General features: G+C 44.6%; 4 protein-coding genes and 1 long non-coding RNA gene across 16 annotated transcripts in view; 4 read left to right on the plus strand and 1 right to left on the minus strand.

The window, feature by feature from the left end:
* Window positions 1–8,188: 8,188 nt before the first annotated feature.
* ank3b (ankyrin 3b) lies at window positions 8,189–93,768 on the plus strand. Of its 7 annotated transcripts, XM_077000597.1 has the most exons (51): window positions 8,189–8,458; window positions 35,759–35,860; window positions 36,882–36,980; window positions 38,990–39,088; window positions 40,278–40,376; window positions 41,200–41,385; window positions 42,212–42,235; window positions 43,602–43,700; window positions 44,926–45,024; window positions 45,753–45,851; window positions 46,135–46,332; window positions 47,025–47,123; window positions 47,443–47,541; window positions 48,169–48,267; window positions 48,777–48,974; window positions 51,118–51,216; window positions 52,269–52,367; window positions 54,026–54,223; window positions 55,976–56,074; window positions 57,294–57,392; window positions 57,540–57,638; window positions 59,299–59,394; window positions 59,945–60,017; window positions 60,191–60,250; window positions 63,299–63,422; window positions 66,373–66,384; window positions 67,693–67,738; window positions 68,362–68,406; window positions 69,108–69,214; window positions 69,615–69,647; window positions 71,416–71,640; window positions 73,699–73,853; window positions 74,110–74,321; window positions 74,590–74,797; window positions 74,876–74,972; window positions 75,147–75,375; window positions 75,577–75,702; window positions 76,129–76,251; window positions 76,682–76,708; window positions 77,330–77,411; window positions 78,499–84,429; window positions 86,406–86,480; window positions 86,873–87,004; window positions 87,448–87,591; window positions 89,137–89,806; window positions 89,944–90,154; window positions 90,410–90,496; window positions 91,169–91,252; window positions 91,388–91,556; window positions 92,003–92,087; window positions 92,426–93,768. In XM_077000597.1, coding segments are annotated over exons 1-51 (12,078 nt in total). In that variant the 5' UTR covers window positions 8,189–8,341; the 3' UTR covers window positions 92,427–93,768. The 7 variants fall into 7 exon arrangements, with proteins under 7 accessions (XP_076856712.1, XP_076856713.1, XP_076856714.1 ...); XM_077000598.1 differs by lacking the exons at window positions 66,373–66,384; window positions 91,388–91,556 and having other exon boundaries at window positions 67,633–67,738; XM_077000599.1 differs by lacking the exons at window positions 66,373–66,384; window positions 91,169–91,252; window positions 91,388–91,556 and having other exon boundaries at window positions 67,633–67,738.
* On the minus strand, window positions 93,062–97,921 carry LOC143510828 (uncharacterized). The gene is made up of 2 exons (XR_013130090.1): window positions 97,398–97,921; window positions 93,062–95,426 (listed from the first exon to the last, which is right to left on the minus strand). It is a non-coding gene; the product is annotated as an uncharacterized LOC143510828 (long non-coding RNA).
* Window positions 97,922–97,951: 30 nt separating this feature from the next.
* ccdc6b (coiled-coil domain containing 6b) lies at window positions 97,952–111,669 on the plus strand. Its single transcript, XM_077000609.1, has 9 exons — window positions 97,952–98,419; window positions 99,731–99,880; window positions 101,825–101,953; window positions 103,724–103,827; window positions 103,975–104,135; window positions 107,021–107,177; window positions 107,298–107,398; window positions 107,539–107,660; window positions 109,278–111,669. Exons 1-9 carry the CDS (start codon window positions 98,159–98,161, stop codon window positions 109,449–109,451), a joined length of 1,359 nt encoding a protein of 452 aa, XP_076856724.1. The 5' UTR covers window positions 97,952–98,158; the 3' UTR covers window positions 109,452–111,669.
* Window positions 111,670–113,443: 1,774 nt separating this feature from the next.
* slc16a9b (solute carrier family 16 member 9b) lies at window positions 113,444–118,805 on the plus strand. Of its 5 annotated transcripts, none has more exons than XM_077000607.1 (7): window positions 113,444–114,101; window positions 114,186–114,263; window positions 115,122–115,355; window positions 115,891–116,034; window positions 116,390–116,485; window positions 116,611–117,447; window positions 117,601–118,805. In XM_077000607.1, exons 3-7 carry the CDS (start codon window positions 115,151–115,153, stop codon window positions 117,774–117,776), a joined length of 1,458 nt encoding a protein of 485 aa, XP_076856722.1. In that variant the 5' UTR covers window positions 113,444–114,101; window positions 114,186–114,263; window positions 115,122–115,150; the 3' UTR covers window positions 117,777–118,805. The 5 variants fall into 5 exon arrangements, with proteins under 5 accessions (XP_076856722.1, XP_076856723.1, XP_076856720.1 ...); XM_077000608.1 differs by having other exon boundaries at window positions 113,444–114,084; XM_077000605.1 differs by having other exon boundaries at window positions 113,444–113,855; window positions 113,958–114,263.
* Window positions 118,806–140,856: 22,051 nt separating this feature from the next.
* Window positions 140,857–142,786, plus strand: part of fam13c (family with sequence similarity 13 member C) — a 13,024-nt gene continuing 11,094 nt past the window's right edge. For both annotated transcript variants that reach the window (XM_077000611.1, XM_077000612.1), the window contains exon 1: window positions 140,857–141,335. In XM_077000611.1, the coding sequence (XP_076856726.1) occupies window positions 141,167–141,335 (169 nt within the window). In that variant the 5' untranslated portion in view covers window positions 140,857–141,166. The remainder of the gene's footprint in view (window positions 141,336–142,786) is intronic.

The following is a 142,786-nucleotide window of genomic DNA, read 5'->3' on the forward strand; positions in this document are numbered from 1 at the left end:
CGGACATTTTTTAAGTCTCAAAAAGAGGACATGTCTGGGTAAAAGAGGACATGTCCGTGTAAAAGAGGACATGTCCGGGTAAAAGAGGACATGTCTGGTCACCCTAGGAAAACCATCATAGCTGCATAACAGAACACAGAGAGCATGCAAAGCTGTCATCAAAATGTAGGATAGTTCCTTCAAAGAATCTAATATTTATTAGTAATAAAAATAAACAGAGTAGGTGTGTCCAAACTTTTGACTGGTAGTGTGTGTATATATATAGAGAGAAATTCTTATTATTATTATTTCTTAATGATTACTTTTTTGTTTAACATTTTTATTTGAATACCCAAAAATAATCAAGACCTTGTAAGGAATGCCACCTGATCTTCCCTAACCAGCCTCACCTGCCCCTCATTACCACGCCCCCTTTTCAGTCACACTTATACACCTTCCCCAGCACGTCTCAGTCGCGAAGTATTGCCGACTCATGCCGCATACCAAGCCGTTCTATTACCTGTCTGCTTTCCTGTGTTCTGACCCTCGCTTACGTCCCCGACCTTGTCTCCTGCCTGATCCCTCAGTACCTCCTGACTTCTGCTCCCCCGGTATGACCCTGGACCGTCCTGACCACGCCAAGAACACGCTGTTACTTATCCTAGTACTCGTGATTCCCCTGCCTGTTTCTGTACCAGCTTCTCATTTCAATAAAAGCGGTGTTCTTCCGCATTTGGATCCCTCTCTGCCTGGTCAATTCGTAACAGAAATACTTCGCCTCAACATGGATCCAGCAGAAGCAACAATCGCGACTCTCACCGAAACGGTCCGCCAGCTCACGGATATCATACGGAGTCAAGGAATCAACATCGCTGCCCTCCAGGAAGCTGTCCGCCTGGTCACAACCTCTGCTTCTACCTCCGTGAGTGTTCCAGCGGCAGAACCTGAGCGCTACGATGGATCTCCTGATCGCTGTCGAAATTTCCTCATGCAATGTTCCATATACTTCACGCATCATCCAGCCCGGTTCCAGGCCGAGTTACAGAGAGTCCACTTTATCCTTTCGTTCCTCACGGGAGTAGCAGGTGCCTGGGGTACAGCGTTGTGGGAAAGCCAAGACCCTGCCCTCCAGTCGGAGAGTCAGTTCACCGCAGTACTCAGGGCTGTTTTCGATCATCCCGCAGACGGACGTGATGTGGGAGACCGGCTCTACGAGATTAAACAGGAACAACGTAGTGCTGCCGAGTATGCGAGAGAGTTTCGTACGCTGGCTGCAGGAAGCGGTTGGAGTGACTCGGCCTTGAAAACAGTGTTCCGCCGCGGTCTGCGAAATGACATTCAGGTTGAACTCGCTTGCCGAAGTGAAGCCCTCACCTTGTCTGAGTTCATTCAAGCGTCCATTAACGTTGACAAATTGTTATTGACCTACCGCTCCAGTAATACCGACGTCCCTGTCATTGCGTCCTGTGCGCCACCTTCCCATGTACGTGATCCGAGTCTTCAGACGACAGACGAGTTTGTACAGCTTGGCAGGTCCCCACTAACATGTCAGCCATTCCTGCCTATTAAAAGATACAGTCAAGTTAGCTTACCCGTACTAATATCTTGGGGCGGCATAGATACAAACCTGTCTGCTTTAGTGGATTCGGGAGCAGCAGGCGATTTCATAGATCAGGACCTCGCCAACCACTTACACCTCCCCACTGTACCTGTAGATCCTCCCTTAAGAATAAATTCTCTGAATGGGCAGCCTATAGGAGAGGGTGTGATTACACTCCGTACCTGCCCCGTGGAGCTACGTGTAGGTCTGTTCCACAGTGAAATGAGAGATTTCTTCCTCATATCCACGCCCCGAGACCCCATCATACTCGGGTTTCCATGGCTGTCCATGCACGACCCTGAAATCTCCTGGAAAAAACGAGAACTCGTACGGTGGAAGGACAGTTGTCTGAGCAAGTGCATTCACCTACCACTCCGGTCATCCTCGGTGGAAAGCCCAGACACACCTCTCTCTGACGTCATCCCCACTCAGTATCGTGCATTTGCGGACGTCTTCAACAAGGACAGTGCCTGTCGTCTGCCTCCTCATCGTCCCTGTGATTGCGCAATCGACCTCCTGCCTGGAGCCCCCTTACCTCGAAAAACGAAACCTTACCCTCTATCACGCCCTGAAGATCTGGCGATGGAGTCCTACGTCACCGAGGCTCTGCAGAAGGGGTTCATTCGACCATCCACCTCGCCGGTTGCTGCTGGTTTCTTCTTCGTAGAGAAAAAGGATGGGGGATTACGCCCTTGTATAGACTATCGTGCCCTAAATGCAGTCACATCGAAATATGCCTACCCTCTCCCCTTTATCACTGCTTCGCAAGAGCGCTTGATGGGAGCGCACATCTTCACCAAGCTAGATTTACGCAGCGCTTACAACTTGGTCCGTATTCGGGAGGGCGATGAGTGGAAAACTACCTTTGTTACCGCCAGAGGGCACTATGAGTACCTTGTCATGCCATATGGACTAACTAATAGCCCCGCCGTATTCCAAGCATTTATGGATGACATTTTCCGTGATCTGATAGATGATTTCGTATTCGTTTACATTGATGATATCCTGGTTTATTCCCCGTCCGTTTCAGAACACGTCAAACATGTCTCTGCTGTGTTACAGCGCCTTCGGGAGCATAGTCTTTATGTGAAGGCGGAAAAGTGTGAATTTCATCGCTCCTCGGTGACATTTCTGGGATGTACGCTGTCCCCTGGCCAGATCTCCATGGATACGCAGAAGGTGGAAGCAGTCACGAACTGGCCGACCCCTCGTTCCACAAAGGAGCTGCAGCGATTCCTGGGATTCGCCAACTTCTGTCGCCGTTTCATCCGAGGCTTCGGTGAGTTGGCTACCCCTCTCACTAATCTCCTAAAGGGAGGGAGGACTCGGAAATTCGCCTGGACCGCTGAAGAGGAACGAGCGTTCTCACTCCTTAAGAAAGCATTCACGTCGGCCCCCGTACTACACCTTCCTGACCCCCAACTCCAGTTCATCGTAGAGGTCGACGCTTCGGAGGTGGGAGTGGGCGCTGTTCTTTCTCAGAGGCAGGGAAACCCGCCGAAACTGTATCCCTGTGCCTACTTCTCCAAAAAACTGACAACCGCTGAAATGAACTATGACGTCGGAGATCGGGAACTCCTGGCCATCAAACTTGCGCTCGAGCAGTGGCGTCATTGGTTGGAGGGAGCGGAGCACCCATTCATTGTATATACCGATCACAAGAACCTCGAATACCTGAAGTCAGCCAGACGCCTGAACCCGCGACAAGCCAGATGGGCACTGTTTTTCTCCCGGTTTCGTTTCACTGTCTCTTACAGACCCGGGTCAAAGAACATCAAAGCCGATGCCCTATCACGGATCCACGAAAAGGACGAAGCAACCCACGAACCTGGACATATTCTGCCGGAGTCCTGCTTCCTCGCGGCTATCCGATGGGACGTACAAAAAGAATTGGACGAGGCTTTGCTCAACGATCCCAGTCCGGTAGAATGCCCGGAGGGGAAACAATACGTACCCGTATCCCTTCGGGGGCGTATCCTACAGCTTGCACACGACACAGCGGGTACAGGCCACCCCGGTATTACACGCACACGACATCTCGTTTCGCAACGTTACTGGTGGCCATCCTGGGAGGACGATATTCGTGATTATGTTCTAGCATGTTCCGTTTGTGCCCAGTCACGTACTCCCCGGACGCTACCAGCAGGAGAGCTCCTTCCCTTACCTGTTCCTCTTCGGCCATGGACGCACCTCGCGATCGACTTCGTCACGGATTTGCCCACATCTGGAGGGAATACTGTTGTTACAGTAATAGTGGATCGGTTCTCGAAAATGTGCCGTCTCATTCCTCGCCCCAAGCTACCCACTGCCATGGAGACAGCTCTTGACCTCTTCCAGTACGTATTCCGGATTTACGGCTTGCCCGAAGAAATCGTCTCCGATAGGGGGACGCAGTTTACATCTCGGGTTTGGAAACAATTCTGCAAACTTCTTGGTATTACTGTCAGCCTGACGTCAGGCTACCACCCCCAGTCTAACGGAGAGGTTGAGCGTTACAATCAGGAGTTAGGGAGGTTTCTCCGACAATATTGCGTTTCTCAGCACGACTGGCACAAATACCTCCCGTGGGCAGAGTATGCTCGGAATTCTATTGTACACACCGCTACCAAACTCACGCCCTTTCAATGTGTATATGGTTACCAACCTGCGTTTTTCCCGTGGGACAAAACACCAGCTGATGTCCCAGCCCTAGACGAGTGGTTTAAACACAGTGCCCGCACCTGGGAACTAGCACATGTACATTTGCGACGCGCTCTACATACACGCAGGCTCAACGCGAACCGTCGTCGTCTCCCAGCGTTGATTTACCACCCAGGACAAAGAGTATGGCTGTCGGCACAGAATCTCAACCTAAAGCAACGGAGCAAAAAACTTAGTCCACGATATATTGGTCCATTCAAAGTCCTCAGCAGAGTTAATGCAGTTACCTATAAACTCCTTTTACCATCACATTACCGTATTAACCCTGTCTTCCACGTCTCTCTCCTGAAGCCGGTTCACTACAGCCCGTTCACCGTACCCCCAGTGTCTGCTAAACCTCCTGACCCTCTGGAGATCGACGGTCGTCCGGCGTACATCGTCCGAGAGCTCTTGGAGTCCCGACGCCGGCGAGGTGGTCTCCAATATCTGGTGGATTGGGAAGGATATGGGCCCGAGGAACGGGCCTGGATTCCAGCGAGGGATGTTCTCTGCCCCACTATGATCGCTGATTTCCATGCAACGCACCCCAACTTTCCTGCCCCCCGGCGTCGCGGTCGCCCCCCGGCACGTCGTGGAGCGTCAGGTGCCGCTCCTTTGAGGGGGGGTACTGTAAGGAATGCCACCTGATCTTCCCTAACCAGCCTCACCTGCCCCTCATTACCACGCCCCCTTTTCAGTCACACTTATACACCTTCCCCAGCACGTCTCAGTCGCGAAGTATTGCCGACTCATGCCGCATACCAAGCCGTTCTATTACCTGTCTGCTTTCCTGTGTTCTGACCCTCGCTTACGTCCCCGACCTTGTCTCCTGCCTGATCCCTCAGTACCTCCTGACTTCTGCTCCCCCGGTATGACCCTGGACCGTCCTGACCACGCCAAGAACACGCTGTTACTTATCCTAGTACTCGTGATTCCCCTGCCTGTTTCTGTACCAGCTTCTCATTTCAATAAAAGCGGTGTTCTTCCGCATTTGGATCCCTCTCTGCCTGGTCAATTCGTAACAGACCTTTACTTTTAAATACTGAGGAGTTGAGGGTAAGGTGAAATTCTTGTGTTATTAAGCTAGAGTAATAAATACACAATATACAAGTGTATACGTCCAAGTGTATTGTGTCTGTGCATAAGACAACTGTCCCCTCAGCTGTACTGACTGTGTCTGCTCTGACACACCTCCTCCTCTTCTCGGAGTGGAGCTGAGCAGAGAGCAGGCCTGGTCCTGAAGATCTGGGTGCAGTAGAGGAGACCACGCTGTGGACCTCCTTGATGGTGCAGTGTCAAGGTGGATTTTGCTAGATTTTACAAAAAAAGGGACTGGATTTCAGTACTGGGGACATCAGTACTAGGGTTTTCAGCACTGGGGATCTCAGTCCTGTGTAAACATGCATATTTACATTTTTATATGCATCAGTTAACATAAAATATTTTATAGTCATTATATAGGCCATTTTTATAACACCTTTAAAAATCTTACCTTGCTCCATAATAGGTATTATATAGGGCTTTTTCTAATGGACAAAATAAAAGTGTTATGTGTTAATATGAGGTGGTGTCAGTACTGTATAGTACTAGTACTAGTATAGTACACTAGTGATGAGGAATGTCACATTTCTTCATCATGTCTAAAAGTCCTTAACAGTAAGAACTGAGGTCACACAGTCCGTCTAAACATGCACCATTGCGCTGAGGTATTTGTTGTAGTGTAAGACTAAAAGTGCTCCAGCCTCCACAGTAGAGTCCTGAAAGTACTGAAAGCTTTATGTGTGCTGTCTCTTCCTATTTCTTATTCTTTTGGCTTCATCGAGGGTTTATGCTGGACATCTTTTCTTTCTGTTCTGATTCAAAGGGCTTGCCAATGAGAATTTCTCTGTACAGCTTGTGAGGTCCTCATGTCATCCCTGCCTCTAACGTAATGTAATATACTCATGTCATGGTGCAGCTGGGCTAGAGGCTTGGGGGGGTTCATGACATCTCAGGACAGTCTTTGCATTCCAGGTTTCATTTCCACAACCTGAGTTGGGCTCGCGAGGTGGTTCGTGTCTTCTCTTTTAGCCGATGTGTTTACAGAACAGGTTCTCATGTGCTTTCTGTTTGCGGATTTTTTTTGTCAGGTCTTAAAGAGTTGAGGTGACTTTTGCCATGTGGTTTTAAACTTCATTTATCTGGAAACTGATTTTAATATTTGTTTTACTTTATAGAAGGCCAGTCCTTATGGAAGTGTAAGGTGAGGCCAGGTCTACTCTTCAAGTGTCTCTGGTTCAGAGAACTAGCTGAAGTCAGGCTATCTGATCCTGCCCTAGTGCTACATCACACCTGCTCACTGCTGTAATGCCCTTAAAGGACTACATTACCCATGGCACTTAACGAGCCTCAAAGTGACTGAAGCAAATGGGGACCAGTTAGTGGGAGCTCATTTCCATAATGGGATCTGGGCCTCCTCATTATTAGTTACTTTGGTGTATGTAGATGAAGACGCTTTAACAAAGACACGGTGTTGTCCGGCACTGTTATTTGCTTACCTTCACCTTTAACATAGAGCTGGCCTGCTCACTGGTCCTGCTCTGGGTAAATAAGCGGTTATAATGCTTTAGCATACCAGTTGCCTTTCTGCATACAGTAGATCATAATGATCTAAGGGGGTGTGGTTTATTTATTTGTTTGTTTACCTGATGTGTGCCCATTATTATTATCATCCCCTTTTTTGTGTGTTACCATATGAAATGCTGTGTGCAGAATGAGGTAGTGCGCAATTTGTTGCAACTGGGGAGAAAACCGACTGAGCACATCCATCTGTTCACGTCACCCCTACACAACGACTTACAGAACATGGCACTCACCTAACGAACTGAGGAAGAGCATCTAACACAGCAGGCGGCCCCGGGACCGAGGGAGAGGAGAGGATTGGCTCTTCGCCCTTTTGCTTTCGCCTCTTGTTTCACCCCGACAATGTGTTTATGGCTGGCGTAGCACGGTCTCCTTCCAAGCAGCCAATGGCAGCCAAGCCCCCTCCCCCTCTTTGGCCAATGAGAACAAGGAATGCGGTCCACTGGCTCGCCCCTCTATCGGCACATTAATATTCAGGGACTGCAGTTCTCCATCATGGGCTCAGGTGCGAACATGTGATGCTCAGCTTGTGTAATGCACACACACACTTTCACAGTGGCGGCTGCGTACGTGGGCTATAACGGACAGTGTGCTGTTGGGAGGCTGTGGAGCTCCTTCTACCTCTGTTTCCTCCCTCTACCAGTGAGGAACCTGAACAAAGCTTATGTCCACCTTCGTGTGTGTGACGGAGGCGGACACACACACACACACACACACACACACACACACACACACACACACACAAACATGCGCCAGTGCATCGTGATCGTTTTCCCATAAAGCAGATTGCTCTGTGCTACCAGGCTGTGAGGGCTCGCATTTATGACTCTGTTGCTTTATACCATCAGCCATTGTTCAGTCTGCATGCACGTGTGTGTGTGTGTGTTAATCTGCACAGGAGTCCACCCCCAACCCCCTCTCTCCACCCCATCTCCTCCCCATACTTAGGCACTTCCAGCTGGTGGTGGAGGATACAAGCGTTATACCGCCTCCCACTGTCCCAGCTGCCTCTCTCCCTCCCTCCCTCTCTCTCTCCCTCCCTTTCTCTCTCTCTCTCTCTCAGCTTCATTTCATCCTTCACTCTCCCTCTGTTGACCACCGTAGGGATGGGATCAGACAGGGCCAGCCGGAGCAGGTAACAACCTACCAAGAGAGGCACGGGGATTCTGTAAACAGCGCTCTCTTTTTCTCTCTCTCTCTCTCTCTCTCTCTCCTGTCACACGAACGCATCCTTCCACCCTCATCTCCCCAGCACGCTGCGGAGAAGTCACGCGCATTCATCCCAGTGCGCGCGTGTGTGTGCGTGTGTGAGAGAGACAGACAGAGAGGGAGACCTTCACCCCTCTGTCACGCTTGCCTCCAGAGGGATCTCCTCCGTTCCACGATTTTGCCGCTCCTTCGGTTTTCCGGGAGCCACCGCTGCCGCTGCACTTTTTAAAAGGATACCCTCCCTCCTGAACCATGGCACACGCCGCGTCCCAGCTGAAGAAGAAGGCAGACCAGGAGCTCACTGCCGCTGAGGACGAGAAAGAGAAGAAGAAGAAGGCAAGGAAGAGGCCACGGGAAGAGAAGAGAAAGGTAGCCATGTGTGGGTGGTTTTGGGGGGGGGGGGGTCATATTTCAGACACATTCCTTTGTGTTCGCCCTGGTCATCCTGGACTCCAGCTCACGTGCGGCAGCTGGGTCAAAGCTCCAGTCTGGGCAGATGCTCCCTTTTGTTTGGGCGCGATGGTCTGGTTCTGTAGAGGGATGAGAGCGGGGGAAGTGTCACCTGTTCTTCAGGCGGCCAGTGGCACTGCAGTGAGGGAGACTGCAGCCTCCTCAGGCAGGACACACTTATTTATAGGAGTAGCGTGTGTCTGAAGGAGCATGCCGACTGTATACAATACAGAGGCGCCTGTGTGCCAACATTTCTTCAGGGCTTTTGTGGAATCTTCTAGAATTTGGTTTATAAGGTATTGTTTTACCTAGCTCTGCCTGGCTGTGATAAAAAGAAGGACGTGATTGGTCTTTGCTTCCTGGTCACTGCTACTTTATTTCTGAGCAAAATGTCCTTCAGGGACATCGTGCATGAGGGTTAAAGCAGCTCTTTGTAGCTTTGATCACATTTATTCGTATTTGTTCATCTTCATTGCTAGTATTATTTTACCTGTAGTTCTACAGTGTGTGTGTGTTTGGGTGTGGGTATGCGCGGGTGTGTGTGTGTGTGTTTGGGTGTGGGTATGCGCGGGTGTGTGTGTCCACAGAGATAGAACCTCCATGTTGCTGCATGACTTGTGTAATCAGTCTGGGAGTCTTTGAATGTGCCGGCCTCGGGGGAGCTGGCCGGGCGTGCTCCCCGGGGCTTTCTGAAAGCCGCTCTTCCCCCTACACCCCCCCCCATCTGTCCTCCGCCACAACCCCTACCTGTCTGCTGATCTGCCTCACAGGACACAGTGTCCTCCCAAACCCCAACACCAGCAGCTGTCTGCTTGGGAATAATACAAGCGTTTGGTAATACATCACCCTCACCCTTCAGCTCCCAATGATCAGGACGTGTGTGTGTGTGTGTGTGTGTGTGTGTGTGTGTGTGTGTGTGTGTGTGTGTGTGTGTGTGTGTGTGTGTGTGTGTAAGAGAATGAGTGTATGTGTGTGTGTTCTTATGGGAATCCTTTTATTGATACCCTGGTGCGCTGGCATAAATGGAGGGAGATGTCTGTTGCTTTGGCTCTTTTGAGAGGCTCTGAGTTCCAGAGACTCGTTCTTCCTTCTGTGTGTTTTAGGAGGGTGTTGTTTAATCATGCACCTTCCCAGACCGAGAGTGTGTTTACTGCTATGCTGTGTTTACTGCTACGTTGTGTAGGGGTGACGTGCTCTGAGAAACCTCAGGGCCATCGGCGTATGCACGGTGTCTGCACGGTGTCTGCGCGGCATCTGCGTTGTGGCTGATGCAGTGTTTTGGGGTTGTACGCTGCATCCAGCAACAGTTAGCACGCTGGTCATGCAGGAACGTTGTTGCATTTCACCGTGTACCGTCACACTCCGTATATGGTTCAAATGACAATAAAATCCACTTGACGTGAATTATAGGCTAATCTAGAGCCTCCAACCAGCCAGGACCCCCATGGGCCCCGTGGGCAGTAGAATGGGGAGCACGGGCAGCTGTGGTGAAGCTCTGCTGAAGGGGGTCGTCTGATTTGTTGTTGCTGTTTTGAACTCATTTGGATGGGTATGATGTGGGCTCTGGTCTGGCCCACGTACAGAGCTCACGTTCTGTTCTTAACCACAGGGTACATAGGGGTGTTGTTACATAGGGGTGTGTGTGTATCCATGCACGTTGCATCAGGTTCCCGTGCACAGGTGCTAGGACACTAGCAGCTCAGTGGTCAAGGTCAAACATCTCAATCCATGAAAACAAGAGTAAAAACAAAACGCGACTCCCATCTTCCACAGTGCATGCCCTCACTGGGCCTGTAATACAATGCTGTGTTTTGGATTTGCCAAGTATAACCACGGCCAAGGAGAGCTAATGTCCTGGTTTCGATTGCTCTAATGTGTAGATCTTTGTAGATGATCTATAGGACTGATGGAAAACCCCTGTTAATTAGCTCGTCCGACAGACTGCCTACCATCATATAATCCATTCCATTTTATACAAAGATACTTGTAACATCTCAGTTTTGCTGTAATTATCTTACGGTCGTATTTTTAGGACTTTTAAGCCACGAGAATTTGATGATGCGTATCGACTGTTTATGACCAGAGTAGCACGGGGCATGAATGCACCTTGGCACAATTTCATGTTTGTAGTCCAGTCGCTGAACTGAAGCTCGATGTTTGTGGTTGACGAAGGTCAAAAGGTGCTGAGGAACGGCACTCGCTCGACCACAGCGACGCTAACGCCAGCCGCGGGAAGCGCTCGCCTCGCCTCGCCTGGACCCTGACAGCCTTCAGCGCGGATGCTGGCTCTGCACACACGTCATCCAGCCCGGCATCCACTTCTTGATGTCAAGGAGTGTGTGTGTGTGTGTGTGTGTCGTACACAAGGGGGAAGAAATCCATACTCCAGTCTGCTATTCTTGTCTCTTGGCAGCCCTGCGTTCTCTTTTTCTTGGCCAAATAATAAAAAAAAAACATCTCGAAGCTGTGTGCTGGAATATGTCTCTGTGTACTGAAATATGTCTCTGTGTGCTGGAATATGTCTCTGTGTGCATGTTAACATACGTTTGACTCCGGAGGCTTTCAGCTTTCCTTCAGTCGCGTTGTTACTGCTCCCTCATTTCATTAGCGGCGAAAGACGCCTTGTTTTCATCCATATACTTCGTCGAGGGCGCGAGAAACACAATCTTTAATCGGCTGTCCTTCACTGTAAACTCCATATTGAGCTGTACCATGATCATAAATCAAATGTTGCGTTTGTGTTACAGCTGACATTTTGATGTAGAGGTTTATTGCTCCAGCTCGTAGAAGTCTCCTGCTTTGAGATTTTGCCAGTGCTTTGACTGTGCGAGCATGTGCCGTTATTTAGTATGTAGTCCTGGCAAAATAAACATTCATTATCCTTCTAAAACATAAAAACACTCACAACTCGTACAGCGAAGTACATGTTAACCCTCTATGGCATGGTGTTGCCCTCAGGCAACAAACCACTATTTCTCCCCCCACACTGCCTCTTTAAATTTTTTTTGGTAAAACATCACATTTTAAATCAGCTGATAAGTCTGGCACCAATAAAAATTGGTCTGGGTGTGGGTGTGTCTTTCACCTGGGGGTGGAGCACTCCTTTTTTGGAGCATAGCATGCTTGGACACACTGCTAGCAAAAGGTAAGATCAATATCACTTTTTCACATGTTTAAATGTTTTAAATTTGTATTAAAAAATATCTGTGATGTGCAGGAATATGTGAAAAAGCATATTTGATTGAGTAAAGACACTTTTTCTCTTTATCTATATTCTAAAATTTAGGTTTTTCATTCGTTGCCTCAGGGCAACATTGCGCAGTTAGACCACTTTAGTTTGTACAATGACATGTTCATGGATGGAGATGTGCAGGGACTCACAGTTATTTATATAACATTGTTTTTGCTGTCCTATCAACCATTACTCACAGGAAAAGGATGCAAGAACATGTTATGGGTGTAAGGAACATGATCCATCAGTTAGGGTCAAACCTTAGGACAGTGAGGACAGTGAGATTGAGGACAGTGACGGGGAAAATTTGGATGATGATGGTCCAGTCATACTGAACATACTGTATGTAATGTGTGTGTGTGTGTGTATGAATGTGTGTGTGTGTGTGTGTGTGTGTGTGTGTGTGTGTGTGTGTGTGTGTGTGTGTGTGTGTGTGTGTGTGTGTGCGCGCATCAGCGGGCTATGACAGTTGTATATGACCTATTGTAATTTTATGCTTTATGGTTTCTTTTGAAAACAGATGAAAATGAAGATGATAATGATGTATCAGAGGAAGGTGTTTCAAACATACCTTGGTGGAGAACACACCACAGTCCCAACATCACTAATTTGCAGGCCAGCCTTCCAAAATCAGACAATATTGTGTCCCTATATCAACACTTCCAGATATTTTTTCTGAAGGCATTCTGGAAGTTATTATAGAGCAGTCAAATTTACAGGGGTTGGACAATGAAACTGAAACACCTGGTTTTAGACCACAATAATCTATTAGTATGGTGTAGGGCTTCCTTTTGCAGCCAATACAGCGCCAATTCATCTTAGGAATTACATATACACGTCCTGTACAGTGGTCAAAGGGACTTTAATCCATTCTTCTAGTGGCCAGGTAACTACATGATGCTGGTGGAGGAAAAGGTTTCCTGACTCTCCTCCAAAACACCCCAAAGTGGCTCAACAATATTTAGATTTGGTGACTGTGCAGGCCATGGGAGATGTTCAACTTCACTTTCATGTTCATCAAACCAATCTTTCACCAGTCTTGCTGTGTGTATTGGTGCATTGTCATCCTGATACATGGCACCGTCTTCAGGATACAATGTTTGAACCACTGGATGCCCATGCATTGCAATATTTTGAGCAAAACTGTGCTCTTACCCTGCTAATTGAACCTTCACTGCTCTTACTGGTGCAATGTGCAATTAATGAAGGTTGACCACCAGGCTGGTCCAATTTAGCCATAAAACCTTCCACACTAAAATGAAAGGTGTTTCAGTTGAATTGTCCAACCCCTGTATATGCCATTCAGTGTGATACCAACAAACCCTTAACCTCACTACTAAAGAACTGGAGTAGTTCTTGGGTACAGCAGTGCTTTGTGCTTTCCAAAAAAGGGAAACATTGATTCAATCTGTACCCCACAGGAACAAACATTCAGAAACACAAACACACATTGCAGCTAATTTCTAACCCACAGATTGATAAACCATTTGTGGAATTTGTGAAATAAAACTTCTAATGTGATTAATACTTCTTTGTACCTCATTACACTTATATGAAAATTACAGAAAACCTTGGCGTTTTAGTACCCTCATAGCGTCTTGTTGCCCTGAGGCAACAAACCAAAATCTGGGGGCAGGAGGGTGGGGGGGCAAATTTTATTATTTATATATTATAAGGGACCCCTAATCTAGCAAATACTAGAATGAAAAAATTTTTTCCTCCTAAAATAAAAATTCATGCCATAGAGGGTTAAGTAATAACATATATGTAAGTAGATTTTTATATTCATATTTAGTTGTGCTTTGTATAAAATACAGAACACAGAACCGAACAAGACGGGTTTAAGGAGAACTTAATAGTAATTGGTAAACAACTATGTGTGTGCAAACTATTCTACAAATCCTTATTCTAATAGCTGCCTGAAAACACTCAGTCAACTAATACATTGTTTTGTAAGTGTATGTAGCATCATACTGTCACATTTCAGTTTTTCTAACACTTCCAGCAGCTGAAGGGTACAGAGAGAGTTGATGGCCCTTATCTTTCATGTTTCCCACAGGACAGGAGTTAAACTAATTTCCTGGACAAGTCAGTTCTGTGCAGGTGTATGTCTATAGATCAGTGTGTAGACAGCAGTTTACTCGATTGCCCCTGTTAATTGTGAGAGAGAGGCAGAAGATGGGGTGAGTGGTAGGAAAACCCTGAGCCTTTAGCTTGAATACATTTTTGCTTAATTTGCATCTCCTGGCCTCTCCTCCCCTCTCTCACCTCTCCCCCATTCTCCTCCCCTCTCTCACCTCTCCCACTTCTCCTCCCCTCTCTCACCTCTCACCCTTTTCCTGCCCTCTCTCACCTCTCCCACTTCTCCTCCCCTCTCTCACCTCTCCCCCTTCTCCTCCCCTCTCTCACCTCTCCCACTTCTCCTCCCCTCTCTCACCTCTCCCACTTCTCCTCCCCTCTCTCACCTCTCCCACTTCTCCTCCCCTCTCTCACCTCTCCCCCTTCTCCTCCCCTCTCTCACCTCTCCCACTTCTCCTCCCCTCTCTCACCTCTCCCCCTTCTCCTCCCCTCTCTCACCTCTCACCCTTTTCCTCCCCTCTCTCACCTCTCCCACTTCTCCCCTCTCTCACCTCTCCCCCATTCTCCTCCCCTCTCTCACCTCTCCCCCATTCTCCTCCCCTCTCTCACCTCTCCCACTTCTCCTCCCCTCTCTCACCTCTCCCACTTCTCCTCCCCTCTCTCACCTCTCCCCCTTCTCCTTCCCTCTCTCACCTCTCCCCCTTCTCCTCCCCTCTCTCACCTCTCCCCCTTCTCCTCCCCTCTCTCACCTCTCCCCCATTCTCCTCCCCTCTCTCACCTCTCCCCCATTCTCCTTCCCTCTCTCACCTCTCCCCCTTCTCCTCCCCTCTCTCACCTCTCCCCCTTCTCCTCCCCTCTCTCACCTCTCCCCCATTCTCCTCCCCTCTCTCACCTCTCACCCTTTTCCTGCCCTCTCTCACCTCTCCCACTTCTCCTCCCCTCTCTCACCTCTCCCCCTTCTCCTCCCCTCTCTCACCTCTCCCACTTCTCCTCCCCTCTCTCACCTCTCCCACTTCTCCCCTCTCTCACCTCTCCCCCATTCTCCTCCCCTCTCTCACCTCTCCCCCATTCTCCTCCCCTCTCTCACCTCTCCCACTTCTCCTCCCCTCTCTCACCTCTCCCCCTTTTCCTCCCCTCTCACCTCTCCCCCTTTTCCTCCTCTCGCTCACCTCTCCCCCTTCTACTCCACCCTCTCTTCACTTCCTCCGTCACCCTTACTATGCATGTTTGGAGTGTAGCATTGTTCTCCTTTGCAGGACTGGTGAGTGTTGATGGGGGTGAGGAATCAAGGTCTGTGTACACACCCACCCACCAGCAACACCCCCAGTCCCTTGGGCATGCAAACCAGCCAGCAACATCAATCCTGTCACTTATCAAGAGCCGGCTTCATCTTTATGCTTTTCTCCCTGCCCTTCCCTCTTTCCCATTTTTACTCTCTCCCTCTCCCTCCGTTTGCCATTCTCCCTCCCTCCCTCTCCCTCTCTATCCCATTATACCTCCCTCTCTCCCTCTCCCCCCCCCCTCTCTCTCTATCCCATTCTCCTTCGTCCTCTCTATACCCATTATCCCCCCCTTTCCTGGCTGGGACCAGCCTGTCATCTTCATTTCTAAATGGACCCTGTTAATCTGATTCAAAGCAGCCTGCAATCTCTTTTATTCAGGTGTTGTTCAGAAGCTTTATGACTTCTCTATTACCCCAATGTTGTTGGGCTAATACAACTGAATGGACCGAACTTGCAATGGCTCTTCAGTACAGACGGCATGTTGGGCTTAGTCACTAACTGCATGCACTAATTGTTTGTTTGTATGTTTGTTTATTGGAGTCCGATGAGTAGTACGACGTAGGCTCAGCCGGCTCTTGGCATGGGAATTGTTTGAGTAGTCAATAACAAAATCAGGTCCGCAAGCATGGCCAGGCTACTCTGCTTTCCACGAAAGACAGCCAGGCAGCAGAGGTGAGTGGAGGGCAGACAGCAGCCGTCTGGGGTTCCTCCCTCACCCGGACTCACCTCCTTCCCTGCCCCCCATCAAACTGGTGTATTCCAATTGCCCTGGTAGTTCCCTCCACAGTGGATTACACAAACAATTCCACCATTTTAAGGGAGATCCCAAACCATAGGGAGTAAAAAGGCTCAATTTGAATGTTCAGTTATTGACTATTGTTCAGGGAGTAGTGAATAACATGAAAGTTTACCCATCAGTCATTGCGTGTGTTTTCAAGATTTTCTAGCGAGCAAAGCCTATTTGTAGCAAATAAACTGGAATATATCCCACTGTCAAACATAGGAACCATGTAACTGCCCACCCAACAAGAGAACCAAAAAAAGTTGACACTCACAATGTCTTTTGTTTGATGATGTTGAAAGGACACTACTTAGGGACCCTCTGGAGCGGAGTGCAGCTGCTATCTCAACCCATGTTCCTTCCTTCTCTGCCACTGCCATGTTGGATGAATCACAGTTCGCAAATGCTTTGCATGATGTGAGCTCACCATTCAGCATGAACATAAAACATCGAGATGAATGTGAAGTTGTCCTTGAGGACCACAACACTGTGCACAGTCTCTGCCCACAATTCCTGCCGCCCTCTATCGAACAGGGCACCATGTGTAGAGTTTGCAAGAATGAAGTGTATTTCCACCATTCCCCAGTGGATCGTACTGTTGACGTGTTTGATCAGCCTGACTTATTCGTGAGATGTTCTAGGGATCTGCTGCTGTTCTCGTTGGACATGCATCTTTGTGGTCTCGTCTCGTCCTTCTGCTAGCACAAGAGGAAACAAGGTTGGGTTCTCCACCCTACAGCACCACCCACTACCATTGCTAGTTTCTGCAGAGCATGGAATCTCCATAGGAGGACATTTTAGTCTACAGGATGCAGTGACGATCTGCCATTTAGCTGCTGAGACATAATGGTTCTTGTCATTGAGAGAAGCCACATGCACTGCAGAAAGAAAATGAGGATGGAGAGAGAGGGGGATGACTGCAGGACTGTGGATGGAGATGCTGTGTCCTATAGCTGTGTGTAGAAGATGACCGCCAGATTGTGTGTTCCTCAGCAGGGGTTACGGCAGGATCACCCCACCTCCTGCAGGCTATGCAGTGTGTAATTATAGGGTGCCGACTGAATCAAACAAAGGGTTGTCCGCACTTTTAAGCCCAATCAGATACATAGTGGTTAGGTCGGGGGCTTCCAGTTATGGTGCGGTGCTGAGCAGACGTGTCGAAATCCCTGTAAAAAGTTTTTAAAATTTGACAGCCAAAAAACATCAGTTAATCCATAGAGGCAGAGCTTTGTTTCGGTTTTTCTTTGCCTAAAAGCAAAGTGAAAGTCTAAATGGCATCAAAACCAGCAGAGCTCAAAAACCTGCAAAATGAGACTGCCATGTTGCACCAGACACAGCAAACTAACATTGATGCTAATGAAGAAGCAGCAGATGCTAGCATGGAATGTAGCCCAGACCAAATCCTGACTGTTAGCCAAGCAATGAAAGGAGATATTGTATCAGGAGTTGAGGGGCTACTAAACACAATAGAATGTATAAGGTGATCTGATAGCAGTTATGATGTGCATCACAGAAGCTGAAGACAGAATTAACACCAGTCAAGATGATACAATACTGCTATGAAAGTAATGTTTATGGTTAGTGTTTGAGTTGGATTGTTATGTGTTCATGTTTGGAGTAATGGACAACTGATGTATTTGCTGCAGAAAAACTTTGGAATCTACTGCTTGAGAGAGCACACACTATATTAAGGAAGTTGAACTGTGCTTAGTGGTATGACCCAGGATAGTGATAATGACATTTCTAAACTACCACCAGAGCATGAATCGGGTCATAATGGCTATGAAAAAAAAAAGAAAATGGAATGAAAAAAAACCTATACTTATCGATAACCAAAGAATCATGTTTTTCCCTGACATCACTGCTGAACTCAACAAGTGACAAAAAGTCTTTAACCAAAGGGAGAAATATCTGGTTGTCCTCTTTGGTTTTCATCTCCATTCCAGCTTTATGGGATTTTTCACCCACCGAACTCCTGGTAACCTAAAAAAACAACCTAACATATGATGATTTGCAGAAACTGTTGACTACAACCAGGAGGCTGTGAGTACATGAACATTAACTCAGTGGCCCTTTGAAGAGCACTTTGCTGATCCTACACTGGATGACACTACTACCTTTATGTTGAACTGTAGTATCTACTTTAGCTTTCTACACAAAACTAGATTTGATAAAGTCTCAGTTTAGTTTGGTTGTGACAGTGCTACTACTGAGTTCCCAGGGGCATTTGTTCTGGTTGTCAAGCATGCTGTTCCTCACCATGACAACATAATTGGGCTAGTTTTGGGGCTCCTTAGGATGTTTAGCCTACTGTGTGGCAGGCGGGTGTATATCAGTTGAAGTATTGTGCTCAGGTGGGTGTATTTCAGTTGGGGTTATGTTTATGGTGGTCCATTTGTTAGCTTCTGGTATCTGTAATTTTTTTAGGGGTCCAAGCACTACAGGTACTGGAACCCTATTGTAATTGTTCTGATTTTTAATAGTAGAATAGTAGAATTTCTGTGATTCATTCTGTGATGTAGTATAAACTTGTCAAGCTACAACAAGTAATGCGTAGGATACAGCAAATAAAAGCCAAAGACTTTATCTACATTTAACCTCTGAGGCTGTAGTTAAAATGAAGCGATCATCCGGCCAGCTGATTCTGGGGACATGCCCTTCATACCCAGATCTGTGGGTCTTTAGTATCACTGCAGGTTGATTTGGCATCTATTTTATTATTTGCTGAGAAACTCTGAGTAAGATTATATCTGGATATGTGTAAGGGACAAATAATGATGACCCACCTTTTCTGACATCTGTCAAGTTGTTCCCCTTGGTATGTTATTTTATTTAATTTTTTTGTATGAGAGAGCATGGAAACTGGTAAGTGGAAGTCAAACTCGCCATCAGTCAGATCCTTAAAAAAACCCTTTTCCTATAACAGTCTAGAATGTATTTGGAATTTGGCAGTGGTGCCTGCACTGTACAGAATATTAAAAAAATAATTACAAATAAACAGGACAAAATCAGAGTTGCAAAACATTTTCCTGTTATTCCAGTACTTACCAAACTATTTAGCTTCAGCAGATATAATTCTCACAATTACAAAGACCAGAACAGCTTCATTCTTCCTGAACTCTTTGCTCTGCTACCCAAGACTGCACCTCCAGGCAGCTTGGCTTAGAGGTCCAGAATTAATAGTTTAATTGAGCTTGAAAATTGAAACAAGTATAACTTACAGGCCCCTCCCCCTCTCTGCTCCAGCCCTGAGGACGCTGTTGTGCACATTATGAAATGTCAACAATGTTGGCCAACAGACAAGCAGAACTGAATCTTTTTGACATGAAACATCATCTACAGCAATATCTATTTGGTGCCAATTTATTTCAGTGATTAGATGGTTGATAACAGAAAGTGTAGCCTAATGAATAGTCCTAAGTAAGCAGCACATCACATAAAAGAACATTTAGCTGTGAGAGCACAGACACACGTAAATGTAACACCAAACCAAAACATCTGCCTGGACATTTAAAATGCTCAACAGTAGCCTTACCAACCAAAAGAAGCTAATCTTAGCCTGTGTTGTCAGTGGTAAAATAAAAAAAATGTGCTGCAGGATTTCAATTTTAGCTTTGTGGTTAATTTTTTGCATAAAAATCATGTAAGGAAAATATGTAGATAACTCTGCATCCGTCCAAGTTCCATATCTCTTCCCACTGTGAGAAGCTCTGATGTTGATCCTTGCTTTAGCTCAGGCTCTGACACTCCTCCTGCCTCTAAATGGTTGAATTGATTCTTGCAGTTGGCATTAGGAAGACGAGGCGGAGCCAGAAGAGCCAGATTTTTGCACAAATTACCTCATACTACTTTCAGGAGATAGTGAGAGTTTTACCAAATATGACTAAAAATATATTATGTTATATATGGGTTACCTGTGCTGCTTTAATAATGACCTTAATGTTTTGACTAGATTCGATGTTTACAGAGAAGATAAAGTCTTACCATGAGAAATCCTGCAGCCCTGACAATATCAATCAAAAAATCAATCAAAATGTATTTATATAACAACATTACTGTTGTGCTGGTCGACACAGCGAAGGTAGTAGCTAACTAAATTCTAGAAAGGTTTGGTGTGATTGTACGGGGTACATTTTTTAGATAGGTTGCTAAGCATTCTTACTCTAACTCGTGCTGAAATCTTAACTAACAGCATTATGTCTACACCCTTTAAAGCTGAATGGAGAAATAAGACAGGACAATCCTTTATCTCCCCAGCTAATAATGCTAGCCATGACAATCCATAAACACATCAACATAATAGTAATAGAAATAGAGATACACAACACCAGTAGCCCTGTATGTGAATGACAATATTCTGTTGTACTCTAGTTTCAAGCAAACCCTCCCTACCTTACTTGACCTGATAAGTGCTTTCAGGTGGCAAAATAAATAATAACAAATGTGTAGTATTGTTTATGACAGAGGCTCAACTCTCAGATTTTAATTCCATTTGTGGTTTAAAAACTAGGATTTACTTACCTGGGTGTTAGTCATCCCCTCTATTAGATTACCCCAGCTAACTACACCCCACTCACAGATGTGGTTTTGCAGCTTATAAATAGGTGGGCAAAATTACCCATATCCTTGTTTGTATCCAGAAAAAGACCTTTTTAGTTGTTACTCTCCCAATCAGTCACATTTTCCCTGTGATCCCTGTGATTCAACTTTCAACTTTTTCCTGGAACAACCATCTTCCATTAACCTTTCTTTGCTACATTTGTGAGAGGATAGGGGTGGTCTAAAAGTACTACATCTTATTTCTGGGCAGCTCAAAGAAAAGCAGGTTAAGGACCATTGCCAAGAATGGCTCATAATGGAACCCAGTCAATTTTAATCCCTATAAACTTGCATAGAAGGCAAGAAAAGCTAAATTAAATGGACAAAAAAATCCCTTCCTTGTAAACACAATAGAGGTTTGACAGAGTACTCTTCCATGTTTAGATGAGAGATAATGGTTGTCTCATTTCTTGCTGGGTTTTTTGTAATGATGACTTTCAGCCAGGCAGAGCAGACCCAGTCTTATAAATCTGGTCTACCCAATGTGTCTGGTCTTTATCATGGACATACACTTGTCATTTGTAGAAGCGTACCATATACAGAATTCTTACAAAGCAGTTCAGCACGAAGTTGTATTTTGTCCAGCATAATAGTTCAGAGCTTCTCTGTCTCTCTGCCCTAGATGACATCACTTTAAAATGTCTAAAAGCCAAAGGACATTTGTCTTGGCTATATGTTTATAAAGAACAAAACAATACCTTGTGGGCATGGAAAATAGATTTGTAAGAGAATGTAACGCAGGAGGAATTGCCAGAGGCTTGCTGCTGATTTAAAACCCAAACAATACACACACAACCCAAATAACTACAACACGAATGTCAGTACAAAAGACAGTCCATCACTCCACTAGGCTGCATCAGTTTAATCCTAATGCAGTAAATGTAATCACCAGAAGGGGTCTCTGTTTCATCATATGTGGGAGTGGCTAATCTGCTTTTGGGAAAATGTGCTGCATCTGATCAGTCTGATTACTAAATGATGTTTTCTGAAAATTTACCCAGGTGATGTACGGTTCATTCTCAGAATTCTCTGAAAGGTTTGTTTCACACACACACACACACACACACACACACACACACACACACACACACACACACACACACACACACACACACACACACAAACACACACACACACACACACACACACACACACACAAATCTTAAATTTTAGAAATTTTAGAATGCATATATATTTTTAAGTTTCCTGTAACATAATAACATAGAGAATGAGAGCAGGAATGATGAACTACGCTGCCTGGTCTTCCACCCCTCTCTCTCTCTCTCTCTCTCTTTCTCTCTCTCTCTCTCTCTCTCTCTCTCTCTCTCTCTCTCTCTCTCTCTCTCTCTCTCTCTGTGTGTGTGTGTGTGTGTTTGTGTGTGTGTGTGTGTGTTTATGGTATTGCTCTGTACCGACACTGATCACGTCATTGTCCATAGGATCTAAGGTAATCTAGAGATTCAGATCATAACTTTATATTTTAACAATAAAATAACATTTTGTAATATTTTATACCTTGTAAAAGGTTTGTTTAATATATTCATATTTATGAATGATGATGTTGATGTTTAAGCATTAGAGTAGTATACCTTGGTCATTTTTAGTCATTATGCCAATTTCCACCCACCAACTAACGTCTAGCTGCTGTTCAGAGCACCAGTTGCCTTCAGCAACAATCACAGATATATGGATGTCAAGGATTGGCTGGTGTTGCCGTGAATGAGTGCAGAATAATGAGTGCAGAATAATGCCATCTCTCCCATCCAGGAAGCAGCACTGGTTCTCATCCTGCCATGGATGTCTGTGGCACCCTCACTTGCACCAGCACACTACACATGTAAATGGTTTTCTGTTGTGCTACTCAAGCACACCCAGGCTGTTCTTTATGTCATGCGGTTTCCACACAGGCTCCGTGGTCTCCAAGCGGCAGGCAGGGGAGGCTAATGTTTGCTGCTTCATTTGAAATCCTACGCAGTGCACCTCTGATATTTGTTTACATAGTGCTGAGATTTTGCACATATCCAGTGTTGATCTGATTATGATGTACCGCAGCCCAACACAATGGGAGGTGATTTAGACACAGCATTAAATAAATGGTTGGGGGGAGGGTGTTGGCAGGGGGTGCCATAACTCACCTTGAGTAAGCAATCTCATCTCTACGCTGCTTTAGGAATAGAGAGACAGACCGAGAGAGAGAGGGAGGGAGGTAGAGAAAAACCGACTTAACCCATTCGCTCTGTTCGGGTTTGTCTGCTGTCCCTAGGCGGGTTGAGCTGGAGGCCCACATGGTCCTCATCCCGTGTTGGTCCTCATTAACTCCCAGAGATAAGCTGGAATCCTCCACCTCTATAATTATTGAAAGTAATTGTATTCACCTGTGCACATTATACTGTTCCCATAAGAAGAAAGACACTACACTTTCTTGTTTCTCTGGTTCACTTGACCTGCTCCAACATTTTGTCACTGACCCTTGATGTTAGCAGTAATGATCTTTTGTACAATTCGACATGGCACTGTGGCAATAGCCACACTTTATAGATCTGGAGTGTTTGCACCATTGGAAATGTGAGTTTCCTCACCTGGTGTTTGTACATTAGATGTCTGAAGGCAAATACCATTAATGCAGTCCTGCACCTATATCCATTTTATTCGCAAGAAATTTTGTTAGATATTCTCTAACCAGGACAGTGCACAGACACCACAGTTACACCTCTCCTTTGCTGAAGTGTTTGTCTGCTCACGGCAGGTGTGTCCATATGCAAGTGTGTGTCTGTGCAGGTGTGTTAATATGTGAGTTTGTATCAGTACTGCCATATCTCCTGTGGGATGGAACTTTCCGGCAGAGTCGCTGTTCTTCATTCTTTGAGGCAAATTAAGGCGATGGGAACTGAGGATTCTTTTAGGACAGCTCGGGGTTTTTGACAGGTTTGAAGGCAGGTGTATGGTGTGATTTTTGTGTCAATAGTTCCACAGAAGCAAAAGTAAATCTGCAGGCAAAATTCTTAGCATCAAGAGCAGAAAGTGTATGTTGTGAATGCAAAACAGAAAAAAATATATCAAAAGTATATTTTTAAAATATAATTGGTTACTTGAAACTTGTTTTCATTTGCATTTTTGGAACACATTTCACGTGTGGGAGGGTCTTAGATGAAGGCGTTCCTCTGCAATCTCCATTGGTCACTGATTCCGGACTGACACAGAGCTCTGAAACCGCCTCTGGGATCAAGCCACGCCCACCTTACCAGCTTCCCAAACATGGGGAACGTGGGGGTTCTGTTTCACAGCAACATGTAAACCAGTTTATACAAAGGTTATAATTAATTGCTAAATGGTCTTTAGATATTGCAAACATTTCTTCCACACATCAGTGTTTTCTCTCCATCCAGTTCACTGGTGAAGTGTGCTTAAATATTAAATATCACCCCATACAGGTGCCCCTTTGAACACAACCCTTAGACATGTTCAGGGTGTGATAGTGATTTTACAGCACTGTAGTTCTTTAAACACATCTCTTGCTCATACGTGTCAGTAATGCAGTGTCATCTTCAGCACGTTGGCTTCTTAGAGAATGTTCTAGATGACCCCACCCCACTCATTCCTCTAATTCTAATTTCACAACACAGCAAAAGTAACCAAATTCATTTATATTTATTTTAAACACTTTTATTATGCTTGCTTAAATGCATTTATCAGTTATGGCAACAAAAGACAGAGGTCAGGTGAGACAGTAATTATTTTCTGGTTGAACATTGCATGTAACCAATAAAAAAACTGTAATGTTCTTTAGGAATTATCATATTGCTTACAGTTCTGCTAACATTTTCTGCATTTCACTGCTCAACAGTGAAAGTTCCACCTCTTTTCCCTGTTCAAGGTAACGGTTGGACTACAGGACAGATATATCAAGATAATATGAGTTTGGAGGCTTTGCTGAGATAACCACTCAATACATTTTCCTTGATGAATGTTTTGCTTGCCGGTTTGCTTGTAAATTCTACCAGTAGACACGTGTGTTTAGCTGGGCAGATTAAACCGAACTGTCTCATTGACAGTCCATGATTTATAACATGATTGATGGTCTTTCACTTAAACTCTTCCTCTCTCTTATCTTCATCTTCTCCTTTTTATTTCTGTCAAGATATAATACTGAAATATGAAAACATGTGGTCTCTGCTTTAAACTTAAATTAACAGTTTCTGTAAAACTGTTAGCTGCAGGCTGAGTTTGAGATTCAAGGTTATGCAGTGCACTGGGCATTAGAATAATTACAGTTTTTTGCAGACGCTAAGACCCAATTTCTGAAAGTATGGCTCTTTTGTCGAAACTTAACACACGGCAGCCAATGCTACACACACAAAAGGCAAAACATCTCTTTTGGAAAAAGCACACACTTTAACTAAAACTCTTGCAACTCTTGCCAAAACCATATTTTTGCATCTAAAGTTCTAAACGCTACACACAAATATCAGATGATTATCCTTTCATATAAGTGACTACACACTGAAGTGACAAATGGAAAACACTACTACCATGTGTTTGAGTGTTTAGTTTGTGGTCTGCTGTGAAGGTCTGTAAGAGGTCTCATGTATACATGAATATTCACAAATATTGAGGTTATTTCTGCATATTCAGTACATTTACACCCTAAAGTATAATGCCATTACAAGGGGAAGTTTTTTGTTTTTGTTTTGCATGAACACTACAGCAACTGTATATACTGTAAACACATAAACAACAAAAAAGGGAAAAAAAAAGACAAAATCCATTTTGTCCTCCATCACCTGCTGAATGTATTTGCACTGGTGGGGTTGGCAACCACCTCCATGCCAAAAAGAACTCAACAGCAATAGAGAGTTTGGTGCAGTTGTTGGCTCTGACCATATTGATGTTGGTCTCTTTCTGTTCTGTGGTGAATAGCCACCCAGCAAGGGGTAGCCTAGTACATTTACATTTACATTACATTTACGGCATTTAGCAGACACTCTTATCCAGAGCAACTTACAAAGTGCTTTGCATCTGATCACAGAATTCATCCTAGGTAATATTACGGATAGGCCAGAATTCAAGATACCATTGAGTCAGACTACTACTAAACTACAGGAGTCAATGTCATGTCATTACCTAGTGTTTTGCAAGTTAAACATTTGCCAATAAGCACAAATTACCATAGACAGACATACAATTTAAGAACAACGGCAAGTGGTATCAGCTGAGTTAGTGCTCTGTTAAGAACTCAATAAACAGGTGAGTCTTCAGTCTACGCTTAAAGACACCAATAGACTGCAGTCCGAGCAACTAATGGAAGATCATTCCACCATCTTGGAGCCAGGACAGAGAATAGTCTGGAGCTTAGTACATGATGTAGTATGTATAGAGGATAGGTCTACATATCTATTATCATTTTGAAATGTCTGGATGATGCTACAGTGTAGCAGCACAGATAAGGTTGGACACTTTGCCTCCAGAAAAGCCAACACATGCTTGACCACATGGTCAACCAGAGTGGCTCTGATCTCATCCATTATGGTTGCTCATTCTCTTCCTCATTCTCGTACTCTTCATCGTCATCTCTATGCAATATTGGACTCCTTTGATGTGGAAACCAAGATTTGCAACATGTGGCATCTTTATAGGGATTAGGCTTTGATGGCTAAAGATTTGTAAAAATCAGCTAGAAGTGTTGTAACCTGTGAGGACTGGGTATGAATTTTGGCAGGTGAGTGTAGCAGTTGCAGGGCAGTGTTTTCCAGAAGAAACACTTGGTTTTCAGTTTTGAATGTTGTGTCTTATGTGAACAACTGTGTTTTGCAAAAAGTGTGTTTTAGAATTTCTAAGTGAGTGTAATGCAGAGAATGTGCTTAAGGTTTAGTGCACCAGTTCAATAGATAGGCTACATGGGTTAGTTGTTTCAGAAATTGTGCTATAAGGACTGCTTTTTATGTCAAAAAATTGTAAAATGATGCACGGTTCTGTTATGCCATTTGAAGAGTTTCAGAAAGTGAATGATGATGTTTATTAATTGATGTTTGCTGAGAGGACGTGTCTTTTCTACAGTAGCCAGGTTGACCTTTAACATCAGCATGAGAGAAGAATGTGCTGCTACAGTTTAATTTTACGGTGATTTAGTTTTATTTAGTTATATACTGTCTGGCTTATATGGTCAAATATAGAGCAGACTGGCTTATCTGAAATTTTAGCTAGAGAAGTAGCTCTTTGTGTTTTAGATGCTTTGGATTTAGGTGTATGTGGGTCAGCTTGGCTCATGTTTTCAGGTGTGTGGTGACTGGTACCTGGTGTGTGTGTGTATGTGTGTGTGTGTGTGTGTGTGTGTGTGTGTGTGTGTGTGTGTGTGTGTGTGTGTGTGTATGTGTGTGTGTGTGTGTGCGTGCGTAAGTGCGTGCGTGCGTGCGTGCGCGAGTGTGTGTGTGTGTGTGCATACGTATGGGTGTGTGTGTATACGTACGTGTGTGTGTGTGTGTGTGTGTGTGTGTGTGTGCCGTCCTCTATGTGTATATGTGTGTACAGTCCTCTAGTGAGGTGACTGCTGCTGTTCTTCAGAGGCACTTCCCCCCTGTGTTGTACTTCCTGTCTTACACACACTCTACACTGACACTTTTCAAAAGAGGAACAAGAAAGCAAGAATCTGATGGTTACAACAAAACACTCACTCTGAACTCTTCACCCATATACTACCAAACTGTGGCTAATTTCCCTCTTCAGTCTTGACTTTGTGTAAATAAAAAAAAAAGGGACTCGTTTGTAAAGTTTCTGCTTGTGAGCTTTGTGCTCACTCCATCAGTTATGCTATGCTGGAATGCTTCACTATCCACAGACCAGTCATCTGAACCCAGTGGCCAGCCAATTACATATGTGCCTTCATAGCAAGCATGTAGCTCTCATCTAACCAATCCCGAGGCTCATCTTGCTTACTGAAGCTTACAAAATTGCTTGGTGTCAATGCTATGTAAACTGATATCCACTAGAATCTGATGTAGGAGCTTTAATGTTGACTGTGGAGAGGGTGCGTTGTTGGTCTCTGTGTTCAGCACTCTGTGTTGCATCTGTGTTCTGGAAGACTTTCGTCCTGTGCCATAGGGACGGGTTTATTGATCTGGATTTAGAGATTGGATTTCTGGTGTGTCGGTCTAGATATCTATGTAATCATGGTTATTGATACCATTAACATTTAAAACATATACATGTTTATATAAAGAGTCCATTGATTACTTAGATGAGCAGTTTCACAAGGTTTCACACAGTGATTGTGCAGTCATGGTGAGTGTTCACAGAGTCAGAGCTCCTTCAACAACAAGTGGGGGGAGAAGTGAATGAGAGAGTCATCACAGGAAGAATTGTAATGCTGCCATTTGCTTAGTGGAGGGAGTGAGAGAGAGAGGGGGGGGGTGGATATAGGATCCTGCATGCTCAGCTTGGTAAAATCATGTGTGTGTGTGTGTGTGTGTGTGTGTGTGTGTGTGTGTGTGTGTGTGTGTGTGTGTGTGTGTGTGTGTGTGTGTGTGCCTGTGTGTGTGTGCCTGTGTGTGTGTGTATGTCCTACCCCGTATTTTGCCCTTAAAGTCAGAATAAAGGATGGTACTGGTGGTTGCAATGACAGCCAGTATCCCTCAGTACAGCATAGAATGTGACTTATGTTTCTGCCCCTGGAAGAACTGGGAAGAGGAGCTTTGTGGTCACTGTCCTTTACCGTCATGGCCACATACACACGCACGCACACACACACACACACACACACACACACACACACACACACACACACACACACACACACACACACACACACACACACACACACACACACACACACACACACACACACACACACACACACAGAGTGAGCAGTGGGGGCTGCCCTTGGAATGGCCTCCCTGTGCAGGTCAGAACATTAACATTCCTGGAGTGGGTAAGGGGAGGGCGAGCTTGAGCGTCTGTAGTACTGTCTTTAATATTTTTCACATGTGAAGGACTTGAAATTAACTTCTTATTTACTGTACATTAACTTACATCAAATAACTTTCTGACCTTGACTCCTCAGTTGTACTTTAAACTTTGCACAGTTACTCAGCTGCACTGAAATTGCATCTGAAAAATAATACTCCATTTACACTAAAAGCTTTACACATCCTTTAGAACCAAACATAACACTTTCTGCAGGTTCAAAGGTTTAAGTATAGGCAACATATTACACTGGTAATGCCATTATCAAATCTCAAAACTCTAATCAAGTACTGGCATCCCTCCTGCAGTGACGGGGCCGTTGCTATGGCAACACTGTCCTTCTGAGAAAATCCTAAATGGAGCCTCCCTCAGCTCCTGAGCAGACACCTTGTACCAGACAGACGAGCTCGCCAGACGTAGCGTGTGCCAGGGCTGTGTTTGGGAAAACTCCCTGACGTTTACCTACGGCTGCCTGTGGGTGGAGTAGCTTGGACTTTGGCATTGGGGCACCTTCAACTGTCCCATGATGACACGCTCCATTTCTCTAATTAATACTAAAATTGATTAAAGAGCCATTTACAGGGTTCTGAAAGTTCAGACCCATATTTTATTATTTCTTACCTGTATATTTGGCTGTCCTGCTGAGGATGCTGGCTCAGACGATTGTGATTCATTCTAACTTGAATTGTGTAGCTGAGGTCATTTTGAAATCCAAGATGTATTACTGCATTGATTGAGTTAATTAAGCTGGCGTCTGGCATGCAGGGGAGGGGGTTTAATAGTGTGTGTGTGTGTGTGTGTGTGTGTGTGTGTGTGTGTGTGTGTGTGTGTGTGTGTGTGTGGGGAATGGGGTGGCAGCTATGTCATTGATGTAAACAGACTCCGCTGCAGCTTTTCTCAGTATGAGAGATAGATAGAGTGAGAGCCAGAGATAAAGAGAGATAAAGAGAGAGATGAGGAAGGACTGGTATGGCCCGCTCTGCCATGCAGATAATACCCAAGGAAAAAGCCACCAAATCCCCCTGAAAGCTGGCCTGCTGCTCTTCACCATGGCTGACTGCTTCCCAACACTGAAAGCCTCCTGAGCCGAGCGGCATGCCCGCCCTGCCACCCGCCTCGGCTGGAGCCTCACACAGCACGGGGGAGAGGAAGGGAGGGGGACTGAAAACAGCTGATCAGCAGGTTGACAGTAAGACTCGCTGGGGACGGATCTCTGCCTGGGAGGCCCACCGCTACACTAACCCCCGCCACTATTTCGGTCGCCCCCTCCGTCAGATCATGATTACACTCGACCGCGACAGACCCCGCTGGTGCCTACGAATATGGTAAGTGCAGGAGCCTGGAGGAGCAGCCGTGCCCATCCCCCCACCGTCCTGGGCCCTGGACTTGGCTGAGAGCGGAGCTGCGGCCGGGACGTAGCCAGCTGAGCTAGCATCCTGCCTCGTCACTGCTGACGACGGGGGCAGAAAGATGATGTAGCCCTTGCCAGTGGTGCCTAGGCGACGAGATGGGAGAGTGTCTTGCGTCCCGCACGAGGCCGAGCATCTGTCGAACTGACTGGCCGGGACGCGCCTCCCGCTACTGCCTGGCCTTCTTCGGCAAGGTATTTTTAGCTCTGACTTAACCCTCTGTGCCCAGCCCTGGGATCTAGCTGATTGAATACTCGAGTTTCACTCCCGGCTACAGGGGGAAAATGGCAGCGGAGGAGGAAGAGGAAAGTCTAGAATTCGTAAGTGCCGACTTTAAAAAGACCAGCTTGGGTCTCTGGCCTCTAACTCCTCGGCACGGGGCCGCGCGCACTGGGGGGTTTGGTGGAGCCTCGTGGTTGGATGAGGTCCTGGAGGAGACAGCGCGTGGCTGCATGTGGAGTGACGTTTACGGGAACGGGCTATGACTGCAACACAGCACTGCGCTGACCAACTGCGGCTCCTCTTTCAACCGCTGGCTCAGTAGAGTGCAGCAGAGCTGAAAGAGCTTAGCATCACAAATGCTTCTGTTTCAGATATGAGGCTAAGTAGGCTTTAGCCTACTCATGGTGTCCTCTGATTGGTGGAGCTTGTTTCTGGAGACTTTAAATAAGGTTTGGATAGTATAACGCACCAATTTAGTACAATAACGGAAGATCCAGCAAGATGCATGGCTTTATCGAGGCTTTTTTGGTGAGTGTGTTTTGTGATTGGTGCATGAAGCAGCCAGACTGATGCTCTGTGTGCAACGCTGCTCCGGTACAAGGACATCCTTTTCATGCATGACTCCAGGCTGCATCTCTAATCTTAACCTCCATTCCTGCCTGCAAGCCAGATGAGCTGCTAATCAGATGGTTCTAGATGTTGCACGTTCTTTCTTAAGGTCTAAAGGTGTCCGGGCATTTTCCGTGGCTGCTTTGAAACTTTGGAGCAGTCTTCCGCTTTTTTACCAAATCATCCTGCACAATAGATATTTCTGATTTTAAAAGCTGGTTTATTTTCCCCAGGCATTTGAGTACTTTTCAAGATTGTGCTTTCAATTGGCAGTTCTGTCATGGTTCTTTCTTTCTCCTGCTGCCAATTGCTCTGTGTCTTAATTGGCTATTCTCCCAGTATGTTACCATGCAGTTTTAGACCTTTTGTAATGCTTGTTTTTAGTGAAACTATTATTTGTTCGAATCCATATGTCATTTTTATCTAACTGATTTTGCAGTACATTGACGTGCTGTCTTTGCTACACAAATAAAGTTGATGATAGTTAATAATAAACAACAGAGCCTGCAGCAATATTTAGAAAATAATTAGTCCCATACTACAAATGTGGAGCGCTTTGTATGTTATTATGCATCACGGCTATTGGACATGATTATCAATGCAGTGAGTGTCTGACCTTCATAATAGCTTTGGTATATGACTTCCCCAGCCTCACGTGAGAACATGATGATATATGACTTCCGTAGCCTCACGTGAGAACATGATATATGACTTTCCTCGCCTCACATGAGAACATGATGTATTTGCCCTTTACTGAGTCAGAGGAGTTTGTTACTTGGTCTGTTCCGTACTGCTTTTAATCATAAGTTGGTAGTTGCTCGTTTGTGGGGTAAGGGGGAGAGCTGTATAGATGTTTTTAGAGTATTTTAGAGTAGAATTACTTCACCTAAAAGAAACAGACTAATGAATACTGAAAAGTCTGAGGAGCTCAACATCATGTGCAGGTAATAACACCAAATTTCTTAGCTACTTCAGTGCCTCTTCAGGAAGCGCCGCTCCAATGTCCTCGTGAGCGGAAGAGAACCTTGGAATGTGAGATCATCAGAATCGGTCATTGAAACAGACAGCTTTTCCTTTCCCATTTTAGGACACACCTAACTGAATGTACGTTTTTTATATTCATTTTAACATACTGAGACTGATTGTAGGAAAAGCTGAAGACGGTCACTCCCTGAAAGAGGAAAGAGGTCCTACAGGTGGTAGATTAGCACTCCAACCACCGGTCCCATCACACCACCCTCTCTTTCAGGGTGTTATTACCTGCACATGATTTTGAGCTCCTCAGACTGACCAGCATTCATTAGTCTGTTTTTAGATAGGATCGGGACATCCCTAGTCTGAAAGTGTGCCTGTCCTGTGAGGCTATCAGGAACATTCCATGACGTGTGATGCGAATGATGCATGAAGAATATGTGTAAAGTGTCACGTGCTGGGTGTGCTCCCTGAAGGAGAAGTTTGGTGTGATGGGAACTATTGCTCAGGAAGGTGCTCTGAGGTGCCAGAGAGCTCTTTGTCCTGGTTGTTGGGGCACACAGTTACCACCTGTAGGACCGCCGTTTGAGACCTGGTGTCATGAGTGTCATAGGTGTGCAAAGTTATCATCAGTGTAAAGGGTGGCTGCTTTGAAGCTAAAATCGTAAGATGCAGTGTAATCACATTTGTACACTCTTAAGTGTATCCTAGGGTAGGGCAGGATCAAGTCACTGGGCCTAGTCTTATTTGAATTAGCCGTGAGGTTGTATGTCTGTGTGTGATTTGTAGCATTGAAATGCTAATCTGCAGCATTACCTCTGGGTATGAACACATATATAAACAGTTCTTCCCCTTGGCAGCCCTATTCTGTGAAGAGAAATGGTATGTGAGACATGGAACTTCAAGTTATCACTCTGGAGTGTTCTGGAGTGCACATCCCTGGCACAAATGATAACATTCATCCAAGTCTTTAAGGTACTGGGCCCAGATATGTATTGGCAGAAGAAAATTGTGTCTGAAATGTATTTATTTGTAAGAATGTAGCCATCCTTTGAAAATGGACCATTTTAGGTTAACATACTTTTCAGACACAGCTGTACACTCTGAGGAACACATACAAGTGAATTATAGGGGGAAAAATGAGCATATGGTCAAAGTACTTCCTTATTTCACCATGCTGTGTGGACCAAATGAAAATCAGTGGTGTGGGTGGCAGCAGGTGGGAATGAGAGTGTGTTGGTGTAGGCAGGACATTAAGCCTCAGGCTGGGCTTTTGTTAACACTGAACTGTCCTCCGGTCCACACTGGCCTCAAAGACAGGACACTATGTCCCCTCCCCCTTAGGAGCACACATTCTGTGAGCTAGCTGGTGTCTAAAGCAACTTCCTCTCACACTCTGTGAAGGATTCGGCTTACAAAACCCCTCATGCTCACATTGTTTTTGACTAAACTAACACTGTATTGCACAATCCAGATTTCGGTTGTCATTTTCCCACCAGGCAGGATGGATGCTGTCACTATTCATATGTACACAAACTCCATGTAGGCCAGTTATGCATGGGCAAGGGATTTCCACAGGAAATAACTGAAGTTGAAAACAGATTAATTAGTTTTGTATTGATTATTGACTTATAAATCCTGAAGGCTCCTGACCTTGCAAGTGAAATCAATGTCCTGTGGGATGTGAGGATATTGGGTGGGGGAAGTAAAACGTGTCAACCCCAGGAGAGAAGGAGAAAAGATTCTGAATTTTATGAGTCTGCTCCTCTCCCTTTCAGAACACACAGATTGATCTCTAGTAACACACACACACACACACACACACACACAAACACACACACACACACACACACAGAGAAAGATCTTCAAAGCAGAGCACCCACATACTGCAGAGGATTACCCTCCATTGAAGAGAGTGAGAGTGATGTTTTAACCCTGCTGGAAGGAATGGTGATGTTCATGCAAAGTTCAATTATGGAATAAAGTTATATTAATATCTGATTGGTAAATGCTATTTGAGAGATATATCGGGTTAAAAGCAGGCAGTGGAATCCAAGATCCTCCACCATCATAGTCACTGAGAACTTCCATAAAAGTGAGTGGCATGATAATGTCATAATAGTTGTGTGATAATTTTTTATTTATTTTTATTTTTTATTAATACGTGTGTTCAAATGTGGATGTGGTTTTTCACATGTAAGCCAGTGCAGGGAGCTTGTGTGTCGCAAGGCGTTTTGCAGCGCTTGTTCATGGATGTCTGGGTGTGTCGAAAAGCTTTATTATGATACAGCACTGCAGCAACAGCAATCCCCACCCCCTTACACACTCTCTCTCTCTCTCTCTCTCTCTCTCTCTCTCTCTCTCTCTCTCTCTCTCTCTCTCTCTCTCTCTCAGCCATAGGCTGACCACACGTTTTCTCAGCTACAGTTGAAATTTGAAACAATCCTGATCCCTGCGGATGTATTTGCGCACTGATGAAAAGAACATTTCAAAATCAAAAACTGCATCTGGGCATCGAGCGCTGAACACTGATCGCTCCAAACATAAAAGTCATTCATGTGGAGGTGCATGCTCCTTACCGACGATCAGTGGTGTAGTCCTAAAAAAATAAGTGGAGTAAAAAGTAATAAGGAGTTGACGAATTACTAACGCATCATGTATAAACCTAGCAAGAGCCACATTCAGTTAAAATAAGTGGGGGGTCGCTGTTCCCCCGCTACACACTCCCACTACACCACTGGGGGGGATGCATCCCCCTGTTAAAATAAGTGGGGGGTCAGCGTCCCCCCGCGACCCCCCCCCCCACTACACCCCTGCCGACGATGGTTTATGTGAATCTGTGCAGTTGCATTTATCATACCCGCCATAATGCCAGTCTTTCAGAATTGCTGGAGCATACCTTGAGATTTGACTCTACATCATCATTATTCTACAATAATTACGATATAAAATGAATTGTCTTATTATTGGTTTTTTTATGTATTCCTTATATCAGGCAATACAACAGACAATGAAATATATGATATACCTACTCACGATCAGATTTCAGACAAATGTGGAGCGTTGGGTTTGCACTATGGAGTGGGAGGAGATAACGATTGGTTAATTGATTAAGAATCGTTAAAATGGAGGAAACTAGTGGTCTGACCACCCACGGCTAGCACATAACTAGCTAGCTAACTGCTAATACCATAATACCAATACAGTCTATGGCTAATACACTCTGTAGTAATTTCATACAACTATTTATTAATTGGCTTTTAAAGAAGATGTACTATGCCGTGATAGGTATCGTTATCTGGATTTGAAATTACCTGAATATGATATTGTGGTCATTTTGCATAGTCTGGAAGCTTCACATGCCTCACTTCTCGTAGTTCTCGTGTGCTTAAAAGCTCATATTGCTTATAATTATCTTTTTTTTTGGATCTTTGAGTCATGCCTGCAGCACACCAAGTCCTAGAGGCTAAAGCATTAGCTTGTTTTATGTTATGCTGTAGCAGACCTATTTCAAGGCTTCAATCCTGCTGGGGGGTTAAATGGGTTAAATCAAATGTGTAAAAGTGCCTGCAGGTTTGTCAGCCTATGTTTTAGCTCAGAAGCCACCTTCTTCTCCGTCTGCCTTCTCCTCTGCCCAGAGAGTTGTAGCTATCAAGAACAGATCGATGATAAATGAGTCTCCTTCCAAGTCTGTCTAGGCTGCTCTTTCTACTACTAAACTGTTTATATTGAGGGTACAGATTTGGATTATGATGGTTAGGCTTGTCTTGAAGTGTCTTGGTGAGAAAATGTGATTGAAAGGTATGGCACAGGAAGGATGTCTCATGTTCAGGACCATTGAAATGGATGCAGCTTTTGAGCTAGTTGAACCCCTCCCACACACCACACACACACACACACACACACACACACACACACACACACACACACACACACACACACACACACACACACACACACAGCTTCCATCTGTTATTCTGTACAGACATCATGAACTACCTCAGTAGGTCAGTGGAGTAGAAAGTTCCTTGTTCAAAAGCAAAAACCTACTAAATTCATGCCCTTTCTATCATGCAGACGGACACAAATGCCAGTTACCTGCGAGCGGCCCGGGCAGGGAACCTAGAAAAAGCCCTCGATTACCTGAAGTCTGGGGTGGACATCAACATTTGCAATCAGGTCAGTTGTATACAAACTTCACCTTTGCCAATATATGACATTAAATGTAGCTTAGTTTTTTATACTATGCATCCATGAAATTATGGGTTTTTGTTCATCTGATCACCCCAACTATCTTAATCCCCCAAACAGCTATTCAGCTTGCTCGCTAATCTACAGAAGAAAAGCTTTATTTTTGTTTGCACATTATTTCTGTTGCATGCTAGGTGATTCCATACATAACACTGAACTTTTTAAGTAAGACTATTTGAATTTTGGAATTGGATTAAGTTAATTAATAGTTTAAGAGAATCTAGAATTTAAATATCAATGATGAGAACAATAAGAAGAAAACATTGTGTATGATTGCCATCGAGCTCCTTGGATTTAGTCATGGATCCACAGGCGGCAAGAATATGACATGGAATGTGACAATTCTTTAAATTAATGGTTCAAAGAAAAGGTATGAAAATATGGGCATGTGCTTAAAAGATGGTGATACAGGACACCACGTGACCACCCCCCTTTGCTTGTGAGCTGCATTAAGAAGACATCAAACACAAAATAAAATTATTTTTTTTAAATCTTCTTAACTGAGTTCTTCATCAATAACCATACGTACAGAACAATATAGTAACAAGGGAAACAGCTGCAAAGTAGTACACTAAAACTGCATTAAAACCAGTGAAGTGACAGCCCTGCACATTGTTTTGAATTGTAGCTGGACTCACTCACCCTGGGAACTGGAGTTCTGTCTTATGAAGTTGCTTAATTCAGATTTCACATCTAAACACTCAGTATGCTCAGGGGTCTACTCAACACCAGAAAATGTCTGTTTTAAAAGTGGGAAAACTCCCAGCTCACCTGCTGGTTTTAATGTTGCAATGTGAAACATGTACAATTAAAGGCATCCAGGGCTTAAAAACTCATCAGCACACACCCCACCCTCTCTCTCTCTCTCTCTCTCTCTCTCTCTCTCTCTCTCTCTCTCTCTCTCTCTCTCTCTCTCTCTCTCTCTCTCTCTCTCTCTCTCTCTCTGCAGAATGGCCTGAATGCTCTTCACCTCGCCTCTAAAGAGGGTCACGTGGAGGTGGTTGCACAGCTTATCAAACTGGGAGCCACTATTGATGCAGCTACTAAGGTGAGTGCAGCCTGGGCTGGGAGCTGCTGGACTGCCACTACATAACACCAGTAAGACTGTAAGCTACTCTTAGCTTAGTCCTGCACACCACTTAAAGGGGAAGTTCACAGTTGTCTACATTTTAACCCCTTTTACGTAGGTGTTGGACAATTTTTAGGCAACACATCAATTACTTGAATGTTAAATTTCTAAATGTTAATTGAAACACCCCCCATCCCCAGTGAGCTCTATTCAATAGTAACTAACATATCAGCAACATTGTACACACAAAGCCCTGCTGACAGGGACAGAAATGTGCCTATGAAGACAGTTTCAGGAAAAGCATTCTAGCTACAGTGAATGAGTCATCCACTCAATGCAGCACTACTTACCAGACTCATGTCTACAAAGAAGGAAGCAAGCAAACATTCAGAGACCCATGTTTGTTGGCCAGCGTGAACTTTTACCATGGTTTGGGCCATATTGGGGGTGTGGTCCTGCACACAGCTCTGTCTGCTTTTGCTCTTGATGGGAAATTCCCACAGTCACAAACGCAGCTCAGGTCACATCAACAGCTTCCACATGTAAATGTGCCATATTTTGTCAATTGTGATTTTTCACCGCAATTGAAATTTGTCCTCCGCTTTTTACCCATCTGTGCAGTTAGAACACACACACACACACACTAGTGATTACTAGGGGGCTGTGGTGCACACATGCCCAGAGCGGTGAGCAGCCCTAGCCCGGCGCCCGGGGAGCAGTTGGGGTTAGGTGCCTTGCTCAAGGGCACCTCAGTCATGGCCTCAGGTCTGGGAATTGAACCCATGACCCTCCGGTCACAAGACCAGTTCCCTACCGCCAGGCCATGACCAGGCCCTAGACTGCCCATTTTAAACGTGTAGAGATGTGAACACCTCAATAATTTGACCATCACAATTGAGAAGAGCAATTGATGCACCACCTTCATTAGCATGGAAAATGTACTAATACTAATACATTATTTCATTAATGATTAGTTCACTTCAGTCTGAACTCATTAAAGTCACCAACATTAATTTTTTTTGTCTACCCAAAATTTGTCTGCCCACTCTATTCACCTGCATTATTGCTAAGAGTATGTTTATTTACCGGTAATAATCATAGGTAAGTGATTAATATCCTAGTAACCAGAGAGTGTGATAAATACAAGACCAGCACCCGGAGTTTGTTTTATTCACAGGTTATCTAGAGCCAGGGCTGTAAACCAAGCAAAGTTCAGTCACCACAGAGTAGCCAGGCAAAAGGATAAATGCATATCCAATAGCCTTTGTTTTAAATCATTCTAATAAGGTTCACCACAAATTAAGCAAAATAAAATAATCATACATTTCTTAAAACAATTTCAAATTTGGCCTTGGAAGCGATTGGACAGTCCAGATCATGAAGGAACCCTATAAAAGGCCAGATCCATTCAACTATCTGTCAATAACCTGAGGCTAAGATCGGTAAGGAGATGGCGCTATACATGAGCAGGAACACCAGAGGAAGCCAAGCACCAGTTACTGGTGGATAAAACTCAAGACTGTAAAACGAGACAGACCAACCTGTGCACTACCTGGATTGTCTACAACAAAGCATACGATTCAATGCCCCACACATGGATCCTGGAACTCTTTAGACTGCACAGCATCAACAGGACTCAAGAGCCTTCGTCAAGAACTCGAAAAGGTTGTGGAAGACGAACCTAGAGGCCGACTTCAAACCTGTAGCACAATCAAGTCACCATCAAGTGTGGGATACCCTGACCCCACTACAGTTCTGTATAGGCCTGAACCCCCTGCAGATCCCAGAAACAATATCAGAGATCTCCATTCAGAAGAGTGCAGTACACCAATGGGAACACCAATGGTGGTCTGAATAGTACTAGTGGAGCTTTTAGCCAGGACTGGTATGGACACGACTAACAGTGCAGGCTGCTAGGTGCTAGCAGTTGCAAACACGTTAGCAGAACATATCTAGCCATATTGTGACATGTCTTGTCCAATCCACAGAAAGGAAACACAGCTCTGCACATAGCGTCCCTCGCTGGCCAAACGGAAGTGGTCAAAGAGCTGGTGTCCAATGGAGCCAACATCAACGCACAATCTCAGGTGAGGCCCACACCTTGAAGGCGCTAACTGAAAATGGTGTTTGCACACATTGTTTTTCAAAGACGTATTTGAACAAATATAGGTGTCTCCTCTGTCCTGAATTTGACCCAGAACAAAGCCTGGGTCAGTGTTTAAGAGATAAGAGAGAGAGATAGAGACAAGATAACTAAAGAATTTTACTGAAAACCATACAGTAAAATTGGTTTTCAGTAAAATTCTTTAGTTATCTTGTCTCTATCTCTCTCTCTTATCTTTTAAACACTGACGCACACACACACACACACACACACACACACACACACACACACACACACACACACACACACACACACACACACACACACACACACACATGCTTGCCTGTGCATTATCCAGGAATTGAACTTGCGGTTTCTGTGCAGGGTTGCACACTGTATCATTAGCTACACTGCTGTATGGCCAGCACAGTTAATGAAGCCTGTAGGTTGGAGAGGAGCCCCACAGCTGGACTTTAGTGATCCAGCTGTGATCCACTAAGGGAATGTAATATTCAAACGTGTCTCCCAGAGAACCTATAAATGTGTGGGAACATTCACTCTTAAAGCAGAAGCTTTCTAGCTATCCTATCAGAGCTGTGTGGGAGTGTGTGTGTATGTGTGTGTGGAGAGAGTGGGTGTATCCCTGATACAATGAGTGAACAGAGATGAAACAGCAGCTCCCTTTCTCTCTCTCACACACACACACACACACACACACACACACACACACACACACACACACACACACACACACACACACACACACACTGTGCTGCATCAGTGACATGTGACATGATTATCTGAGGAGAGAAGAACTTTTCCTAAGTGTGGCTCACCACAGCTCTTAAAATGTAGCAGCAAAAATAGAAGCACTCTTGTGGTGAAGGGTCAGCTAAGGTCATGAGAAGGTTCTTACTCTGTGACTCCAATCAACACATGACATTCACATCATAAACACACACACACACACACACTTGCACAGAGGGAAACCAAAGTTATAGCAAGTGCAGTGGTGACCATGTTTCAACACCCAAAGCTGTTACCTCACTGAGTCTGTCCATCAGTCAGCATCATGAGTGTGTGTGTGTGTGTGTGTGTGTGTGTGTGTGTGTGTGTGTGTGTGTGTGTGTGTACATTTAAGCATTTGTCCATCTCTCTGTGTGAATCCACAGAATGGCTTCACGCCGCTCTACATGGCTGCTCAAGAAAACCACCTGGATGTGGTGCAGTTCCTGCTGGACAACGGCTCCAGCCAGAGCATCGCCACCGAGGTACACGCACCACCTGCCTCCACCCGCACACGTCTGACACACAGAGGCCTCCCCAGCCCTCTCCATGAGTTCCAAATGAGTGCAATGCTTTAAACTATGGATTACTTCTTCTTATGAGCTGGTCATATTCTGCTTACTTGGTAGCATTTTGTGGGATTGTTTTGTCATTAGAGTGATACGTTGGCTGTCTGGTATGGAAGGAGGTTCTTAAATCCTTAGACACCTTCTTTGCATATGTTCTATTTAAGGGTAAGGAAGGCTGACGTTTAAGTGTGCAGTTAGGGTTTGTTTTGGCAAGCGTGTGCGCTTGCAAGTGTGTTTTTGTGTATATGTGACGTAATGTTACAAATTCCCAAGGACTCAGATGCCTCTGTTACTGAGAGTACATTAGGAAGTTTTGCACCATCAGCAGCATGTCTGCACATTCAGACATAAAAAAGTATATAAACGTCATGCGGGAACAGTTCTAGCATGCTCTAAGAAGTCCTGGTCCCTGGAGCATGGGACAGACCAAAGTTCAGGGTTATGGAATAAACCCTGGGATAAAAAATATATTAAAGTTATTATCGTTCATTTTTCTGTTTTCTCATTTTGGTCAAACTTTGATTTATGTTTGTTGGAGTTCTATTTATGCACAGATTTGTTAATTAAAGAAACAGTAAGTTATTCTGCGGGGGCAACGTTGTGATGATTTACAGATGAATAATGAATGAAAGATTCTTGTTCTCACAACTCACTGCATTGCTAATGAAAATGCCTAATGGGAAGGTGTCCAGCGTTGGACTGTTCCTACACTCCAGTGAGTGTTCGTCTGTGTGCGTAGGACGGCTTCACGCCGTTGGCCGTAGCCCTACAGCAGGGCCATGACCAGGTGGTCTCGCTGCTCCTGGAGAACGATACGAAGGGGAAGGTGCGTCTGCCCGCCCTGCACATCGCAGCCCGCAAGGACGACACCAAGGCAGCTGCCCTGCTCCTCCAGAACGACCACAACGCCGACGTGGAGTCCAAGGTAGCCGAGGCCCACCGACCCTCTCAGCTCCTGAACACACCCCTCCAGAACTCCTGAACACGCCCCTTCTGAACTCCTGAACACGCCCCACCTGAACTCCTGAACACACCCCTCCTGAACTCCTGAATACGCCCCACCTGAACTCCTACACACACCCCTCCTGAACTCCTGAACACGCCCCTCCTGAACACGCCCCACCTGAACTCCTACACACACCCCTCCTGAATTCCTAAACACGCCCCTCCTGAACTCCTGCACACACCACTCCTGAACACACCCCTCCTGAATTCCTGAACACACCCCTCCTGAACTCCTGCACACACCCCAACACAATGTCCCACTCATCATGTCTTCTTAGAACTTGATGGTGCTGGGTGGATTTCCTGTATTTCCTTTAATTTCAGGATTTATTTTCCCCCAGATCAGAATTTTTTCCCCAGTCTGTTTTAATAAAAACTGAAACTCACGCCAAAACCATGTGATGGTGCTGTAAATGGTCGTATTGCTAATTAACAAACATAAAAATGTTTCCCAAATGTTTCATAAAAACAAACAAAAAAACCCAAAGCACTCTCCTTGATGATGTGGAACATCACTCTTTCCTAAAGAGTAATAGATGAAACCTCAGTGCTTTAGAGGCTGGTGGATTCTTCAAGCACCATCCAGTTGAAAGCTCATGGTGTTATTGTGTGCTTGTGTTGTTGTTGTTTTTATTTGTCATTTTTTGTGCTGTGTTGTGTTTCTTGTGAATGTTCATTGTGACTCTGTGAACCACTAACCGTCCCATTCTCTCTCCCTCTCGGCCGGTGGGCGGGCACTGCCGTAGCTGATGGTGAATAGAACAACAGAGGTACATATGCAACCCTCTACGTCCCTCCCCCCGCCCGCACTTGCCCGCCCCCCCGCTGCTGCTGTGTCACCCCGCCCACTCATGTGCTCCGCTTTCTCTCATTGGTTCGGCCGATTGTTCGCTCTCAACGGGATTGGTGCTCATGGCGCTGTGGGGTGGAGGGGATGGGTTTATGGAGATGAACTGCACTGCTGGAAGAGGAATTCTGCAGTCAGAGGCATGGAGAAGAATGCTCCAGTTACTATCATTGATCAGATGCAAAGATTTATAGGCAAATAGTATTCATGTCTGATTGGCTTGCCTAGGGCAATGGGGTCTTTCAAACACCAAGTATTATAAATGTTATTGTCTCCTATATAAAATTCTATGAAAAGGCCATAATACAGCCTTTCTGACCAATAATGTATTAAAAGGTCTGCGTCAAAAACAGAAATGTGCAGTTTGGCTGCAGTTCTCCTCTAGGGGGCGTGCCTCTACTATGATCCCAACTCCTGGACCCTTCCTTCACATGCTCAGCTCCAAGGACCACTTAAATCTAGAGTCATCTCTCTATCTCCCTCTCTTTCTCTCCTCTCATTCCAAATGTCTGCTTCTTCTGATCTTCTGTGTGTCAGCATGGTTGCAAGAAAGCTCCACCTCGAATGCCAGCATTACTGGCCCCAGTGGCTACGCATGATACACCAGTGACTAAAACACTGACCTATGACACCCAGCTGTTCACTAACATCACTGGCCAATCCTCGAGGCAAGGCACCCTCATAGATTCAATGGCCTGTTCTGCAACTTCTTGCGTAGTTATTTCCACACCCCCCCCCCACCCCCCCGTGATTGTAATGAGCTGTAGGAGTACACTCTCCAAAAGCAGCATACATATTCTTTTTTTACTCAGCCTTAGCTTTGACAAGTCACAAGAAAAACGACGGCGACTTTTGACTAACGGCTAATGTGCAGCGTATCCTTGCCTGCTACGGAGGTTATGGAGGTTGTGCGGGCATGTTTGGCCACCTGTCCGCATCTGCACCGGCTCCCTCCGCTGGTCCACCACGTCACTCTGGCAGCACTGTGGTTGAAGGGCTCGGTAAAGCCACGAGAAGCACACGTCCCTCCACACCAGCCCACCGCCTCACCTCCAGCACGGGCCTCTCATACCGGCCCGGCAGTGAAGAAAGTGTCCCGCGTTTGGTGGTGCGGTTGATGTTGGCTGGAGGGACGAGCGGCTCCTCGCGTGGCTCCTGCGCTCACGTCACGTTATCGTCACGCGCCCGGACCTTCAGAGAGGTCCGATTGTGACCCTGGGATGTCCACTTCAGAAACCTTGACCCCTTCTTCTCTCCCCTCTGACCTCTCCCCTCCACTGCTTCTCCAGAGCGGCTTCACACCGCTACACATCGCCGCCCACTACGGCAACATCAACGTGGCTACGCTGCTCCTCAACCGTGGGGCTGCGGTGGACTTCAGCGCCAGGGTAAGAGTCTGTATAGATGGCCATGATACCATTTCTACACACACACACACACACACACACACACACACATACACACACACGCACACAGCTGCAGCCCTCCTGAGTGCTCTAGACATTCTGTGTGCCCCATTCTGAGAGTGCGTATTTAGACTGCATGGTCTGGGAGTTTCAGCACATGATCATTTACTGAAATATACACATAGCTCAGAATATCTCAGGGCTCTTGTTCGATTTATACATTTATATGCCACATTGACCTGATCAAAAATAACTAGCAGATGTGAAAGACAGACTTGGCAAAGGAAGCATAAGTGTGCTCCTTCGTCCTTGACTGCTCTATTGATCTGTTCTACGCACTAGGCAAGTGTGTAACGTGATCGCTTAGTCTTATGTGAAAACACCCCCCTCACGTCTGAATGTCCAGGTACAGCCTGCTGGTGCACATCCATCATTGTGTATCAGCTTAGTGATCAGTCACAGTATGAAGAAGGACAAGTTACAGTTCAGCATGATGGTAATTAGGGGTGATTCACTGAATTTGCTTTCAGTGTTATCAGAGGGGAGTGGTGTGGTTTAGACCCTCACTGTGTTTCAGCCCCTCACTAGAGGGTAGTGTGGTTCAGTCCATCACTGTGGGTCAGCCCCTCACTAGAGGGTGGTGTGGTACAGCCCCTCACTAGAGGGTGGTGTGGTACAGCCCCTCACTAGAGGGTGGTGTGGTACAGCCCCTCACTAGAGGGTGGTGTGGTACAGCCCCTCACTAGAGGGTGGTGTGGTACAGCACCTCACTAGAGGGTGGTGTGGTACAGCACCTCACTAGAGGGTGGTGTGGTACAGCCCCTCACTAGAGGGTGGTGTGGTACACCCCCTCACTAGAGGGTGGTGTGGTACAGCCCCTCACTAGAGGGTGGTGTGGTACAGCCCCTCACTAGTGGGTGGTGTGGTACAGCCCCTCACTAGAGGGTGGTGTGGTTCAGCCCCTCACTACAGGGTAGTGTGGTTCAGTCCATCACTGTGGGTCAGCCCCTCACTAGAGGATGCTGTGCTTTGCACAGAGTAACACTTTGAGGAGTTTCAACTATGACATATGATAGTCAGTATCACTGTACTCTGAAAAATAAAATATAACAAACAAGAATTCTTAAACGAATGTCTTAATGGTAATGGTGGGTGGTTTGTCTCACTGTTTCTCGTGTGTCATTTGTTCTGCCCCTGACTGTTACAGAATGACATCACTCCTCTCCACGTGGCGTCAAAGAGAGGGAACGGGAACATGGTCAAGCTGTTGCTGGACAGAGGAGCACGAATCAACGCCAAAACCAAGGTCAGGGTCACGCCAACTGTGTCATGTATATTTAAACCTCAGGAAGTGACACATTTGCATCTTGTTTTGGTGTGGTAGGTACTGTACTGTACATTTTGGAATTCTTTTTAAAATGCTACAATGGTTATTTTCTGAGTCAGTAGCAGTAATTAAGTCTAGTACAACCATTCTTATCAAATACGCATTAATTTGTGATGGGCGTGGCTTAACCAAATTTAACCACCCCTTTATTTCTTGTCCCAGTAAACCCATGAAAAGCACACGTCTCCATGATGCGACCCCAGCAGTTATTGCTTATACCAGTTTCACAACTTAAAAAGCCTGACTCAGGAGAATGATAGTGGTCTCATCGCTGCGGGGCAACATGTGCTCGACATTATCATTATTGCGAAGTGACGAATAGCTCCGCTATGCTTTAGTGTACTGCAGACACTGAAGCACGCATGTAAAACAGGGTCCCATTGCTACGCCCATGGCAGAAATGACCCCGCAAGGCTCTGTGGAGACTCGGGTGGAGAGCTGTGACATGACGGAGGCTCTCCCAGGGCCAGGTTGCTATCCAATGTCTTTGTGACAAGGGCTGGAAAATGAATGTTTATGTCTGTGTGTGTGTGTGTGTGTGTGTGTGTGTGTGTGTGTGTGTGTGTGTGTGTGTGTGTGTGTGTGTGTGTGTGTGTGTGTGTGCATGTGTGTGCCTGTGCATGTGCGTGTGTTTCTCACACCCACAGGATGGTCTGACCCCTCTGCACTGCGGAGCCCGGAGTGGTCATGAACAGGTCGTGGAGATGCTGTTGGACCGTGGAGCTCAGATTCTGTCCAAGACTAAAGTACGCTCTCATCATCATCATCACATGTGGCCTTAACGCCAACGAAGGCTTCATGATGCTTCAGCATCTCCTAGAATTAGAGATGTCTACTGCACTCTCTCCAGTGTAACAATGACTGAATGTCACTGTGCAGTTCAGCTCGGCCAGTTCCTAATAAAGGCCACAGCTCACGGGGGGGAGTGTGTCTTAGGAAACAAGCTCCTAACCCAGAACATGTTGAATGACTCGCATTTACCCCACACGAAGCAGTGACAGACGCTGATGGTGTGCGTGTACCCCACAGAACGGCCTGTCCCCGCTGCACATGGCCACGCAGGGAGACCACCTGAACTGTGTGCAGCTCCTGCTCCACCACGACGTGCCGGTCGACGACGTCACCAACGACTACCTGACCGCCCTGCACGTGGCCGCCCACTGCGGACACTACAAGGTGGCGAAGGTCATCGTGGACAAGAAGGCCAACCCCAACGCCAAAGCTCTGGTGGGTGCAGAACGGCAGAACTGGCCTCCACGTGTGGCCAGCGCCTGGGTCGTCAGCCAATAGCCGCTGGTTAAAACTGTGGCGTTTCTGTATATGCGGAAGCTTGTTAAGTTTTCCATGTGCAGATGAATTCCCAGTGACCCCCTCACAAATCCCACCCTGGGTCTCATTCTGTGTTCGTCGTCCTTTTCCTTCCAAATGAATGGGCCTCTCCTCAAATACTGCCCACTCATCTGGGACATGGAACACAGAGCAGGACTTATTTCCATGGACAATCTTGTTACATTAGGTCTGCTTTGTCCCTGAACAGCTACATGGTAATCTGTAAAACATGTGCACACTCCCACACACACACACACCCACAAACACACACACACACGCACACACATGCACACACAGAGCGAGCATGCTGTCATAACCTTAAGTAAACGGAACAGAATGGGTGGGTCCCTGAAGTTTGCTAAAGAGCAAAAAAGGGAAGAAACTGAAAGGACCCCCCCCCCCCCCCCCCCACCCCGCCACACACACACACACACACACACACACACACACACACAGCAGTGTGAAAACCACAGTGTTCACCTGGTACATCTGAAGGCTGAGGAAGCCAACCCAACAAAGGGGTTCTTCTTCACACCGCGTGCGGCTGGAAGGAACAGCCACCCATTCTGACTGTGGGCTCTGCTTTTTAGAATGGCTTTACCCCGCTCCACATCGCCTGCAAGAAGAACAGGATCAAAGTGATGGAGTTACTGCTGAAGCACGGCGCCTCCATCCAGGCAGTGACGGAGGTGAGACAGAGTCAGAGAGAGAATGAGTAGTTTCGTCTGTGTGTGTGTGGTCAGCCGTGGGGTGCTGTGATTTTGCATCTGCGATCAGTGTGTTACTCAGAATGGAACAATGGAATGATCTCAGCTTTGACAGGCTGCTGCAAATGTTTGCGGACATGTTGAGTGGCCTGTTTATCTTCTGTTAGGCACCATGTGGTTACTGTTTTGTGATGAGAGCCTCGCCATTGGGGGGTGAGCTCACATTAATTTAAATGAGTGTTTTCTCTCTCTCTTTCTCTGTGTGTATGTTTGTCTTTCTCTTTTTTTCTTATTCCACCAGTCGGGACTCACACCGATTCATGTGGCTGCCTTCATGGGACACGAAAACATTGTGACACAGTTGATGAATCATGGCGCGTCACCAAACACATCCAATGTGGTGAGAACTGGAGCAACCCTGCACCCACCCAGGCATACACACACACACCCACACACACACATTTCACAACACCCAGCCAATCACTAAAAAGAGCTTAATAATGTCAAATTAGAACAATAGAAAGAATTCTTCCCCAGAGAGACGGTCCGGTCGCAAGCCTGCCATCGCCTTATTGCCTTACGGTTTATCTCTCTGTGCTCTGCCCATGTCTCCCTGCATTAAGGCCTTTTAGGGTAATAATAGTCTTACTCGTAGTGCTTAAACAAAGGTCTGAGAGCAGGTCTGGTCTGCTAACACTCCTAATTACAGTTCCAGGCCTGCAGTCAGACTGCAGTCATATTCAGCTGCTCCACCCTCCACCACGCTCCCTCCACCCGCACCCCGCCAGTGTCAGACAGACGCCCGGCCTGCCCTGGGCCACAGTTTCCGTAGGAGCGTGCTCTGGGCTGTGTGTGGTGTACTGTGGGTTGTAGCAGTCATAATAAAGACATGAACTGCATAGGAGGAAAGGGGGTTGGACACACATGCACGTGGACTCACACACACACACACACACACACACACTGCGCAGTGGCACATTTCCCCAGAAGCTTCTTTACTGGGGGCTTGTGTGTGTGTGTGTTGTAGAGGGGCGAGACAGCACTGCACATGGCCGCCAGGGCTGGACAGACGGGTGTGGTCAAGTACCTGGTGCAGAACGGAGCTCAAGTCAACGCCACATCCAAGGTAAGACGGACACACAGACACCTAAACAAGTGTAGGTCATGTTTTTAATGTACGTCTAGCGATGCTCTTCTGCCTGTGCAGCATGTTTGGTCTGTGCAAAACTGTAGCTAATGTATCACACACATCAGAGACGCTACCTGTGCTGGTTTTGTATAGGGACGTGCATAATGTAAGTGAATGAATTCACATTCTGCAGTCCTTCTGCTGAGTTAGAAAGCATCATTAAGTCTGTATTAGTCAACGGACTGTAAAGCCGAGATGTAAATGCTGGGATGATGTACGTAGCATTCCTGTGCTAATAAGAAACATCTGGTTTGGTTATTTGTTAATGTGTCAACATCGTTGCTTTATTTAGGAGTGAAATTCCATAAATATATTTCTTTGAAATACTGAGAAAAAAATAAAGATTTGTTGATTTATTGAGGGAACAAATGTGAATGTCTGTGTGTTCACACGTGTGTGTGTCGCACGTGTGTGTGTCGCACGTGTGTGTGTGTATGTGTGTACAGGATGACCAGACCCCGCTGCACGTGGCCAGTCGGCTGGGGAAGCCGGACATTGTGCAGCAGCTGCTTCAGAGCGGCGCCTGTCCTGACACCACCAGCTCGTCGGGGTACACGCCCCTACACCTGGCCGCCCGCGAGGGCCACAAAGACGTGGCCTCCACCCTGCTGGAGCAGGGCGCCTCGCTGGGCATCACGACGAAGGTCAGCCTCACACACACACACACACACACACACACACACACACACGTGTGGGCATCGAACCCCTAACCTGGTGTTTGCTGTTGGGTTTTATGGTTAGCTGATCTTGGGCTAACTGTAAATAACTATAAACTCTAAATGCTGTAAATACTTTTTTTTCCTTATACATCTATATATGTAGCCTGGTTTTAAAAAAATGATGCACACAATGCCAAACACTGGGACCTATGCTGTAGGGATTATGAAGACATTGTAGGATGTTTGGTGCCTCTGCAGTGCAGTGTGTGTGTGTGTGTGTGTGTGTGTGTGTGTGTGTGTGTGTGTGTGTGTGTGCGTGTGTGTGTGTGTGTGTGTGTGTGTGTGTGTGTGTGTATGTGTGTGTGTGTGTGAGTGAGTGATTCATGTACTGCTGCACGTCAGGCCAGTCTGCCTCTCTGGCATGTCTGGAGGCGGCTGGCACTGTTAGCACTGTCGTGTGTGGGAGACACACACATAAACACACACCACACATGCTCCCGTCAGCCCAACTAACAGATATTCTTTAAACAGGTCTCGGTTTATTAGGGTCTCCCCTTCTGCTCCCTCACTGGCCCTGGTAATAGAGATGGGGTGGCACGGTTTCCCTGCCACATCCACAGGGCGTAGTCCCACGCCACGGCTTTCATTTCCAGCTCCAGCGCTTCAATGCAGCTGGCTGTTCTCCACCCGGCTGTTTCCACGCGTTTGGCCTGCTGGAGCGTAAAGGAGGCAGGAGGATCTGTCAAGGCAGACCGCTACGCTGCTAGATTCTGACTCGGCGGTTCTGACAGAGCGAGGCGCTCGGGCAGGCAGCAGCCTTGCCTTCGTTCCTCTTCTCAAGGCACCGTGGAAAAGGTCATGACTGGCACAGCTAGGCGTTTGACACAGTTGAGTTATGGTTAATGAATGATTGATGTGTCTTTGACAAGGACTTACTGTTCCTTTGAAAGCTCTTGAGGATGTATGTGTATAGTACCTAGACTAGGGCATATATTTACCAAATATTCTATTCAGTGCAGATTTTTTTCTTTGGCCATCTCTGCACTACATCTCGTGAGTGGGTGTGTGGGTGTGTGTAAGAGTGAAGGTGACCCTCAGATAAGCACATCATGCCACACCCTGGCACAGAGCTTCAAACATAAATGGCCCCCTGTAATACTGAGAGAAAGACTTAGAGGATTCCTCAGACTGCTAGTTGCCCCAGTGCATTCCACTGTCTGTCCCAACTTTGTGTGGCACAAACTCCTTTTCTCCCAGTGTGCACTTCTTCTTTGTTGCTGTGGCTGGCATACAGCCCTAAACAAACATGGCTGAAGAGCTGCCAGGCTTTGCATTGTGGGTATATACTGATGAGGAAGAACTGATTGAATGTGTTTGTTGGCATTGTGACCTCATGCTACTGAATGATGAATTAGCCTGACCAACATCACAAAACACTTAGGATTTCAACATAAGACGTCCGGCCATGATTAAGCTTCTTTTTGTTACTAAGGCTTTGAATGAGGAGAACTGAGGGAGGGCAGTTGCTGTGGTTTTAGAGCTAGTCACCAGTAACAACTCCATACTGAGCCACTGTGAGCAAGGACCTGCTCAATATGCCCAGCCTGTTTGAGCAGGTGGACCAGAGGGAAGCCACAGCTTGCATTATATGCTTCCTAGTTCCAAGGCCCTTTGGCACCAATGAAGCACTCACAAGTCCAGTTGTTCTCTTGGACATTGGCCAGCCCCCAGCAGCAGAATGGCTGGTGTTACTTTGAAGATGTGAAACAACATCATCACAGATAGCAGCCCAAGCTTGGATTTCTCTTCATGCTCTCAGCCATGTTCTCTCAGTAGAAGGGCTCTGCTTCACCTTTGGTGGTAGCATCAAACAGCCCTTGGGTTGGATTTCTCAACAGGATGGAAAACTTCACAACACATATTAGGGCGTTTCCCTTGAGCATACACACACACACACACACACACACACTTCTGTCAACACCTCAAAGGCTCCGCTTGCGAAGATGAGACCGATGCCAGGTCAACTTTGGGCACGGTTCGATTTGCGTTGTTACAAGAGACTATAGGATACATTACCACATGATTATAACTGAGATTTGGTTTCTCTTTTAACCTTTTCTCCTTCCAGAAGGGATTCACTCCGCTACACGTGGCAGCTAAATACGGCAAGATGGAAGTTGCCAACCTCCTGCTGCAGAAGAGAGCCCCTCCAGATGCATCTGGAAAGGTACCGTAGTGCAGCCGGCAGCTGAGCCAGTAGACGACTGGGTGCAAGGAGCCCAGACCTTCTCATCAACCATCCACTGTCTGAAACGTAGCGCATGAATGCCGTCAGGGGTGATTCCATCTCTGCTGTCTCTGAACGTTTTCTGTTACGGGGAGAAAATGACTGCAGTAAAAGGGGAGGGACGTATTACGGAAGTACATTTACACATGAGTCATTTTAGATCCGTTTTTGGTTGCTCCAACTGTAGCCTGTTTTCGAAGAACTGCTCATTTTGGATCATGAAAATCCCCTTTGCACTTTTCAATCTATTGTGTAATGACTGGAAAGGATTTATTTTGAGCAGAAAAGCCAGTGTATTACACCACCACACAACCACCACCACAAAAGAACACACTTTATCTTGAGCCTGTGGCATGCTTTGGCAGTGACAGTTTTTACAGCTCTAGATCCTATTATAAATTTTTTGATGTCATAAAAGATATTCATAGCAAAATATTTTATTACCAGTGAAAACTTCAAGTAAAAACTTAGTAATCCAGTTCTTAAAGATCGAAACAGGGATTTCTGGCAACATTTCACAAAGAAGCACTTCTCCTTTTGTCAGGTAACCTAAGCCAAAAGTCAGGACTGTGCCATGGACGTAGGAGACATTCCTATTGGACGGTGCTCACTCGTTTGGGGTTAAACGATGCATCTTAGTGGGGAATTCTGCTTGAAATCCGCCACACCCGGTTTTAGTATGGAAGTAACAGATTGTCGGACGCCACTATAGATGATGAAGTCTGATATGCATGCTAGCCACATTCTCTCGGGAGGGTCCTAGGGCTCCAGAACTGGACCGGGTTTCTCAGTTCAAATGAGTGTTTTGAATCAAACTGATAGTTTGTCTCAAATTCAAATGCAATTTGTGTGTGTATGTGTGTTTGTGTGTGTGTGTGTGTGTGTGTGTGTGTGTGTGTGTGTGTGTGTGTGTGTGTGTGTGTGTGTGTGTGTGTGCGTGTGCGCGTGTGTGCACGTGCGTGTATGCACATGCGCATTGTGACTGATTGTAGAGTGGACTAACTCCACTGCATGTAGCTGCACACTACGATAACCAGAAAGTGGCTCTCCTCCTCCTGGATCAGGGTGCTTCACCTCACGCTGCAGCCAAGGTACTGACTTATATTTCCACACACACTTGTGTTTAGGTCCTCATTTAAAGCAACTTGCATTGACATAATGATTACTGTAGTTAATTAATGTTACACCAACTAACCTACACATCCAACAAGCACGTCTGTGCACACGCACGCTCACTCACACACACAAATACACACACATGAACACAGTCTTGTTTACAGTCTTTATAGGGACCTTCCACTGACATAATGATTAATGAAGCTAATAAGTGCTACACCTCCTCATACACCCTTCACCATACACATCTTTAACTTCAGTAACCAGTATTATTTGAAAAATGTACAATTTGTACAAATGTCAGATGTTCCAATTTGGTCTACAGAGAGTTACACACACACACACACACACACACACACACACACACACACACACACACACACACACACACACACCGCCTTCAGTACGCACAGCACACGGACACAGTTCCTAGGAGCCCAGCACACACATACACACGGTGCTTCCCAGCAACATTCCTTTCTTTTTCCATCATCCGTCTCGGAGTCCAACAGCCCACCAGTCGTGAGCTGCTGAGCGTGTGGGTGTCCTCATTCCCACGCCTCTCCACCACGCTCGGCTGCCTGCCGCACAGCCCTGCTGCCTGCCGCACAGCCCTGCTGCCTGCCGCACAGCCCTGCTGCCCATACCTCTGCTACCTCCAGACTCCCTGCAAGGAATAATTCATCCTTCAGGGTCTCTCAAAGTAACTGCTTTGGCCTCCAGCCAATTACACTCTCCCATCAGGCCAACGTCTTTGGTCTGTGGTGAGATGTTCTGGATCTTCTCTGTCTCATCTCAGTTGACTCTGAACAATTGTATGCATTTGGGTTTGTGCGCGTGCACAAACAGCGTCTGCCCCATCACAGTTCAAACCATCAATGCAATGGCGCTGAGTTTCTGGAATGTGGGATCTGTTAAGCCCTTTTTGTTTTGAGTCCGTTCCCCTTTTAATCGCTCACTCGAGTTCATATGGGATGCCTGTATGCTGGTGCTGAGTGACGTTCTACATTGCTTTTGTCTGACCCCAAGCGAGCCCCCTGGCACCCCTGGGCAAAAACGCTGACCCATATATTTATTTGTTTCCATCATGATAAGCAAGTACCAGAGGCAGAGCCAGAACCAGTTCTGCCTGGCCCACTCCAGCCTCCGCTGCTATGACATCAGTACTGCTTCTGGCATCTCCTTCACTAACACACACAAAAAAATTGTTTCTTTTTTCCATCTTCTTTCCATTCTCAAAATGCACCCTCTTTTTTCCTCGCAGTCATCATCTGATGCTCGTTTTGTCATCATCTGATGCTTGCTCTGTTAAATTAGGAGGAAGCAGTTTGCCATGGCTGGTTACTGTTTAGGAAATGTTATGAATCTACATGAGACAGTGGCAGAGGCGCTGGTGGTTTGGAGGCTCATGGGTTTTGCAGACATCCTATGCAAGGCAGCATGGGAAATGTATTTTCTTTCTGCCTGGTGCTCTGGAATGAGCTCACATTTTACATGCAGTACCTCAACAGTCATGAAGTCATGAGTCATGAAGAATAAACAAGTGATTTAAGGAGAAATGCAGCTCTAAAAGCACCCCAGAAATGACCTTCATGTTTCTTAAACCTGGCCTCTCCCACCTTCTCTCTCTCAGAATGGCTACACGCCTCTGCACATAGCTGCCAAGAAGAATCAGATGGAGATTGCCACCACCCTGCTCGAATACGGAGCGGACACCAACGCCGTAACCCGGCAGGGCATCACACCGCTTCACCTGGCTGCCCAGGAGGGCAACGTGGACATGGTCACCCTGCTGCTTGCCCGTGATACCTCCATCAACCTGGCAAACAAGGTGAGGGCTTCCTAAAAAGACTCGTTCATAACATACCCACACATGTAATGACTCGTTCATAACGTACCCACACACGTAATGTCTTGTTCATAACGTACCCACATGTAATGACTCGTTCATAATGTACCCACATGTAATAACTGTCATAACATACCCTCACATGTAATGACTCGTTCATAACGTACCCACACACGTAATGTCTTGTTCATAACGTACCCACATGTAATGACTCGTTCATAATGTACCCACATGTGTAATGACTCATTCATAACATACCCACACATGTAATGACTCGGTCATAACGTACCCACACGTGTAATGACTCTGTCGTAACGTACCCACACGTGTAATGACTCGGTCATAACGTACCCACACGTGTAATGACTCTGTCATAACGTACCCACACGTGTAATGACTCTGTCGTAACGTACCCACACGTGTAATGACTCGGTCATAACGTACCCACACGTGTAATGACTCGTTCATAATGTACCCACACGTGTAATGACTCGTTCATAATGTACCCACACATGTAATGACTCGTTCATAACATACTCACATATGTAATGACTTGTTCATAATGTACCCACACGTAATGACTCGTTCATAACGTACCCACACATGTAATGGACCTAGTTTCTCTTTTAGTTTCTCTTTAGCCCTCATACTTGCTCTAGTGTCATCTCTTGTGGACTACTTTAACAATCTTCTTTCTGGTCTACCAAAGAACTCCCATTTCTAACTGAGATAGGACAGAATGCTGCAGCACAGAGTTTGACCCACATAAGAATGAGGGAGCATATTTCTCACGTTGTCAGACAGTTGCAGTGGCTACCTGAGTCTTTCAGAATTGAAGTAACTCTTGTTGACCTTCCCGTAGTCCTGCCTCATTGAATTGATTATTAGGTATGTTACTTCAAGAGCTCCAAGATCTCCTTACAGTGACACACTAGTCACACCCACTCCTACTACGGAGTGCTGAGGAAGACTTTTCTATAGCCATAAGCTGACCAGAGGTCTCTTAATGATCTAGGTATGCTTAGAGCAAGGTTAATATCTGCTCAGATTAGTTATTCATTAGTTTTTAATGTTTTACCTTTAATGTTTTAATGCACCTGCCTTGTATTTTCTATTGTTTTACTGTTTTTTAGTTTGATTTCTCTTTTAATTTCAATTTAATTTTGACTAGAGCTATTGTAAAAATGGTTAAAAAGTGTTGTTATTCTAATGAACATTATGCCTTTAATTATAAAGCTGTAATAGTAGTGCACCAATATTAATCCCTCTTTAGGTTTGGAATGTTTGGAACAGTTCAGACTTGTCTTTAGGTTTCGCTGCCCTTGTGTTCAGAATGCTGTCAGTCAGAGTTCAATATCTGTAAATAACTGGTAATTTACCAGTCAATATTTTGATATTTTCATCTAGAATGAAGAATTTATCAATGCCATTAGTAACTCCCGACAAAAACACCACACGCTTGGGGGGTGGGGGGTTTTTACAACAGAGTTTTTCATTTACACAACGATGTTCTCATTTGTTCTCAGTTGTCCTCTCAGTTGTTTAACTAGCCAAATGAGTAGTGCCCTCCTTCATAGGTAATAAGGTTCTTGGCAGTGATATATCTCAGACAACTCAGCTCTCTTAGACTGGCAATACTACCATTCAGTGGGGAGTGTCTGTCATGGGTGAGGAATTACAAAGACTAAGTGAGAAGCAAAATGGTTTGAAGGGTTTGAGTTTGGCTGTTTTCAGAGTGGATTGACAGCCCTTCACTTGGTGGCCCAAGAGGACAAAGTGAATGTGGCTGAAGTGCTGGTTAACCAAGGCGCCATCGTGGACCCCGAAACTAAGGTACACCATATGATTATCCCACTGACAAAGCAACCACAGCGCTGTAACGACTAATGTGAACTACAAATGCCTAACATGGGGTTACATTCACACACACACACACACACACACACACACACACACACACACACACACACACACACACACACACACACACACACACACTGTTCCCTCAGCTCACTGTGGGTTGTTCAAATACAAACATAGCTGCTCAAGGTCACTGGGTACAACCGTAGTGATGAAGGAAAAGTCAGTCTGGCAGACAGCAGGCTGATCGATACTCCACAGACCACAGAGCACACACTCTCCCAGAGCACACACTCTCCCAAAGCACACACTCTCCCAGAGCACACACTCTCCCAAAGCACACACTCTCCCAGAGCACTCACTCTCCCAAAGCACACACTCTCCCAGAGCACTCACTCTCCCAGAGCACACACTCTCCCGGAGCACACACTCTCCCAGAGCACTCACTCTCCCAGAGCACACACTCTCCCGGAGCACACACTCTCCCAGAGCACACACTCTCCCAGAGCACTCACTCTCCCAGAGCACACACTCTCCCAGAGCACACACTCTCCCAGAGCACTCACTCTCCCAGAGCACACACTCTCCTAGAGCACACACTCTCCCAGAGCACACACTCTCCCAGAGCACACACTCTCCCAGAGCACACACTCTCCCAGAGCACTCACTCTCCCAGAGTGATCCACAGAGGATGATGCAGCCTTATGCGAGCACAGTGAGGCAGAGGCAGAGAGAGGTGTCTGCAGAATTAGGTGCACTCCCACACAGAAAACGGAATAAAAATTAAAATAAGGGTGAGATTAAAATAGCCTGAGGGCATCGCAGACGCTGAGCAGGACAGAGAATGCTGGCCAGGATGAGATAGCAGTTGCTCAGATTGGAATTGTGGGTGGGATATGGGCAACATGTCTCTCTTCATAAAAAAAACCTTCAGAGTTCCAGTGTTCCACTGAGTGAATGGAATAATTTTCTTCCTGCTCCTTCTCTCTCTCTCTCTCTCTCTCTCTCTCTCTCTCTCTCCTTCTCTCTCTCTCTCTTGCTCTCTCTCCCTCTCTCTCTCTCTCTCTCCTTCTCTCTCTCTCTCTTGCTCTCTCTCCCTCTCTCTCTCTTTCTCTCTCCCTCTTTCTCTCGCCCTCTCCCTTTATCTCCCCCCGACTGTCTCCCTCACTCATTTCCCCTTTTTTCTCTGCAGATGGGGTACACTCCACTGCATGTCGCCTGTCACTATGGCAACGTGAAGATGGTGCACTTCCTCCTGAAGAACCAAGCTAAAGTCAATGCCAAAACTAAGGTGAATCCAAAGTACAGAGGCCCTCATGCTAACGTCGTATAATAGCCCCAAATCTACATGCTGAGTGTCACATATGTAGCGTCTTGTGCAGCTTCACGTTCACTAAGAGGTACTAATGCCCTTTGTTCTCCATCTGTCTTTGTGTAGAATGGCTACACACCCCTACACCAGGCTGCCCAACAAGGCCACACACACATCATTAACCTTCTTCTGCAGCACGGTGCCTCCCCCAATGAGCTCACAGTGGTGAGTGTGTGTGTGTGTGTGTAAGTGTGTGTGAGTGTGTGTAAGTGTGTAAGTTTGAATCAATGTCAAAGTTCTACTGTCATGTTTACCACATGCAGTGAAATTCAGGTTTGCTTCCTAATAAATCGACAATAAAAAACAATGACATATTGTTTTGATATATGGTAGCACTACAGATGACAGCATTTAGACATAGGTCCCTTCGTTTCCTTCTTGTAGCTGATTGGATTGATTTGACGCTTTAAGCGCCTTAACGTGTATTATAAATATTTATGTGGTTGCGAATCAGTGATGTTGAAACAGTGGGTGATCCAGTAATGTTAGCAGAATAGGCTTAGAAATATTATTTAGCCCTGTAGCCTAAATTCAAGTTAATATCATTGAAAAACACCTACATGCTTTACACACTTTGTTCATCATACAAAAGATGTTGAAAGTGTGCATGTCTTCTCCATTATTAATTGTAGCCAACAAGGAGGAACAGGGAGGAAGTATTCAGCAGTACACAATAAATACTGCTGGCCAACATACTTTCTGAATTCACCAATACTTCAAATTGCTTTCTTGATAAAACTGATAACCTAGAGAAACCAATAAGAACATTCTAACATACAAAGAAACAACAAAGTAACCAATAAGAGATTACTCGTTTGGCAAACTCAAACTGAAAGAGGAATTGTTGCTAAGAGCAACTGAATTCTGGATTGGTGTATCAGTGCTCGTTAGGTAAGGGATTAAAATCTTAAACACAAGGCCCAAGGCACTTGGATGGATAAAAGGGTTAAACTGTTATTAAGCTGGGCTATGATGGAGGGTGGGGTGCCTCACACTCTTACGCACTCCCACTAGAGCCCTTGGAACGGTCCCAGTCTCAAGTGAACGTCATCTCCGCCTGGTATGAATGGAACCCCTCCGGCTCCTTCACAATGCCAAGTAGGAAACTGTAACAGACTCAGCTGCAGTAATACAACATCCTGGATATTTATTTTTTGGGAAAGTTAACCCGAGCACCATTTAATCGACTTCTGACTATAATATACACAAATGTTTAAGAAAACCCTCATTCTCAATACCCTTTTCAACAAAATACCATTCAATTCATCTAAACAGTGTGCTCTTCAGGCCAGCGTACTACTAGGGTTTGCTAGATATAAAGCAGACAGGGAGGATTCACTGGACTCCACAAAGGTTGAAAAAGTTTTACACATGCACATGCTCAATCCAATCCAAGGAATCTCCCAATATTTGAATGTTTATTTATATTTCTTATGGCACATGCAAAAGGCACAAGTGAGCTGTGGCTGCCCCCTACATTTGGCAGCTCTCACTGACTATGCAGTGGCAGCTTCTAGTTGCTGTTGGCATCTGCATTTTCCAACAGTGGTGATTCATGGCCACCACTGATTGGTATTTCAGTCACTGTGTGGAAGGTCTACTTCCTACCGCCAACTGCCAAGGAGAACATGTGCCCACTCATATCCAAAATGCATCCTCCAGTATGCTCAATAAATTCCTCAGGTTTTGTTCCTTGAATCATCTGGCTTGAACATTGGGAAGATTGAAATGCTAAGTTCATCCAGATTATTATCTATTCCCTTCTGTGTCTTGAATATTGTACTATGAAATACTGTTTAAGTTTCTTTCTTTCTTTCTTGTACAGAACGGAAACACAGCTCTGTCCATTGCCCGACGGTTGGGTTACATATCGGTGGTGGACACACTCAAGGTCGTGACAGAGGAGACCCTGACCACCCTGGTGAGGCACAACAGAGTCAGAGAGGATTGTCATTTCAGCTATATACAAGTACATATTGAAACAAAACAATGTTCCTTGAGGAACCAGGTGTCCAACATAGAACAGAAAGTGCAAGACAATACAGCACAGTGCAGACAGTACAATTGATATTAGGTTAGAAGCATGTGTTATTACAGCAAAATAAGGTGTTATACACTCTAAAAGCACATCCTAACCACTGCATACTGGCCAATGTTGTATGAAATGTCTCACAACCAACAAACAATTAATCAGCAAAAATGTTTATTTTGTAGTGGAGAGAAGTAAAGCAGGTTTAGATGAAGAAAGGTTTTTGTGCTTGTTATATGGGGGGGGGGCAGTTATTGACTTATTGGTGTTTTTTGTGTTTTTTTTTGGGGGGGGGGCAACATTTTGTTCCACTGGTAAACAGCTGGTGCTAAAATCCAGGTCAGTTCAGCTAAGGCAGTGTGGCCAGTGAATCCACTCTGAACACCAGTCGATGCCTTTTCAGCTGTTTTGAATGCTGTTTTGAACTGTTGTTTTTTCACAGACGGTAACTGAGAAGCATAAGATGAATGTTCCGGAAACAATGAACGAAGTCCTGGATATGTCTGATGACGAAGGTAAACTTCTGCAGCCACTTGGCTGCACCAAGCATGCATTTTAATTACTGTGCTTTACTGATTATTGTTTTTACATTGTTTTGATGTTTTTCTGTTTAAATTTGAATACTAATGTTTTGGTTTCTTCACTCACTTGGTTATTACTCCTAACTCTTCATGTTTAAATTACACAGTTCGTAGGGCCAATGTACCCGAAATGCTCAGTGAGGACTATATTTCAGATGTTGATGAAGGTATTTTTTGTTCATTTTCTTTTTTTTAATCATTTTTCTGTAGCTGTTTGAGAGTCCAAACTTTTTCCACTCCACTCACTCCAAACTAACCAACTTTCTTTCCTCACTGTACTCAAATACGGCTTTGTGCTGGTTGCTAGGGGAACTCCATATAACATGCTTGAATATGCCTCTCTCTTTTTTTTGTGCTGCAGACGTTTAAATATCACCACCAGAATGCCTTCGAAACTGTATTTCAGACAATCTGGATTTTGTGCACGTAGCCAGTCTGTAAACTGCAGCTCAATAGACAAGAGTTTTCTTTTTTTTCAGTGTGTGTTCGCTTGGTGGAAAATAGGGCAGGCTTTAAAGGACTGGAGACAATAAAGAAGTCATCAGCGCATATGCTTGGCTATACCTTAGCTTTTACTCAGCCTTTAATGGATGGCTTTTTCAAAGACCCTGTTGGGTAGGATGGAGTGGTATATGGAGGTTGGTCTGATGTGGTGGATATGGGGGAATGAGCAATTCTGTCAAAACTTTGGGCTTATTTAACACCACCTTGCAGGGCACTGATTGGCCGCTTTTGTGAGCTAGTGAATCTTAGACTGCTCTGTGTCGATATGCCATTTACACTTCAGGTCATTTATGATGTGCAGCGTATACTACAGTCATACAACTGTGAATGTAATCTCCATTTCTTTATCCCAGCAGCACATGAATTAAAATGTTTGACAATTGTTTTTTTTTTTGTAAGCAGCATTTTTTTTTTTGTAAGTTTTTTCCTTTTTTTGCTGTTATGTAGACACTACAACACAGGTCTGGCCATACATGAGCAAGGCTAGGCTTTGACATTGATGTTATAATCTCAGTTTATATCACCTACCTAGGAGTAGGACATATAGCAAAAATATAGAATGATACATGGTCTAAGTCTTAGAATCCCGTGTGTGTGTGTGTGTGCTGGGTCTAGTTACTGTTAACTGATACTCATGCATGCTAACATAATTCCACTGGTATTGCACAGATAGAGGCTTATTTACACATTACACAAATAAGCTTGGTCATATGAACACAGACGACTTTGCCACATCCTGTTTGGATTCACTAGTAGCAATGCTTTGGATTCCTTGCAAGCAGGACTGAAATCGATGTCGATGATTGCTTTTAGAAGGTGTAAACGTGTGATGTGAAGGATTTAGTGACTCCTAGGTTATGAACAGCCCCAGACTTGTAGTTAAGAAGTGTAGTAGAATAGAGGGTTAACTATGGAACAAAAATTCTATTGATTAAATATTTGTATACAGTGAAGCTTATAATCCTCAGGCTGCAAACAGTGGCATTAAACAAGGCCTTGCTCTGTGTGTAGTTGGGGTTTGGACTCTGCAATTTGGGATTGGGGGGAGAGTCAGGTGGCTGGCTGCCTCTCCCTCCCACCCGTCTGTTCTCCTGCCAGTAAAGGGGTTCTTTTGTTCCCCCTTCTGTTCTTCAGAGTCGGATTACGGAGTATACCTAAGACCCAGTGCCATAGAGACACCCTCCCACTCCCCTGTATTGTTCCAGGATGTAGGGGACATGGGGAGGGCCATGGGCCAATCACAGAGCTATGTGCATCCCGGCAATGCCGCCCCGAGTTTTGTCTCGCCGGTCTCCGTGCTCCCGCGTAGATTGGGCTCTCCTCAGGAGCCGAGGGGAGGGTTTGCAGACAGCGCGCGCAAATGTGCATGCGTGTGTGTGTGTGTGTGTGAGAGAGAGAGGGGGAGTGTGCACAGAGCGGACTACGTTTCTGCGTGGATTTCGAGCAGGACACATGGAGTGAGCAGACAGGAGCTGGATTTTGAGACTTGTTGACACAGCGGGAGCAGGGGCCATGGCTGCTCGGACGTGTAAGAGTCCCGCGTTATTCAGGGAGCCGCCGGCGGGGTGTGTTTACGCTGCTGGACTTATGTGCCCCGCAACATGATAGATTTAGCAGTACACAGGCAAGGCAGTCCAAGCGAAAGAAAGTTGATCTGTATGTTTGTGTCTGTGTGTCTGTGTGTGTGTGTGTGTGTGTCCTGGGTGCTCAGCCTGAGCCACTCACTTGCTCAGAAAAGTTTTGTTGTGTATCAAGCTTGCAGTTGAAAGAGAGGCTGTTCATAGCGCTTGTTAATGGTATGTGCTTTCCCCCTTTTTTTCAAGATAGGGAGTGAGGGTGTGTGTGAGTGTGTGTGTGGGGTGGGGGGGTCATTTATGAGGACTGTACTTCTGTGTCTGTGTGCGTGTGACTGAGAGACTGGAAGAAATGGGGAGAGAGGCTCAGTTATGGTACAGCACAACTGGTTTCATGGGGAAGGGTTACCGTGGCAATAAGCAGCAGGGGCAGGGGGGTAGGGACTGCTTTGTCACTGTTGGAATGCTGTCTCCCCCCAGTTCTCTCTCTCTCTCTCTCTTTCTCTCTCTCTCTCTCTGTGTAGTGTACACTTGCTGTAGTTTTTCTTTTAACCCTGCCGTTCTGTTTAGGAGCCCTTAGCTCATAGTGCACTTGTACACCAGTGTGAAATTTTCTCTCTTTAACTCATCCTTCTTTATTATATCTTCTATAATATTCTTTTTGTAGTTAATTATAGACACACATAGAAAATATTCATTGCCCTTTCTACCTTGATGATGTGTACCTGTACCATGTTAAGTTATTACTATTATTAATTATCACTGTTTGATGATGATAAGGTTAAGAAGGGCTGTCATATCTATATGTAGAATCGTTGAGGCAGCCAGTCTGGTATCCTGTGGAACCAGGCCAGAAGTAGCTGAATGGATTTACTATACTGAGGGGAGAGCTGTCTCCAGTTCATCAAGAACTCCCCCATGACAGGGTATCCTGCCCTCATCCTGGAACACCAGGGCCTAGCGCAGTTTGGCCAATCAGACACAGCCCGTGTCAGCCCGTGTAGGTGTGCTAGAACAGTGTGACGACCCAGTCCAGACTGCAGTCCTTCCGGGTCCGGAGCAGGCCACGCACACTGTCTCCAGGACACCCCATCCCCTCCGTCCCTGCGGTTCCTCGCTGATTATGTCCTCCACTAGGTGACGATGCCATGACGGGGGAAACGGACAAGTACCTGGGCCCTCAGGACCTCCGGGAGTTGGGGGACGACTCGCTGCCCCAGGAGGGCTACGTGGGTTTCAGCATCGGAGCCCGCTCTTCAAGGTATCGTCCATCTGGCCGCTACACGCACCGGCTGTTCACAAGCGCACGCGGACGCATATACGCAAACGTGCTAAATACATCTCCTAGCTCTGACCTCTCTTCTCACGTGCACGTTGACTCTAGCGGTGTGATGTATGCTGAAGTTGGGAAGGCCTCAGCTGTTTATCTTAATGTCTAACCCAAAAGGACTCCCAATAAGCACTATGCCAGCATCTCCTCTGGTCAACAGAATGCTTAGATGTGTAACTGATAGCATGCAGGCTTCTTTCAGACAGGTTGTTATTGTGCTTATGGCCCTTAGAGGCTTTGTGGTAGCTGGGAACCACAAACACGGCACGAGCATCGATACCGTTGAATGAGTTATTCAGAATGAGTCACTTGGACCCTGAGCTGAACAGACAGATGTTGTGTTGTCTCACTGTCCTCGTCTGGATCAAAACTACACACAAGGGCCCCACAGAGCCCAGGGTTTAATCTACATGTATTAATATAAAGGATATTGTTCAGGTGGCTTTGCCAAAGACTTGCGCAGGCAGTGAACAACAGGAATTTAGAGGAATTCACCTTTATACTCATGAAGTGTCATTTATCTATATACATATCTATAGAAAATTACTTGCTTTGTGTTAAATACATTTTCCATAAGTTTTAAATCTCCAATTTTCATAGTTTTTCATAGTTTTAATGGCAGTATTTTATAGCAGAAATGTTAGTATTGCAGGGAAAGTGTAAATTTAACAAAAACATGTCAGATAATTCAGATATTTCACCGTGGTTAAAGTCCGTTTAAGGTGATCTGCACGAAGCGCACTGCACACTGTGCAAGTTGTTGTTCACACTCGACACGAGGGGAGTGAAAGCCGTGGACTCCAGTACTGTCTATTCTTCCACCTCCTATCAAAAAAGTGCTTCTCCATCTCAGATACCAGCATTAGCGACAGCAGCACCAACAAAACACCTCTGCTGAACAACTCAGCTCCATGACTCCTGTTAAAGCAGATACTCTGGTGTCCACACACTGTAGCGAAAGCTCCAGACCTACATGCATCAGGCATCGTGTCTTAGAGCTGCTCCCCATAGTTTTGAAGTATACTGCAAGAATATACCCGCTAGCAAAAATGCATGTGTGCCCATGTGTGAGATTCTACACCACATGCAAAGCCAGGCAGATCGATCATTTCTCTTGTCTTGGCAAAGCTGCATATCATATATTCTATCTGATAGAGATTGAGATTTTAACTGTTATCCAGAATCTTATTTTTATTAATAGCACAAGGGAAATGAATATGAAGTGCAGAGATTGCTCAGGCATTTTGTAAAGAGCGACGTTTGTAGGGATATCAGCACACTACAGTTGGTCAGACTGCTTGTCACTTTTGTGAACCACCTCCACCCAAAGGAAGTAATCATAGGCATTGGAGCAGAATCAGTCCTCAAGGGAGACATAATTACGGATACCGAAGATCTTTGTTATCACAACAGGTTACCTACATTATCTGTGATCTTCATGTCGGGGGCTATAGTGTCAGAAAACAAGAGGACAACTCGCAGTCATGGAGTATATAAAAAACTGAGTCAAAGTGATGTGAACTACACAAAGTGCAGGACAGAAGAGGCAAGCGGCCTGTTTGGATCCCAGCGTGATGTCTTCTCAACCAGACAGGTCCCAGACGAATGTGAAGAAACTGGTTCATAGGTTTCTGCAAGCTCAACAACTGTTAGGGGCATGTCTCAGCTGGTAGGAGAAAAAAGAGCGGTTCTAACACAATGCCTGAACTATTACAAATTGTGCTTCTAAAACTAAAAGTAAATGAGGTCTAACTCGTGTCATCAATGAACATGCATCTAAATGGCTTTTCAGCTGGTCGTTTTTGTTGGTTGTTGTGGGTGATGTGATAATTGTTGTGTTTGGTGACTTCCTGTCCTTTGAAACTAAAAACGAGACATTCCTCTCCTAGCAACCCACCAAAATGAGCTGCATTCCACTATCGCAAGTCGGGGCACTTTGGCCACTGGCCTTTTCTCCTGCCCTGTGGTCCTGTGGTCAGTAATGAGAGGGTTCTCAGTAAATGAGAAGGTGGAGACGTAATATGCAGGAAGATGCACAGTCATCACCCTGTGATCTGTGGTTGTATCAACATGGGGTGGGCTCTAAGGAACTGTTTCAAGTGTCAAGACGAGCAGAAGAAAACATGGATGTCCAGGTACAGAAGGGTGACGTGGGAAACATGGAGGAGCTGAAGAGGAAGACGCAAGAGCTGCTTCAGGTGTGGAGAAGCTTCTAGAGACGGAGCAGATCGGCCTGGTGAAGCAGCCGAGGGAGAATCACACACTGCGGAACTGACACAGAGGAGAACATGGGTGGATGAAAAGACCAAAGCCTGGAGGTGGAGACACGCAGCTATGCCATGATTCTGAGAAAAAAACTGAAAATGGGAGATATTTTAAAGGAATAGACAGTTACATTTTTGTTTGTGCAAAACGGCTAATTCATGTTCGTTTGAAATATTAGTTCATCAGCAATTACAAGAATCACATGCTTGCAGTAAAGTGTGTTATATCATTATTGTGGAATTGGCATTTTAAAAAAAAGTCTTACATCTATTTCCCCCACACACTCCGACACTCTGCTACTGAGGAGCACTCCATTTCCTCTCTGTCTCATTCTCCTGTGTGGGAGGGTTTAACTGTAACCTGCGTACAGGTCGCCCCCTCCTGGCTCATCTGAGCCATGATGCACGCCGCATGCTCTTGCATCATGGAGTTAAATATTAGGAAAGCAAAATTTAAAGGCCTGTTCCTTTGAATGAAAATGCTCCACATAGAGCCTGAATACACTGCATATGCGGATCGATACAGGCTGTGTCATTTCAACCACTGCATTTTGCTCACTCTTTCTGATTGGTTGCTTTTGATCTGCTCTCTCCTCCTCCTACCATTCTTACTATAGTCCTAAAGTCAGGTAAGAAGGCATGACTGTTTCCTAGATACATGCATATTGATGTGTGCCCCGCCCCCTCCCCTCCCCCGGGTGCCCAGGTCATTACTTCATGGAGTTTTGTTTTGTGCTGTGCCTCATCTGTTGCTTCTCATTTGGCTGACAATTTAAAAAACATGCCAAGTGTGATGTTGCCTTTGCTTTATAACTTTGAGGAACTTTGTGTGCTTTGTGTCGTTGGAGCCTGATGCCATTTTTGTTCGGATTGCAGTCAGTGTTGAGTTTTGCAGAGTTGTGCTTGGCTATTTTGTGGAGCTCTGCCTGTTCAGAACATTTTACCCCCATGTTAGTGAGTATTGGCTTTGGTTTTGGAGTGACCCTTCCCCCAAATGTGACTTTCAGGGAACCATTGAGGTTACAGGCGCATACATCCTGTTCTGACCAAAACAAATCTTTGCCCCAATGCACCTATCCTAGTAGAAATCAATTCACCTGCATGTGCCACTGGACATTTATGACCAGGTACTGCACTCGCGTCAGGGCCTGAGTTTACAATGTGCACTAAAGTGGGAGTTGCCTTGTCACATTGATTGCTCTGCGCCAGAGTTCCAGCACATACTACACCAATGTGCTGGGAGCATGTAGCTCAGTGTAGTAGGAGGCTCCCGGCTCAGAGGGTCATGTTTATTTACGAGAGGCCCGGCCCTTCTTGCAGCTGTGAATAGCAGTCTATTTCAGGGTTCTGTAAGAGGATCCAGAGAGCTACAACCACCACCTCTTGCTCTACCTCAAATCTGCTTCAGTTCAAGACCTATTACTCCCTGTTTCGGAAAGGACAGATGCATAGTTTCAGGTCATTACAAACCCGTCTGACATCATCAAATAGCTCATGGGGTCACACATTCAGGAGGAGCATTACCCTGGCCGCCAGTTCTTATTTCATCTGCATCTTATTAAGGATGTTCTTCAACATGTCCTTTCCAAGTATATGTACCTGCACATCTAATATCTTATGGAACTAATCATTTTTAGTCTACAGAAGTATGACAAGAAAACGAAGCCCATTCATCTTTTTGCACAGTCTCTCGAGTCTCAGTGGTTTTCTTTGGAGCCTATGTGCCAGTGTCCCTGGAAGTTGCATGCAGTAATGAGTGTGTGTGTTTGTTTTGTGCTGTGTCTGCGTGTGTGTTTTGTGTTCATGTCATCGTCACCCCTTCCCCCTACCCCGGCTCTCCCTCCCCCTGCACTGTGTGGTAAAACTATGAACGCCAGCAGCCTCCGCTCCTTCAGTTCGGATAGGTCCAACACACTGAACCGCAGCTCTTTCACCAGGGACAGCATGATGATCGAGGAGATCCTGGCACCCACCAAGGACACGGTACGCCTCCTTATCCCCTCCATCCCTCCTCCTCTCGCTCTCCTCTCTTTATTTCATTCAGGAACTATCTGTGGTTAATGACAGTTGCTTTGTCAGGACTACTGCATGGGTAATTTCATGGTTTCCAGATAAAGCCTTGAATCTGTTACGCAAGTTCAACTTTGCTACTTTAAAGACTAACAGGTTAAAATGATTTCGGCTCAATTGCATCAGCAATACTAGCAAACATTAACACGTGAAATGCCACGAGCTACTGCCATGATGCTTTGTACTTTGGCAAAACAGTCTGGCATGCGCTAGTTGCTAGCAAAGCAGACCTGAACTTTCCCTGGTTGGAATGAGGAGGCTCAGATGTGCCTCAGAGCACTCTTGGGCAGGAGCAGGCACAAGATTTCTAGACTGCCCCCATCAGCAGGGGCTCCACTGGCCTCCCACGTCACCTGTTTCCATATGTTAGGAGTCCCCACTGAGGTGAGAACTGACGCATGCTGATAAAAGCCAAAGTCTCTCCCTCAGCCTCTTGTCTGATTGTTCATTCAAAAAGGGCCCCTTGTGTTGAGCTCATTTTGGGTAATGGTTATGGTTTGCTGAAAAAAGGTTTTCTTCTTCTTCAAATGCTTCAGGGTATCTATAAAGCGATGCCCTTCGTTGTTGAGCCCCATAATAAGGTATTGAGTCTGCCACAGGATGCTGTGGTTATGTGTTAGCGTTTGGGCAGGCCTCGGTTCAGATGTAGGCACATGTGAAATTTTCTGGAGGGGGGATGGGGGGGCAAAAACGGAAAAACTGTGATTCCACTGATGCCATTGAACCGTGGCCGGCCTAAATTCTCATGGCTGATCAAGAAGCACGACTATATCTGCCCTTGTGTGATTTGTAGCCTGGCTTTTCATGCCATTTTGGCTGCTTTACAGTCCTCCTGGCGTGTAAGTTCTTTGCCCCTGCTTCACACAGCGCCGAAATGCCATTTAAAGGCGCAGGCATGCATGTGTGTGTATGTGTGTCGATGCTTCCTGCCGCCGGCCCACCCGGTGAGGTGGTTAGTGTGCGGCTGCGATGTTAACTGCCATGTGATGTTAACTGCCATGTGATGTTAACTGCCATGTGATGTTAACTGCCATGTGATGTTAACTGCGATGTTAGCTTTGCCCCGTAGCCAGTCCCTTGTGCTCAGAGAGTGGCCCATTGTTGTGGTTCGTCACCCAGCTACAGTGAAAATCTATCAGAGTGAGAATTTGAATTACCGTTCTGTGCAGCATTGACTGTGTGTGTGTGTGTGTGTGTGTGTGTGTGTGTGTGTGTGTGTGTGTGTGTGTGTGTGTGTGTGTGTGTGTGTGTCCATCTTGTATGGTTGTGTTTTCACCCTCAGCACCTGGCTAAAGCCAAAGAATACGATAATGACTCTCTGCGGCGCTACAGCTGGGCAGCAGACACCCTGGACAATGTCAACCTGGTCTCCAGCCCCATCCACTCTGGGTAAGGGACATGTCTGTCTTTGGATGACTAATATAATGTTTGTGCATTTGAGTGTGTGGGTGAGTTGTCTCAACTTTATTGCTACATACTTGCTACCTGTTTGTGTCTGCAGAGACACATGCATAGATTTATTTTACTTTGGAATGCATGATATTTCATTCAACACTTCAGACACCTGCAGTAACAGTAGGAATTGTTGTTCTAGGTGCACCATGTCTTCCTCAGTGCCCATAATGCTGTTTCTTTTCTTCTTCTCCTCCAGTCTCCTGTTCCTCTTCCTGCTCTCGCTCTCGTGATTCTACCCTCGCGCATATTAACAGTGTTGTTCCGCTGTTGATGGTGATGATGACCCTTGTTGATTCTGTCCCTCCATTGCTGTTCCATTTCTCTTTCGTTACAGCGTTTCCTCTCCGCTTCCTCAGAGTGACTCCAGGTGACGATGGCTGTGTCCTGTGGTTACAGTGTTTCTCTCTCCTCTCTCCTCTGTGCTTGTTTCATTAGTGAGCCTCTTCACCTACAGTCCATACTAAATCGAACAGTACTGTGCACCAGCCTGCCCTAAGTAGAGATATGTTTTATGAGGTGTGACCCTCAATGGCCACACCCAATGCCAATGGGTCGATTAAATTGAATCTCAGAAAGAATGCAGGACAAAAGCTGTGTCTGATCATGTGACAACACCTTGACAAGACTTCACAAACTTTTCTCAAGCATTACAACAGAGTTTATAGTTGCTCAGTGCCATGTTTGCTGATTTAGCTGTTATGGCATAGGGAAATTTACCGCTATAGAATCCTGGCTGTATTTGTTCCTGAAAGCCTGGAGTAAAGTAAGAATCACCTGCAGGATAGTAGAACACAGCTCGTCACTCCTGGCTTATATCTTCTAGGCCAAAATGTCAGTGGGCATTCACCCATAATGTCTTAGGTCCTAACAAAGTTCATTATATTGCCAAAAGTTTAAGGAGTGTTTTAACAAGGATTTATCACTTCTACATTGAGGTACATGACCCTGAATTAAGTCTGGAATTGAATAGCAGGCAATGCTGTCTCACCTGTATATACAGAACCACAGTCAGCAATCACAATCAGCCTTCTAGAGGAATGTTGGTTATCTTTATTTCTAAAGAGCATGTGAATAGAAGAACATAGCAGAAGATGAATCATTGAATTATGTGAGTTGGGTGAATCGCTGTACTTGTTCACATAGTGGGCCAAGGCAGATGAAGCTTTTACCATAATCTGCAAGTAACTGCCAACTATGTCTCCTTTGAAAATCATTAACCTTAAATGAAGGCAGTGTTGGAGGTACCGTTTGTTGTCACATAGCACAGTGAATGTTCTCGCTACTAAAGTTGAACTTCTTAGGATGTTGGTTGTATAAGCATCTCAGTCAGCATGCCTTGACTGTGAGTGGAAAAAGTATGCTTAAATCTTCGGTGCCAGAGGTACCAGGCGATGAACAATTGTGCCACTGGACCAACTGCTTTAGGGCTTTTGAATTTGGTGCTGGTTTGTGATCAAATCTATCGCCTTGTTTATTCTCTGGTTGTCAAAGCTGTAGGCTTGCATCTCTCCGTTGAACAGTTTGGTTGCAAAAAGCAGGAACTTGTTGGTTTGCTGGATACTCAACTATACCTTCAGGACCAGTCAGACAGCTGTGTACATGCTCTTGAACATTGTCCCTTTTTGTTACACGTGTTAAGGCTTGAGAGGATGTCGGGCATTCCAGCCTGCATGTCTTTCCTCTTAACTCCTCACCTGGTTTTGATAAAGCACGGAATGAGTTTGACGACTTTGTCCCAAGCAGTTCTCTTCAGTGCCACATGTCTAATGACCACTTTGGGCTTCTTGAGAGATCTACCTTGGCAGTTTTGCTGCTTGCAGAATTTCTGCAGATGCACTTTTATGATCATCATTAATCAACACTAAAGGATTTATAGAGCGTTGACTCTCAAACTGTCCTAATGCTCTCATGTGGGAGGATTTGCAAAGAGCCTTCATGAATAAACTGCCAGGGCTGACCACTCTCAGTCTCATTACCTTCCAGTTTACTTCCACTCCTTTCCTCTCTATCTCTCTGGTGTTTGGTGGTGTGAGTTTTCATCACAGCATGGCAAGAGTCCTCACTGATTTCCTCAGAGGGGTGGAACCCATTGGCCACCTCTGCTCTCCTAACTGTGACATTACCCGCCCCTGTAGGTTTCTGGTTAGCTTCATGGTGGATGCCCGCGGCGGCTCCATGAGGGGCAGTCGCCACAACGGCATGCGTATCATCATCCCGCCACGCAAGTGCACAGCGCCCACGCGCATCACCTGCCGCCTGGTCAAGAGGTCCAAGCTGGCCTCGCCACCCCCCATGGTGGAGGGAGAGGGGCTGGCAGGGCGGTTAGTGGAGATGGGCCCTGCCGGAGCTCAGTTCTTGGGGTAAGTCGCTCTTCTCCATCAGCTTCATCTTTACTGTCCCTGCTTTCCTTTTTCTTCTCCTCATTGCCATGGAAAACCATTCGTGTTTGGTAGCGTGTAATGGCGAGGTGTTTCAGCAGTCAGACAGGACAGCTATGCCCACATTTTTGTCCTGCCAGGCCTGGATACCTTACAGTTATCCTGTAGTATGTAGAACACAATGAAATCGCCTTTTCACACTATTTGTCTGATTACTCAGTGATGGTATCTTTCAGGTAGACTGTAAGTTGTCTGGTGATGTGAGCAGTGATTTAGATGAACAACGTACTGCTGAAAGAGCTCCACCATAATGAAATGCACAGTAAAATCTGCAGTAACACGAGTATTTTGGAAGGCTCAGGCTAACTAGTAAAAATATTCATATCTTATTAAATGGAGCCTAGAGATTCCTGCAGCAATGACAGTCTGTTGTGTGTTCCTCCTTTTTGTTCCTCTAATTGCTGCATGGATGTTATTCAGTAAACTCCATCTTCCCCGAAAACTCCCCCTAGTTAACGAGGGCGAGAGCTTCGTTAGCCGAATCCTGCAGCTCGGGCCCCGAGGAACAAAATTTATTGGGTAGGAATGTGCCGCTTAGAAAAGGCAGCCCCACTCGTCGGCGACTGTTTGGACTGAAGCCATTGTCGTTTTTACGTTTGGGTTGTTTTTTTACTTTCCAGTCACCCCGTTTTCTTTGAGGCTTTCGGTCGACCGGCGGGGGTCGCTGAAAGCAGATCCATGTCTGCTGATCCCGCTCGCTCGGCTGTGCTTGTTGGGCATGTTGCTGTCATGGCTGCTGCCTCGTACCCGTGACCAGACCCAGACTCCCATCCCTTGTGGGAGATGGTTTCATTTGCACTTTCTTTTCTGGAGAAGGTATCATTTGCTGTCACAGTTTTTCGGGGGGTGTCTGGGTTTTCAAAAGGAATAGAGACACTTTGTAGAGAGTGATGTTACATGGGTGTGTGTGTGTGTATATTGTGTATATATATATATATATATATATATATATATATATATATATATATATATATATATATATATATATATATATATATATATATATATATATATAGTGTATATATATATATATACACACTATATATATAGTGTGTGTGTGTGAGGGAGTTACAGTGTCTCATGTCTAAGATCCAATGAAATCCCAATAAGATACAAAAGTGCAGGAGTGTAGGCATTAAATTGATTGATGTTTTCATGGTACCTTCTCTGTGATTATACATTGAATGTAGTTTTTTTTGTAATTTCATGGCCGTCACTGTTACTGTCTACACAGACTTTATTTTTGTTTTTCAACAAATACCACAAAGTAATATTTTTACCTGAATGTCACTTTAGGAGAACATAGTTCTACCAAATACTTAGATTCATTAATTTAGAAAAAAACACAGCAATTTGATCACTTTATCTTAGATCTTTATGAAACTAAATTACTAGAATATTCTGATTTAATGAGAATAACCTTGTGTCTTAGTTCACGCTTCAACAATGAGGAAAATGTATTAGTGTTTTATTATACAGTTTAATACATGTTTATGAAAGTCCTTTCCTGATTCCAGTATGTTCTCTTTATTTTGTACTGTATTATTAGGTTTGGAATGTTGCATTTAATCAGTCAGCTTTTTTTATTATTATTATTTGGGTGCCGTCGTTGTTGTGGGGTTTTTTTGTTTGTTTGTTTTAGTTTGGATTTTGCATCTCTAAGAGTTTTGAAATTTGGGGTGTAAAGCACAAAGTAGTGATGTTTTTTTTATATATCTAAATTTATTGTTCAACAGGTGATAGTGATAAAGCTTTACCAAACACCTCTATTGCTATATATTTGTTACATATGCTTTGAATAAACTGATTAATAAAAGATGTGCCAAGAGGCCTTTTGCACTACTGAAGTGTGCCCCATATGTCTGGTGTTCATCAGTCATTTACTGACAGTCTCATCAGCATTAATCGGGTCCCACCCTTCCTCTGCCCTGGTTTGGTTGCCATGGTCCACACTTAGTGGTGTATGATCTGTTCTTGCAGCCCTGTGATAGTGGAGATTCCTCACTTTGGCTCCATGAGAGGGAAAGAACGTGAGCTGATCATTCTCAGGAGTGAGAACGGCGAGATGTGGAAGGAGCACCAATATGACTGCAAGACCGAAGCCCTCAATGAGTTGCTAAATGGCATGGATGAAGGTAGGGCATCAGTAACACAAAACAAAATGCCTGTAAATTGGGGTTTGTCACCACTGGTGTTTTGGTTTGTTACTGCATAGTGAATAAGGCATGAGGAGCACATGTCATGATGTCCTTCTATCAGTGTATCAGAACAATTTTTGGTTTTCTTTGATTCATCATAGAACACCCAAAAGTATACCATTTGGAAATGGAGCACTAATCATTATTTACCCCAGTGATGGGAATGATCAATGTCATTTTTTTGTCCCCAAAGAACTGGACAGTGTGGACGAGTTGGAGAAGAAGCGCATCTGTAGGATCATCACTAAAGACTTCCCACAGTACTTTGCTGTGGTGTCGCGGATCAAGCAGGAGAGTAACCACATGGGTCCTGAAGGAGGGCTTCTATCTAGCACAACTATTCCTCTTGTTCAGGCCTCGTTTCCTGAAGGAGCCCTCACCAAGAAGATCAGAGTTGGACTTCAGGTATAACCTTCCTTATGCGTCAATTAAGAGATGACAGTATTTGTTTTAGAGGTGCTTTTAATTAAGCTCAAATTATTGCAAAATATCCATAAAAACGAAACTGTACCCATTCAAAAATGCACCATGAAGTTTTTCATGCACCATGACGTCACCAAGTGACCCAAAAGTGAATCGGAAAATCTCTCAGCAGCAGTTTTCTGCATGGTTGTGTTTTTAAAAGAACAACAGATTCATGACATACCTGTGACACCCTACTTACCACCCCCAGGCCCAACCTGTCCCACACGACACCGTGCAGAAGATCCTGGGGAACAGAGCCACATTTAGCCCCATAGTGACGGTGGAGCCGCGCAGGAGGAAGTTCCACAAGCCCATCACAATGACCATCCCTGTGCCGCCCCTTTCAGGAGAGGGTGTTACCAATGGCTACAAAGGGGACTCCACACCTTGCTTACGTCTCCTCTGCAGCATCACAGGTAAGAGTGGGCAGTGTTCTTTTTGTGAGTCATACCCCCCCAAGGTGTTATCTTGTACTTATGAGTACTCTACCATAGGAGGCGTGTCCCCTGCCCAGTGGGAGGATATTACTGGCACTACTCCTCTCACCTTCACCACTGACTGCGTCTCCTTCACCACCAATGTGTCTGCCAGGTATGTGGCTCAGGGGCGATTATAAAGGTTGATCGAAAGGTCTGTTTCAAAGTTATGGACTGTCTGTAACAGTGTGCAGAGGGAAAACATGGAATAGTAGTGTGAGTCAAAATATTACTTCTTACACCGATGACCCTTGTGTTTAACTACAGTCCTAGCTCTTCTCATTTGCAGGTTCTGGCTTGCAGACTGCCATCAGATCCCGGAGACAGTAGGTCTGGCCACTCAGCTCTACAGGGAGCTGATCTGTGTGCCCTACATGGCCAAGTTCGTAGTGTTTGCCAAGATGAACGACCCTGTGGAGTCTAACCTGCGATGCTTCTGCATGACAGACGACAAAGTGGACAAGACGCTAGAGCAGCAAGAGAACTTTGAGGAGGTGGCCAGAAGCAAAGACATTGAGGTCTGTCTTTTAACAGGAAGCTTTGAATTGTTCTCGTACTGTTGGAATTAAGTTCTGTTCTGAATCTATGAATTTCTCCTCTGAAATGTGAACTAAAGGAGACTTAGTCTCTCCAAACACCTGCAACCCCAAAAGATGCAGTAAGTACACTTGGGTCATGTAATGAAAACTTGGGTTACATCATGGTTCGCTGTTTTCCAGGTTTTGGAGGGGAAACCAATCTATGTGGACTGCTATGGTAATTTAACCCCTCTGATGAAAGCTGGACAACAGCTGGTGCTCAACTTCTATGCCTTTAAAGAGAACAGACTCCCCTTCTGTGTGAAGGTAATGTGCTGTTTTCTCTTCTGCTTTCTGGTATGAAGCACAGAAAAGCATACTGATGTAGCCCTATACAATAACCTCACATCCTGTTTGGTGTTTTGTGAAGTGTTACTACATTAGCACCTTATGGCTTATGTTTCACTTCGTAATGTGACTTTAAGAATGGAACTGGTGACCTGCCTCCTTTATGATCATCAGGGTGCCTAATAATTAGAGTTCCTAACTTCTACATTAGGCTCCAGAGGAATGTAGTCTGTGTTAGAGGTGATCTCAATAAAATACAGAATAAATTATACTGTAGCCATTAGAAGCCAAATCACCTTCATTTAAGTTATTGAGTGCCAGTCTGGACTAAACAGCTATTAAAAAAAAAAAACAACTTTTGTGATGCTTATGCTTCTCTGCTCATTTCATGTTGAAATACTATAGATTAGAGACAACAGCCAAGAACCTTGTGGGCGACTATCCTTCCTCAGGGAGATGAAGACATCAAAGGGTCTTCCCCAGACTGCTGTCTGTAATCTAAACATCACCCTGCCAGCACTGAAAAAGGTATGGATGTAATTCTCAGGTCATCCATGTCATATCATGTCATCTTCATTCTCAGGAAAGGTAGAGCAGTGTTTTCAGCAATAAGGGGTACACTTGGCTGAAACCGCCTGGGTGTGTCTTTTATCTGTTTCGACCTCCTCTCTGGTCGTGGTTGTGGCTGTGGCCGACCTAAGCAGATTTGACTTGGATCCATGCTTTGGCTGAAGGTGCACCGGCTTGGCCTTCCTCAATGGCATAATATGTGGTTGCTTCCCTGAACCCTTTCAGTTCCTTCCTTTTTTGCACCTGTTTGTTTTTTTTTTGCTATGGCTTTGCAGCGGCTCTTTCTCTGTGCTCACAATCGTCTTTTTCGCATCCTGATGTTTCTTACCCCCTGCTCTCCATTGCGTTATTCCCCCTGTTTCTGCAATGCATCTTGGGAACCAAAAAGGATATGGACTCAGATCATGATGAAGAGGTAATAGTCCTGTCCCCTCATTTCCATGTGGTGTGCTGGTGTTTCTGTAGCTTTAGTTCCTCGGAACCTGCCTTGTGAAACTATTGCCTGTTGTGGGATTTTATTGTATGAATTTTGCACTGGCTTAACTCCATACTCTGGAATATTACTGCATGTCACTGGCAAATGGTGACAATCATTTTTATTTACCCATCCATGTACTATGTCACATTGCTTTAGCTAAAAACTATGGCTTATTTAAATAATGTTAAAACAAATAAATGAAGAACCACATTTTTTTTAAATAAAAAAAACATAAGAATATGTGGAGTCACAGCAATTCTTCCTTCCTGATCAGTCCTTGTTCTTGAAATAACTGCAGCTTTAATAAATTAGAGACTATGACATTATAGGCCAGCAGAAATACCAACCTTTAGATTTATCCTAAACAACTATACTCCCAAAAAGTACAGAAACAATGACGTGCTTAAGCTCATTTTATCCTCACACGTACAGAATTTTGAAGGCAAAGGAATCAAATTTTGCATAGTGTCACAGTAGTTAGTATATAAATTATTCAATAAAGCTCAAATTGGCACTATAGCTTGACAACCAGGACTTTTGTTGTTGTTGTTGTTGCAGACTGAAAAGCCAGAACGACGTCATACCTTTGCATCTCTAGCCTTACGTAAGCGCTACAGCTATCTGACCGAGCCTGGAATGAGTGAGTGTGATATTTTCACTAACATTATTGGGAGTGTAACATGTTTGCTAGTGTTTAAAATTAACAAAACTTTGTGACCCACACAGAAAATAAATTAACTGAAAATACATGTTTTATCTACACATTTTTATCATGCATAACAAAGTTCTCATGCTTGTTTACAAATTACTTTTGCATGGATTATTGTGGTTTTTATGTTGCTGTGCCGTGCCTGCCCACTTTATTAGATATTTTTAATATCTCTGTTCATTTCTCCCCCACTTACAAGAAAAAAATAAATTGTGATACCCATATTTACTTTGATTGGACTGGATATTAATGGTCAATATGTTAAATTACAGTATGACATCAAAGTAAAGTTCATACTCATTTTCCCATTTTTTCAAGAAGTCTTGCTCCTTTTGGCTTTGTAATTCTGCCAGTTTTTATTTCATTTTTGACAGAAGTGCATGGAGAGTCACTGAGAGATTTTCTCTCAGGTGCTTCCACCATTTGCATTGAAATGCCTGACACCAAGATTACTCAGTCCTGCATGATGACTTGCTATGAACTTAAGACCTTGTCACTTAGCCTGCCTTTTGCCATAAAATGCACAAGAACTAGGGTATTTCTGTAGACTTCTGTTTTGTCAGAACACCCAAATTTGAGATGAAATTTGAGATGTTTTTTTTTTTTTAGACCAAACAGATAAAAGGCACTTTAGTAAAATCAAGATAGCCAGTGACAGGGGAATGTAGCACATCTAAAGTCAAAAGAGAATTTGTTTACTCTGGGTTGTCTGCATTTGTCTTGCCATTATTTGCATTTCTGTTGGTCATTGTCCCGGTGATTAAGTTGCTGTATATGCTTTTGTGGGACTTCAGTTATATTTTGTGTACTGTTTGTGGACCATGAGTGACTGTGGATCGATCTTCCTTTTTGGCTCCATCATTTTGGCTTCATCGTTGAACTCATCTCATACCACACAGCACTGTTCTGCCTTCTTATATGATATAAGCACCACTGACCAATTTTTTCCTTCTGGTCTCTCTGTTTCTCAACCACTTTTTGTTGCTTTTGTGTTGGATTTTCATTTGTCTGTTTAAAGAAACAGTTGAACGAAGTACAACAAGAACACTGCCTGCTGGTTACGCTCACAAACCTGTCTTTTCAACAAGATCTTACCAGGCATGGTCGGCTGCTCCTATTACCGTCCTTGGGCAAACAAAATGTGGACTGGGTTCCCTCTCCAACTCACCTTCCAACACGCCATCTGCTTCGCCATTAAAGTCAGTATGGTCGATATCCTCAGCTTCTCCACTCAAGTCCACCCTGGGAACCACAAATGCATCTCCTGCTAAGACTATTAGTGACATAGCATCACCCATTAGAACATACAGATCTATCTCATCTCCCATAAAGACTGTTGTTCAGCCAGCCCAGTACCCAGGGCCAGTTTCTACTGGTTTCATGTCGTCATCTCTTAAAACCAGCACAGACCCTCTGTCAATCAAAGGACCTGCTGCTTCATTATCTTCAAGACCTATTTCTGTTCAATCACCTGGATCCATACTCGATAGAACCTTCACTACAGTGACCCCACCTGAATGTCCAAAATCAACAGCAAATATTTACACCTCTTCTTTGTCGTTCAAATCAACCCTTGTTTCCTCGGCCACAGCGGCAACATCCCCCATTAGAACTATATCAAGTCTCTCATCAATTAAAACTCCTGCAGACGGAGCTACAATCTGTAAGGGAACAATTCTGTCATCACTTTCTTCTCCAGCAAAGACTACTATTGCCTCCTCTGAAACAGTGCTGCTCAATGGATCCATTTCACCAGTCAAATACCCCTCTTCCCCTTCTGCATCATCTCGTCTGTTCTCAGGAGGCACTTGCAGTTTACAGGAGAGGATACAGGCAACAGCGCAAGCAGCTACATCCAGTGTTAGCACAGCCTTTGGTGAGGCTGAAAGGACTCTTAATGCCTGTACACCATCGAACACACTGAAATCAATGTCATCTCCACTGAGATCAAATGTGTCCAGTTCAGTTTATGCCTCAATTAGATCCCCAGCTCCCTTCAGCACCCCAATGTCATCTGCTTCTGTGACCGTACCAGTGTTCTCCTTAGTAAATTTCCTTCCTGAGCCTCAAGGAAAACAAGTACCAGACAAAATTATGATTGCACCTCAGACACACACTCAAAAACCATCATGTACTTCCAGACCGAAACCCCCCAAACCCCCACTCTTCATACCCCCTGCAGCACTTAAAGCAGCCACTGCCTCACAACTGTCGTCCAGTCAAGAGATCTTGAAGGATGTGGCAGATATGAAGGAGGATCTCATAAGAATGTCAGCAATACTGCAAACTGAATCCACTCCTGTAACTAAGTCCCATCAGTCTCAGGCATCCAAAGAACCTAAAATGGAGGATGAGGAACCTTATAGTCTAGTTGAGAAAGTTAAAGAAGATCTTGTCAAAGTTAGTGAAATTCTTACTAAGGATGTTCTGAGTGAGACAAGAGTCTCCTCTAAGGACAAGTCCTCTGATGATGAATGGGAAGAGTTCTCTAAAGATGAAATAGAGGAGGCCCAGCAGAGTGTTCTAAGGCCTTTACCCATGTTTGATGACACTCTCCCAGTTAGGCCTCAGTCTGTGCAAGACAAAGATCTCAATTTAGCCAAGGTTGTTGACTACTTAGTGAACGACATTGGTGCTAGCTCCCTTTCAAAAATGTCTAGCATAAAGAATAAATATGATGAAATGAATGAAGGAGAGGAAAAACAAAAACGTAGTCTGAAACCTGAGCACAAGCTCAAAATGCCACCTCCAGGCATGCATACCTCTCCTTCAGAGAAAGATCTGTGCAAATTAGCTGACTCATATAGTGGCACAGATGCCATTTTGGAATCGCCTGATGATTTTTCCCATGAACAAGATAAAAGCCCCCTCTCAGACAGTGGCTTTGAAACCAGAAGCGAAAAGACACCATCAGCCCCTCAAAGTGCAGAGAGCACAGGACCCAAACCCCCATTTACTGATGTCCCCATTCCTCCAGTCATAACAGAAACTAGAACAGAGGTTGTTCGTGTTATCAGGAGCTATGAGCACCCTGAGGAGCCTTGTGAGCCTCTAATGGAAGAAGCAGCAGCCTTGAAGTCACCTGCTTGCATTGAACCAGAGCCAACAGCTGGTTCTATTAAAGATAGAGTAAAAGCTTTCCAAATGAAAGTAAGTGCTGAGGAAGACTCTCTAGTGAGTAAAAGTATGCATCTCAAAGAGGAGACACACATAACCACCACAACTAGAATGGTCTACCACAAACCCAAGCTAATAGAGGCAGGTTCTGACAGGATAGAAGAAACCATGTCTGTTCGAGACATAATGAAGGCTTTTCAGTCAGGAAGAGATCCCTCCAAAGAACTAGCTGGCTTATTTGAACATAAGGCTGGTCAGGAATCTATAAAAGGAGATGAACTAACCCCACGATTCCTTGAAAAGGATACAAAACCCAAAGTTGAAAGAATAATTGAGGTACACATAGAAAAGGGCAACACAACAGACCCAACAGAGGTAATCATAAGAGAAACAAAGAAACACCCAGAATATATATGCAAAAGCAGCCGTAGTCTAAAGGAACTTTCTGATAGAGCAGAGGGTGATTATGAGGCTCTGCAGGAAGAAGAAGAGCTTACTGCTGAGGAAACACTGCCCTCTTTTTTGGAAACTTCTAGAGTCAATACACCTGTGTCTCAGGAGGAGGACAGTCGACCCAGTTCTGCTCAGCTCATTGCTGATGACTCATATAAAGCTTTTAAACTCCTGAGCCAGCATTCCATTGAGTATCATGATGATGAATTATCTGAGTTGAGGGGAGAGTCTTATAGATTTGCTGAAAAAATGCTTCTTTCGGAGAAATTAGACATAGCTCATTCTGATACTGAGGACTCAAACCAGACACATGACATAAACCCTGAAGTGCAAGGAGCAAAAGGATTTTATGGAGAAAAGGCATCTGGTCCCAAGAAAGAAGCAATTTTCAGGTCAGCAAGAGACATGTCAGACAAATCAGGAAAGTTTGCTCATAAAGATGATCAGTATGATAAACTGACTGTGTTGCACTATACCACAGAGCCTGGTAGTCCCAAACATTCAGTCTGGATGCGTTTTACCCAAGATAGGCAGGATAGAAATAGAGAGAAACTTATATATGAAGATCGTGTTGATCGAACTGTAAAAGAGGCAGAGGAAAAACTGAGTGAAGTTTCACAGTTTTTTAGAGACAAAACAGAAAAGCTTAATGATGAGCTTCAGTCCCCTGAGAAAAAACCTCTCATGAGAGACTCAAGGGAGACACGATCAGGGCCGAGCTCAGTCTGCAGCAGTCCTGAGAGAACAAAGCAAAAGAGTGAAATGGGCTCAGAAGAATGGGGGAAAGGGAGGCAGAAGCTATTTGGCAGCACAAATGAAAGAAAAAGTACGAGTTTGCCCAGCAGCCCAGAAAGGTGTGTGCAATCACGCTTAACTGAGGATACATCAAAACAGGAAAAGGGTCAGCAGCCAAAGCTAAGTGATACTTCTCCTCCAATTCAAGTGAAGACTTCCAGAGTGAGCTCTGTTCGGCTAAAGTTTGAACCAGACGCCCAACGGCAAGATAAGAGTATGCCCACTACACAATCAAAACCACCTGCTAAAAAACAGGATAGTAAGTTACCCGTGTATCAGCTTTTTACTGGATCTAAAATTTCCACAGTTGATACTACAGAGGAAACAAAGCCTCTCAGAAAGGTTGCAGAGAAGGAGACAAATAAAGTAGCCAATGGACAAGGGTCATGTGGTAGTAAATTGGGAACATCATTCCTAAGGGAATCAAATGAAAAAGAATCAGCCAAGCTTTTAACAGAAATATCTGATACAGTTTCAAGTAGTGTATCAAAACAAAAGCAGCAGTTTGAAAAGGTTGCAGAATTACAAAGCTTTGATGAGGCCAAGGAGGTTAGAACTAGTGAAAGTAGTAAAGAAAAAATATTTTACTCCATAAAAAATGCTAGAAGTATTGATAATCAAAGAGTAACAAATTTTGATATTAAGGGGCAACGTTTGAAAAGTGAGTCGACAGCAGAGGAGATCAAATCAGACAGCAATGATTCACAATTAAAAAAAAAGACAGACTCACAAATTCCAGTAAGAGCATCACCTGGTTCACCAGACACAGACCAGGTGAAAAAACCAAAGCAAGACACAGTATTTAAAAAAACAGAAAAGGGCCCATCACACATACCTACCCTGACTAAAAGTCGAGTGCAGGGTCGGTCAGAACTGTCTAGAGAAGAGTCTACAGCAAAGAAGTGTAAAGATTCTGTAGAGGGTCTTGCTTTGAGAGAACCAAGCTCTAGTAAACTCGGTGACACCATTTCAGTGGAAAAGGTATCTACAGTCACAACCAGGGAAAGTTTCAAGGGGTTGAAAACATTACCAGTTTATGTGAGTGTACAAGTGGGAAAACAAGGTGAGAAAGATTCAGTGGGGGGGTCAAATGGATCCATCAAAAAAATTGTAAGCTCAGAGAGTCGAACGATTTACACAGTCAAACAAAGGCAGGCAACATCTCCTCAGGGTAGCCCTGACGATGACACGCTTGAGCAGATATCTTTTCTGGATAGTTCTGGAAAAAGTCCCATGACTCCAGAAACACCTAGCTCAGAGGAAGTCAGTTATGACTTAACCTCTAGAACCCCTGATTCTTTCATGGCGTTCATGCCAGGCATTGCTAGCCCAATTGCTGAGGTTTCAGAAGAATCAGAGGATTCAGATCAAGGAAAAGCCTTTTCACTCAAAGAACAAATATTCGAAAAGTGCATCGCTGCCAAACCAACCAGTGAAACTCAGGACATGGGAAAGCCAAGTAAAGACAAACGAGTTGCATACATAGAGTTTCCTCCTCCACCTCCTTTGGACTCGGATTTATCCCAAACCCAGAAAAAAGGATCCTCTCCTTCCTCAGAAGCTGACACTGATATGATGGAGGTCAACCTTCAGGAGGAACATGACAAACATCTGCTTACTGAGCCCATAATTAGAGTTCAACCTCCTTCCCCTGTGCCCCCGGGAGCTAATGACAGTGACTCAAGTGATGATGAATCAATATTTCAGCATCTTCCTATAAAGAAATATACCTTTAAGCTTGATGATCAAGAGCAAGATGAGATGGAAACTAAATCTAATAAGCATGACAAGAATGGGAATCATAAAGAACTTGCGATAAATGGCAATGGCAAAGGAGAGGACTATGATTATGAACAGAATGGCAATGATCAATCTATTACAGACTGCTCAATAGCAACAACCGCTGAATTCTCTCATGATACAGATGCCACAGAAATTGATTCTCTAGATGGATATGACTTTCAAGATGAGGATGATGGGTTTAATGAATGCAATGTAAAACCGTTCGGATTTTCCAATGACAACAGAAAGGACATTTGGGCATCAGAAGGTACACTTAGATCTAGTGATCGTTCTTTCAGCCAAAGTAAACTTGAAGTAATTGAAGAGGAGTCGCCAACTGAGGAGTATAAAGTGAAAACTAAGAGTAATTCCTCAGTTAAAAAATCTGAAAATGAAAAAGACAATGAAAATGACAAGAAACAACAATCTAGTCAAGATGGACTATCAGATACTTACTTCAGCTACAAGCTAGATGAAGAGTTTAATACCCCATTCAAAACTGTTGCAACGAAAGGCTTGGACTTTGACCCCTGGTCAAGTAAAGGAGGCGATGATGAAGTTGTCGATGCTAGAATTAAGGATGATGAGCCAAAGCCTTTTGGGCTAGCTGCAGAGGACAAGTCCCAAACGACTACCCCTGACACTACTCCTGCAAGAACTCCAACTGATGAAAGCACACCGACTAGTGAACCTAACCCTTTCCCCTTCCATGAAGGGAAGATGTTTGAGATGACCCGCAGTGGTGCGATTGACATGAGCAAGCGGGATTTTGTTGAAGAGAGACTGCAGTTTTTTCAGATTGGTGAGCATATATACAGAGGGAGATCAGGGGATAAGGGGGAAGGGATCAGAAAACCAGGTGTAGCCACATCACAGCCACAGACAATAGATCGAGCACAGGTTAAGATGGATGACGACACAGTGATATCATACAATATTATTCAGATTTGCACTGACCGTTCGGACACAACATCTCACGACAACATTATGGAGCCACCCTCATATTCAGAAGTCAGTTCTAATTTGTGTTCCTCTTTTAAGATTGGAGTCAAAGCTGCCTCTGGTGAGAAAAAGGATTTGGTGTGTGTGAACTGGGACAGTGCTAAGCTTAAACCATCACTGGCTTCACAAGAAATGAGACCAGAAACAAGTACAGAAAATCAGTCCATGCAAAGGACAGATTCATCAAAGACAGAACAGAGAAAATGCTACCAGACAGTAAACTGCAATAATAACAATAACCTAGTTTTCCCAATGGTTCGAACTGACCACACACAGCACAGTATTGGTGAACACCACCACCACTCAAACTCTACACACAACACTTATGAGCAGTTAAACATTCCTACAGATTTACTCAGAAGAGACTCAGATAAGGTTAGAGAGGGTATAGCTAGGACCAAAGCTGACACGACAACAAAATGCACAGACATTAAAAGGAAGCCACTAATGTCCAGGTTGCCAGTAAGAGCTCCTCATTCAGCACAAGGCAACAGATGTGCTGTGGTGAGTGTACAGAGACTAAACAAAGAAATTAAAGCAGTGGCCAGCAAAAGACTAGATCCCTTCCCTAATTTGAGGCCTAAGTCTAGAATCCCGATGATAGAGGTTAAAAAAGTTATTTACAGTTCTTCATCAGTGGGAAAAAGTAAGACTGGCACAGTAAATGAGACACGTAGGACACAAGTGAGACCACATAACTTACCCATTAAAGGTATATCAAAGATACATCCTTCTAGGAGATTAGGATGTAAAACGAGACAGGAGCAGTTACTGTATGCAGGCAAAAGCACAAATTCGAAGCCTAGTCAAACAGTGAAGCTTGTGGACTGCCTTTCCAATGAAGAGAAAAAGATGCAGGCAGATGATAAGGATGAAGAAATCAGCACGTCCAGGAATGCCCGTTTGTCAGAAGCGTCCCAACCCTCCAGTACATCCAGGTCTGCTAGAGACGTGAGAGCAGAGGTTGAGCAGGCCGGCAGAGACAGGAAGAGGAGGAGGAGTAAGAGGACTGGTGGAAGTGAAGGCAGTCAGGGTGCTGGGCCTCAAGTGGCCCCCGGCGTGGATATCGAGCCTAGTTTGTAAAATTTTCCACTTGTATGATCTTAGTTGCATGAACCGTTGTGATTGCCTGTGGCGTGACCTAACTAGATGTCATTCCTATCATTCTGTCTTTCTCTCTTTGTGTACTTGTGTCTCCTATTCTGATTTCCGAAGTCACTCTATATGACGTAGACAGCCTTATTGTAGCATGCTAGTGTGAGTGGGGTGCTGGTTTTCACTGGTTTCCCTCTAATGTGAAGTGCTAAGGAGTCTGTAGTAGATTTGTACAGGTTTATGCAGTTTTAGCATAGCACCAAGGGTGCTTGCATGTTAAGTTTCATTTGACGGTTGTTTCACTTTTGGTCCTTATGCAGTATTTGTAGATATATTTGAATCGTGTTTGTTTTTTTTTATTTGTGAGTTCTGTCTGGTGATTTATTTATTTCTTTTATTATGAGAGGGATTAGGCTACTGGTTATATTGGTAGGATACATTTGTCACAAATCTAACCTGTTAACATTACTATTAATTAATATTATAAATATTTATGCTCTTTTCTGGTCAACATATTATTTCTTGAATTCATTTGGCTAACATTATGCCATAGTTTGGTAATAAAAATTCAAACATTCACAAGTTTGACCAGAAAATGGTAAAATCTCTTTCTCTTTTCATTATATTGATTTACATATAAAACTTTCATGCATTTTGAAAAATGCTGTTTTCTACTCATAGGCCCTCAAAGTCCTTGTGAGAGGACGGACCTGCGTATGGCTATTGTGGCTGATCATCTTGGCCTGAGCTGGACGGGTAAGTGAATCAACCCTAGGTTGCCACCTAGAGGACAAACTGAAACTGAGAAAAAAAAATGTAAATGCTTATGCAACGCTTATGTTTCTATTACAGTTTCAGATTATTTAGAAACAATGAACCTAACATTATAAATGGGCAGTTTTGAGCAACATATTTTTGCTTTGGAAAGAATATGGGAATTCATGTTTGATATTGCATGCTCAGCACAGCCCTGGCTGATCTGTGAGGAGGGAGTGTCATCTGCAGTGTCCCAGCTGCCTCCACTGCAGTATTACGTACATGTGTCTGGGAGAGGAGGAGAGAGGGAGAATGATGGAGGGAGAGAGAGAGACATGCACACACGCACACACACAGAGACTAACTGCTTTTCTATTTTTAATGTGTTGCAGAGCTGGCCAGGGAAATGGATTTTTCGGTTGATGAGATAAATTACATCCGTGTGGAGAACCCCAACTCATTGACAGCTCAGAGTTTCATGCTTTTAAAGAAATGGGTTAGCAGAGATGGTAAAAATGCCACAAGTAAGTTCACTTATTGCCTTGTTTTTGCAGTATCGTGTAGCAAGGAGTGTTACAATCTTTGAGTATATCCTGCTGGTTTTTCCTAATCAAGGACAAGAACTCCAACATTAATTCCTTCAATGGAAATTGATGTCAGATTAGTCTTAAAGGATTATCTTTACAGCATCATATGGTTTTGTCCATGTAAATATCCAGCCACCTCACTGATTCCTGCTTTGTGACATCTTTAGTGTGTTTTTCAGTGTTACCGTACAAGCAGCAGAGATGGGGTGGCATCTTTCAGAACGTACACCTCTTAGGCTTTGTTGTAGAGTTGGCCTGGTCTCAGTTTTACTAATGCACTGTTGTGTGGGCCATGACGGGCTATAACTGTGCCTTCTGTCCGGTTCTGCAGTGTGTGTGTGTGTGTGTGAACGTGTCCATCTTCTCTTCTCCCCTTTTAGCGGATGCCTTAACTGCAGCGCTGACAAAGATCAATCGGATGGATATTGTGACATTGCTGGAAGGGCCAATATTTGACTATGGTAACATTTCAGGCACAAGATGTTTTGCAGATGATTACGCAGTTTGCCGGGATCAGGCTGATGGTAAAGTTTAGCCCCATCTAGCTGAACTCTATTTCTTCTCTTATGTCATTCTTAGATCTTTCAGAAGTAGAAAATCATAAAGGCTAAACACTTATTGCTCTGAATTCAAATCAAATTCGAATCTCCACCGAACTCTAAATTCACTGTCTACAGTTGATTGTCCAGTTATCCACACTGCCCCTAATTCATCCTGGTGTGAATCAGACCAGCCCTGGGCAGTGTGATTCCATAGTATGTTTAAGTTTATGTATCCTACATGTGCGTAAAGCAATAAGGCATGCAGCTATAATTATCAAATGCCTTTGCTAATCAAAGCTTAATCCCATCTCTAAATAATGAAAATATTATTGTTCACTGCATGGAACTGCAATGGGACTGTTTTTTTTTCTTATTCTGGCCTTACAGTTCATTATGTGATGGGCTTAAGACCTTGCTTCATGCTATATCTATATAAACAATTTGTTTATATACAGAATTCTAGGCAAAACACAATTTCAATGTTTGGAGCATGCATTTTCTGTAATAGCCTACTATATATGGGCTTTTCCAAAGCTGCTATGTGAAACCATATTAACCATGAGAACACTGCTTTTAGACAGCATGATTATTTTGGCTAATGTTTCTTTTAGACTCTTTTTAATAAGAATGACAGAAATGCTGTGATTTTTATACCCACACCTACCTGCTCTGATAGCATGGCTAAAAATGGAATGTTTGCTTTGTTGATGCCTGTAGAAGTGCGTAGTTCTCTAGCGTCCCAGCCTCTGAGTCTTCCTGCTAAAGCTCCTCTTCTGCCGAACCACACCTCGCTGCTCTTCACAGCCATGTGTCCGCTCCCAAGGCGACGCCTCTGCCCTCCTACTGCCGTGGCCCCTGTGCAGTAGACCGGCGTTCTCAGTGTAGCTGCTGCCTCCTGTCACTCTCTATTTCCGCGGCTGTGCTAATCATGCTAACTCCAGCCGCCGACTTACTGCTAGCTCGACTCGTAGCGTCGCTAACACCGCTTAAGCAGCTTCGTCGTGCCAATATTCATTGGTAACCTTCAGATGTCATCTTCACATATCATATTCTGATTGTTTTACGTGTTTCCCTGTAACTCTCTGCCCCCTCGTGTTCATGATCAACCTTGGTTGTTCTAGATTCACCATTTCTCTGACTTCATGTATTAGGTGTTATTTGCTACATCTGTGTTCTCTGTCTTCTGTTTGTGTTAGCTCTCCCTCTGTTTATATCAGTCACTTTAAAATCCTGCATTAGTAGGTCCAAATTTATATAATGAAATGTACTAAATTAATATCCTACTATTTTCCAAATGTGTGCAGGTATCTAATTTGGTATATACTGTTAACACGCTTTTGCCATTTAATTCACTTTCACTTTAATTTGAACATCAATATCACTCATTATCAGTATGCCATTTTTTGCTGAAATCTGCTGTTACCTATGTCTATGAAAAGTCTCCCCTTTCACCAGCTGCTTGGTGGTGGCGTTGTGCAGTTGTGTTATGGTGCAGCCACTTCAGTTGCCCTGTTTTGTATCACTCAGGTTACCACAACATCGATCTGGAGCTGCAGAGTCCCTCAGAGCTGAGCTATGTGCCCCCCACCCCTCTTCGCCAGGACGATTTTTTTAGCGAGGATGTTAGCATAATCTCACCCACTACAGCCCCCATTAGACCCAGTGAGTTATCATTGCCCAACACCTCCATGGACCATGTGTCCTCTGGAGCAGAGCCCCCTACTGTCATAGCTGAGGACACCTCTTTGGGAGGCAAAGGGTCCTGCAGTCAAGACGGTGGATTGACTGAAGACCTGCCAGTAAGCCATGGCAGCGAGGAGGTGTCCAAACTTCCAGAAGTATTCACCAAGAGCTCGCAGAGAGAGCAGGAGCTGCCCCAAGTATCAACAGCCCCACCTGAGGATCCTCCCAGCGAAGTCTTTGTGCCAAATGAAAGAGGCAGGTCTGGTTTTGGTGAAGAAGAAGAGGAGATGACCCAGGAGAAACTCAAGTCCCTTTTGGGGGACCAAAAATTGGAGGAAGGCTCAGAGGATGAGGAGATGACGGAGGTTCAAATGATTCTCAAACAAGTGGAACAGGCAGAAAAAGATATGTCTTCAATTTCAGGGTGGCAGGGTGAGGTGTCTGATGCCATTAAGGAGACATCGACTTCTGGTCAAGGGCTGTGCACTGATATGCAAGCACCAAAGGAGAGCAGGTGAGACCCGTCACCTAACCGTCTTCATGCAGTTGAAATCACTACATTTCTATCTGATACCTGCTAGCAATAAACTTAGGCCAGGAGGTCTGGCGCCAGTACTTGGTGTCACTACCTAACCTTTCATCTCTCATTAGCCAAAAGCCTGCATCTTCTGCCCCTGAGCTGCAAGCTGAGAAGCAGAACGGGGAACATGCTTTGCCCCAGACCCAAGAGGCCCAGGGACCATCAGTCAAGAGCAAAGTTGTGAAGGACTCTGGGAAGAATGAGCTGAGTGTGGACATCACAGAGGACAACGCCGCTGGGCCCTGCACAAAGGAAGAAGACTCATCACAGCCTAAAGCCAAGGTGCTTTGTTTACAAATCCCTTTGGGCACTCAATACAAAGAAGCCCAACCCCTACCAGTACCCTTTTGCAGAGATTTGGGTGCAATTCCACTCGTCACAAGAAGTTTAATTTCACTGTTGCTAATTTTAATGTTCTGGAGTAGTAGGTAACATCCTAGCCCAATGAAGGTGGTTTGGAGCTCTGTTCAGTGTAAGTTTAATCTCCATGAGGGACAGGAGCTCTTGGAAATCTGAAATATACTGAACTGCCTTCAGCAGGGGGTGCATAGAGACAGTGGTTCCAGCTCTGATGAGGAGCACACAGTGACCACCAGGGTGTTTCGGCGCAGGGTGATTCTGAAGGTATCTGGTAGTACCAGTGAAGGGTGTGCTGTGGGGTGTGTCTGCCTGTTTGTAAGCATGAAGTGATGGACCCGTTGCTTCACCATAACATCACCTCTGCCCTGACGTTTGCATTGTGACACTTGCTTTGCGTTGTCACCTGTTTTATATCTCTTCATAACTCCTTTGCTATGTTTCAGCTTTTTGACAGTTGTAGTATAAATTAGTTTACATTATGAACTATTTAGTTGAAATGAGAAATTATACAAAAAGGGAAAGTGGCATAGCTTTCATAAACTTGTGGTTCTTTCCCTTAATGTCTTTGCTTTGTTTCTTGACTGACTGTATTTAGACACTTAATTAGCAAGTCTAGCATTCTTTTGCTTTGAATGGCTAAATGGTGTGAGATCCAGGTCTTTCCATCACTCTTTTGCTTATGATTTGTATGCATTGATCTTCAAATCAAGTGAATATTTGATGCCATGATGTACAAGCTGTTTAAAATAGCAGCCTTGTTGAACTTCAGTGAGAGATTAGTGGAGGGAATTACCAGCGAGAACTCTGGAATTTTGAGGCCCGTTGCTCTATGGAGGTGTTTGCGGCTTCTGCAGGGCAGTGTGAGAGTGTAATTGCGCATGCATGCGTGTGCTTCCTCAGAGGTGAGTAAGTCCCTTTATATCTCTCCCTCTATAGGGTGATCAGGCCAAAAACATTCCTGGTGAGTCAGTCACAGAGGAACAGTTCACAGATGAAGATGGAAACGTTGTCACCAGAAAAGTAACCCTTACACCTTCCCAAAACCCAAACACCCTTACCCATCCTCACATGTCAGTTCCTCCATCGGTTTAGTTGCCCAGCTGCGAGGGAATGAGATGGGTGGCACGTGGCGTGACCTGTGACCCCATCTCTCAGGTAATCCGGAAGGTGGTGCGTCGTGTGGCTGTAACGGGGGAGAAGGGGAGGAAGAAGAGAGGCAGGTGCTCCCAGCAGGTCCCCACAGCCAGGCAGCAGGAGACAGGCGAGGACGAGGAGGGGTCCGCTGGGGGCTTTCAGCCTCTCACGGAGCGCCCTGAGGTCAGAGGCACGTGCACTGTGCGGGCCACCATGTGACATCTGCTGGGCTCAAAAGTGCTCGGGTGCTCACCACTGGCACACAGCTGATGATGCTGCTTGCTAAAACATCCGATGTCCAGTTGCTTGTGTGGAAAGGCTGTGACCGAGTGTGCTCTGACCTGCTGCGTTCTGAGTTTGACTTTTGAAGAGTAAATATTGTTTGCTTCCTCTGTGTCCACCTGATATGTTTGAATTTATAATAGAAACTACTCTTCTGGCTCTACAGCGTTGGCCTTTGACGAGTTCTTGCGTGGCTTGAGTGGTTCAGAATTTCACCAGCGTGGTGCTACAGATTTGGCTCCCTGCTTCCAATTCTTGCAGCATGCTTCATGGACCACCATGACTGGAATGGTTTGTGGAGCGGCTTTGAAATTGTAGCCCGTTGCACCATTGAACCCCTTCTGTGTTTTTCAGGTAACACAAGGAGCCGAAGGGAAGATGAAAGATGGCAGACCGGGGGAGAGCAAGGGTCAATCATAACTGTCGTGTTTTCAACCTGGTATGGTAAAATCCACAGCTTTTTTGCCATTTAACAAAATCAGGAGGCCATTTGGTTGGGCTCTGGCTAGAGGCCTAATGTGCCACCACTGGCTTAGCAGCCACAAAAGAAATGTGGTCTGAAACAATTCCTTTATTCCATGGCACAACTGGGCCATTATTCTCTTAATTATGCCACACTGACCTGATCACCAGAGAATGTTTTAGAGGCCTTGAATTTCTGAGCTCATCATGTAACCTGAAGAATAGGAGCATAATTTAATGCATAAACAAATAAAAGACAGATGCATGTTTAAAAGCTACATGGACTGCTATTCTGTCTTTCTCTCTTTGTAACAGATATGCACTTGTTTCATGGCTATTGTCCTGGGAAGGAGATAACTGGAATCACCATGGCAGGAGACCTGTGGAAGGGGGATTGTGTCTGCAGCTGTTATATACACGCATGGTTTTCAGGAAGAGGACTTTATTGATTTCGCATGAGCATGAAAAAAAACACACATTTTGTCTGTCAGTGGCACAGGGCATCTGAGTGGTGTCAACGACCTTCTACAGTGCTGCGAGACTGCAGGTCTGGTGCTCCTTCTGCACCAAAAGTGGGAGGAGTGGCAACAATGGCACCCAAGCATTTCTGCGACCAAAGATGGTACAAAAAGCATCGTGGACTGACAGGACGGAAAGACACTTTTTTTTAATCACCTTATCCACTCGCCTTACATTTCTTTCCTCTCTGACCCAATGCGTCGGGCTGTATAATGATGTTTTTGGAGATCTTGTACATAAATCAAAACTGTATAAATTCTAAAAGATAAGTAGCTCACAAATTTGTGAATGCACTGGCAAAGAGGGATTTACAAAGTGCATTGAAATGAAATTAAATGAAAAGCTTGTTGATTTTAGGGAAAAGCTTGGGTGTAATGCCACATGTGCTTATGTAATGATTTGCGGATGAAATCACTTTTTACATTAAAACAGGCTTGCTCAGTTTTAACGGTGGACATTTCTTTAAAGTACACCGCAACTTTCAAAACTACAGCAAAATAGGTGGAGCTGTAGTTCTCTTTAAAAGGATCCTCAGAGTACTAATTTTGATGCATGTGATTCACCTTATTTTTGATTTATTTCTAAACTACATAACAAGAGGAGTGAAAAATGTTTATCTGTGTGCACACTCCATAGCCTTGTCACTTATCACTAATTCTGTTTTCTAATGACACCACTGCACCATCACAAACTAAAAGGAAGTGAATGAACACAACTCTGTGTATGTCTTCATACATTCACTGTGCCCTTCATAGATTCACTGTGTCCCTACACGCAGCTAAAGGTTTCCTATGCTATGCAGTCACAGGCCGGCCTGAAGTGAGAGAGCGATTGTATCATGGCAACGGTCACGCTGTAAACTTTTAACTGTTCTTATGTGTGTTGGCTCTAAGATGTAAAAGTCTTTATGTAAGCCAAGCATTTGTAATTGTTCTAGCAGTGTATTACTAGATTTCAAGGCTGCTGTGGTCTCGAGGGGCATTTTTATTTGGGTTTGGTGAAATATTTCCTTATGTTGATTATACTTAAAAGAGATCATGTTCAGGCATTCATTGATTGATCTGGTAACAATGTATGACAAAACATACACTGGATGATTGAATTAATTATTTAAGCTTAAATAAATTGTGTAAAACTCATGAGGTGTGGTTTTATATATCAAAACTAGTGAATGATGTGTAGATTGTTTAGATTGTTACCGATTTGCCTGAAACTTGGATTTTGCATAGCCTACTGTAAGGTCATCACAAAGATCCCAAAATACAATGTTAACCTAAACTGTCTACAAAACCATTAGCTACATTACTGAAAAATTTCTTTGGATGAAATATGTGTTTCACAGGCAAAAATGTTTATGCTGTCTTCATTGCTAACTACTTTGGGTGAACTGCTAACTTGGATACCTAACCAACTCATTAAGTACAGCTGGATACGAGTGCCGCATTTTACTGTTTGCTCTGTTTTATTAGACGTAGTTTAGGCAGACAAGTTCTTGACTGGTTCCAAGCTTTCTTAGCAGCAACTGTGCTAGCTAGCAACTGTGAACAAAGAAATTTTCATTTTAAAATCTAAAAGTGAATAGAGCTATTGGCTAATAGTCAAATATAAATTTTGGTGTCAAATTACTGATGAAGTTTAATGTGATCAAGTTTAATTACTTTTACAATTTACTGTTGAATATGACATTGTTTATTTAAAATGTCAAAAGTTGTTGACCAACACCTAAAAGGTAAAAACGAACTTTAATACAGCTGTCATGTAAAATTTAAGAATTTCGCTGTTGAGCGCCTTCACACTGTTTGATCTATTAGATGTCAATCACATAACAGCCGCATAAGTAACACCAAATAACTTCTATGCAACCTGTTTATTGTAACGATAAACACTGAGAGGTAACGGAAGAGGCTCTTTTAGATCAGTCCAAAAATCTTATTTGATGTGTAATATAAATTAAAATGTGTGGGAATGGGCAGGGATAAAGGTTGTACTGCAGTCATACACCAGAGGATGCTACTGTCTATGATATGGACAGTTTCAATATACTGGGGATCTTCATATATCTACAGTCCCTATGATAATGTTATACATTATGATTTTGGGTTTAATTTTACACTGGTATACAAATTTTGGGAAAATGTTTCTTTCCTCTTAAATTTTGGGTGTTTCATATAGATTTTAATGTGCTGAACACAAATAAGTATCCGGAATTTCGGTTTCATGCAGGGTTTCCAAGAAACAGGCAATTACCAGTTACAAGCAAATTAAAAAATGTTTTGCTGCAGATGTTCGTTTGTAGGCTTCATGGATCAGAGTCCAGCAGTTGTCACCCAGTATAGATGGACTCCACTTCCCCTTGTATCTCTTCATGGATCAGAGTCCAACAATAGTCACCACTTCTCAATCTTGTCAAAGTCTTGGTGGAACCTTTCGCCATGTTCGTCACTGATGGCTCCAAGATTCAGCAGAATTTATGCAGATTTATCACACCGGTTCTAAGCCATCTGCTAGATGATAATTAAAGAAACTCTCCAAGGAAGCTCCCACCAGAGTACAGATGAACAGGTTCTCGAGGTGGACCATAGTCAGGGAGATCTGATGCCCAGAGCACAACCAGAGTTCCCACAGGAGCATCACAGCATGCGACAGGGAGGAGGGATGGGAGGGAAGAGACGTCAGGCAGGAGGCTGACACTGGACGGCCGCTCCTCCAGCACCGGGTCGAGCTCAACCCCATTTTGTACAAATCTGACTTGACAGCTTCCCATCGCCATCTTGTGGCTGTTCACTTTGGAGATCTACTGTGGATACAAATACTGCTTGGCATGAGATTTACACCCTCACCCTTTTCAAAAATCATTTTCCATGACAAGTTCCTATCCCAAGGTTATCTCATCCCTTCAGTGACTTCTTCTCCCATCACAAATTAGTGATGCGGATGAATATATGATTTCCATAAAACCCCATATACTAACCCTACATAATGCTAAAAAACATAATGCATAATGCCTTCATAACTTGTATACTACTGCCAAAGGGCCCTTCTGTGCCTTTAGCTAGCAGCACATATTTTGAGACTGGAAAAGTCAGGAAGGGTGGGAAGGCTGTAGACAATGACAGAGATGATTTAAAGAAGTCACATAGTGAATAAACCAAATAGTGAATCTCAACACAAATCTTTTCTTTCTCTCTTTACTCCCCTACAGGTTGTGAGGCTGAGTGTCCTTGGCCTCCAAGTGCCCTTGGTTTCCAACAACCAAACAAGGTGCAAACTCCAGCCAGCTCTCTCTCCCACTGATTACATCACACATGTATTCAGTTTTTTTTTTTTACCTTGCAAGGTATTACATTTGTTGCAGATTTGTAGCTGTGACTGAGTGGGGCATACATAGATCCCTAATCAGTCCCTCAATGTTCTAAATTTTCTGCCACAATGACAAGTCATGTTCAACAATGCAACATGTCAATCAAACCATGCAGTCCATGTCTGCATACTCTTCCCATGAGCAGGAGAACTAATCTAAACACCACAAAATATAGACTTACACACTTTATTGTCTGCACATCTTCTCAACTAGATGAGCCTTCAAGAAGTTGGTGACAGCAGGCTGTTCTTTTACCTTGCAGATCCTGAGTGATTGTAAGCCTAAATTCCAGCCCTACCCACCATAATGGTCAAAACATTTACTGGCAGAAATGCTGCTAATGAACTCCCCAAACACATATATCCTTTGCAAAAATGAATGGCAACTTTTGAGTTACTACACTAACATTCTATGCTCTCTATTCAAGGCCCCAGCCCTGATTTTAGCAAACAGGCCCAAACTTCCAAAAAAACTACCCAGCTGTATAATACATTCCATAATGCTCATTTGTGGACCCCAAACTAAGTCAAGATGGCCGTGAAAGTGCCCACATTCAAGGACGGGGGGACGCTTGCAACAGGAAAAAACTGTGTTGAGCACTGATCTATAACAGAGCAAGTTAATAAAAGAACACTGACGTGCGCAGCAGTGATGGCCTATAAAATGAACCCTAGAATATTCACAGGCATCACTGTCACAGAGAGATGAGCAGTGAGCAGCAAAGGTGAAAACCAAAAGCCATGACAACCTGTTATTACCAATGCTAAGGTGTCAGCGTGTTAGTCCTGTACTAAATAAAGGGCCTCCACCATGACTGAAAGGGAAAAATGAAGCTATTAAACACACAGCACAACTCAAGAACACACGAGACACCTTCCATGTATCCACTGCAGAAGTGTCCTGAACTGACGCTTAGTAGGACGCTTACACACAAGAAGCATGCGGGATCACAGATAGCCTCCTTTTCACAGTGAGACTGAGGGAGAGTTGGGCTCAAGGCCTCTACTGGGAACATGCAGGTTGTGTGCTTTACTCACACACCTGCTTTCAGCACAGTTCACCCAATGGCGTAACATGATTTACAATAGCCTACTGCTGTTAATGGCAGCCGCCAGTTGCCCACAGTAACTCAAAGAAAGCCAGCAATCAGGGCTTAAAGTAATAGTAAAGGTACCACATAGGCCTACATAAATGGTCCAATATAAAACCCAGGAACTGAGAAATGGCAGGAATGTCTGCGTTAAAGTATCATCTCAGGATTTTAACCGGAGAATGACTCAAACATGTAGACCAAGAATCCCCTTTGAAAACATATCAAAGAAAAGATCGAGAATGTGCATTGCCATCATGCTGTCAGACTACACAGGCTTCCATGGTCTTTCTAACACTTGACTCCATGCTACCCACCTTTATATTTTGACTTCCTCATCCACTAATTTGGTGTTTTGGTCCATTCATGCATTTTGTACAACTCCAAGTGGATACACATTGAACAATGTCTTTGGCATTGTCTCAGGTCAATGGTAATGTTGTTGGTCCAGGGGAAATTATTGCTATGTTCTTGTCAAAAGGCTTGGACCTCAGACCGCAGGTGATTATGCCTGGTTTCCGTTCCAATGTGTTCACTCCTCTCAACAAACTAACACTGCAAGTATCATTTAATCAAACTAATAGTGCATTGTGAGGGATGCTTGGATTGAACCTTAAAGGAGCAAGGCCTTAACACGGCCAGGAAGACCTTCATACAGTATATAACTCCACAATTATCAGAAAAACAAGAAGTATCATCGTATATTATACCATGATTTATAGTACTTCTACCTGATTTTATCAAAATAAAATAAAACAGAAGTGACCCAAACCCAGTAAATCACATCCTCCAACTGGAGGTGTGGTCTTTTAGGGGATTCCCCTGAAAGCAGAACTTTTAGTCAAGCGACAATAACACGAAAACGTTACTGTTCTCTACGCCAACACATAAAGATCCTGGCATTAGGTTTTTTTTTTACAATTTCGACTGATGTAGCTTTGCGAGGTCTGCTACGAGGTTTTTTTTTTAAAACCTGTCATTGTTGTAGCCAAAGTTTTCTGAGGGGGTCGCTCGACCTTCGATCTGTTTTCCCTCCACTCTACCAGGACGCGCCGCCGCTTCCCTCAGACGCCGAGCGATGATGGCGGACAGCGCCAGCGAGAGCGACACCGACGGAGCGGCCGGCGGTGGCTCGGCTACTCCTCAGTGCTCGTCGTCGTCGTCTTCCAACAAGCCGGGCATCGTAATATCGCCGTTTCGACTGGAGGAGTTAACAAACCGACTCGCGTCCCTGCAGCAAGAGAACAAAGTGCTCAAAATCGAGTTGGAAACGTTCAAGCTGAAATGCAAAGCGCTACAGGAGGAGAACCGAGAGCTGCGTAAAGCGAGCGTCACCATCGTAAGCGACGACCGTCGGCAATGCCGTGTTTTTACACGATATCGCGCATTCGTCTGACATTGCGCGTTATGCGTGTTTTTTGGTTGTATACCTTTGCGTACGTTTTGGTCGGTCCGTTTCGGGGGACGGTAAATAGCTAAGCTACGTTGATCGAAGCTGTATTTGTGTGTTTTGCTAGCTGCGCTGTGGATCAATACAGTAGCGTAGCTACGTACAGTCAGACGTGCTTGTGATTGTAGTCACAAAACACATTTATTATGGTCCTTACGTGGCATGTCTGCGTGTCTTTCACGTTATAATCGCCGCGAACTCACTAAATACCAGCAAGGAATTAGTAATCCATGAATTAGCCAGTGGTGAATGAGTTAGTGCTTCGAACCTCTCACGTGTCAGGTTAATTTACAGACTACGAGCTCGTACAGTGTGTGCGTTTCTCGGTACACTGTCTGGACCTTTACCTACTCATGCTCATGATTAGAGGTGTTTAGTAATGGGACGATGTGTGAGGTGAGTGTGCAGGTAAATAGCGGTAGATATAGCTCATCACGGATCGGTTCGGCCTTCTTGAGGTGGTTGCATGCAGCTGTCGCTAGCTGCTGTTACAAGAAGCGATGCCTTTATATATAGTGTGTGTGTGTGTGTGTGTGTGTGTTTATACTTATAAAATGTATAATGTGAGAGGCCAGATGTGCTTGTCAACTTGTTAGACCTCAGGTCTGGACAACATGCCCCCAGTCTAGATTATATCTCCAACCTACTTTTAAGCACCTGATTATCTTGGCCTCAATTTTTAGAAGTTACTGTCGTCGTACTAAACATCTAGAACAGGGGTAATCAATTAAATCTTTCCGCGGTCCATTTTTGGCAGATAGCTCAGACCTTAGGTCCGGGTCCGCGGTGGCGAACGAAAGTTGTTGAGCGGGGGGGCGAACGTAACACTCAAATGGGTGGTGAACGTAACACTCGTCTGAAAATAAATTCTTCGGTTTAAAATATAGTCTCCCGTTAAATTTTTTTTGGCATTTGGGTCCGTATCCAGTTAATCAGGAATGTGATTGGGTCCGGACAGGACGGCGTTCGGGTCCGGATCCGGACCGCGGTCCGCCATTTGGTGATACCTGATCTAGAAGTAACTTTCTAATATATGTGCTATAGCTTCAGTTTTCTACTAAAGTTTTTTTTTTTTTCAAAACATGAAATTATCCATCTGCATTTAAATCCCAGCATAAACCATACAGAGCAGTATTCATATTATTGGGGTATCACACAGTAGTGTTCTGGGGAAAAGTAATGATCCTTTGTGATCCACAGCAAGCCAGGGCAGAACAAGAGGAGGAGTTCATCAGTAACACATTGTTCAAGAAGATCCAGGCTCTGCAGAAAGAGAAGGAAACGCTAGCGGTCAATTATGAGAAAGAAGAGGAATTCCTCACCAACGAGCTCTCGCGAAAACTTATGCAGGTGAGTGAGATCAAGTCATGGCTGTTTCATTGTCCTCAGCAGGCTGCTGGATGGATCAAACCAAGGGGTCACCAAAGCCTGCCTGTTCACATAACACAGAGTGGTGTTGTACTTAATTCAGCAGAGGATGAAAGAAGCTTCTAGACATTCTAGGTGTAGAAGTCTGTGCAGGATGTTGTGGTAAAGCAATTGAATGAGTAAGGTTTTGATAATGGTGGAGCGTAACCAGAGGGGTGTGTTTCCTTTACCTGCAGTATTGTGATGTGTAGTGATGAGACAGGGGTGCTGCAGAGAACTGTGTGCTGTTCAGGTTCTGTCGATACAGGTGATTTAGTTAAACTGACAGGAAAAGCAGGAGTTGGCTATTTTCTGTTCACTTATATGTCACTGTAATTAGGGCTAAGCGATCTAACGGTTTCATATTGTGACTCATCTTGAAGACTTGAACAACTCGTAGACTCATATAGGTTGTGACATCTTGTGTTCTACTAATCTTTCGAAACTTTGCAAAAAGTTTGGTGTCCAGTTATAAAGTGGATCCACACTATGCTCGCGGACCAACAGAATGATTGATTACAAGAGCGCTGTGCTGATAGGCGTACCGTGTATTTCTATCATATGTTCTCTTATTGTACCACGTATCTCTACCATATGTTCATATGTGACACAGTGATGTAGCAGCATGATAGATAAGGAGCTGATGCCAAAATGTGCTTTGATTTTCTATATTAAAATGTATTATAAAAATGATATGTGGATATTTAAACCTTTTTTTTTTGGTGTTTGACCCTGTGTTGTAAGTCATACTTCACGCTAGTCTACGTGCCTTGCTGAGCACTTCCTGCTCTGCCATCACACCCTCCCCAAGCTCTGCCATTGTCTTTTTGTTTATTATTGTTGTTTGTGCCGTTTAAAGTTGTGCATAATGTGGGATTTGGGACTGATACCACCTAAATGCAATATATTATGAATTCACAGATATTTTTCTAATACCAAATGATGAGAGATAGATAGATAGATAGATAGATAGAGAGAGAGAGAGAGAGAGAGAGAGAGAGAGAGAGAGAGAGAGATGGGATGGGATTGAGAACTTGGACAAAGCATGGTTGAGACTCCTAATGTTTACTTATTTATTACTTATCTATTATTGATTTATTCACGCTATTTTTCATTGTAAGTTTCAGAGAATGTTCTACTTACATTTTTTAGACTTTTTTATTGCACATTTTCCTACTGCAGAATTTGAAATCTGCATTAAATGGCGTAGACAGATAAGCCCATTTTTCAAATGTGAATATTCTTGACAGCACTTGTTTTCAAAACAAGATCAAGATTCAAGATCACAATTGAGATTGGGATATGGATGTTTGGCAAGATCGTCCACTCCTAACTGTAATGACTGTGGAAATGCAGAAATCTTTGTTGCACAATGCATTTAGATGGTGACTCAGGAATATTTTGGGAGAGTTGTTTCCCAAGGTCACATTTTTCACATTTCAGTCTTTTTGGACAGTCTGTCTGTGTGTGTGTGTGCATGTGTGTGTGTGTGTGTGTGTCCGTGCGTGTGCCTGCATGTGTGTGTGCGTGTGTTTTTGTCTGCCCATGTGGGTGTGCAAGCAGCACTTTCTGAGTCTATGTCTGTCCATTTGTACATGCATGGTTCGTTTGCCCATATGTGTCTGTCTGTCTAAGTGTGTATGTTCCTGCCTGAATGTCTATGTATGTCAATATTTATCTGTCAGTTCATATGTTTTTCTGTCTGTGTATGGAGGAATCTGAAATTAAGCTCTTTTTCTTGCTCTATAACCTGTTGGAATGTAGATTTTTGCATCTTGATATGATAAAATGCTTCAGTCTTCCACCAAATTAGTATTGAATATTTGAGGCTTGAAGGTCTCTCTCTCTCTCACTCTCACTCTCACTCTCTCTCTCACTCACTCACAGCTCCAACATGAGAAAGCTGAGCTAGAACAGCACTTAGAGCAAGAACAGGAGTTCCAGGTCAACAAGCTGATGAAGAAGATAAAGAAGCTGGAGAACGACACAATCTCCAAACAGCTCACCTTAGAACAGGTACGTCCTGCTGCCCACGTAACTTAGTACCTTAGAACAGGTACGTCCTGCTGCCCACGCACCTTAGTACCTTAGAACAGGTACGTCCTACTGCCCACGTACCTTAGAACAGGTACGTCCTGCTGCCCAAGTACCTTAGAACTGGTACGTCCTGCTGCCCAAGTACCTTAGAACAGGTACGTCCTGCTGCCCACGTACCTTAGTACCTTAGAACAGGTACGTCCTACTGCCCACGTACCTTAGAACAGGTACGTCCTGCTGCCCAAGTACCTTAGAACTGGTACGTCCTGCTGCCCAAGTACCTTAGAACAGGTACGTCCTGCTGCCCACGTACCTTAGTACCTTAGAACAGGTACGTCCTGCTGCCCACGTACCTTAGAACAGGTACGTCCTGCTGCCCAAGTACCTTAGAACTGGTACGTCCTGCTGCCCAAGTACCTTAGAACAGGTACGTCCTGCTGCCCACGTACCTTAGTACCTTAGAACAGGTACGTCCTGCTGCCCACGTTCCTTATTACCTTAGAACAGGTACGTCCTGCTGCCCACATACCTAAGTACCTTAGTACAGGTATGTCCTGCTTCCCACGTACCTTAGAACAGGTACGTCCTGCTGCCCACATACCTTAGAACAAGTACGTCCTGCTGCCCACGTACCTTAGAACAGGTACGTCCTGCTGCCCACGTACCTTAGAACAGGTACGTGCTGCTGCCCACGTACCTTGGTACCTTAGAACAAGTATGTCCTGCTGCCCATGTACCTTTGAACCTTAGAACAGGTATGTCCTGCTGCCCACGTACCTTAGAACAGGTATGTCTTGCTGCCCACGTACCTTAGTACCTCAGAACAGGTACGTCCTGCTACCCACGTATCTTAGTACCTTAGAACAAGTATGTCCTGCTGCCCACGTACCTTAGAACAGGTACGTCCTGCTGCCCACGTACCTTAGTACCTTAGAACAGGTACGTCTTACTGCCCACGTACCTTAGAACAGGTACGTCCTGCTGCCCACGTACCTTAGTACCTTAGAACAGGTACGTCTTACTGCCCACGTACCTTAGTACCTTAGAACAGGTACGTCCTGCTGCCCACGTACCTTAGTACCTTAGAACAGATACGTCCTGCTGCCCATGTACCTTAGTAACTTAGAACAGGTACGTCCTGCTGCCCACGTACCTTAGTACCTTAGAACAGATACGTCCTGCTGCCCATGTACCTTAGTACCTTAGAACAGATACGTCCTGCTGCCCACGTACCTTAGTACCTTAGAACAGATACGTCCTGCTGCCCATGTACCTTAGTACCTTAGAACAGGTACGTCCTGCTGCCCACGTTCCTTAGTACCTTAGAACAGGTACGTCCTGCTGCCCACGTTCCTTAGTACCTTAGAACAGGTACGTCCTGCTGCCCATGTACCTTAGAACAGGTACGTCCTGCTGCCCACGTACCTTAGTACCTTAGAACAGGTACGTCCTGCTGCCCATGTACCTTAGTAATTCAGAACAGGTACGTCCTGCTGCCCATGTACCTTAGAACAGATACGTCCTGCTGCCCATGTACCTTAGAACAGGTACGTCCTGCTGCCCATACTAGCAGGATCAGGACCGTTTCCTGTTCCGTAACTGCCCGAAAGCTTTAATCCCTCCATCTTGGTACTTACTGACATGAAGCTAATAATGTCCGACTAGCAGGCAGATTTTGTACCTAACCGCCAGTAACAGTGTTGCAGTAGGACTCTGTGCTTTTAAAGTGAACATCTACTTTCCCTGCAGCTCAGGCGAGAAAAGATTGACTTGGAAAACACACTGGAGCAGGAGCAGGAGGCCCTGGTCAACCGGCTGTGGAAACGCATGGACAAGCTGGAGGCTGAGAAAAGGTCAGTGGTGTTGTGTTCTGTGACGGGCTCAAGAAAGGTGTCTGCTTAACGAGGTAACCTCTCTTCCTCACGCACAATGGACCAGGACAAGCTCAAGCTTATGGGCAAGGAACCCGCTGTCCCCTCATGCTGTGTCCCACCCCACAGGATCCTTCAGGAGAAACTGGACCAGCCGGTCTCCGCCCCGCCATCGCCCAGGGACATCTCTATGGAGATTGACTCCCCGGAGAACATGATGAGGCACATCCGCTTCCTGAAGAGCGAGGTGGAGCGGCTGAAGAAGAACCTTCGCACAGCTGAGCTGCAGCGTGAGTGCTTCTGCTCCAGCCAAGCATGGCGCTCGCGGCTGTAGGTGGCGCCGCGCGTCTTTGCTCATGTTATCTGCCTCTCGGCTTGAAACGCCGTGGATGTCGTTTCTCACACGGCTGGCAGATTTGCGGTTGTTATGTAGATGTAGTTTCTCTTAGGGTCCACTAGATGGAGCCACACATTGTACAAAGAACGGAGCGCTCCTCAATATTTGAGTAGTAGAAAGCAAGCTCATCTCCAGGTGGATACCATGCACCATGAGGTCAGAGCCATGAACACTGCCAGAAGAGGTGTGTGTGTGTGTGTGTGTGTGTGTGTGTGTGTGTGTGTGTGTGTGTGTGTGTGTGTGTGTGTGTTCTTGCAGTGTTGCCAACTTAGTGACTGTGTCGCTATATTTAGTGACTTTTCAGACTCTTCTAGTGACATTTTTTTTAAGCGAATAGTGACAAATCTAGTGACTTTTTCTGTATTATTGGAGACATTTGGAGTCTGAGGTGAACACACATTCTTCATTTACTGTCCTCAGCATGCAGCGGGTACACAGCATTACAATCATAAAGGTCTTTTGATAAGTGTTTCAAATGCAAACAAAAATAAGAATCAACAGAAGTTCATTTGTAGTTCTAATGCAAATTAGGCGATTGTGTCATTTAACAACTTTTAGGACAACCAATAGCTACTGTCATTACTGACAAGTTGCCCACACTTGTGTGTGGAATTTTTTTAAGGGGCAAAAGACAAGGTGTTCAGCGGCAATTGTTGCAATCGAAAATGTGCATAAATGCTAGTACAATTTGTATTTATTATTTTCTAAATTTATTATTTTTTCCTAATTATTAACAAACATAAATAATTAAATAATTAACAAACATAACACACAGTTTATGTTTTAGTAAGAAACACCTGTTAACATAAGTTAGTTAGCACTCTAGCTGTTGTAGTGTTTGACCTTCCTAGTTATGTAAGGTTAACTAGGTAACTACTTAGCCAGCCAGGTGACCGCAGCTAAATTTCATTTAACTGTATTTGTAAACACAAAGGATTAATTCAGGATAATTACCATTCTAAATGTAATATATTCAACCAGAAATCTGACATTGTTCACTAGGTTCAGATCATATTGTTATCATTAATTTCCATTTTTATTAAAAGAATAAATCCCTATCAAGTTGTAGCTTCCAAAGATGTATAGAAGCATAGCAGCAACATAGCAACACTTCACCGTTCACTGAAACAAAGTAGTGTGTTATTATTTTGTGTACTAATCTGCCAAACCCAAACTATTAAGATCGGTATATACTATATGCCTTATTGTTTTAGTGTGTAGTATGCAGTTGGGACACACAGATGCCTCCAGGCTACGCCTGACCTCAGGACTTCCATCTAAATCTCAGGCAATCCTCTCTCTTGCTAAACAATGGGGAAAGATTCCTTTAGCACACCAAAACCAGCCTGTACATCAGATTCTACTGCTATGTTGTCAGATGCTGCATCTATTGCCACACAGCTATTTCTCCATGATGATAAAAATTCTTCAGTAAGATTAAGGAAGGGAGAGTGTGGTGGGAGGCACACATTTAGAATACGTGGGATATTGATCAACTGTTCATAACTTCATGAATTCTTGGATCTCTTCACATTGTCCCAAATTACAACATACACAGGATGCCTGCTTCAGGACGACTCAGCTCATGTGTAAGCAAAGCATCCTGCAGACCATCCAGAAACACAAGATGTTTCTGTGACGTCTCCAGTGTGACATGGTGGTGGAGAGCTTATGTCTTATGTCTCACTTATGTCTTTGCAAACTGGAATGTAACCTCCACACTAGCCAGGAACTTCCATCACGGCCCAGCCATGTTCTGGCTTCTCCTTCTGCTCTTCACTGGACTGAACCCATATTCACTTACTGAAATCGTTGATCTTTGACCCTTGTTGAGTTGTGCTGGAAGGAACCCATGCACTTGCTTCGTGTGCACCCTGTTGCGTTGGAGGACACGGTCAGTGGCAGAAAGGCTGACACTGTTGATTCCTTCAAAATCTTCAGCAACCCAGTGCTGTATTTCACACAGTCTAAAGTTGTTCTTTTGAAGGACCATCTCAACCGTGAGGCCTCTTGCTGTTGGAAGAAAAAGCTCATGTGACAGAAAGGGAAGGAGCAGTAAAAGACTGTAAAAACAATGATCTGTACACAGTAAATATTCAGTGACCCAAAGACACCAATTACCCATTTTCTTCTCTGAATTTCGTGATTATGGTGGCCACGTTGAATCTGCTGAGATCATCTTTGTTCTGCTTAGACTGTCGTTCTAAGAAGAACATATCAGAGTTGCTCAGATTTCATCTGAAATGACAGTTCTTGTGCTTGTCAACTTGTTAATGACACTAAATGACATGACATAAATGACATTTAATGTACGACATCTGTGCTTGAATTGGGTTTAATTTCTGACACTTGTGGTTACCATGCATCATAAGTGCACCATCTTAGAAAATGTGTTTTAGAGCATGAGAATGTGTTTAGGGTTTTGTAAAAAAAAAATTTAACTAGGTGAATTTTTTGGCTTTTACAGTTTTGTTCTGAGAATAGTCTTTTGTGATTTTTTTTTCTGTGATTTTTTTTTTTTTGTGAAATTCAGAAAAACTAAGGATATGTTTATATACATACAGCAGTGTTGTGAGAATGAATTCATTCATTTTCTGTATTAGTTTAATTCTTAAAATTAGTTTGAATAAACTGTGACTTGGTATGTATGTGACTTCATGTAGGTTTGAATGAACCTTTTCTCCCATTGGATGTGATTCTCCATTGCTTGCTGTCTTTGCACCCATGTTATCTGTCCTATTGTGTCATTAAAGGGCGTGTGTGTGTTACTTGTCTCAGACACAGAGAAGCGAGCCCAGTACATTGAGGAGGAACGTATCATGCGGGAGGAGAACCTCCGTCTCCAGAGGAAGCTCCAGAGGGAGGTGGAGCGGCGTGAAGCCCTGTGCAGACAGCTGTCTGAGAGCGAGTCCAGCCTGGAGATGGATGACGAGAGGTACGGCCCGGAGGAACCGCCTGCAACGTGGGGAGCGGTTGGGGGAGGTGGGGGTGGAGCACACAGGTTGGTTAGATTGGACATGAAAAAATATCGACTAGTTCTTCTGTCCTTTTGTAGGTACTTCAATGAAATGTCTGCCCAAGGCCTTCGTCCTCGCACTGTGTCCAGTCCGATTCCGTACACACCCTCCCCAAGCTCGAGCAGACCCATTTCACCAGGTGGGTAACACCTCACCTGTTATATGGTTATATAGTATTTTAAACAGATTTATTATTTTTATACTACTTTTTTTATACTACTTCCAGTGTCCAGCTATGCAGCATGTTTGTGTGTGCGCGTGTGTGTATTGTTTTCACAGGCCTGTCTTACACCGGTCACACAGTGGGCTTCACTCCTCCCACTACACTGACCCGGGCAGGCATTTCCTACTACAACACACCTGGCCTGCACGTGCACGTGGGTGGCTCGCACCCCGTAACGGTGAGAGACGTGCACCCCCCCCCCCCTCCCCCCCCCCCCCCCCGGTCTTCACCCACTGCCCTCCCACACACACCACCCTCCCTCATCTTCACGTGCTCTCCCTCACCCTCTCCAGTTTTCACGTGCACCCACACTTGTTTGTGCGTTCTGAGTCGCCCCATTTCGTCTCCCTGAAGACATCCTGGGTAAAGCCAGCCTATGGCCCGCTCTTCCCTCCACAGAGACGGACTTTTAAGGAAACTGAGAGTGCTGACCGGGCAGACAAGTGCTCACGTCAGTCTTCCTGTTTCACTGTTCCACAAATCAGATGATAACAGCCTTATCAGAGTTTGCTTTTTTTTTTTTTTTTTTTTTTTTTTTTTTTTTTTTTTTTTTTTTTTTTACCACAGAACTTCTAAAGTTCTTTGTACAGTTTCCATGGTTACTCAGAATGTTTCCTAGCAACCTTACAGGACTGGCGAATCTAGGGAAATGAATTAGACTGAGTTAGTGTGGTTGAAAGAGGCTTTTTTGGCTGTCCTACTTGTTCTGACAGCAAATCAGAGCAGCTGCATAAATACTGTGACATTCATGATGGGTTGTCATTAAAACACTAGCTGAGTAATTTAATGTCCACATCGGAACATGCTGACTTCCAACCATATATACGACTGCTGTGGTGGAAACACCTGTTTTTTCATTTGCTACACCTTTTAGGTGCAGGTTTGCTGTACCACTGATATCTGTGGTCCTGCGTTTTTGTCTGGCTGAAGACTATTCCAGCTGGCTCTGCAATACTCCAGCAATACTGCTGTGCGCTGCATTGAACACAATCTGCCAGAAGCTGTGTTTAACAGTGAGTGAGTGGCTAGAGGGTGACTGACACATGGGGAATGGTGAAATAGTGGTCTGTCAACTAACTTCTAAAGTGTTCGCCAAGTGTATGTACAACAGGTTGTTTGTAAGATGTGGTGACTGACGTGCTGTCCTCATTAGAAATTGGTACATTTTAAGAGGGAGACAAAAACTAATGTCTGTTAATGTTGTGGCCACATCCCTTAACCTGTCGGCACTGTGTTGGGATAATTAAGGTTGTCATCGTCTGTCAACAGGAATCGTAATCTGAGAGTTTGAGTTGTGTGGGCTCAGGCGTGATTGGCTGTGCTGGAGTGCCGTGACCTCATGCTGATCCATCCATTTATGTACCTAATTGTCATCAGCCTGCTAGGAATGTCAGTGCAGGCTGTGAAGGTGCTCCATCATCCTGCCTTACCTGCAGATTTTGTGGAACGCTTGTAACCGGACATGTATTCTGCTTTGCAGTTGTGTTGCACATTATTAGATGAGGTTTAAATATATCCCACTTTGTGCTGTGACTTGGATAAGAACAGTCCTGTTTTGCTTAAATCTCACTCTGTAGGACCTTTCCCAAACATGCTGAACATATTTGGCTTCTGAGACATGGAAGGGCATGGGGCTACATATGCTATTGTTAGATCATCATTTTCTTCCCTAATGTGGAGTACACATTTGTCTGTTTACAGCCTGGCTACAAGCATCACTTTTCTCAATTTTCCACGCTACTGCCGTAAAAAAAAAAAAAGCCTGTTTTGACCTTTTCTCTTGCCCCTCCCACAGAGGCCGTCGCCACGAAGAAGCAACAGCCCGGACAAGTTCAAGCGGCCGACGCCCCCTCCCTCCCCCAACACCCAGGCCACGGTGCAGCCCGGACCCCCTCCGCTGCTGCCTCCAGTGCATCCGGCTGCCACTCCTGCCGCACCAGTGCCGGCCCCACCGGCCTCCCAGCCGTAGGGCCCTGCACGGCCTGTGTCGCACGCACCTCAGAGTGGACTCCCAGCAGAGCTCCTGCACCCCCGCCAAGCCAAAGGCTTACCCTACCCCGTGTCCATGGAGTCCACATCTTCCTCTTGCACTGAGAATCATATATAGGCTTCACTGTAATTCTGTACTGTGTTCAAGTCTTTTTCTTTTGTTTAATAACTTTCTTCTATTTCATGTCATTCCTCCACCCAATGCAGTTCTGTGGTCATTTTGTTGATTGCAACACTAAACTGGCTCACTTTAGTCTTTTGAAACATGGAGGGCGCATGCCTCTTGCTGAAGTGGGGAAACGTTCTCCTGATCTGGGAGAGGTGTTTCATTTAAACCTGGGAGAGCTACTTCACCTGCCCAGCCAGCAGCGTGCATCTGTGTGAGCCCCACACTGAACCCACACTCACTTTGATTACAGAAAACGAAATGAACTGGGGTGGGTTTCCCGAAACGTTCGTAGCGCTAAGTACTTCGTAACCTCGTATGAAACGTATGAGGTTAAGAAGTACTTAGTGCTACGAACGTTTTGGGAAACCCACCCCTGTTTGGTATAGGTACGTAAAAAGGCAAAACACCAACGCTAGTGATTTTTAACCCTCCGATATTGCTGTATGTAAACTTGAGGCAGGTGATGCGTGGGGAGAGCAGCTGGTGGTCTTTAAACTCCAGAGCACTGCCGCCGTGGCCCCCACCGCATGGATGGTGCTCCTGGCCAAGGGGACGATTAGCCAGAGGCAGGATGTCGGCGGAAGGCTAAAAAAAAAAAACACCCTCGCGGACAGTCGCACATGCTCACTACATCCTGGTACTCCACTTCCTGAGCATAGCGTGGAGTACAAGGGTGTTGTTACAAACAGGGAAATGATTTCCACTATTTTTTTTGTTTTCTTTATTAGCTCAAAAGGTGAAAGAATAGTTTACGTATATGCTGCTGTAGATTTATTGCACAGTTTGAGTGTGCGTCCGCCTGACTCCACACGTGCACTGACGCGCCCGTCAATACGAGCGGGTGATGGCGCACGTGGGATTGAACTGCCTTGGTCTAGAAGGAAGCACAGAGTGGAGCAGGGTGGGCTTACTGATTCTTCTTCAGTTCTTCTCCACCCAGATCTTTTCTTCTCAGTTCTTCTCCACCCAGATCTTTTCTTCTGTTCTTCTGCACCCAGATCTTTTCCTAAACAGTGTCTGACTGACACCACTGTGACCTTTTTTGCTCCATTTACCCTTTCAGAATGTGTTCTTGAAATATAGCTGTGTGGATTGATTTAGAAGATGTTCAAAATCTTGTCGCATACACCCTCAAGACAACTCACTCAGTGGGAGAAAGTGTAAATATAATCTCTTTTTGTAAGCTTTGCAAAGTGTGCAGATTTGGGAAGGAGAGGCCTTTTCTAATAATCTGAACCTGTACCCATGCCGACTGTGTTTGTGATCCTGTCTTAGACCTTGTCCATGGGTGATGCTAGTGTTCTCTCATTTTCATGATCGGTTCTACTTTACCAAATGCCTATCAGTTAGTGCAGCTAAAATGCAGAACAAGGAAATAGCACTTACTGTATATAAAGAAAAACGCTAATTTATTGTAAAATCACAACAGATCAAAGCGAAATCAGCTAAATGAAGATTAAATTGCTGGTACTAAACATTTCCACTGTAGTTAAGGCACTGACATTTAGAATGATTCTGTGTCTATGTGACACCAGCTCTGCCACTGTGTGACCAAACATGGCTACTGAGTAACTGACTCGGAACAAGTTGTGTTTGTAGTTCATAGGTGTATCTGTGTGTTTTGGGTTTTTGTTTTTTCTTTTGGTTTATAATGCAAATCCCTCTTAAGATCCTGGAGACCAGGGCTAATTTGTTCCCAATCCTTGTTTACCTTTTTATTAATTTCAATGTAAATATTAATTTCAATGTTAAAAGAAAAAGGTTTGTTTTACCGTGAAGTGTTCACATACATTTCTATTTTGTGTTTCTGGGTTACACCAGTTTTGTTTTTTGTTTGTGTGTGTGTTTGTTTTAACCCCGTTTTCTTTTCAAGACTGTTGACAGATGAATGTAATGTTTGCTCATGTTTTACTGCTATCTTTAATGGATGGAACACCTTTGAGCCTTAACTCACTGTGGTATTGCTAAATGTAAGCATTATCTAGCTTATCCCCACATCACATAATTAAAGCCTTAATATTTGGTCCTATTTGTCTATCCATGGCTTTGATTTTGCAAACCAGACACTAACAATGAATCGGTTATAATGTCCATTAATTTGATATCGACAGGAACGACTGATGTATCAATATTGTATCAACGAAAAACTGATATGTGGAGATATTCAGTAGTTCAGTAGTCCCAGCAGTACTTTGGTACTCTAGTCCCAGCCGTGCTTGGGTACTCTAGTCCCAGCCGTGCTTGGGTACTCTAGTCCCAGCAGTACTTGGGTACTCTAGTCCCAGAAGTGCTTGGGTACTCTAGTCCCAGCAGTGCTTGGGTACTCTAGTCCCAGCAGTGCTTGGGTACTCTAGTCCCAGAAGTGCTTGGGTACTCTAGTCCCAGCAGTGCTTGGGTACTCTAGTCCCAGCCGTGCTTGGGTACTCTAGTCCCAGAAGTGCTTGGGTACTCTAGTCCCAGAAGTGCTTGGGTACTCTAGTCCCAGAAGTGCTTGGGTACTCTAGTCCCAGCAGTACTTGGGTACTCTAGTCCCAGAAGTGCTTGGGTACTCTAGTCCCAGCCGTGCTTGGGTATTCTAGTCCCAGAAGTGCTTGGGTACTCTAGTCCCAGCAGTGCTTGGGTATTCTAGTCCCAGCAGTGCTTGGGTATTCTAGTCCCAGCTGTGCTTGGGTACTCTAGTCCCAGCAGTACTTGGGTACTCTAGTCCCAGCCGTGCTTGGGTACTCTAGTCCCAGAAGTGCTTGGGTATTCTAGTCCCAGCAGTGCTTGGGTACTCTAGTCCCAGAAGTGCTTGGGTACTCTAGTCCCAGAAGTGCTTGGGTATTCTAGTCCCAGCAGTGCTTGGGTATTCTAGTCCCAGCTGTGCTTGGGTACTCTAGTCCCAGAAGTGCTTGGGTATTCTAGTCCCAGCAGTGCTTAGGTATTCTCACTGTTCTTGCTGTAGCTGGAGGAACGTGTGCGCGCTTATTCTCCCACGGTCTGGCTTTGGTCATGTGTAAACGGGCTGGTCACTTTCAGATAGGTCCGCATACTAAACTGATGCCTGTTATTGCAGCCTGATCTAATGTATTGTGGTTCATGCATGCATTTACAGTTCAGCTCCTACTTAAATTAAACAATGTGTGCATTCAGGCCTCAACACCAGATCAGTGGTGGTGATCTGGGACCCTTGGCTCTGTTTTCTCTGCCATCACCATCATAACTCAGAACATCTGTGTTTGTAACTGTGTCACTTGTAGTTTAATTTGTTAAAGCCATTGTGTCTTGTATGTATGTCATAATATAAGTGGAATATCATATGTTGCATTTGGTGTGTCTGGCTTGATAAGGGATGGGATGACACAATTCATTATTGCAGAAGTATCTTAACTAACATGGGTCATACTGGGTGAGATGGTCACGCATTTGGTTTTTTTTTATGATTTATTGTACAGTGTCACATCTTGTGTGAAAACCTGAAATTTATTGGTTAATACTTATTGTAAGGTTAATAAATTGTAAGCAGAGCAGTCTGCAGGCTGATGCATGAAACACCTGTTTGGTCTTGCATCTTGGCAGGCAGGTGAGTTTACAGCCCAATCATATACGCAGCCTAAAGTGTGCTGTCACAACAGGACAACGTTTCTAAATCCACCATTTTGTACTAAAATAATAGCAGTTGGCAATTAAAAATAAACCATAATTAAAACGGAATTGTATAAAGTAATATTTTAGGGGGAACTTAGCTAGAAAATAAATTCTAAAGTAAATATAACCGACATCAAAATGTCGGTTCTCTAAAAGTGATATGCCACAAGGTGACCACATCAACAGGGTCCGATGTCAAATATCGAAGGAAGCCATCACATCATTGAAAGCTCTGCAGCAATGTTATTAATAACCAGCCTGGACTGGAACGGTGGCAGTGGTAGATGTACCGCATTATATTGAGATAATTCACCAGCTAAATCTTCAATATGCACAAGACTAGACCACTGAAAATAAGTGACGGGTGATGGGAGAGAATTTCCGTTTTCACAGAAGCCCAGAGACGACAGGAGAGGCACCCAGCAGTCTGAAGAAAGCCGACATGGCGAGAAGAGTACATACGCCTCAATCTTAATTTAATCGTAGCATGTGTGATGTGGTATCGCTTTGAGAACACTGCCGCTTTGGGCTTTCCTTATGTTAGCAATTCCATCTAAACGCACTATTGTCAAAATGAAAATGAAGTTGGTAATATGAATGGAAATTACATTACTGAAATTCAAGACCATTTTAGTAGAACACAATGCAAGGGTTGGTACAATATTTATTTATATCTTTTAACACTTGAAGATTGAGGAAGTTGGAGCATCGAAATTTAGCGAGACCAGCGAGAACAGCTTCAAACCGGTTTCAGCGTTTGGCAACAAAAGCGGCACCTACAGCATTTTGGGCAGTGAGGACGGAGCGGACCAGCTGGGTGGTGTATCTGCAATGGTCAGACTGAATAAATGTGTAACGTTATCTAGTTTTTGTTGTCATTCATACAAAACATCATGATATCACAACTGTGTTACGCAGTGCACCAAAGAGCCAGTTCAACACCTTACTGCGCTCGTTAAAATCACATTATTCCTGCGGCTGGCTGCAAATATTTTGGTAAGTGCAATTTTATTTCAAAATGTAATGACAATACATTATAATGACAACAATACGTTATTTGATGAAAAAAAAACAAAACAATTGTTAACAGTTTTCTATATTACACTTTTGTTGTGGTCGTTTTGTTGTATGCGTTTCATTGTTTTATGCATTATGAAATAGATATGCTTAGACTGAATGTTTTATATGGTTAAATGTTTTATGTCTGACTTCAAACAGATTAGTCAAAAAGTACCAAATCTTTAATCCGACACTGAAGTTAGTGTTGCGCTCTACAACAGTGCGCGTCATCAATGCCATTTTCATATTGCATGTGCGAGTCCCGCACAATAACACACGGGTCTCCACAGTCTTGACTTCAGTTGTGGGACGATGTTGTATTTTTTTATATATATATAATGCCGATATGCCGATGGCATATATTTATATATATACATACATTATTTATATATATATATATATATATATATATATATATATATATATATATATATATATATATATATATATATATATATAAATATATGCCATCGGCATTATATATATATATATATATATATATATATATATATATATATATATATATATATATATATATATATATAATGTATGTATTATATATAAGAGAGAGAGAGAGAGAGAGAGCTAAACCAAGAAGTTTATATTTCAGGATAGCAGAAATGAACAATTTGAAGGATGAGTAAGAAGCTCCTCTGATTTTTTCTTTATTTTTTTTTTCTATTTTTCTGGCTACCATGTGGCACTCTCTCTCTCTCTCTCTCTCTCTCTCTCTCTCTCTCTCTCTCTCTCTCTCTCTCTCTCTCTCTCTCTCTCTTTCTCTCGTGGCCTTTACAGGATCTCCTTCAAGAGCTCAGCATCTAACAATGAGTCCCCAGAGCTCCAAGCAGGCCCTGGACGGGGGTTGGGGCTGGACCATAGTAGCAGCCTCCTTCATGGCACAGCTTCTCGCCTATGGCTCCCCCCAGTCTGTGGGGGTGCTCTACCCTGAGTGGCTGAGCGCCTTCCAAGAGAGCAAGGGCATGACCGCATGGGTCGGCTCACTGGTGTCTGGGGTTGGACTCATTGCCAGTAAGTTAGCAGCAATGTTATATGCTGTATCTTCTGATCAACTGCTACTGTGTTTTTGTGGCAGGAATCTCACACACCACACTCTTAACACACCAGATAGGTACTGGCATTTTTTAACATCATAACACAATCCACTTGTTTATTTCTATGGAACTGGCAAAACAAAGTTTGAATTAATCACTAACCTTGGTGTTTGCTTATTCTCACTGGATCATTATGGAACAATCCAGCAATCATATGAAGTGAACGATGTTTTAATACATTGCTTTCAACATGCCATCGGCATCCTCAATGGTTCCCTCTGTGCCATTTGGTCCATGTTGTTAGCTCAGAGATTTGGCACGATTTGTACTCTGGAGCAATGCAGTTTCCCCAGTTTGGCTTCAAACTCCTATTGCACTTGTGTGCCGATTTGTTTCACTATATAGGCAACCTAACCTAGTAGCTGTAGACTGGGATTAGGTGTATACATCCTTGGATGTTAATAACCATGTTGCTTCCCCAAGCATGACGACACTCTGGTTCCTGTGTGCAGGTCCTATCTGCAGTGCCTGTGTGGTGAACTTTGGTGCCAGGCCTGTCACCATCTTCAGCGGCGTCATGATCTCCGGGGGCCTCATGCTCAGCGCCTTTGCGCCGAGCGTCCACTTCCTCATGTTCTCATACGGTGTGGTGGTTGGTGGGTGCTGCTTTTATTTTGCTGATATAATCACCCCTGTAATCATGTATGGCAGTACAATTAATCTGGGGTTGTAATATTGGCTGCCTTTACTTGTGATCATGCCAGGAGCATTTGTTTACCAACAGGAGGTACAGGAGATACACATCGTTCTTTGGCACTACTAGTCCTTTAAAAGGAAAATAGAGAGCTAACACAGTTGATTATACAAGCATACATTTTATTTGGTTTATTTGGCAGAGTCAGATGACAACTGTGAAAATGGTCAGAATCACATTGTAGTCATTAATGCAGTCTATGTCACTGTACTGCTTTGTTTTAATTGCCTTTGCTTTAATCGTTATCTTTCTCAAAGGCCTAGGCTGTGGGCTTCTGTATGCTGCTACCGTGACTATCACGTGTCAGTACTTTGACAAAAGACGGGGTCTGGCTCTTGGCATTGTTACAACAGGTAAATGTCTCAGTCTGGAGTAAATGGCATGCGGTACCCATGTAATATCATGTAATAAACCAGCGTGCAATTACGTCATAATTCTTTATTGGAATGCAGCATTTACTGTGGTTCCTTCTTGACAGGCACAAGTGTTGGAGGATTCCTTTACGCCACTGCACAGAATGAACTCATTGAGCTGTTCGGCCTCGATGGCTGCCTGCTGCTCATCGGGTCCTTCGCCTTAAACATCATCGCGTGCGGCGGCCTGATGAGGCCCCTGCACCTGCCGGCGTACTACCTCAAACGGAGGGCCGCCCTGGTCGAGCTGGCTGAGGAGAAGCTGAGGGAGAGGCCCCTCGCCCGGGACGACTCCGTCAGAAAGAGCCTGGCTGACCCGCTGGTGGCGGCGGAGGGCGGGGTCCTGCCCACTCGCAAGAAGAAGGAAACCCTGAGCTGCGACGCCCTGGCCGAGCTGCTCAAGACGAGGCAGAGACGCTGCTCGGAGTACGTGCGAACGCTGGCGGAGCGGCTGAGCGAGCGCGTGTTTGTGGCCATGTGCGCCGCCCTGTTCCTCTACAGCCTGGGCGCCTTTCCACCGCTCCTGGTCCTGGAGGACGTGGCGCAGAGCCAGGGTCTGATGGAGGGCGTCAGCGTCATCCCGCTGGTCTCCATCTTCGCCGTGGCCGCCGGTGTGGGTAAGCTCCTGCTGGGCGTGGTGATGGACGTGCGCTGGGTGAACAGCGTCGTCCTGTACTCCGTCACGCTAGTGGGCAGCGGCGTGGCACTGCTCGCCATCCCCAGCACTAGGAACTATGTGGGACTGCAGGTCGTCTCAGCCGTGCTGGGGTTTTTCTCAGGAAACTGGTCCATCACGCCCTACATGACCACCAAGGTGGTGGGAGTGGAGCGCCTTACCGAAGCCTACGGGATCTTGATGTTCTTCGGCGGCCTGGGGATCATGCTGGGGCCGCCAGTTGTGGGTAAGCACAGCTACCTTCCTCCCTAACAGAAATAGACATCCATTCATTCGGGGTTGGGAAAAAAAAAAGAAATTGCTTGTGCTCGTGGGCTGTGTAGCCCTGTAGATTGCTGCTTACCCAAGCAGTGTCGTTGTTTCTTATAATCTCCCACAGGCTGGATCTATGACTGGCAGCTCTCCTATGACCTGGCCTTCTACTTCAGTGGCAGCTGTGTGCTGCTGGGTGGTCTGCTGCTCCTGCTCTCCACCCTGCCCTGCAGCCAGGACTCCTCCACCCAACGGGAGTCTGAGTGCACTAATGACTGCCACAGAGTGGCTGCCGTGGCATGAACGCCCATCCTTACCCAAGCTGCTCCGCTGCCTTCAGAAGACCTTGTCCTAACAGATTTTGGTTCATTATGATACTTTTTGCCTTACTGTGGTATGGACTTAAAACACCATGTTTAGGTGATAGATTTTAGATTATCTGTTTTTTTTTCATAGCCTTGATTTTGGAGGCTCTGGCATATGAAGACAGATTTTTAGAAATGATCAGGTCTCCTAGTTTTATGTGGTGGAAACTGAGCTCACAATGCCATGCCAAACATTTCAGAGAAAGATTTTATTTACAAGACAAAATCTGAGATGGTTGTGTGGGATTTTACACATATGCAACACTACGCCTAGGTTTAACATTGAAACAATGTCAAGTGATTTGCCCCCCTAAGAATCGCGTATTTTAATGTGAATATTGCACCAAAGGTATTTTGGTTTTTAATCGTCCTGGACAAAGAGTTGAACTGATACATGACAAAAAAATTTTAAAGCAAGATGCTTTCTTTATGCTGCTTCATTTGTGGAAGTCACGTTGTCCATGCAGTTTTAGCCTTTCAGTTTTGGAAACACAGTACAGAGTGACTGAGAAATTGTGTGTGTGTGTCTTTGCGACTGCTTGCCTGCGTGCATGTGTATGTGTGTTGGATAAAGTTACTAGCCAATTGGTCCTCACCCATTTTCAAGAAAATTGGTTTAAAGCAATACATATGTATAAAACACCTACTGTCTGATAATCCTAATTCTGTTTACTCTTGAAAAAGTTTTAACTTGCACTGATGTAGATTGCACAGTGTTGATATTTCTTATCATTGTCATTTAGTTGACTGAGAACTGTTACTTGAACATCTCTATGATGTTAGTATTGTAAAATCCTGACAAACATCATAGAAAAACCCTTTGGTTATGGTGCCCTTACACTGTGGTGTGACGGACCGTTACACTGTCATGTGATACAGTCTGTGTTATTTATGTATTTATGTATGTTTCTTACAATTTTCACTTTACATGGTGATGTTTTTTAATAAAAATAAACAATTGCATAGATCATCCAGACTCGACAACCTTAACATAAGCAGTAGTCAGTACCAATATAATACACCAGATCAACCTATATTATCATCCATACTGATGGTACTTTTCTTTTTATGAAGAAAAACCTGACTTTAAAAGCTAAATTGACCCATGCTGTTTCTATGGACACTGTCACCACAGGAACTGTAATCATGACTCCCATTACAGGGTTAATCACTGGGATTTGTTTGTTTACCTGTGGGGGGTCGTAAGTGGAAGCCTGATGGAGAATTAGAGTGTGCTGAAAGGATACCTTCCCCACTGAAGAAACAGAGGGTTTGCTGAAAGCATCTTGACAATCTATAATTTTACTGATATTTTGCAGTTTCAGGACAAGTAAGGAAACATCTAAAATATAATATATTTGATGTGTTCAATTTTTAAGTTGAAATAAATACAGCAAAAAAAATACAGCAAATGTTCCAATGGGAGAATGTCTCCTTTAAGACCAACTTAATGTGTCATCAGGCAGAATCACATTCCATCTTCATTTTCATTTTGTTACATTTCTTTCAGTATCTCAAAGGGAGAAACTCAAACAAAGAAATTATTTAAGAAACAATGCATATTTAAACAATAAGAAAATAGTCCTGATGTGAGTAAAATTACTTAACCATTTTATAAGATATGATGGAAAAAATAATGTATGAATTCAAAAGGGAATTTATCTCATGAAAGGAAATATTAGATGTGCTTACTTTCAAGTTTTCTTTACTTACAATCACACTTTACCACAATGTGGCAGGATATCTCAATCCCATCTCCCCATCTGCTTATCCAGTTTACAGGGAGATGAGAACAACACTCGACACCAGGACTCCCTGCAGGAGTGGCAGCGATATTTCCTTAGTCCGAATGGCATGTCGTTTATGACATTTCCTCTAGAATGAAGAGCTCATTGATCTGGGGCACCTTCACATTGTTCACATCCTGCCTTCCCGTAAACACAGGAATAGGTGATTCACAGGCATGAAAGGAAAGACGACAACGACTCTGGCAACGGACGCCAACCCCTCCAGGTGTCAGAGTACAGCCCTTTGGCACACACTGGGTGGGGAGGCCCTGTGTGCCAATCTCAGAAAAGACTGTATTCATAATGCATGTCAACAGTGGTAGTTTTAGGGTGGGCTTTTTGTTTTTATTTAGAGCAGCACCTAAGTCAGACTACTTTCTGCCTGTGAATCGCAAGCATGGAACCTCTGGAGAGCTTTATGAGGGTGTGATAAATACGAGCGTGGGCCTGACTCGAGATCCGGGAAGGAGGATGAGACCTTCGGGTCTAGGATAAAAGTACAGGGGTCGGCTCACACTGCCTAGCAACCCATGTTCCTGTCAGACGATGCAATAAATTAATAATCCTAATTGCCTGTTGTTGATATTACCATGCTAGCTACATTCTGCCATATTTACTTGAGATTGTAAAAGGCGTGTCCATTTAGAAAATGAGATGCTTGAATAGACACTACTGATTGGTATTATTACAGTATGTTACCATGGTTAAAATAATTGATACCCCCTCTGAACACCAGAGAGCACTATTAAGCTTTACTACCAAGTCTGAGGTGACGATCCATTCTTAGCATTTTTTTCTTTTTCTTATTTTGAAGTAGACAAAATATTGAAGGTTTTACAGCACATGTGTAACTGTGTTCAACAGAAAATTAATATTATATCAGGGTTGAAACAACATAACCTACTGCCAAAACATGAAAAAAGGAGGAAAACCGCCAAACAAATGAAAAAAAAAACAAATGAAAAACCAACAAGCCTTATTTAAATACTTGGTAAAGTATGAAACCACTCCCTTATTTGATAGAACTAATTCTTGCTGCATGTTCAGCATGTCTGTGATGCTATTACTGTCTAGAAATCAATGGCCACTTTGGTGACCATGGTAACAGGGCTGAGGCAAGAGCTGCCATTCTCTGGTGTGCTGTTTAAGTATAAAGACCAGCAGTGCAAGGTGCTGTGCTGCGATCAGCTTATCGTGCTCCGTTTGCGCACGTACACCTGCAGCGTACACACACCTGCAGCGTACACACACCTGCAGCGTACACACACCTGCAGCGTACACACACCTGCAGCGTACACACACCTGATCACACATATATGCCATTCCGCGAGGTCCCTAAGTGGTGCCTTTGTTTCCCTACATACAAATGATGTCACATATGTCAAGGAAACTGCAGTTGATTAAATGCCTTCATTGCTTTTCAGCGTCATTATGAATGTATTATGTATGAATTATGTATGTTTAATTTTTTTCCCCTTTGTCTTCAAAGCTGCGCAATTACACACGCAAATGTTGCTCACCTGAACTAGCCTGTATGTAGGCCTATAAATAACCACATATATGTGCTATCTTTTCTGAACATGTTACTTTCAGCAAACATTTCTGAAATATTAACATGAACACATAAGTGCACTTTGACACATTACAGTTTATTTGCTGTTCTACGATAATCAACTCTCCAGAAGATCTTGACAAGAACTTCCCTGTGTAGGTTGAAGTCCCCTTCGAATTGAAAATTTTCACTACCCAAAGGATGTAAACTCCTATAAAATTCTTAGTGTTTTTCCACTTTGTATGCATAAAGTCGACCATGATGAGTGTTATGTAGCTCCCCTTAGTGTCTAGATTTAAACAAGTTTACACGACACACAGACACGCAGACCCAACGTTGGCTGATTCACTCACCACTTCTTTTATTGAAACTCGAAACTATACAGGTTCCACAAGCTCTCTCTTTGCTTGATACCATCTACTGTAATCTTTCCTCCCCACTAAGATTTGTTGTCAATAAACACACAAAGCTCTTTTCTTTAACACAAATTAAAAGAGAATCTTAAAAGAGAGTTTTCCTTAATGTTAAACACCAAATAAGATGGGAGTGATATGCTACCTTTTCCAAGATTGGAAACAATGCTTCAGAACTTAAACATTTATACATGGCAACTAGTGTGCTTACTCATCACGGTAACATAAGGGTGGTTTCGTGACTCTCACAGGATAGCGTCTTACATTCTCTGTTACCTGTGTGTGTTCAGTTTGTGGCGGTTCAGTGGATTGTTGTGACTTAGGTGTTGTGGTGACCGCAGGAATTTGATCTGAATTCTCACAATGAGATGTACCAGGGTGTAATGTGGTGCATTTATTACTCTGAGGGAGTAACAATGGAGAACTCACAGGACTGTCGTCTGCAGTCTGTTGAGACACTGACTCAGGGCAAGTCAGCATCTGGTCCACATGGCGTTTCCATAACCCTTGTGTTCCCACAGCGTCCTGTGACTGTTGCACTGCTCCAACAACACTGGGTTGCAGGTAATCCAGCTGAGAACGCAGCTTGCGTCCGATGGACAACATAGCTAGTGTGTCCTTTGTTGTTGTGTGAGGTGTTGCGGTAAGTCCACAGAAATGTATCCAGGTGCTGTTGCACAGGTGTTGTTCCTCTTGAAGATTTCAAAGCACGCTTGAACGTCTGTACAATGGTTTGTACGCTCAGCCAAACCATTGGTGACAGGATGGTATGGCGCAGATCGGATGTGTTCGACTCCATTGCACTCTAGTGCTGAATTCTTCAGAACAGAACTGTGGTCCATTGTCACTGACCAGAACATGTGGAATACCATACCGACTAAAAAGGCCCCTCAGCACTTGTATGGTTTAACTGGATGTGGTGCTGTCCATGACGCAAACCTCAGGCCATTTGGAACGCACATCCACACCGACCAGATACATATGTCCTTCAAACGGACCAGCTAAATCTACATGTATCCTTTCCCAATGACTCGATGGCCACAGCCAAGGGTGTAAAGGTGCTAGCCCAGAGTCTTTTTGTACATGCTGCTACCATTGGCAAGATTTAGCCTGAAGCTTGATTTGAGAGTCGATGCCCGGCCACCAGACACAACCGTGTGCTAATCCCTTCATCCTGACAACACCTGGATGTGTTGGGTGGAGCTCTTCCAGTGTACGTGGGTGCAGCTCAGGTGGCACAATCACTCTCACACCCCACATGAGACATCCCTGCTCTGCTGAGATCATGGCATCACAGCAAATAAGGTGAAAGCTCTTCACCTGGGTGCTTTGCTGTCGGAGAACGACCAGTTGTGTCCATTTCCAGGACGCGACAGACATGGTCTCATGTCTAATCTCTGTGTTACTGACTGGTAATGTGTCCAACCACTACTTCATCTTGTTTTTTTTTTTTTATGAGTATGCATTGATGCCATTGATGGTGTGCCTTTTTCTTGTCTCAGGATGCAGGTTAATGGAAGATGGTCAGTTAGTAGAGTGAACATGTTACCATAGAGGTACTGGTGGAACTTACGTACTCCTAAAACGAATGCCTCCCTCTCGGTCTGAGCATAGTTTGGTTCTACTTTGCTGAGAGTTCATGATGCATAGTTTTTCCTTCCCCCTGATGTGTGAGAGCACAGCTCCGACCCTATAGGGTGAAGGGAGGACCAAGCTTACACCCATCCTCATTGGGCAGCCCATTTTATAAACGCTCAGTGCTACAGTAGATTATTTACACTCCATATAGCCAGAGAGCACGAGGAAGAAACCAAGAACCAAGAACTGGATCAAGAACTGATCCTCCTCCAGTCTGCACTGGAATGACAAACTAAAACAGCTACGCAGCTAGTTGTAATGAAAATTGTAAGTGATTTTAAAACGAAGCACAAAGAACCTTGTCTTTCCCCATCTTATTATTCCCAAAGTATTATAGACAGCATTTTTTTAAAATCTTTTCCCATCTATATTAAACTCCCTTTGGCAAGACTAAAATGTTTTCATAAGATCATAAGGCTTAAGAAAAGCTAATGACTTCAAATACTCTGTCCACCCACAGCCAATGTGTTGGAACAGCTTATCCTTATCATGTGACCTATCAAATAAAGCTGCAGTCAGTAATTTAGCCTTGTGATGACTTACCAGAAAATAAGGTCAGCATGGGTGCCAGACAAGCTGGAGAACATTATGTCTTCCATTGTTGTATTCTGATTAAAGCATAAAACAAGTTCAATTTAGCCATTACAGCAACTAGGCAATTACTGCAGCCTTTTAAATGTCACTATCTCTGTGGGTTAGTGCCAAAACCCAGTTCAGTGGTACAGTAGGCAGTAATGTGTGTAAGATCAGAGGCTTTCTTATCAAAGATTATTCACCGCTGTACAACATGTTGCTACATGTTACAATTAACTAGTTTCCTGTAAGGGAAAATATGAAATATGTGGTTTGAAAAGTTTCTTTCATAAGCTGATATGAAAGTATTATTCTGCAAAGTGTTATTTTATTTGCAGAATTAAACTACATATCTATCAACATATAAAAATATATATCTTATTTAATATTGAGCCTTTTAATACAAATATGTATGCAAAAGTTAAAAATATCACCTATATATGAAAGATATACATACTTATTGTCACGTTGAGGACCCCGGCCCCTCCCTTTTGGGCGTGTGTTTACGTAGTCTACGTGCATCGTCTGCGTCTGTGGATATTCCGTGGTGATGGCTATGTCATGTGATAATCCGTCTCACCTGTGAATCGTCTCGTAATCACGTGGGGGTTAATGTGGTTTGTCTATTTAATGCAGTGTCCTGTGCTCGTCGTTGTCTATGTCTACACGTTGCTGTGTGTGTGTGTACTGTTCAACGTGCGCTATTGCGCAATCACTGTGTGTAGAATAAAACGTGACGTCTGTCGCAAAAAAACGGATTCTGTGTCTCGTCCGTCTGTCGTCGCCCAGCGTCACACTTATATACTTATACTATGTATTTGCAAAAACTAGAAAATGTATGAAATCATATAAAAACCCAAACATTATTCAAGTTCATTTTTGTATTTTGTTTCATGTGTTACACATCTTTTACTGAACAGAGATGTTCAGGATCTTTTCATTATTTTAAGCTACAAGAATGTTCATCCATTTTTGAGATGCAGGCCCAGCACACTTTCTTTGCCCCATCACACTTTTTCCTCCTTAAAAGAAAATAAATACACAAGTTAAAAAAAGACCATCAACAACAATGGATGAAGTGACACAAAACCTCTGTGTCAAAGTCAAGTTTATTTGCACAGCACTTTTTACAACCACTGTTGTCACAAAGCAGCTTTACACATGTCCAAGACCCTAGTGGGAAAACCAAAGGCAACAGTGGCGAGGAAGAACTCCCTAGAGCACAAGGAAGAAACAAAACCTTGAGAGGAACCAAGCAACCAACATAGCAACCATAGCAACCAACAATTAAGAGATTGTTTCTGGTATCTAGGACTAGGGTCCATATTATCTCTCAACTGGTAAAGACAATAAGGATGAGAGTTGGCAACATATCTATCTCAGTGGTGAATTTGTATTATTTGCACAGCTGGACTACAAGTATCACTGAATAGGCTACAGCCAATTTTAGCCTTTAAATACCATGTCATACAACATACAATGAATCATGATACCAGTCAGTAACAGCAATGAATTACTTATTGTCATCTTTACATATTTGCCTGAAATAATAGTTCATAAGTACATGAACAGACATTGGATCATGAATAATTCAGTTACATTACTCATGAACTCTGACAACGAGGACTTAACACATTTCTATGCCTCAGCAAAGACAAACATATCCTCCAGATTTCAAATAAGCAATTTCACAGCAAAATGTGCCAGAGGTCCATGGTGTATGAATGATTTCACCATATGAAAGTGAAAAACCATCAATCTGCAGAATAGCACCACCCTCATTCAAGTGCAACAACAATGACAGACTACAATACGGGGAGAGAAATCACTCAGAGCACGAAGCAGAGAACTTGAGAGGAACCCAGACTTAAAGAGGGAACCGATCTTCCCCTGGTCGATACTGGACATCACAACAGCAACAATTTAAACAATAATGAAAAAATAAGTAATAAGAACTATCAAGCAATGGAAATCTATTCTGGTTGTTAGCATTTCTAGTCTGGATAGATGACTGTAGATGTGTCTGAAACCCATCTATCACCCAGAAACAGCTGCCCAGGGACACAGATAAGCAGGTGGCTGAGGAGGTGGTGAAATGAGCCATGACAAGGGGGAGATGAGGAGGTTGGAGGAGCAGTGGTAGCTGAATTAGGTTGAGGCTCAACAACAGCATGACACCAGGAGTAGAAATACCTCAGCAGAAAGTGAGGGAAGGTTATTAAGCATGTTCAAATATTAAAGTGTGTGAAATATGGGTATGTCCAGAAGATCTGGACATACCCATGTAGGCTAAAGGACAGAGCCAGAAGATTTGACTATGGCAGCCTAAAGAACAGAGCTAGAAGGTGCAACAGGCACGAGGGCTCCCAGGAACATCAACAATCTGCTGTTCTCTGTCAGAGTATAGTATACTGCTGTGTACATGCTGTGTACATGCTGTGAAGTAACAGCATCACATCTGTATGCCCTTAATTCTCAATGCCCATGATACCTCAGATCTACACCTTTACCTAAGAGCTATTTAATATAATGCCCCAGTGAATAAATATGTTTTCAATCTAGCCTTAAATAGTGAGACTGTTTCTCCGACAGGAAGGTCTGAGCTTAATAGGAAAAGGATCAGTCCCCATGGTAAATTTCCTTATATGAGGTACTAAGAAAGAATCTTTTTGATAATAATTCACCAAGCTCACTAAGGTACTGCGAGGCAAGAATGTTTGGTTCTTTGTAGATCAATTAGAGAGATTATAATCAATATGAAATTTTACTGGGAGCCAATGCAGTGTAGCTAAGAACGGAGTAATATGATAAAACCTTCTAGTTCTACTAAGAACTCTGGCTGCTGCATTTTGAACTAACTGGAGCTTGGTTTTGCTCTTACTGGTATAACCATAGTAAGGCATTACAGTGGTCCAATCTGAAAGTGACTAGCTTTTCTACATTATATAATGGCAGCATTTTTTACTCTTTGCAATGTTCCTGAGGTGAAAAGGGCATAGAAATATTATTTATACAAGCTTTGAATGAAAAACTAGGATTCATAATTATATCAATATCTTTTACCATTAAACATTGTGTGATTGGAAGCCATCAACTTTTATTATATAATCAGAAAGGTTATTCCTGACTGGATATGAGCATAGTAGGAGCACTTCTGTTTTATCAGGAACAAAAGCAGGTTTGGCACCATGTTTGGTGTAACCAGTATTATTGGTTAATAATAATACCATTAGGACATCAAAGGACAGTTTGGGATTGATTGCAATGCCAAAGTTTTTCAAAGTTGTTCTCATTGCAATAGAAATGCTAATAAGATGTAGCATTAGTTCAGATAATTTGTTTCTAGAAGCGTCAAGAAGAAAAAGGTTTCTTTTGTCTGGATTTATTTTAATGTCTTTTTCATGGTCATCAATCACTTATCCACTCTCTCTGTGTCTCTGAAAGCAACCAACTAACCAATAGGGTCACCACCACTCGTCTGAAACGCCTATGGTCAATGTTCTGAGGTCATCATGCAAATTCACAAGCATCTGTAGTGCCTTCCCCTCCCTGGCCAGATACACCTGCATCCCAGTGATGGCTGTCATCCAGCCATGAAGCTGATCATGTAGCATCCGTTGCCGTTTTGGCGATGTTTGTGCTTTATCTTGCTGCTTTAGTTCTTTTTACAGGTCGTCCAGAAGATGGTGATATGACGAGACTAACACCTGGTTGGGTTCTCACATGACTTCTCAATTAGTGCTGAGATTTTAGTTGGTTCATCAGCAGCGGGTTAAAAAAAGTGTCATGTGGCCTCATGGTATCTTGTGCAGCTTCACATGGTCAGGGAAGATGCTGGACTTTTGCAGCAAGGCCTTATGGGTTAGAAACATGGCCTTATGAGTTGGAATTGAACTGTGGTTCTTGAACAGGGCCTTACGAGATAGTTCTGAACATTGTGGTAGATTCTTTTCAGTAAGAACTTTAGATAATATTCTCAAGTGCCAATAGCTTTAAGAGGCTTTTTGAGAAGTCATTTTTATTTATTTATTTATTGATAGACAAGTTATACATTGTATTTTTCTTTGAGTTCATTTTGTTTCAGAAAGTGAGTTGTAGAGGGGGGGCGGAGTAGGGATTTTGTTTTGTTATATTGGCTTAAGCCCACCCTGAAGCTCTTGCTCCAAATATATAGTTTTAGTTGTGCAATAAAGATATCTGTATATATGATATAAAAAAGAGAACAAACAATTGAAGATAAGTTACTTATGCTGCAAAACTCTCATGTCTCTGTGAATTATTCATGTTGCATCGCTGACCAGGGAGACATTTCAGCAGCACTGCAACAATCAGCTCACAGCTGCTTGCAGTTTGGACCATCTTAGCATTTTCAGCACTGTAGGCAGTGCGGGGCTGTAGCTCCCATCACAGTAGTCTCTTGCCAGGTGCAGACCAGTCTCCACTAGCCATGCTGCTCTACACGTCTTACCAAGTCAGCCGTCTTGCTCTCGGATTGCTGTACCATCAGGCAGGGGTCTGGTGGAGTGCCTGCTATCCCCTTCTCCCTCTTCTTCATCATCCTCTCTCTAGTTCTTTGATGCACTGCTTGATTGCTTCATGCTCTGTTGCTCCATCCTTCTTCTGATGCCACTGAAACGCTGGTGCAGAAGGATGCTTTAAAAACTGCTTTTTTGCAATGCTCACACAGAGCAGGAATGTACTGCTATATCAAACACCCCAAGACAATTAAACAAATCTATCTAATCAAAATGTTAATAAAATAGACCAAGTAAACTAAAGAATGGCATACACAACCACATCAACATCTTGGTCAACACTAACACTGACTTGTAATTAATGCTAAAAATGTAACTTGCACTCTCTGGGGAGGAATGTGGCATTCTAGGGGTTCTCACTGTATCCTTTATCTACACTCTTTCTCACTCTCTCTGACACAAGTAGTGGACACTACAATATGAGGCATTTATCTCTATACAATATAAGTGCTATTGTTGCTAAATGGAGTCATGTCGGAGCAGAGATAAGATCCAGTCCTCTGTTGCATCACTCACTATAGAGTTACAACCTGCCTCTGCGAGCCAAAGCAACACATGAACAATCTGCTAGGAGCTTCACAAAATGATGGAGCATGGCGAGCACCTGCACACCAGCTGTGGTGTAAAGCATGCTGTCACTGGACTCTAGAGCAGTGCTAAATGTGTTCTCCTCACTATCTGACAGACTGATGGAGGAATATTGGTTTGGCAGAGGCCAGGAGAATGCCAGTGTCTGGAATACATATGGAAACTATAACAGTGCCATCAGTTAAGTTTGATGATGATGGTGCATTGGGCTGGGTTCCTTATTTGAAGTTATCTGCTTCCAAGCAAGTGGCAACAATTTGTGGAAGGACCTTTACTCTTTCAGCACGACCGTGTCCCTCTGCACAAAAAGAGGGCCATACAGTCTCGGATTGATGAGTTTAGTGTTGAGGAACGGCAGTAGCACACACAAAGCCCTGATCTCAATCCCAGCGAACACTATTGGGATGAATTGGATCAAAAAAGACTCCAAAATGCTATGAAAGCCCTTCTCAGAACAGTGGACACTGTTATAGCCATAATGGGTGGGTGAGGGGGGTCTATGTTAATGTCCATAATTATGGAATGTGACAACAACAACCTCATAACAACTACCTCATTTTGGGGTGATCATCAGGTATCCATACACCTTTGACCACACAGTGTACTTCCCAGTGACTTTGACAATGTCCATATCAATAGGTAATTAATATACTAGCAAGCCATGATGTCTGATATTGTGTGATGATGGTGGCACAGAAGGAGCAAGAGCCAAAAGAGCGTTAAGTTCATATTTTTTCTCTATAATGCTCGACTCGAGTGAACTTAAAAACAAACACTGGTGATGCAGCAGTAACAAAGCAGGGTGATGTTTGCAGATGTGGAAATGCAGTCGTTTGAGAGCACAGCAAGCATTGGACGACAAGCCAGGGGCAACAGGGGTATAAACGAGAAACCTTGAGAGGGCCCAGACTGAAAAGGGAACTCTTCCTTTATTGTGTGTGTGTGTGTGTGTGTGTGTGTGTGTGTGTATGGTGAATGACGGTGTGTCCCTCATGCTGGTTGACAAGCACACTGTAACACAAAGCAAATAAGAGGAAGATTAATATTTGAAAGTACATCACAACAATCACATCAGTCTAACACATGTACGATCATTAAATGACAACAGATGAAAGTTCTGTGTCACATGACTAGTCAAATAAAAGATTCAACATCTATTACAAAGACCATACCATACACACTGAAACATGTTCATTGTGAACACCAATGCCTCGGTCTCTGTATCCTACCAACTCCTCGTTGGTAAACTAAAGGGTCTAGTGTGGAATGGTGGTGTAAATAAATAAATTAAACTAACAGGTGTGGTGTAGAATGTTTAACGGCTGTTTAACATTCTTAAAGAAGCAGCGGTGGGTGGGGGTAGTAATGGCACATTGTTACTTTCCATAGCGAAAGGAAACACAACAAGCTGCAGCCACACAATGAGTAAAGTCTCTGAAAGTGATAATCAATGACCGCAGGCGTAAGCTCTCAAACAATGCAAGCAGCACTTTTGGCCCGCAGTCTGGCTGAAAAGTCTCTGAAGGCAACAGAGAGAGTCCAACAGCGCTTCACTGATGCCTGGTTTGACTGGGCAGCACTGGGAGAATGGGCCTGTGTGTCTGGCGGAAAGAGAGACAGAACAAGCTGCAGGTGTGAGAGGGTGGGAGACTGAGTGTGAGGGGGTGATTGAGCTTGGCTGAGGGTGTGTGGTAGGTGTGTGTGGGCGTCTCCCTCTGGGGCAGACTCACCGTGACAGATCGGTGGTGCAAACAAACAAACAAACAAATAAATAAAACTAAAGGGTCTGGTGTAGGATGGCGGTGGCACTGCTTGTGAGTACTAGAACCTCTGACATTTCAGGGGGGTTGAGCCTCCTGTTTTTATTCTTGGGCGGAAAGGGGAAGCAGGGAAGAGCTCTTGTGCAGCGACTCACCCCTTTTCACAATGATTCCCCTCTGTTTCTGTCTGCTTGAAACACAGGCTAGAGCAATAATTGGACATCTCTGGAGTGTAAACTCCACCAGTGCCTATGAATTCAAATGAGTCAGGAAAATGAAATCTCAGAGATCCTCATTGTTAGGAGATTCAGCAGCTCCTGCTCTCAAACGTCAGTTCAGGTCTCTGCTTAGTCAGCCCTGATTCACCTGATCTATCTGACTCTGCAGTAAATGCCAATTGGCATTTGCTGTACTTGGCATATGCCAGCAGGTGGAGTAAAATATTGTTGCTTGTGTCTTTCCAACATGAAATATTTTTTCTTCTTTGCCACACAAGTAAGCTAGTAGAATGACAGTCAGTGTGTTGAAGGGCCTGGTCTAGATGTGGGTCTGGTCTAGGTGTTCCTGTAGCTGAGCAAACATCACACAAGGTCTTGGGTTTGATCTCTCAAGATACACATACACTCAAAAAAAGTTCCAATAGTGTAGATCAGTTGTTTTTATTTGAATTTCCTAATTTCATTAAACAGATATATAATATATATACAGATATAATTAGGAGTGTTTGGCTTTAGGGTCCAATTTATTCATTTATGGTTATTTATTATTAATTGTTATAGTCAAACAATTTGTTGATGTAAAAGCATTGGTAAATGTAAAAATGTAAATGTGCCGCATTTTGTCAATTGTGATTTTTACACTGCAATTGAAATTTGTCCTCCGCTTTTAACCCATCTGTGCAGTTAGAACACACACACACACAGTAGTGATTACTAGGGGGCTGTGGATCACACGTGCCCAGAGCGGTGGGCAGCCCTAGCCCGGCGCCCGGGGAGCAGTTGGGGTTAGGTGCCTTGCTCAAGGGCACCTCAGTCATGGCCTCAGGTCTGGGAATCGAACCCACGACCCTCCGGTCAGAAGACCAGTTCCCTACCACCAGGCCATGACTGCCCCAGTCTGGTGGGTATACCCCAACAAAAAATGTCAATGTCTCAATATCACCAATTCTACCTTAGGCCACCGGAGGTCCCCCTCACCAGAATACTAATGTCATCAGCATGGACACCTGTTCCTTATTTCCCCACCATATTTATACTGTCTCAGCCCTGCTACTCACTACAAAGTATTGCCAACTTTACAGTAAAGCATACCAAGCCATTACTCTGTGTACAATTTGCTCTTTGTGTTTTATCCCTGCCTGTTTTCTAGATTGTCTCTTTGCCTAAGTCCTCTGTACTGTACTGTACTGTTTTTGGATTTTGGACTTGACTCCTGCTTTTCCCCCTTTATTAAATCTCCATTCTGCAAATGGATCGTCTCCTCATTCTGAATCATCAGGGTTGCACTTAATAATTTGTCACATCCCCTTGAACGTCAATTACAAATTAAGAATGACTTCTCACTCTGTTCACAAGTCGACATATTGTCTGCTGAGGCATGGCATGCCACTCTTCTTGAAGGGTGGCCTTCATATTATCGACGTTCTGGGGTACACAGTTACGAGCTTCTACACGGCGACTCAGCGGACACCATAGATCGACCTTCACCTTCCCTCCAAAGATGTTCACCAATCTCAGTAACCAGGGAATCACGCCAATCAATAACTTGGTCTTGGACTGACTAACAGACCTCACTCTGTGATGTTTGGCAGTCATTCGCCCTCTCTCTCAATACATTCTCAGCACCAATGTGCTGCCAAGCTGTGTGCTGGGCTCACCTTTCCCTGTTCACCCAGTGTGCCTAAAAATTGATCCAGCATCATCAAGTTTGCAGACAGCACCACAGTGGTCAACCACATCAGCCACAATGAAGAGTCGGTCTACAGAGAGGAGATTCAACACGTGGTAGCATGGTGCTCCTCCAACAACCTCACCCTCATCCCCAAGAAGACCAAACTTATTGTGGACAACTGTAAAACCAAAAGCTACATACAGTCACCAGGTTCAAGCTCTTGGGCTTTCACATCTGTGAGATCTTTCTTGGACCCTCAATACATCTCATCTGGTTAAAACAGCACTGCAGCATCTTCATGGGGAGATGGATTGTCTATCTCATCAGATCCTCTCTGACCGTCACTGCCACACCATTGAGAGCATAATAATCTCAGGATACCAAATTACTGCGGATTGTTTTACAGAATAGAGGGCAATGTGAGAAGATGAGATGGAGGACATGTGATGCTTCCCTGTGACGATGTAGCGACGGGATTGGCTACCTCCGAAATTGGGTGCCCATTTTAAATAGTACCTATGCCTGTTATGGTGGCGTGTGGTGTGTCCTGCAGTCTACCACGCGGTCCTCTTTTCCAGTGCGCTGCCTAGTGGGGGTTTTATCTTGAAAAGTTGGCAACCCTGCACCACATTCTGGGCGATACCCATTGAATCAAGAATTGATTGAAAGTAAATTTCAAAAGAATTTGACCGTCTTCACCAGTCAATGGTCTTCACACGCTCTCACGCCACACTTCCGATTACTCACGCCGAAAAAAATCTGTTTACCTCTGATCCATATCTATGATTCAATGAGTTACTAGTTCGCTCTGGCGCCAACCACTGGCGATCGATCGATGGCGATATAATACTTAATTTGTGTACATTTTACACCGCCCCGGTAACAATTTAAGTTCGCCACCCCCTCCAGGTTCACCACCAAGCGATCTTGAAAAGTTGGCAACCCTTTGGGCTAGTTTAGGCTTCTGGAGGGTGGATTTTACATTGACTTTGTGCGGGATATTTTTGTAGGACCTGGCAACCCTGCTCACATTTGATGTCGCTCAGCTAGGTGGGGCAAATGCCGGAGTAGGGGTGGGCGATACTCGGAATTTTGGTATCGATACGATACCGATACGATTCTGGTCAGTATCGCTGATACCGATACCGATACTTCCAAACTGTTTGGGGGGGCGATACTTTTTACTTGAAATTATAATCCATTAATATAATAATTTATATTAAATTATATATATTTTTGCTGATGCTGGTCCAGCGTGTCGCGTGCCAGTGATTATGCCTCGTGCCAATGGTGGCACGCGTGCCATAGGTTGCCGACCCCTGCTGTAGACGGTCAACCAGTTTCAGCTGTGGAAAATTCAATTAAAACAGGCGAATACACCACAATTAAGCCAACTACAGGAAAGTCTGATGTATGGAAGTCATATTCCATTGTAATTAATGGAGATGGAAATCGGCTTGTTGTGATTGATATCAGAAAGTGTTGGTGTACGTCACCTGACGGCATGTGTTTGGACTGTGGTAAGAAATGGGACAGCGTGATCCATCGCTATATTGCTGTTTTAATAAATATATAAGAATATTTCAAGTACTAAATCTAATTAATTCAATTCATATTAGGATTGCGGGCGGGGGGCGACAGAAATGTGTATGTGGCGGGCGGGTGCGGGATTAAAACAAGCGATTTTTTGGCCGGTGCGGGCGGGAGCGGGACTAAAACAAGCAGGTGCGGGCGGGAGCGGGATTAAAACAAGCGATTTTTTGGCGGGAGCGGGCGGGAGCGGGATTAAAACAAGCGGGAAGCGGGCGGGAGCGGGATTAAAAAAGCAGTCCCGCGCAGACCTCTAAACTCCAGCAAAAGAATCGATATTTTCGCCGTGGTATCGATCCGATACCGATCCTCACTTTTGTATCGATACTATCGATATAAATATCGATCCGCCCACCCCTATGCCGGAGGCGTCGGCCCGCTCTGACTGTGGTAACCGGGCCTGCTGCACTAGGTGGTACCGACTGCTCTCTTGGTCTTTCTACAGCTCCTCTATACACCACACTATCTCCGTCAGAACTACATTACACACTCAGCACAAGTAATGAGACTCAGACATTGTGAAATAGTTTCGGTTAACTTGTTTGTCGATATGTTTTTGAAGGTGGAAAATGTCTTCGCTGGCTCGTGGAGGTTGCCGATATCGGGGTTATGTGTAGATATATCCAAAGAAAAAAATTTATAAAGATTTCCAAAAATGAATAAGCAACTCGTTTAACTAAAGAACAAGATGGCAACACAGTGGCGTTCGCGCGACGTTTCGAGTGCAGTAAGTTGGGGGCGAACGTAATTGGGGGGGGGGGGGGGGGGGGGGGGCGAACGTAATTTGTCGGGGGGGGGGGGGAACGTAAGTTGTCGGGGGGGTTGTTGTTGTATTTCGCGATCGACCGCCAGTGTAGGGCGACATATATATATGGATCAGAGGTAAATAAACTTTTTTTTTCGCCGTGTGAAATCGGAAGTGTGGCGTGAGAGCGTGTGAAGACGGTAAAATGCGCGTGTCACACGCTCAATGCGTGAGACTTGAGAGCACTGGTGTGGACCATGTCAGGGCCTGGAGCTGTAGGTGTGGACCATGTCAGGACCTGGAGCAGACCACAAAGCACACACTGGACTTAACCTCATCATTTATTTATATGCACTGTAAATAATTTATACTGTATATATTTAGCTTGTATTCTTACAACAGAATGTAATAGTACTTCTGTATTTTATACAAATTTATATACTCATATTTATACATACTCATATTTATATGTTGTATATTTGTATGTATATTGCCCGATAGATCATGTTTAGATTGTATAAATGAGGATCCTTTGCACACCGGATCAGATATTGATTAGGTCAACAAAGCAAAGAGCTGGACAGCTCCAGGCCCTGACATGGTCCACATCTACAGCTGCAGAACCTGACATTATCCACACAAACCGCTCCAGACCCTGACATAGTCCACACCTACAGCTCTAAGTCCTGACATGGTCCACACCTACAGCTGCAGACCCTGACATGGTTCATGTTTACAGGCTGGAGAAGCTGACTGCACTCCATGAGTGCCTGGCAGCACAATATATACACGGTATAATGCCGTATATATTCTGTATATTCTCTCTTCCTCTCTCTCTATTTAAAACCATGACCCCTTTACTGTTCAGCACAGAGGGAGCACCACTTACAGGGGCTATGAGCATAGTGAATTGAATTTGAGCTCCAGTGACTTGCATTCAGTCGTACGCACACACGCACGTAAACATGTCTCACTGCTAAGCGCCACTCTGCCAGCGGCTATGGGTCACTGGTCCAGAACACAAGCCCCAGTGCACCAGATCCTGCACCCTGTCTATCTCTGTTGCTCTGTTTCATTCTGTCTCTCTCTGTCTCTGTGTCTCCCTCTTTCTATCTGTGTCACTCTGTCTCTCCCAGTCTCTATCTGACTCTCTCCCCTATGCATGTGAGCCTGATGAAGACCTGTTTACTGAGAATGTTTCATATCCTGCCAAAGTAAGATCAGACACATGGGAAATACAGGCCATAGAATATTCTGGAATAATTCTGCACAGATCGAGGAAACTGGAATGAGTTAAGTTTCGAAGTATCTTTCCATTACTAAGGTAAGACAGTAACTTCATATGTAATGACATCGGTACTCTGATGAAATCCCCTTGGGCACCTGATGATAAGAGTTTCTACTGCCATTATTACTTAGGACTGAGTGCAAATTGGCCTAATGCTCCTTGTGTTCCAGTTCCAATGTCTTAATAGTTTTGTACATTCATGTGGCGACTCAGTCCATCAAGTGCATTATGAAGGTTTTGACAAGAATGTTCTAATAAGACCAAGTCAAACTTTCCCCCTGGAGCTGCATTCTGTTGGAATCTGCATCTGAGAAGCAGATTCACACCGCTCCACGAACTCTTAGCTTTACCCTTAAGTGCATGTACATGTTTATGGATTATGGGCTCAGGCAGATCTGGGTTTTAAAAAAGACCCAGCCATCATTTAGAACAATAAAAGCATGAGTATATAATATGTGCCATATTTTTGTCAATTCGTGATTTTTTCACCACAATCGAAATTTGTCCTCCACTTTTTACCCATCTGTGCAGTTAGAACACACACACACACACACACACTAGTGATTACTAGGGGGCTGTGGATCACATGTGCCCAGAGCGGTGGGCAGCCCTAGCCCGGCGCCCGGGGAGCAGTTGGGGTTAGTTGCCTTGCACAAGGGCACCTCAGTCATGGCCTCAGGTCTGGGAATCGAACCCACGATTCCCTCCGATCACAAGACCAGTTCCCTACCACCAGGCCATAATATGTGGCTGTTTAGAAAAGTGCTTGTTAACATGATGTTGGAAATGAAATCAGACTGGCATTATTGTTAGGCTGATTGATTCTGTAGCACTTCCCAAAAAAGTGCGGTCAATGAGATCAGGCGGTCAGTGAGACTATGCTTGCCCATACAAGAGTCTACTTTCATCCTATTCTGTGACTCCTCATATAACATGTATATTGTTTCAGCTGCCAAATCTATTAAGAGGAAATAAGTATTATTTTCTTAATGTTGTTTTAAACCCAGGCCACAGGGGCTTTCAATACAACAGAGGGTTCTGGGGTTTCACAGGACTGGTGGAGCCCGACTGGAACCACCAAAGTTCCACATCTCCACCATGTTTGAGGTAACAACATGACCTAGCTGTTTGGGCTGTCAGTTTTTCCTCACACTCTGGCCTGAAGGAGCCTCATCAAAGTGAATCTTGGTTCTGATATAAAGTACTGTAGTTTGTTCAGTGAGGAGGAGACCATGAGTGTTTTTGTGGATATGGGACCTTTTTTTAATCTCTGTGGTGACTAAAACAACATGGAGAAAGTAGGTTAGCAAAAGCACTGCAGCTTAGCCAGCAGCTATGGCATCAGCAGAGGGAGTGCAACTTAAAAAGGGTCTGTTATTTTTGTCTTTCCTCAGCCCGACAGGCAAAACAAATAAGCCCTACCAATGAGAAATGCTGTATCTTAAGGGTCCCAGTGGAAATGCAGATTTGGTGGGACATATAGGCTGCTGTATGGTGGTGCGGCAGGAAATAAATGCATAAAAGTAATGTTTTTAAATCTTTGTAAAGATTATGTACACTTATACTACCTTGCTTAATGTTCACATTTCAGTGTTGGTGCAGGTCTAGTGAGTCCAAACTCTCCACATTTGGTAGATGGATTTGTAATGCCTTGCTAACCTCTTCTGTCTTGTCTGCTATTGATTGCTTACATCTTCTTTCCAGCTTCACCTTTTTACCAGCAAAAGAGAAAAAGCTTCAATATCAAAGTAACCTTCCAGCATGAGTGTTTTACACCTTACAGACCTTTTTTGGTGGTTCAAAGAGATCTGGGGTGGGTTTCCCGAAACGTTCGTAGCGCTAAGTAGTTCTTAACCTCGTACGTTTCATACGAGGTTACGAAGAACTTAGCGCTACGAACGTTTCGGGAAACCCACCCCTGATCACTACACTCCCATCTCTGCACTTCACATTCTCCTGCTCACCATCTCCACATCCTTTCATTGTCTGATCTCTTCTAATTCTGATCCTTCTTCTTATTATTATTATTTGGTAGAATGTCTTCGACTCCTCTCCTACTTGACAGTGTTCTTCAGCGGTCTGATCCGAGTCAGGATTCTCAGGCTTCCTCTGGCGTGAATTGCATAGGAATGGTGCGTCTGCTGCTTTACATCAGCTGCCTGGAGCACCTCAGGGATGAGGCGATTCCCTTCAACCGTTTCCAAACCAAACAGTTTCTGTGAAATGATGGTATTCAAATGCAGCATACGAGCTGGTTATTGATGTATGCAGCTGGCGGCATTAATGGGAATTACATCGTCTTCCTCTGTTTCAGGGCTCACCTGTCAGTGTGCTAATCCCGCTAACTGTCACATAGCCGAAGCCCATTCCACCTCTGCCCCATCTTTGGGCAACAGGCTTTATGCAGATTCTTGGCAATATGTAGAGGAGGGGTTGATCAAAGCCCCTGCGTTTCTAGAAAGCTCCCAAGAATTAGAGCAAGTAGTTTTCTACAGTAAAAAAAACAGTTAACTGTTGTCAAGTGTAATTTTAAAATCTCACAGCTCATACATTTATATTTAATATCTAATATATTTTTTAATCAGCAATGAATATAATCACTGAACTGCACATCTTTAAAGATGTTTTTCCTCTACTGCACATGACCTACCAGCATGGGACGGTGAAGGTTACCATGTCTGACATCAGAAGCCTGTAGCTCACCTGGTGGAGGTAGAACATCACCAGAGCAATACCAAGTCTACGGGCCGGAGTCCCACACAGCTCATACACTAATGACATATATATGTAAAGTGCTCTGAAAGAGCGTCTGTCAAATGCTGAGAGAGTGGATGTAGTCGGTTGCTATTTCATTCTGAACTGCAGATTGTTATCATTATGGGACAAGTAAAGGCCCATGGAAGACACCTACCTCACTGTGTCCATGACGGGCGATGAGCTGAGCTGTCCTCCCTCACCAAAACATCAAACTGAGGGTTTGAGTATCTTCAGGACGGAGCAACAGCACCTGTTGCTTTTTGCCAGTTATGCCCAATTATTTAGATTTATTGCCATATGCTTTGAACCTACACCCATGTAATTCAGAGAACCACAGAGGCAGACGTTTATAAAAGCTGTGACTTGAGAGCCAAGTTTTAGATTAATGCCTGGTTTGTAGGCTGTTTCTCCACCGTGTGTGGAGAATCCCAAGAGAGAACTCTCAATATTTCTCATCTGAATCTGTCATCGTGAAATGGCCAGACTGCTTCGTGAGTGACAAAGTGTCCCCCTGAGTTTGTGTGAAAATTAGACCAGACTTGATGGTGGGTTACAGATGACACCATTAGTGGGGCAGCAAACCAAGAATACAAACCATCGCACACAAACTTTGCTTTCAGTGTATCAAGCATCTCTCAGTGGTCCATGGAAAACCTGCTTTCACATTTCACACATATAGAACAAAGGAGTAGGAGGATATGTTTTTTGTTTTTTGTGCGGTGCCTTTGTTTGAAATACAGTAGTTGTGGTTCATGACTGGAGTCATATTGGCTTTGGGATAAAGATGAATCTCTGACATCAACTGTTTGGTCAATGGTTCCTGAGCTCTTTGGTATGCACACACATGCACGCACTCACATACGCACACTCGCTCACGTGTACGGCACTGCTGCGATGTGCGAACCCTTGCTTGTGTGTCAGAGCTGCAGGAGGACGTCACTTCTGCGCACATCTATGCGGTCTCTTCCCCCTGAAGCAGGATGGGGGGGAGGAGTAAATGCAGAGAGAGGAGGTGGCGAGGAGAAGGCAGGAGAGAAGGATGACTCATTCCTGGGGAAGCAGGCTGAGCATCAGGCTCCTGCTTCCAAGACCAGCAGTGCCAGTTAGTCTACCAACTGAATACCTGCAGACAGAGAGTGGGAGAGAGAGAGAGAGAGAGAGAGAGAGAGGGAGAGAGAGAGAGTGAGAGTGAGAGAGAGAGTGTGTAAGGAGGAGGGGACTGCAGCAGGTGCAAAACTGTGATGAAGCATTCGCCTTATTTCCTGTTTTAGCTCACAAATAGGTGTGTGTGTGTGTGTGTGTGTAAGGGGGTGGGTAGGTGTGTGTGTGTGTGTGTGTGTGTGTGTGTGTAAGGGGGTGGGTAGGTGTGTGTGTGTGTGTGTGTGTGTGTGTGTGTGTGTGTGTGTGTGTGTGTGTGTGTGTGTGTGTAAGGGGGTGGGTAGGTGTGTGTGTGTGTGTGTGTGTGTGTGTGTGTAAGGGGGTGGGTAGGTGTGTGTGCGTGTGTGTGTGAGGAGGTGGTAGGTGTGAGTGTGTGAGTCTGTGTGCAGCTGCTCAGGACTCTCCTCTACTCTCCCATCACAGCCAGCTGCTGGTGGCTGTATTTTCTGTCTGTGCTGGTGTTTTATGAATGGATGGGGGATGACGGAAGGAAAGCCCCCTCCCCCACCCTCTTTACCCCACGCATCCTTCTGTGTCCCCCCCCCCCTCTCTCCTCCGCCTACTCCACAGCCCTGCCCCTCTGCTCCAGCCAATCCTACAATCGCTGCATCCAGTCTCAACCAGCTTGTGCCGGGGACTGCTGACGCCAATAGTCCCACCCCCCTCCCTCGCTCCCTCCACCCATCCTTCTCCGTCTCTCCTTCCCAGAGCTCCGTGAGCGGCATGAAGAATCCGTCACGAGGGAAGGTGCTGCTGCAGCAGTAGAGAGGCGATCCGTGCACGTAGGCACATACACACCCACGCGGCACGCGGCCCCTCGCGCACACGCTCCGACGCACGCAGCGGCCGGCGTGGGCATCGAGCGGCGGAGGCGGGGCAGAGGGGCGTGCGTGCCAGACTGCGGCGGCATTCCTTCTCTCCGCGCGCTGCGAGGCAGATCACCGGCGGATGACGCTCACCTCTCCCCTTCCTTTCGTCTCTCCGCACGCGTGTCTCTCCATCCCGCTCACCCGGCTCCCTCTCTCTCTCTCTCCGGTGCCACGCCGACGGCGGAATGTTCTGCTTCTGCCTGCAGGGCTCTCTACTGAAGCTCCAGGCTCTGGAAGAGGACGCCAGCCCGCCCCACGGGGCCTCACCCGACGACAGCCCACCTGCTCTGGGCTTTAAGGAGGAGAGCCAGCCGCCGTCACGCGGGAGCCTGAGGGAGGACGGCGGTCCCCAAGGTAACGCAGCCTCTCGGCTTGTGGCGCAGCGTCCCAGCTCGCCACCGCCGTTAGCATCACGAGGCAGGTGACGGTTACGAGGTGGAGTTAAAGCTTTCTGGAAGCACTGAATGATGTGCACAATCGTGTGATTTTGATCCATTTTTATTTGTATTTGAGCTCATCTGTGAAAGAGTAGCAAGTGATTGGAAAGGTGAAGGATGCACATGAGAATGGAGATTGTGGGACGTGTTCCAGCCTGGGGGGCTGAGGCGTGTTTGGGGGGCTGAGGCGTGTTTGGGGAGCAGAGACGTGTTTGGGGGGCTGAGGCGTGTTTGGGGGGCTGAGGCGTGTTTGGAGGTGTGGGTGGGTTTGGGGGGCTGAGGCGTGTTTGGGGAGAGGAGCCGTGTTTGGGGGTGAGGGTGGGTTTGGGGGGCTGAGGCGTGTTTGGGGGTAAGGGTGGGTTTGGGGGGCTGAGGCGTGTTTGGGGGTGAGGGTGGGTTTGGGGGGCTGAGGCGTGTTTGGGGGTGAGGGTGGGTTTGGGGGGCTGAGGCGTGTTTGGGGGTGAGGGTGGGTTTGGGGGGCTGAGGCGTGTTTGGGGGTGAGGGTGGGTTTGGGGGGCTGAGGCGTGTTTGGGGGTAAGGGTGGGTTTGGGGGGCTGAGGCGTGTTTGGGGGTAAGGGTGGGTTTGGGGGGCTGAGCCGTGTTTGGAGGTGTGGGTGGGTTTGGGGGGCTGAGGTGTGGAGCTGAGTGGGGACTGAGGTGAAGTTTGGGGTTGGGGTGGAGCTGGGGAGGTGATGGGGCTGGGTTGTGTTTGGCAGGTGGGGGTGAGGTTGAGGAGCTGAAGCATGTTTGAGATAGTGAGGGTAAGGGTTTGGGGGTGGGGTTGCAATGTAGCTGAGAGAGGAGTAGACGTGTTTGGAGTGGGGCGGCTAAAGTGAGGTTTTGGGGTGAGGGTGGTGCTGTTTGGGGTGAGGGTGGTGCTGTTTGGGGTGAGGGTGGTGCTGTCTCCAGCTTTTGTTTTGCTGGGTTTTTTTAAGCAGGTGAAGCCAATGCTGGTGCTATTTCACACAGGTATCTATTAATAACACAGCAAGCTGGGAAGATAGGCAGTCTGCCTGCACCTTCCCTCAGCACGACTCTCTCTCACACACACGCACACACACATACGCACGCACACACACATACGCACACACCTCTGTGCTCACATTCAAATATCTGTATTCAGCTCTTTCTCACCCTTGTTTTCTGTAACCCCTTTGCATTTTTTACTATCTTTTTCTCTCTCTCTCTCTCTCTCTCTCTCTCCCTCTCTCTCACTCACTCACTTTATCTCCTATTGTTGCTGTTTTCACACTACGTGAATGAAGCTTTACTTGTAGTTTGGGGGGCTTCCTGACAGCTTTTGTATCGGCTCCTCTCCTGTCTCCTCTCCTCTCCTGTTTTATCCTCTCCTCTCCTGTCTCCTCTCCT

Source organism: Brachyhypopomus gauderio, chromosome 3 (genome assembly GCF_052324685.1).
Source record: "Brachyhypopomus gauderio isolate BG-103 chromosome 3, BGAUD_0.2, whole genome shotgun sequence".
In the NCBI taxonomy this organism is placed as follows: domain Eukaryota; kingdom Metazoa; phylum Chordata; class Actinopteri; order Gymnotiformes; family Hypopomidae; genus Brachyhypopomus; species Brachyhypopomus gauderio.

Coding starts and splice junctions, on each gene's coding strand:
- ank3b (XM_077000597.1), top strand. CDS start 8,342: ATGGCACACGCCGCGTCCCAGCTGAAGAAGAAGGCAGACCAGGAGCTC. Junction 39,089..40,277: donor ACATCAACGCACAATCTCAG/GTGAGGCCCACA, acceptor GTGAATCCACAG/AATGGCTTCACGCCGCTCTA. Junction 87,005..87,447: donor AGATGGTAAAAATGCCACAA/GTAAGTTCACTT, acceptor CTCCCCTTTTAG/CGGATGCCTTAACTGCAGCG.
- ccdc6b (XM_077000609.1), top strand. CDS start 98,159: ATGATGGCGGACAGCGCCAGCGAGAGCGACACCGACGGAGCGGCCGGC. Junction 101,954..103,723: donor AACAGCTCACCTTAGAACAG/GTACGTCCTGCT, acceptor CTTTCCCTGCAG/CTCAGGCGAGAAAAGATTGA. Junction 107,399..107,538: donor GAGCAGACCCATTTCACCAG/GTGGGTAACACC, acceptor TTGTTTTCACAG/GCCTGTCTTACACCGGTCAC.
- slc16a9b (XM_077000604.1), top strand. CDS start 115,151: ATGAGTCCCCAGAGCTCCAAGCAGGCCCTGGACGGGGGTTGGGGCTGG. Junction 116,035..116,389: donor CTCATACGGTGTGGTGGTTG/GTGGGTGCTGCT, acceptor TCTTTCTCAAAG/GCCTAGGCTGTGGGCTTCTG. Junction 116,486..116,610: donor TCTTGGCATTGTTACAACAG/GTAAATGTCTCA, acceptor CCTTCTTGACAG/GCACAAGTGTTGGAGGATTC.